Source organism: Rutidosis leptorrhynchoides, chromosome 10 (genome assembly GCF_046630445.1).
Source record: "Rutidosis leptorrhynchoides isolate AG116_Rl617_1_P2 chromosome 10, CSIRO_AGI_Rlap_v1, whole genome shotgun sequence".
NCBI lineage: Eukaryota > Viridiplantae > Streptophyta > Magnoliopsida > Asterales > Asteraceae > Rutidosis > Rutidosis leptorrhynchoides.
In genome coordinates this window covers 253,866,316-254,010,494 of record NC_092342.1, presented here as the reverse complement: position 1 = coordinate 254,010,494, position 144,179 = coordinate 253,866,316, and positions in this window count along the sequence as shown.

Here is a 144,179-nt window from a genome sequence, read left to right as displayed (position 1 = left end):
TTATCGATTTATTTCTGTACATCTAACTGTGGACAACTAGTTGTAGGTTACTAACGAGGACAGCTGACTTAATAAACTTAAAACATCAAAATATATTAAAAGTGTTGTAAATATATTTTGAACATACTTTGATATATATGTATATATTGTTATAGGTTCGTGAATCAACCAGTGGCCAAGTCTTACTTCCCGATGAAGTAAAAATCTGTGAAAGTGAGTTATAGTCCCACTTTTAAAATCTAATATTTTTGGGATGAGAATACATGCAGGTTTTATAAATGATTTACAAAATAGACACTAGTACGTGAAACTACATTCTATGGTTGAATTATCGAAATCGAATATGCCCCTTTTTATTAAGTCTGGTAATCTAAGAATTAGGGAACAGACACCCTAATTGACGCGAATCCTAAAGATAGATCTATTGGGCCTAACAAACCCCATCCAAAGTACCGGATGCTTTAGTACTTCGAAATTTATATCATATCCGAAGGGTGTCCCGGAATGATGGGGATATTCTTATATAGGCATCTTGTTAATGTCGGTTACCAGGTGTTCACCATATGAATGATTTTTATCTCTATGTATGGGATGTGTATTGAAATATGAAATCTTGTGGTCTATTGTTACGATTTGATATATATATAGGTTAAACCTATAACTCACCAACATTTTTGTTGACGTTTTAAGCATGTTTATTCTCAGGTGATTATTAAGAACGAGATTTGGAGTCCATGCTTGTATGATATTGTGTAAAAACTGCATTCAAGAAACTTATTTTGTTGTAACATATTTGTATTGTAAACCATTATGTAATGGTCGTGTGTAAACAGGATATTTTAGATTATCATTATTTGATAATCTACGTAAAGCTTTTTAAACCTTTATTGATGAAATAAAGGTTATGGTTTGTTTTAAAATAAATGCAGTCTTTGAAAAACGTCTCATATAGAGGTCAAAACCTCGCAACGAAATCAATTAATATGCAACGTTTTTAATCAATAAGAACGGGACATTTCAGTTGGTATCCGAGCGTTGGTCTTAGAGAACCAGAATTTTGCATTAGTATGTCTTATCTAGTTTGTTAGGATGCATTAGTGAGTCTGGACTTCGATCGTGTTTACTTGAAAAATGATTGCTTAACAAATTTTGTTGGAAACTATATATTTTTAACATGTGAATATTATGTGATATATTAATCTCTTAACGCGTTTGACATTATGTGATAGATGTCTACCTCTAGAACAAGTCCCATTGACTCACCTAATAATAATGAAGAGTCAAATGTAAATTGGAATGATTCGTGGACTGATTCACAAGTTCCCGAAGAGGAACCGGAAGAAGAGTCGGAACCGGAAGAAGAATCGGAACCGGAAGAAGAATCGGAACCGGTGGGGGAAATAATAAAACGGTTAAGTAAAAGAAAATCCTCAACCAACCGACCAAGGTTAATTATGGTCAATGGTGTTTCCGCCAAGGAAGCAAAATATTGGGAGGATTACCAATTCTCCAATGAATCGGATTCCGACGAGAATTCCGATGATGTTATAGAAATTACCCCAACTGAATTTAAAAAGGCAAAAGAAAATAATAAGGGAAATGGCATAAAAATAGAGAAATCTAATTCCAACCCCGATGAACTTTATATGTATCGTCAACCCCCGAAGTCCTTAAGTTGTAACAATGACCCGGGAACCTCTAAACCACCAGGTTTTTCTAAACCAATGTGGATAACGACGGCTCGTATTAGGGGAACATCATATATCCCTAGAAACTTGGCAAAACGAACCAAAACCGAAGAAGAAGAAACAAGCGAGTCGGAATAAGATAGTTGTATTCGTGTGGTGTAATATAAGTAATATAGTGTGCTTATGCTTTATGATATATGTAAAAATTGCTTGTATTAATAAGTATTTTTTTATGAATCTAACTCTTGTCTATTTTACAGTATAAAAACACAAAATGGATAGACAACCCAATATTTTAATAGACCTACCCGGAGACATGATTGATGAAATCTTGTCTAGAGTCGGTCAGAATTCTTCGGCACAACTATTTAAGGCGAGATCAGTTTGTAAGACATTCGAAGAACGTTCCAAGAATGCCTTGGTTTATAAAAGGCTTTAATTCGAAAGCTGGGGGATATAACATTGGGAAATCCATAAGTTACGATGTGTTTACTTTGACGCATATATTGCGGGGAACCCAAATGCTATTTTACGCAATGGGTTAAGAAATTATTTTGACTCAATATATCCGAATATTGGACTTCGTGATTTAGAAAAAGCGGCTAACATGCAACATAAAGAAGCATGTTATGCTTATGGATTAGTAATGTTCGCTTCTCACCAAAGTGAGAACAAGAACATCGGGCTACAACTATTAAATAAAACGTTCCCACAAGTGACGGAGTCGGTAATTGGGGTAAGAAATGAGGTTTTTAGATTGTTACGGGACTGTTGGACATTACGTAACCCTCGTCCATTTGACGACGTTACAACACGCTGTCTTATCAACGGCCATAACGGTTATGTTCCACAAGACCAAGGATAGGAAGTAATCCTAGTAAAACCAGAATGCATGACTTGTTTCTGGACGTATGAATTACGTGTCTTTATTGCCTTTGCTGAACGACTTGTGTACTAGCTAGAATTATCTTCACAACCATCTTGTATCAAATTTATTGTGTGCTATATTTCATGCTATATGTAAAATAAGCGGTATTGTAAGTTTGTAAAATATTGTGTAAAAGTTTGAACGCGAAATATTATTATAATGAGTTTTTCATATAGAATTGTAGTAGTTGAATTGTATATTAGCTAATAAGTATGAACTTAACGGGTAGGTACTACCCGAATTTAAACTTATAAAACGCTAATATGAAGAAAAAGCTTTTATAAATGAGTTCATATTATGCTACGAAATACTATTAACTACTCTTAATATTCTGTATGATTAACTTGTTCCATTTGACTATTTTGAAGGAAATGGCACCGACTACTCGACACACCGTGAATATGAATGAAGAAGAATTCCGTACTTTTCTAGCTTCAAACATAGCCGCAGTACAGGCTGCGCTACATACCAATAATAACCTTGGATCTAGCAGTACAGGAAATCGTGTAGGATGCACCTACAAAGAATTCACTGCCTGCAAACCTTTGGAATTTGATGGAACCGAAGGACCGATCGGATTGAAACGGTGGACCGAGAAGGTCGAATCGGTGTTTGCCATAAGTAAGTGTACTGAAGAGGATAAAGTGAAGTACGCTACGCATACCTTCACAGGTTCTGCGTTAACATGGTGGAATACCTATCTAGAGCAAGTGGGACAAGACGATGCGTACGCACTACCGTGGTCAGTATTCAAGCACTTAATGAACGAGAAGTACCGTCCCAGAACCGAGGTCAATAAGCTCAAGACAGAACTTAGAGGGTTACGAACCCAAGGATTTGATATTACCACGTACAAAAGACGATTCACAGAATTGTGCCTATTGTGTCCGGGAGCATTCGAAGATGAGGAAGAGAAGATCGACGCGTTTGTGAAAGGATTACCGGAAAGAATCCAAGAAGATATAAGTTCACACGAGCCCGCCTCCATACAACAGGCATGTAGAATGGCTCACAAACTAGTGAACCAGATTGAAGAAAGAATTAAAGAACAGATTGCTGAAGAGGCCAATGTGAAGCAAGTCAAAAGAAAGTGGGAGGAAAATGGTGATAAGAATCACCAATACAACAACAACAGCAATTACAACAATAATCGCAACAATTATCCCAACAATCGCAACATCAATCGCAACTACAACAAACGGCCCAATAACAACAACAACAGCAGCAGCAGCAACTACAACAATCATCCCAACAACAATAATAACCGCAACAAAAACAACAATCAGAAGCAGCTATGCCAAAGGTGTGAAAACTATCACTCGGGGTTCTGCACCAAATTTTGCAACAAGTGTAAAAGAAATGGTCATAGCGCGGTGAAGTGTGAGGTCTATGGACCAGGGGTTAATAGAACGAAAGGAACAAATGGTGTCGGAACGAGTAATGGCGGAGGAAGTAGTGTCGGAGCAAGTTATGCCAATGTAGTTTGTTATAAATGTGGAAAACCGGGCCACATTATTAGAAATTGCCCGAACTAGGAGAACACAAATGGACAAGGCCGCGGAAGAGTTTTCAATATTAATGCGGCAGAGGCATAGGAAGACCCGGAGCATGTTACGGGTACGTTTCTTATTGACAATAAATCTGCTTACGTTTTATTTGATTCGGGTGCGGATAGAAGCTATATGAGTAGAGATTTTTGTGCTAAATTAAGTTGTCCATTGACGCCTTTGGATATTAAATTTTTACTCGAATTAGCAAATGGTAAATTAATTTCAGCAGATAATATATGTCGGAATCGAGAAATTAAACTGGTTAGCGAAACATTTAAGATTGATTTGATACCAGTAGAGTTAGGGAGTTTTGATATGATAATCGGTATGGACTGGTTGAAAGAAGTGAAAGCAGAGATCGTTTGTTACAAAAATGCAATTCGCATTATACGAGAAAAAGGAAAACCATTAATGGTGTACGGAGAAAAGGGCAACACGAAGCTACATCTTATTAGTAATTTGAAGGCACAAAAACTAATAAGAAAAGGTTGCTATGCTGTTCTAGCACACGTCAAGAAAGTACAAACTGAAGAAAAGAGCATCAATGATGTTCCCATTGCAAAAGAATTTCCCGATGTATTTCCGAAAGAATTACCGGGATTACCCCCACATCGATCTGTTGAATTTCAAATAGATCTTGTACCAGGAGCTGCACCAATAGCTCGTGCTCCTTACAGACTCACACCCAGCGAGATGAAAGAACTGCAAAGCCAATTACAAGAAATTTTAGAGCGTGGTTTCATTCGACCAAGCACATCACCGTGGGGAGCTCCTGTTTTGTTTGTCAAGAAGAAAGATGGTACATTCAGGTTGTGTATCGACTATCGAGAGTTGAACAAACTTACCATCAAGAACCGCTACCCACTACCGAGAATCGACGACTTATTTGATCAACTACAAGGCTCTTCTGTTTATTCAAAGATTGACTTACGTTCCGGGTATCATCAAATGCTGGTGAAAGAAGATGATATTCCAAAGACTGCTTTCAGAACACGTTACGGTCATTACGAGTTTATGGTCATGCCATTTGGTTTAACTAATGCACCAGCTGTGTTCATGGACCTTATGAACCGAGTGTGTGGACCATACCTTGACAAGTTTGTCATTGTTTTCATTGATGACATACTTATTTACTCAAAGAATGACCAAGAACACGGTGAACATTTGAGAAAGGTGTTAGAAGTATTGAGGAAGGAAGAATTGTACGCTAAGTTTTCAAAGTGTGCATTTTGGTTGGAAGAAGTTCAATTCCTCGATCACATAGTGAACAAAGAAGGTATTAAGGTGGATCCGGTAAAGATAGAAACTGTTGAAAAGTGGGAAACCCCGAAAACTCCGAAACACATACGCCAGTTTTTAGGACTAGCTGGTTACTACAGAAGGTTCATCCAAGACTTTTCCAGAATAGCAAAACCCTTGACTGCATTAACGCATAAAGGGAAGAAATTTGAATGGAATGACGAACAAGAGAAAGCGTTTCAGTTATTGAAGAAAAAGCTAACTACGGCACCTATATTGTCATTGCCTGAAGGGAATGATGATTTTGTGATTTATTGTGACGCATCAAAGCAAGGTCTCGGTTGTGTATTAATGCAACGAACGAAGGTGATTGCTTATGCGTCTAGACAATTGAAGATTCACGAACAAAATTATACGACGCATGATTTGGAATTAGGCGCGGTTGTTTTTGCATTAAAGACTTGGAGGCACTACTTATATGGAGTCAAAAGTATTATATATACCGACCACAAAAGTCTTCAACACATATTTAATCAGAAACAACTGAATATGAGGCAGCGTAGGTGGATTGAATTATTGAATGATTACGACTTTGAGATTCGTTACCACCCGGGGAAGGCAAATGTGGTAGCCGATGCCTTGAGCAGGAAGGACAGAGAACCCATTCGAGTAAAATCTATGAATATAATGATTCATAATAACATTACTACTCAAATAAAGGAGGCGCAACAAGGAGTTTTAAAAGAGGGAAATTTAAAGGATGAAATACCCAAAGGATCGGAGAAGCATCTTAATATTTCGGAAGACGGAACCCGGTATAGGGCTGAAAGGATTTGGGTACCAAAATTTGGAGATATGAGAGAAATGGTACTTAGAGAAGCTCATAAAACCAGATACTCAATACATCCTGGAACAAGGATCTCAAGAAACATTTTTGGTGGCCGGGTATGAAAGCCGATGTTGCTAAATAGGTAGGAGAATGTTTGACGTGTTCTAAGGTCAAAGCTGAGCATCAGAAACCATCAGGTCTACTTCAACAACCCGAAATCCCGGAATGGAAATCGGAAAACATTACCATGGATTTCATCACTAAATTGCCAAGGACTGCAAGTGGTTTTGATACTATTTGGGTAATAGTTGATCGTCTCACCAAATTAGCACACTTCCTGCCAATAAGAGAAGATGACAAGATGGAGAAGTTAGCACGACTGTATTTGAAGGAAGTCGCCTCCAGACATGGAATACCAATCTCTATTATCTCTGATAGGGATGGCAGATTTATTTCAAGATTCTGGCAGACATTACAGCAAGCATTAGGAACTCGTCTAGACATGAGTACTGCCTATCATCCACAAACTGATGGGCAGAGCGAAAGGACGATACAAACGCTTGAAGACATGCTACGAGCATGTGTTATTGATTTCGGAAACAGTTGGGATTGACATCTACCGTTAGCAGAATTTTCCTACAACAACAGCTACCATTCAAGTATTGAGATGGCGCTGTTTGAAGCACTTTATGGTAGAAAGTGCAGGTCTACGATTTGTTGGAGTGAAGTGGGGGATAGACAAATTACGGGTCCGGAGATTATACAAGAAACTACCAAGAAGATCATCCAAATTCAACAATGGTTGAAAACCGCCCAAAGTCGACAAAAGAGCTACGCTGACATTAAAAGAAAAGATATAGAATTTGAAATTGGAGAGATGGTCATGCTTAAAGTTGCACCTTGGAAAGGCGTTGTTCGATTTGGTAAACGAGGGAAATTAAATCCAAGGTATATTGGACCATTCAAGATTATTGATCGTGTCGGACCAGTAGCTTACCGACTTGAGTTACCTCAACAACTCGCGGCTGTACATAACACTTTCCACGTCTAGAATTTGAAGAAATGTTTTACTAAAGAAGATCTCACTATTCCGTTAGATGAAATCCAAATCAACGTAAAACTTCAATTCATCGAAGAACCCGTCGAAATAATGGATCGTGAGTTTAAAAGACTTAAGCAAAACAAGATACCAATTGTTAAGGTTCGATGGAATGCTCGTAGAGGACCCGAGTTCACCTGGGAGCGTGAAGATCAGATGAAGAAGAAATACCCGCATCTATTTTCAGAAGATTCGTCAACACCTTCAACAGCTTAAAATTTCGGGACGAAATTAATTTAACGGGTAGGTACTGTAGTGACCCGAACTTTTCCATGTTTATATATATTAATTGAGATTGATATTTACATGATTAAATGTTTCCAACATGTTAAGAAATCAAACTTGTTAAGACTTGATTAATTGAAATATGTTTCATATAGACAATTGACCACCCAAGTTGACCGGCGATTCACGAACGTTAATGTAGTGACCCGGAAATTTCCGATCAAATTTAAACTTTAATCTTTATATGTATCCGACACGATAAGCAAAATCTGTAATGTTGAGTCTCGAAAAGTTTGAAAACTATATTCATGTAATCAATTACCCTTTGACCATGTCTGACGATTCACGAACAAAAATGTGTAAATAGAAATGTATGTGTATGTACATATGTGTATTTTTTTTTTAAGCTAAGAAATATTGATAAAACATTTAAGAGCTTGGTGATACAAAAATAGATTATGAGATTATTATGTGACTTGAAAGCATTGAACGAATTAGTTGATATGAATATAAGCTACGAGATCTATTTTATGAACATAGAAATGCTATCACAGTAGTTAGTGAATAATACTTTACTTGAACGTATTTGTTCGATGTAAGTTTATCAATGAGATTAAAAGATAATATCAAGTGATTGATTTATCAGGTACATTGAATTATAATTACGAGTCTTTGTTATGAGGTCCACTTGAATTAGAAAACTCTTACTTTTAACGGTATTCGGAATATTTAGTAAAGTGATTCCATGTAAGAACAAAAGTGTTATTATTGAGGATTAGACAGAGGTTAGCGGAGAGTCTCGTTTAATTATCAAAAGCGTACCTTGCAATGATTGACTTGTGTCACTTGGTAGGTTAATTATTTAGTTTTCTTAATATTGAAGACGTTTTACGATATAGATGAAACCTTTTAAAGAATGATTTTGAATATAACTAATTCTGGAAAACTAAATTATATTTATTCAATTTAGTACAAACACATTTTTTTTCGATATAATAGAATTTGATTATAAAATATTTTTATGGATTTTCAATGATATAAAAATAAAAATAAATATAAAATAAAGATTTCTAATGAGCACCAAAAGACTACAACATTTCATCACAAGATTGAAAGTTAAAATGTTGGAAATCACTAAACCTGCGCACTTGCACGAGAAAAATCATAACTAAATCATACTGACTCGAAAAAGGGTGATTCCGGTGTCCAAACGACCGTAACTCAAAAATCTACAACTTTCATGAAGACACCATACACGAATCGTGTACCTATCTACACGAAACGTGTAATCTTGTGCCGACATATTTTGGTGGCGGCTCACTATGCAACATGTTTTTAATTTTTATTAATATTATATTATATTATTATATTATTTATAAATCTATATATATAGGATCGATCATAATTGTTTTCTAACTATCTATCTCTCACACTCTCTCTATAATTATATTTATTATTATTATTGTTAGTGTTATTATTATTATTATTATTAGTATTATTATACATAAAATACTACGACGAGGTCATGGGCGAGTTATTTCAAAACGGGTTTTATGAGCGGGATAGAGCTAAGGAAATTGTGAGTTATAGTCCCACTTTTAAAATCTAATATTTTTGGGATGAGAATACATGCAGGTTTTATAAATGATTTACAAAATAGACACAAGTACGTGAAACTACATTCTATGGTTGAATTATCGAAATCGAATATGCCCCTTTTTATTAAGTCTGGTAATCTAAGAATTAGGGAACAGACACCCTAATTGACGCGAATCCTAAAGATAGATCTATTGGGCCTAACAAACCCCATCCAAAGTACCGGATGCTTTAGTACTTCGAAATTTATATCATATCCGAAGGGTGTCCCGGAATGATGGGGATATTCTTATATGCATATTGTTAATGTCGGTTACCAGGTGTTCACCATTTGAATGATTATTTTTGTCTCTATGCATGGGACGTATATTTATGAGAACTGGAAATGAAATTCTTGTGGTCTATTAAAATGATGGAAATAAATGATTATGATAAACTAATGAACTCACCAACCTTTTGGTTGACACTTGAAAGCATGTTTATTCTCAGGTTTGAAAGAGATCTTCCGCTGTGCATTAGCTCATTTTAAAGATATTACTTGGAGTCATTCATGACATACTTCAAAAGACGTTGCATTCGAGTCGTTGAAGTTCATTAAAGATTATTATTAAGTAAATGACAGATTAGGTCATTTATAGTTTGGATATTATGAAATGGTATGCATACATGTCAATTTTCGATGTAAAGAAAGATTGTCTTTTAAAAACGAATGCAATGTTTGTAAAATGTATCATATAGAGGTCAAATACCTCGCAATGTAATCAACTATTGTGAATCGTTTATAATGTATATGAACGGGTCCTTTCAGTTGGTATCAGAGCGGTGGTCTTAGCGAACCAGGTCTGCATTAGTGTGTCTAACTGATAAGTCGTTAGGATACATTAGTGAGTCTGGACTTCGACCGTGTCTGCATGTCAAAAGTTTTGCTTATCATTTCGTGTCGAAAATTACCTGCTTATCATTTTTAAGTCTAGACGCGCTTTCCTGCATTTATTGCATAATAGTGTATAGACGAATTCTTATCTTAGCATATCTGATACTGTGAACTTTGACTGACATTTTTCAAAGATTCTCCGTAATTTATGGGATTTTGGTATTATATATACATATGTAAATTATGTATAGAAAGATATCAAATCTAACTCCTATAATCTATTTCATATCAAAAATTCATTCCCTTGATCATACGAGATGGATCCCTCAACCAGTTCGAATTCCTTAGATTACGACAGCTATTCCGATATGGAGTCTCATTCCAGCTCCGAAAGCAGTATGACCAGAATAGATCAACCAATCAGTCATCACCTATTCTGGATGAAATGGGGATGGGTTCGTAGCCTCCTCAATTATTGGAGACAAGAAGAAGGTGATCCTTTCCATCCACCAAATTGCCCTATTGACAATGAACCTGAAGCACTTACCGGCGAACCTGTTCGAGAAACCATTTTCTCTCTCATCTCCAGAGTATCTCGTCACGATTATATACTACACCAAATTCTTGATTATATTTATCCGCTCGTCCGAACCGACGATCACCCCGGTGTAATAGAAGAAGTTAACGAGCTTCGCGCTCGGGTAGTGGCTTTGGAGAATACGGTGCGAAGGTTACAAACACCATCAGCAGCACCAGCAGCGTAACCAGTACCGCCAGTAACATCCACATCGCAAGTCTCAATACTAAAAGCACCAGCAGCATCACCGACATCAACATTAACCACCATTATTAACATCAACAGGATCATTACCACCACCAACAATCACATCCGCATCACACACCTCAATATCCCAATCTGTATATCGGATATCAACGTCACACGCACCAAAGATACCAAGGAGTACCAACAACAACAAACGATGAAGTATTGATTCATAACTTCATCGGAGAAACATTCTGTGGTGATTAGGTAATCTCTAAAGTTTTAGAGATTATCTATCTTAGCCTTAACCGTAAACCAGATGAGTGGACAGAGATGATAGAGAGAAGAACCGAAACCCTAACAAGACTGGTGCGTAAGGTACAAGCTAGACTTGTTTTACCAACATCATCAGCAGTACCAATAGCCTCACCAACACAGTCAATGCTATCAACATTGTTAGAATCGTCAGCACCTCTAACCTCACAAGTTTCGCCAATTCAAGAATCACTGTGGAAACCATTACAAATTAATAACAAGTATATTGTATCAACGAGTTATGAAGTATTAACTCAGTTCCTCCAAAGAATTTATATGTATATTCTATAAAAAAAATTTTTTACCATAATAAATCTTTCTGTACTAAGCTATTATGTATGGAACTTAACTATCTGGTTAATTCATATTACTAATTTGCTATGATGTACATTCTTCGTTAACAATTTAATCATTGTTAACTACAATCTCTGCTTCAACTCAATGAATTTTATTTCATAATAAATCAAGTGTATCATTCAATAACATGTTTGATTATACACTTTCATCTTTGATATACCCGAAATTTACGGGAAAACAATATTCGTATCTTGCGAAGTTAGCAAGAGTTCCATGAGCATCAGCATGATTCACTAAGGAAATACATATAAATATTGAAGCATTGATTACATTAGTGAAATACTCCGCAAAGTTTATGTAATCTCTAATGTTTTAGAGAAAATTCATTTCTAATTCAATCCGAAAATCAAATGAGCTTAGTATGATATTAACTCATTGAATCTGTACTACATCTGAAGAAAATATACCCACATATATTTTCATAAAGATTGTAATGAGAATTCTTGTTCAAAATATTATTTGTGAAATTTTTTTAACGGGTAGGTAATACCCGAGAGATATATAAAATCACAATTAATATGTTACATTCTTCAATTCTGATTCAATAATCATCAACTAAACCAATATACATTCTTCTATAGAAATCAAAACAATCATACTCATTCGAATCTAATTACATATTCTGATTTTGGGAATTTCAGAATTCAACTCGAGTTACAACCAAAATCATCACTCTTAGATCCTTATATTTTTCAAAGCTATACTTTGACTTCAAAACTGTGATAGCACATCACTTTTAATCGTAACACACAAGATGGATATGAGAAATCATTCGGGATTTAGGAAGATTTCATCATTTGGATATTGACTATGACAATCTGCAATCAAAACCCTCCAAAATTCTAGAAGACACTTCAAATAATAAACAATTGAGATGATGATCCAACCACACGTTACCCGAAGTTTTGTACCTGAAAAACTCTCGAAACCAAAGTCATAATCTAACATGTACCTGCGTCGAATTCTTCTAGCAAGAACAACATTTCGATTCCTTTTCAAAGTAGCCAATTTTGTCACGGATCCAGCAAGTCAACTTCGATTTTTTCAGTCGGACCAGTCTTATTATAACCCTGATAGATACGTTGCCCTTTCGTCATTATTACTGGGGAACCTTTCATATTCCACCATATTACCACCAGCGTTTAATCATCTAAAACACGATTCTTCTGAACCCACCTCAGATTGATAACCAGAGATTCAGATATTATTGCATTAAATGCAGAGGAAACATAAAAATGGTAGATGGTTTAAACGGTCAAAAGTTTGATGATAAAAGATAGTGAGTTGGTAAAGCTCAGAAAAAAGAAAGGATTTGGTACTGAAAAATGGATTGAGCAAAGTATGAAGGAAGCCATGGACAAATCACAGAGACTGAATCTGCCTTCAAAGGATCCAAATGATTCAGTGCCTGCTGAACTCGTTAGCGAACACCTTATTTCTTATTCTAAATCTCCACAGACAAATATTCTTCATCATCATCATATCTTGAATATTCTAAGATATCATAGTATCTTTCATTATAAATATCCTTGATAATTCTGAAGATATTTTCATAAGTATTCTCATTTGAAATCAATTATCTCTCTGTAATATCTGCAACATAGAAAGAAACTGTGTTAGTTTCTAAATACTGAAAAATTCGAATATGAATGTTTTTGAAGTAGTGTTGGGAACTGATACATGAGTTAATATAATATAATGACACTTGATCAACGTCATTATATTACAGTAGGTCATGTTAAGTTTCTAATGGGATGTGATGATTCACAGCACCATCATCATGTGCCATTTACACGACTCTTACATTCGATCTAATCCTTAAACATAGCAAGAAAATATTTCTTGATGATTCGATCTTTTACAGGATATTCTGGTAATTTGACAAGTCAAAATCGCATCATTAAGATTTCCTTCTTAGAACATTAACTATGTTCATTCCGAAATTCATAACTGCAAATTCTGGACCATTACTCGCTTGACTCAAGGACGGGAAGAGGAAACGAAAGAATGAAGCTCCAAACTAGAAATTGGAGCATAAACCGCAGCAAATAAAAGAGAATATTAATTATGGGTGACAATGATTATAGAAGACAGATGCAGGGGCATCGAAATATAAGGGAAGATATAAAACTCAACAACCACCCTGAAGCTACAAACCGTGCATATCAATACGTATTGCCACGTAAAGGCACGGAAAAATTAATAACACTATAACCCCAAGATAATAGCAGAAGTAAATAAAATCTTCCGGTGGTAGATGAAAGAAAAGGATGACAGATGTAAAAATTAAGAGTATATCAAGGATCAAAATGGGATGGAGCATATTGACGAATGTTTTAAAGTATGAACTGAGGAGAAAGAATAGAAGGTGTGAGTTGTAAGGAAACAAAGAGGGTGGATTTATAGAAAAATATCCGACAGAGCAATCGGAACAGATTATTACATTTGCTCAAAGAAGATCCTGATTTCCTAAGTCGCCGAAGAACCAAATCTTATTACGAAAATTTTCTTTAAATCCCTTAAATTCCGGAAATCAATCATAGCTACGTCATCAGTTAAAACAAATCTACATTTACTCATTTCGCTCTTTTACGATAGCTTCACTCATACGCTTCGAGAAATCGAATTATTTTATCCGTACTTCTTAATCATGATAAAACTCTATGTATCAGCTTATATTCGTCATAATAACATTCTTACTATTAGCTATGACGACCTCTATCAAATTTCGGGACGAAATTTCTTTTAACGGGTAGGTACTGTAGTGACCCGGAAATTTTCGATCAAATTTAAACTTTAATCTTTATATGTATCCGACACGATAAGCAAAATCTGTAATGTTGAGTCTCGAAAAGTTTGAAAACTATATTCATGTAATCAATTACCCTTTGACCATGTCTGACGATTCACGAACAAAAATGTGTAAATAGAAATGTATGTGTATGTACATATGTGTATTTTTTTTTTAAGCTAAGAAATATTGATAAAACATTTAAGAGCTTGGTGATACAAAAATAGATTATGAGATTATTATGTGACTTGAAAGCATTGAACGAATTAGTTGATATGAATATAAGCTACGAGATCTATTTTATGAACATAGAAATGCTATCACAGTAGTTAGTGAATAATACTTTACTTGAACGTATTTGTTCGATGTAAGTTTATCAATGAGATTAAAAGATAATATCAAGTGATTGATTTATCAGGTACATTGAATTATAATTACGAGTCTTTGTTATGAGGTCCACTTGAATTAGAAAACTCTTACTTTTAACGGTATTCGGAATATTTAGTAAAGTGATTCCATGTAAGAACAAAAGTGTTATTATTGAGGATTAGACAGAGGTTAGCGGAGAGTCTCGTTTAATTATCAAAAGCGTACCTTGCAATGATTGACTTGTGTCACTTGGTAGGTTAATTATTTAGTTTTCTTAATATTGAAGACGTTTTACGATATAGATGAAACCTTTTAAAGAATGATTTTGAATATAACTAATTCTGGAAAACTAAATTATATTTATTCAATTTAGTACAAACACATTTTTTTTCGATATAATAGAATTTGATTATAAAATATTTTTATGGATTTTCAATGATATAAAAATAAAAATAAATATAAAATAAAGATTTCTAATGAGCACCAAAAGACTACAACATTTCATCACAAGATTGAAAGTTAAAATGTTGGAAATCACTAAACCTGCGCACTTGCATGAGAAAAATCATAACTAAATCATACTGACTCGAAAAAGGGTGATTCCGGTGTCCAAACGACCGTAACTCAAAAATCTACAACTTTCATGAAGACACCATACACGAATCGTGTACCTATCTACACGAAACGTGTAATCTTGTGCCGACATATTTTGGTGGCGGCTCACTATGCAACATGTTTTTAATTTTTATTAATATTATATTATATTATTATATTATTTATAAATCTATATATATAGGATCGATCATAATTGTTTTCTAACTATCTATCTCTCACACTCTCTCTATAATTATATTTATTATTATTATTGTTAGTGTTATTATTATTATTATTATTAGTATTATTATACATAAAATACTACGACGAGGTCATGGGCGAGTTATTTCAAAACGGGTTTTATGAGCGGGATAGAGCTAAGGAAATTGTGAGTTATAGTCCCACTTTTAAAATCTAATATTTTTGGGATGAGAATACATGCAGGTTTTATAAATGATTTACAAAATAGACACAAGTACGTGAAACTACATTCTATGGTTGAATTATCGAAATCGAATATGCCCCTTTTTATTAAGTCTGGTAATCTAAGAATTAGGGAACAGACACCCTAATTGACGCGAATCCTAAAGATAGATCTATTGGGCCTAACAAACCCCATCCAAAGTACCGGATGCTTTAGTACTTCGAAATTTATATCATATCCGAAGGGTGTCCCGGAATGATGGGGATATTCTTATATGCATATTGTTAATGTCGGTTACCAGGTGTTCACCATTTGAATGATTATTTTTGTCTCTATGCATGGGACGTATATTTATGAGAACTGGAAATGAAATTCTTGTGGTCTATTAAAATGATGGAAATAAATGATTATGATAAACTAATGAACTCACCAACCTTTTGGTTGACACTTGAAAGCATGTTTATTCTCAGGTTTGAAAGAGATCTTCCGCTGTGCATTAGCTCATTTTAAAGATATTACTTGGAGTCATTCATGACATACTTCAAAAGACGTTGCATTCGAGTCGTTGAAGTTCATTAAAGATTATTATTAAGTAAATGACAGATTAGGTCATTTATAGTTTGGATATTATGAAATGGTATGCATACATGTCAATTTTCGATGTAAAGAAAGATTGTCTTTTAAAAACGAATGCAATGTTTGTAAAATGTATCATATAGAGGTCAAATACCTCGCAATGTAATCAACTATTGTGAATCGTTTATAATGTATATGAACGGGTCCTTTCAGTTAAAACTTGTAAAAATGACATGACGATATATATATATGGATATACATATGGTTAACATGAGATTATGATAAGTAAGTATCTCCATAAGTATATTAACAATGAGTTATATACATATAAACAAGACTACTAACTTAAGGATTTCGAAACGAGACATATATGTAACGATTATCGTTGTAACGACATTTAAATGTATATATATCATATTAAGATATATTAATATATCATAATATCATGATAATATAATAATTTAACATCTCATTAGATATAATAAACAATGGGTTAACAACATTAATTGAGATCGTTAACTTAAACGTTTCAAAACAACACTTACATGTAACGACTAACGATGACTTAACGACTCAGTTAAAATGTATATACATGTAGTGTATTTAGATGTATTAAAATACTTTTGAAAGACTTCAAGAAATATATCAAAACACTCATACTTAACGAAAATGGTTACAGTTACTTTCCCATTCTTTTCTTTCATCAAGAATTTTAGTCGTATTTTTACCCGTATTATACACAGCTTCAAAACGTACTTACTATGGGTATATACCAATAGGAACTAGCATGGGATTCCACTCTTGATTATGTCATGTATGACTAATCAATTTTAACTTCTACCATGAGCTAGTCAACTAACTAGAACTCCTTTTAACCCCACTCACCACTCACCAATTACCACCCATCATTCACTCCATTTCACTTCCAATTCTCTTTCTAATTCTCTCTCAACACACCCACACTATTATGAACGTATTTTTCCAGTAGTTAGTCATCATCTTCATCAAAAATCACTTCAAGAATCAAGCTATAATCATCATAGGAAGAACACTTCAAGAACACTTCAAAAATCCCTTCAAGTTTACTAATTTACTTCCAAGCTTTCTAATCCATTCCAAGTAATCATCTAAGATCAAGAAACCTTTGTTATATACAGTAGGTTATCTTTCTTATTCAAGTTAATATTCATATTCAAACTTTGATTCAATTTCTATAACTATAAACTATCTTAATTCGAGTAAAAATCTTACTTGAACTTGTTTTTGTGTCATGATCCTACTTCAAGAACTTTCAAGCCATCCAAGATCCTTTGAAGCTAGATCATTTCTTGTCACTTCCAGTAGGTTTACCTACTAAACTTGAGATAGTAATGATGTTCATAACATTATTCAATTCATATATATAAAACTATCTTATTCGAAGGTTTAAACTCGTAATCACTAGAACATAGTTTAGTTAATTCTAAACTTGTTCGCAAACAAAAGTTAATCCTTCTAACTTGACTTTTAAAATTAACTAAACACATGTTCTATATCTATATGATATGCTAACTTAATGATTTAAAACCTGGAAACACGAAAAATACCGTAAAACCGGATTTACGCCGTCGTAGTAACACCGCGGGCTGTTTTGGGTTAGTTAACTAAAAACTATGATAAACTTTGATTTAAAAGTTGTTATTCTGAGAAAATGATTTTTATTATGAACATGAAACTATATCCAAAAATTATGGTTACACTCAAAGTGGAAGTATGTTTTCTAAAATGGTCATCTAGACGTCGTTCTTTCGACTGAAATGACTACCTTTACAAAAACGACTTGTAACTCCGACTATAAACCTATACTTTTTTTGTTTAGATTCATAAAATAGAGTTCAATATTAAACCATAGCAATTTGATTCACTCAAAACGGATTTAAAATGAAGAAGTTATGGGTAAAACAAGATTGGATAATTTTTCTCATTTTAGCTACGTGAAAATTGGTAACAAATCTATTCCAACCATAACTTAATCAACTTGTATTTTATATTATGTAATCTTGAGATACCATAGACACGTATACAATGTTTCGACCTATCATGTCGACACATCTATATATATTTCGGAACAACCATAGACACTCTATATGTGAATGTTGGAGTTAGCTATACAGGGTTGAGGTTGATTCCAAAATATATATAGTTTGAGTTGTGATCAATACTGAGATACGTATACACTGGGTCGTGGATTGATTCAAGATAATATTTATCGATTTATTTCTGTACATCTAACTGTGGACAACTAGTTGTAGGTTACTAACGAGGACAGCTGACTTAATAAATTTAAAACATCAAAATATATTAAAAGTGTTGTAAATATATTTTTAACATACTTTAATATATATGTATATATTGTTATAGGTTCGTGAATCAACAGTGGCCAAGTCTTACTTCTCGACGAAGTAAAAATCTGTGAAAGTGAGTTATAGTCCCACTTTTAAAATCTAATATTTTTGGGATGAGAATACATGCAGGTTTTATAAATGATTTACAAAATAGACACAAGTACGTGAAACTACATTCTATGGTTGAATTATCGAAATCGAATATGCCCCTTTTTATTAAGTCTGGTAATCTAAGAATTAGGGAACAGACACCCTAATTGACACGAATCCTAAAGATAGATCTATTGGGCCTAACAAACCCCATCCAAAGTACCGGATGCTTTAGTACTTCGAAATTTATATCATATCCGAAGGGTGTCCCGGAATGATGGGGATATTCTTATATATGCATCTTGTTAATGTCGGTTACCAGGTGTTCACCATATGAATGATTTTTATCTCTATGTATGGGATGTGTATTGAAATATGAAATCTTGTGGTCTATTGTTACGATTTGATATATATAGGTTAAACCTATAACTCACCAACATTTTTGTTGACGTTTTAAGCATGTTTATTCTCAGGTGATTATTAAGAGCTTCCGCTGTCGCATACTTAAATAAGGACGAGATTTGGAGTCCATGCTTGTATGATATTGTGTAAAAACTGCATTCAAGAAACTTATTTTGTTGTAACATATTTGTATTGTAAACCATTATGTAATGGTCGTGTGTAAACAGGATATTTTAGATTATCATTATTTGATAATCTACGTAAAGCTTTTTAAACCTTTATTGATGAAATAAAGGTTATGGTTTGTTTTAAAATGAATGCAGTTTTTGAAAAACGTCTCATATAGAGGTCTAAACCTCGCAACGAAATCAATTAATATGCAACGTTTTTAATCAATAAGAATGGGACATTTCACTTGAGTCTCGCTTGAATCTGAGCAATCTTCTCCGTTGTTTCGTGGACTACCTCAGGTCCGGTGATTTGCTTTTCGCCTACTTCGGCCCAACAAATAGCAGAACAGCACTTGCGGCCATACAATGCTTCAAAAGGTGCGGCATTAATGTTCGAGTGATAACTGTTGTTGTAAGAAAATTCGACGAGTGGCAAATGCCTTTCCCATGCCTTTCCAAAATCAATGACACATGCACACAACATGTCTTCCAAGGTCTGAATCGTTCGTTCACTTTTCCAGTCGGTCTGTGGGTGATAAGCAGTACTCATGTCGAGACGGGTTCCCATGGCTTCTTGCAAAGAACTCCAAAATCTAGAAGCAAAACGGGGATCGCGATCTGAGATGATCGATAGAGGTACACCATGACGAGATACAACCTATTTGATGTATAATTGAGCAAGTCTCTCCATCGTATCCGTTTCCTTCATAGCTAGGAAGTGTGCAGATTTGGTAAGGCGGTCAACAATAACCCAGATGGTATCGTATCCGCCCACCGTCTTTGGTAACTTGGTGATGAAGTCCATTGTGATCCTTTCCCACTTCCATTGTGGGATTTCCAGTTGTTGAAGTAACCTAGAAGGCCTCTGATGTTCAGCCTTAACTTTCGAGCAAGTCAGACACTTACCAACATAAGTTGCAACGTCCTTCTTAAGATTCAGCCACCAGTACTATTCCTTAAGATCGTGGTACATTTTGCCCACTCCGGGATGAATCGAATATCTCGACTTGTGCGCTTCATCAAGTATAAGGTTCCGTAGATCTCCATAACAAGGTACCCAAATTCTTCCGGCATAACATCGGAGTCCAGACTCCCTAACCTCGAATCGAGAGACAAGAATGTTCAAATGTTCATGAGATATATTCTTCTCCTTGAGAGCCTCATCTTAGGCTACTCGGATCTGGCTTTTGAGATTTGAATGGATGGTGATGTTCAGAGCCCTAACACGAAGAGGTGCCGTCCTCTCCTTTCGGCTTAAAGCATCAGCTACAATATTGGCCTTGCCAGGATGATAACGGAGTTCACAATTGTAGTCATTCAGCGTCTCAATCCATTGATGTTGTCTCATATTCAGTTGTTTCTGATCGAAGATGTGTTGGAGACTGTTGTGATCGGTGAAGATAGTGCTCTTAGTTCCATACAAATAGTGTCTCCACAATTTGAGCGCAAAGACAACGGCTCCAAGTTCGAGATCATGAGTAGTGTAGTTCCGTTCATGAATCTTCAGTTGACGAGAAGCATAGGTAATAACCTTTGATCTTTGCATTACTACACAACCAAAACCACTTTTCGATGCATCGCAATAAACGACGAAATCGTCACTGCCTTCAGGAAGAGATAAGATAGGTGCTGTGGTCAACTTCTTCTTCAAGGTTTGAAATGCTGATTCGTGTGCGGGTTCCCAAATGAACTTCTTCCCTTTGTGAGTCAGCGCGGTCAAAGGATGCGCAATTAGAGAAAATCCCTCAATAAACCTTCGGTAGTAACCGGCGAGACCTAGGAATTGGCGAATATGCGTCGAAGTAGTGGGGGTTTTCCACTTGCTGATAGCTTCAATCTTGGTGGGGTTAACTTTGATACGCTGGTCGCTCACAACATGACCCATAAATTGGAATTCCTTCAACCAAAATTCACACTTGGAGAATTTGGCGTAAAGTTGCTCTTGTCTCAAGAGTTCAAGTACTAGCCGGAGGTGTTGCTCATGCTCTTCTTCGCTCTTAGAGTAGATGAGGATATCATCTATGAAGACGATAACAAACTTATCCAGGTACGGCTTGCAGACACGATTCATGAGATCCATGAATACGGCAGGTGCGTTGGTCAATCCGAACGGCATAACGAGAAACTCATAATGACCATAACGAGTTCTTAACGCAGTTTTCATCACATCACTTTCCTTCACCCTCAACTGGTGATAACCGGATCACAAATCGATCTTGGAGTAAACGCTCGATCCTTGTAGTTGATCAAAATGATCGTCAATACGGGGAAGAGGATACCGATTCTTGATCGTCAATTTGTTGAGTTCACGGTAGTCGATACACATACAGAAGGATCTGTACTTCTTCTTCACAAATAAAACAGGTGCACCACAAGGCGAGAAACTTAGTTGAATAAATCCTCGATCTAACAGCTCTTGGAGTTGACTCTGTAATTCTTGCATCTCGGAAGGTGCGAGTCGATAAGGTGCGCGAGCTACAGGTGCAGCTCCTTGTACTAAATCGATCTGAAACTCTACTACTCTCGGCGGCTGATAATGCTAAAAACGAACATATATTTCATAGCATTATTCCTCAAGAAAGACAAGCTTTTAGTTGCAATTGTTCTATTTACAAGTGATATTCGTTTAAATAATAAAAGGTGAAGACAAAAGACAGATTCGACGAATTGAAGACGCAAACGACCAAAAAGCTCAAAAGTACAAAATACAATCAAAGAGGTTCCAATTATTGATAAGAAACGTCTCGAAATTACAAGAGTACAAGATTCAAAACGCAAAGTACAAGATATTAAATTGTACGCAAGGACGTTCGAAAATCCGGAACCAGGACCAGATTCAACTCTCAATGCTCGACGCAACGGACTAAAAATTACAAGTTAACTATGTATATAAATAAAATATAATATATAATTAATTCTTAAAATTAATATATATATTATAATATATTTATAAAACGTCGGAAAATTAAAAGACAAACCTTTGTGAGCTGGAATTACGAACTCCGCGAGTTGCGGAGTATGGAGGCCAAAAATGCCGCGACTCGCGGAGCAGCCAAATACGAAAATCCCTATAAAACCCAACGAATTCTGATCATTTTTATCATCCAATATTTCAATCTCTCTATATCTATACGTAATATTTATATTTATATTTATATTTTAATTTTAATTTTAAATCCTAATAATAAGGGTATGTTAGCGAATGTTGTAAGGGTGTAAGTCGAAATTCTGTCCGTGTAACGCTACGCTATTTTTAATCATTGTAAGTTATGTTTATATTATTTTCATTAATGTCTCGTAGCTAAGTAATTATTATGCTTATTTAATACCGAAGTAATCATGATGTTGGGCTAATTACTAAAATTGGGTAATTAGGGCTTTGTACCATAATTGGGGTTTGGATAAAAGAACGACACTTGTGGAAATTAGACTATGGGCTATTAATGGGTTTTATATTATCTAAACAATACCTTGTTAATTTAATATACAAACTTATAATTCAACGTATTTATATATAACCACATACGCTTGACTGGGTACGGTGGGCGGGATATTTATAAATACCAATAATTATTCATTTTACCGGACACGGAACTGGATTAATAGTTATTAGACTTGTTGAAACAGGAGTGAATTACATTCAAGGGTAATTGATGTAATTGTTAACAAAGTAGTAAAACCTTGGTTTACACGCAGTCGATAACCTGGTGTATTCATTAAACAAAGTATTAAAACCTTGTTACAATTCGAATCCCCAATTAGTTGGAATATTTGACTTCGGGAATAAGAATAATTTGACGAAGGCTTTCGCTCTTTGTATTTATGACTGATGGACTATTATGGACAAATCCGTATGGACATATTAAATAATCCAGGACAAAGAACAATTAACCCATGGGCATAAAACTAAAATCAACACGTCAAACATCATGATTACGGAAGTTTAAATAAGCATAATTCTTTTATTTCATATTTAATTTCCTTTATTTTATATTTAATTGCACTTCTAATTATCGCACTTTTATTGTTATTGTATTTAATTGCACTTTTTAATTATCGCAAGTTTATTTTATCGCACTTTTATTATTCGCAATTTCATTATCGTTATTTACTTTACGCTTTAAATTAAGTCTTTTATTTATTTAATACTTTACATTTGGTTTTAACTACGACTAAAGTTTTAAAATCGACAAACCGGCCATTAAACGGTAAAAACCCCCCCTTTATAATAATAATATTACTTATATATATATTTGTATTTTTATAAAATAAAACTAATATAGCGTTAAGCTTTGTTTAAAAAATTCCCTGTGGACCGAACCGGACTTATTAAAAACTACACTACTGTACGATTAGGTACACTGCCTATAAGTGTTGTAGCAAGGTTTAAGTATATCCATTCAATAAATAAATAAATATCTTGTGTAAAATTGTATCTTTTTTAAGTTTCTTTTTTATTTAATTTATATATTTAGTTAAATTAGTTTAATTAAATTGTAAAATTAATAGTTTTATAAAATAAATAATATAAAAATAATATTTTTATAAAAATTGTACTTTTTACAACTTTTAGTATATTTTTATATTTTGTCCCTTTTTAATTGTTTTAGCGTAATATTTGTATTTTTCGCTCGTATTTAGTTTTAAGATATAGTTTTTGCCATAGTTATTTTTTTACTTCTAGATTTTTAGGCTTTGCCGTAAAATTCCTTAAGTGCTTTTTCTTTAGACTAAGATTTAGGTACTTTAGAATTTTGAGACGCCTTATTAAGTTTTAGTTTTTTTTTAAGTTATTGCCATTTGGGATATAGTTTTACTTGTAAGCTTTAATATTTTTAGAAGCAACTTTTAATTTTTAGTTTTTAGTGCCTTTTTAAGTTTCAACGCGCTACTTTCTTATTTTTATTTTTCGACGCCTTTTACCTATGTATTAATTATCATTCCAATTAGTAATCTCAATTTGCGATTATAATTTTAAGTTAGTGATAGTAATAAGGTTGTGTTAGTCGAGTGTTTTTAAATTCTATAACTCATTTTTTTTATTATTTCTTATTTTTCGGCGTCTTTTATTTTTCAACCCTTTTCTTTTTCGACGCGCTCTTTTTCTTTCTTATTTCTCGCTATTCTAGTTTTAGGACATAGATTTTTTTTTTCTACTTCTTATCTAAATTTCTTAAAATTACGAAAATTTATTTTAAGTGGTTAAATTGATAGACATCAAAATTTTCTGGTTCGTAGTAATAGTTGGATTTGTACGTGGACCGGGTTATTGGAGCCAAACGGTCCTCAATTATATTGTGACCAAATGAATCCTGCCCCTCTGCTGCATCTTTTGGCTATTCGAAATGTGGGCAAAATCAGAAAAGTCTATTAATTGGATAACTTATATAATTTTTTTTTCCTTTTAAAAACTAATAGGATATTCAGTGAATGCACCGAGCAAGACGTTCACCACCTTTTGTACGTTCACCACCTGTAACTAGATCAAGACATTTAGCAAATATTACCACCGTTGATTTTTCTTTAGAATCTTCATCCAATCGACCAAGTACTCCAATTTAAATTTCCGATAATCCATTTTTTGAACCCGACCTCACAATTGAGAATCCGGATAATATTCAGGGACAATTCATAGATCCTGAACCACTAAACTTTCCTCCGGAACCACCAATCATTCAAACAGAGATTGTTGAGGAACGAACCATTAAATCAGAAACCTCTAGTGATTCCGATTCAACAAATTCAATTATGGAGAATCTGGAACCTTTAAGTATGGAAGACCGAATGAGAGCTAAACGCACTGGCCAAGGTCACGCAATTACTCATCCAGACATTAATGCGCCAGATTATGAAATCAAAGGACAAATTCTACACATGGTGACTAATCAATGCCAATTTAGTGGTGCGCCGAAGGAAGATCCAAATGAACAACTTCGTACCTTTAATAGGATCTGCACACTATTTAAAATAAGAGAAGTGGAGGATGAACAGATATATCTCATGTTATTTCCCTGGACTTTAACGGGAGAAGCCAAAGATTGGTTGGAATCGTTACCTGAAGGGGCGATTGATACATGGGACGTTTTAGTTGAAAAATTTCTTAAACAATTCTTTCCGGCATCTAAAGCCGTAAGACTTCAAGCAGAAATTGTTACGTTTACACAGAAACCAAATGAAACTCTATATGAGGCGTGGACAAGATTTGGAATGTTATTAAGAGGATGTCCGCAACATGGTTTAGATACCTGTCAAATAGTACAAATATTCTAGCAAGGATGCGACATCACTACAAGGAAAGACATCGATATAGCAGCTGGTGGTTCTATTATGAAGAAAACAAAAACTGATGCTTACAAAATTATTGATAACACTGCTTCCCACTCACATGAGTGGCACCAAGAAAAAGATATTGTTAGATCATCTAAAGCAGCTAGAGCCGATTCTAGCCATGACTTAGATTCCATTTCCGCAAAGATAGATGCTGTCGAGAGACGAATGGAAAAGATGACTAAGGATATTCATTCAATATGAATTAGTTGTGAGCAGTGTGGAGGACCACATTTGACAAAAGATTGTCTCAGTATTGAATTAACAATGGAACAAAGAGAGAATATTTCATACATAAACCAAAGGCCTGGAAATAATTATCAGAATAATTATCAACCGCCAAGACCGATCTACAATCAAAACCAGAACTATAACCGAAATATTCCATACAACAACCAACAAGGTCCTAGCAATCAACAAGTATCCAATAATACTTACAATCAGCAAAGACCTAATTTTCAAAACAAACCACCACAACAAAACAATGATAAAAAGCCGAATTTAGAAGATATGATGACGAAGCTAGTTGAAACTCAAACGCAGTTTATTCACATCTCAAAAACAAACCAATGAACAAAATGCTCAAGAATTTAGAAATCAACAAGCTTCTATTCAAAACTTGGAACAAGAAGTAAGTAACCTAGCAAGGTTAATAGGTGAAAGAAAACCGGAAAGTTTACCTAGTGATACAAATGCTAACCCCCGGAATGAAACAGCTAAAGCCACTACCACAAGAAGTGGTACAACACTTAAACCACCTGAAATACCTGTAACTTCTGATGAAGCTATTCCTGCTCTACAAGAACCACAACCTGATCAAGATAAGGAAAAAGAACCGGTAGTTGAAAAGGTTAATGAAGATAACACAATTAAGGCTAAACCTTATGTTAAACCATACCAACCACCACTTCCTTACCCGAGTAAAATGAATAAAGAGAAACTTGAAGCCGAGCAATCCAAATTCTTAGATATGTTTAAACAGATAAATGTAAATCTTCCTTTCATTGATGTAATTTCAGGAATGCCTAGATATGCTAAATTTCTGAAAGATCTAATATCAAATAGAAAGAAAATGGAAGAGCTCTCGGCCGTTACTATGAATGCTAATTGTTCAGCAGTGCTGTTGAATAAGATACCAGAAAAACTATCTGATCCAGGAAGTTTCTCAATTCCATGTTTTCTGGGTAGTCTTAGTTCAATAGAAGCATTGGCAGACTTTGATGCTAGTATAAATTTAATGCCGTATTCACTATACGCTAAACTAGACCTTGGAGAATTGAAACCAACAAGAATAATCATACAACTAGCCGATCGATCAATAAAATATCCTAGAGGGATAATGTAGAATATACTAGTTAAAGCCACTTCCAAACCATTTTGAATACGCTTATTTACATGGTGAATCTGAATTACCTGTAATAATATCGTCTTCTCTTACTGAAAATGAGAAATCACAACTCATTTCTGTGTTGAAAGCTCATAAACCAGCTATTGCATGGAAGATTCATGATATTAAAGGAATATGTCCTTCGTATTGCACACATAAAATCCTTATGGAAGAAGGTCAAAAAACGTATGTGCAATGCCAACGAAGACTAAATCCTAATATGCAAGATGTAGTTAAGAAAGAGATTATTAAACTGCTAGATGCAGGTTTGATATATCCAATTTTTGATAGTCCATGGGTAAGCCCAGTTCAATGCGTGCCTAAGAAGGGTGGCATGGCTGTCATTACAAATGAAAAAAATGAGCTTATTCCTACAAGGACTGTAACAGGATGGCGTGTATGTATTGATTATAGAAAATTAAATGACGCCACCAGAAAAGATCACTTTCCCTTACCTTTCATTGATCAAATGTTGGAAAGATTAGCTGGAAGTAGTTACTATTGTTTTCTTGATGGATTTTCCGGATATTTTCAAATTCCAATAGCACCCGAAGATCAAGAGAAAACCACGTTCACGTGCCCTTATGGTACTTTTGCTTACAATTGCATGCCATTTGGACTTTGCAACGCCCCTGCAACCTTTCAAAGGTGTATGATGGCGATTTTTCACGACATGATAGAAGAATGCATGAAAGTTTTCATGGATGACTTTTCAGTCTTCGGTGATACATTTAAAACATGTCTAGCTAATCTTGAACGAATGCTTATTAGATGCGAACAATCAAATCTAGTTCTTAATTGGGAGAAATGCCATAAAAATGGTTAAAGAAGGCATCATTCTTGGTCATAAAATTTCAAAAGAAGGAATTGAAGTGGATAGAGCTAAAGTAGATGTAATTGCTAAACTTCCACACCCCATCAATGTTAGAGGAGTTAGGAGTTTTCTAGGGCATGCCGGTTTTTACCGACGTTTCATAAAAGATTTTTCTAAAATTGCCACTCCTATGAATAAACTCCTAGAAAAGGATGCTCCATTCATCTTTTCAGATGAATGCATCAAATCTTTTAATATTCTTAAAGAGAAACTCACTAATGCTGATAATGCTAAAAACGAACATATATTTCATAGCATTATTCCTCAAGAAAGACAAGCTTTTAGTTGCAATTGTTCTATTTACAAGTGATATTCGTTTAAATAATAAAAGGTGAAGACAAAAGACAGATTCGATGAATTGAAGACGCAAAGGTCCAAAAAGCTCAAAAGTATAAAATACAATCAAAGAGGTTCCAATTATTGATAAGAAACGTCTCGAAATTACAAGAGTACAAGATTCAAAACGCAAAGTACAAAATATAAAATTGTACGCAAGGACGTTCCAAAATCCGGAACCGGGACATGAGTCAACTCTCAAAGCTCGACGCAATGGACTAAAAATTACGAGTCAACTATGTACATAAATATAATATAATATATAATTAATTCTTAAAATTAATATATATATTATAATATATTTATAAATCGTCGGCAAGAAAGAAGCCAAAGGAGGGTGAGCTGTATTTTCAAACTCCGCGACTCGCGGAGTTTGAAGGCAAAAATTGCCGCGAGTCGCGGAGTACCCCTGAACTCAATTCCCTATAAAGCCAAACGAATTCTGATCATAAAAAAAAATTCAATCTCTCTCTCTATATATGTATACGTAAATATATTTATATTTATATTTTAATTTTAATTTTAATTATAATTCTAATAATAAGGGTATGTTAGCGAATGTTGTAAGGGTGTAAGTCGAAATTCTGTCCGTGTAACGCTACGCTATTTTTTTAATCATTGTAAGTTATGTTCAACCTTTTTACATTAATGTCTCGTAGCTAAGTTATTATTATGCTTATTTAATCCGAAGTAATCATGATGTTGGGCTAATTACTAAAATTGGGTAATTGGGCTTTGTACCATAATTGGGGTTTGGACAAAAGAACGACACTTGTGGAAATTAGACTATGGGCTATTAATGGCCTTTATATTTGTTTAACTAAATGATAGTTTGTTAATGTTAATATAAAGATTTACAATTGGGCATCCCTATAAATTACCATATACACTCGATCGGACACGATGGGCGGGGTATTTATATGTACAAATAATCGTTCATTTAACCGGACACGGGAATGGATTAATAGCCACTAGAATTATTAAAACAGGGGTGAAATTATGTACAAGGACACTTGGCATAATTGATAACAAAGTATTAAAACCTTGGATTACACTCAGTCGACATTCTGGTGTAATTATTAAACAAAGTAATAAAACCTTGTTACAGTTTAAGTCCCCAATTAGTTGGAATATTTAACTTCGGGTATAAGGATAATTTGACGAGGACACTCGCACTTTATATTTATGACTGATGGACTGTTATGGACAAAAACCAGACAGACATATTAAATAATCCAGGACAAAGGACAATTAACCCATGGGCATAAAACTAAAATCAACACGTCAAACATCATGGTTACGGAAGTTTAAATAAGCATAATTCTTTTATTTCATATTTAATTTCCTTTATTTTATATTTAATTGCACTTCTAATTATCGCATTTTTATTGTTATTGTATTTAATTGCACTTTTAATTATCGTGCTTTTTAATTATCGCAAGTTTATTTTATCGCACTTTTATTATTCGCAATTTTATTATCGTTATTTACTTTACGCTTTAAATTAAGTCTTGTATTTATTTATTATTTTACATTTAGTTTTAACTGCGATTAAAGTTTTAAAATCGACAAACCGGTCATTAAACGGTAAAAACCCCCCTTTATAATAATAATATTACTTATATATATATTTGTATTTTTATAAAAGTAAACTAATATAGCGTTAAGCTTTGTTTAAAGATTTTCCCTGTGGAACGAACCGGACTTACTAAAAACTACACTACTGTACGATTAGGTACACTGCCTATAAGTGTTGTAGCAAGGTTTAAGTATATCCATTCTCTAAATAAATAAATATCTTGTGTAAAATTGTATCGTATTTAATAGTATTTCCTGCTAAAATATAAAGCTATTTTATATACACCTCGCATAACATCAAGTTATTTTTGGCGCCGCTGCCGGGGAACAATCTAGCTTAAAAGCCGGAAGCGCAACGCTACATAAAAAAAGATTTTTATTTTTAGTTTACTTTTATTAAAATTCACTTTTGTAAAAATACGTTTTTAATTATTCGAAAATATAAAAAGAAAAACAAAAATTTATATATTTTTAAGATTTTATTAAATATTTAAGTTTTATAAAGTTTCTTTATTTTTATTTTATAAAAATATAAGTTTTTATTATATAAATATTTTAGATTTTAAAACAAAAAACAGAAAAAAAAATATAAATTTTTAAACGCGTCAAATTTTAAACTGTACCTGAGTTGAAAATTGGAACCCCGCGACTCGCGGAGTTTGCTGCTTGGAATACCGCAACTCGCGGAGCCACCCTGACACCGACAGAAAGCCTAATCAGCATTTATTATGGGTAATTATTAATTATTATTATTAATAAACCCTAATTACTTAATTATTAATATAATTAGTTTAAGTTTTTAAATTAAATTGTATTTTAAATTTTAATTAGTTTTATTATATATATAAATTAATAGTTTTATAAAATAAATAATATAAAAATAATATTTTTATAAAAATTGTACTTTTTACAACTTTTAGTTTATTTTTATATTTTGTCCCTTTTTAATCGTTTTAGCGTAATATTTGTATTTTTAGCTCATATTTAGTTTTAAACTTAGTTTTTGCCATAGTTATTTTTACTTCTAGATTTTTAGGCTTTGCCGTAGAATTTCTTAAGTGCTTTTTCTTTAGACTAAGATTTAGGTACTTTAGAATTTTGCGACGCCTTTTTAAGTTTTAGTTTCTTTTTAAGTTATTTCCATTTGGGATTTAGTTTTTCCTGTAAGCTTTAATATTTTTAGACGACTTTTACCTATGTATCAATTATCATTCCAATTAGTAATCTTAATTTGCGATTATAATTTTAAGTTAGTTGTAGTAATAAGGTTAGGTTAGTCAAGTGTTTTTAAGTGTTATAAGTTTCTTTTATTTTTCCGTCACCTTTTATTTTTCAACCATTTTTCTTTTTCGACCTTTTTCGACGAACTCTTTTTCTTTCTTATTTCTCGCTATTCTAGTTTTAGGACATAGATTTTTATTGTACTTCTTATCTAAATTTCTTAAAATTACGAAAATTTATTTTAAGTGGTTAAATTGATAGACATCAAAATTTTCTGGTTCGTAGTAATAGTTGGATTTGTATGTGGACTGGGTTATTGGAGCCAAACAGTCCTCAATTATATTGAGACCAAACGAATCCTGCCCCTCTGCTGCATCTTTTGGCTATTCAAAACGTGGGCAAAATCAGAAAAGTCTATTGATTGGATAACTTATTATAATTTTTCTTTCCTTTTAAAAACTAATAGGATATTCAGTGAATGCACCGAGCAAGACGTTCACCACCTTTTGTACGTTCACCACCTGTAACTAGATCAAGACATTTAGCAAATATTACTGCCGTTGATTTTTCTTTAGAATCGTCATCCAGTCGACCAAGTACTCCAGTTCAAATTTCCGATAATCCATTTTTTGAACCCGACCTCACAATTGAGAATCCAGAGAATATTCAGGGACTATTCATAGATCCTGAACCATTAAATTTTCCTCCGGAATCACCAATCATTCAAACAGAGATTGTTGAGGAACGAACCATTAAATCAGAATCCCCTAGTGATTCTGATTCAACAAATTCAATTATGGAGATTCTGAAACCTTTAAGTATGGAAGACCGAATGAGAGCTAAACGCACTGGCCAAGGTCACGCAATTACTCATCCAGACATTAATGCGCCAGATTATGAAATCAAAGGACAAATTCTACACATGGTGACTAATCAATGCCAATTTAGTGGTGCGCTGATGGAAGATCCAAATGAACATTTACGTACCTCTAATAGGATCTACACACTATTTAAAATCCGAGAAGTAGAGGATGAACAGATATATCTCATGTTATTTCCCTGGACTTTAAAGGGAGAAGCCAAAGATTGGTTGGAATCGTTACCTGAAGGGGCGATCGATACATGGGATGTTTTAGTTGAAAATTTTCTTAAACAATTCTTTCCTGCATCTAAAGCCGTAAGACTTCAAGGAGAAATTGTTACATTCACACAGAAGCCAAATGAAACTCTATATAAGGCTAGGACAAGATTTGGAAAGTTATTGAGAGGATGTCCGCAACATGGTTTAGATACCTGTCAAATAGTACAAATATTCTACCAAGGATGCGACATCACTACAAGAAAAGACATAGATATAGCAGCTGGTGGTTCTATTATGAAGAAAACCGAAACTGATGCTTACAAAATTATTGATAACACTGCTTCCCACTCACATGAGTGGCACCAAGAAAAAGATATCGTTAGATCATCTAAAGCAGCTAGAGCCGATTCTAGCCATGACTTAGATTCCATTTCCGCAAAGATAGATGCTGTCGAGAGACGAATAGAAAAGATGACTAAAGATATTCACTCAATACGAATTAGTTGTGAGCAGTGTGGAGGACCACATTTGACAAAAGATTGTCTCAGTATTGAATTAACAATGGAACAAAGAGAGAATATTTCATACATAAACCAAAGGCCTGGAAATAATTATCAGAATAATTATCAACCGCCAAGACCGATTTACAATCAAAACCAGAATTATAACCGAAATATTACATACAACAACCAACAAGGTCCTAGCAATCAACAAGTATCCAATAATACTTACAACCAGCAAAGACCTAATTTTCAAAACAAACCACCACAACAAACCGATGATAAAAAGCCGAATTTAGAAGATATGATGACGAAGCTAGTTGAAACTCAAACGCAGTTTTTCACATCTCAGAAACAAACTAATGAACAAAATGCTCAAGCATTTAGAAATCAACAAGCTTCTATTCAAAATTTGGAACAAGAAGTAAGTAACCTAGCAAGGTTAATAGGTGAAAGAAAACCGGGAAGTCTACCTAGTGATACAAATGCTAACCTCCGGAATGAAACAGCTAAAGCCATTACCACAAGAAGTGGTACAACACTTAAACCACCTGAAATACTTGTAACTTCTGATGAAGCTATTCCTACTCCACAAGAACCACAACCTGAACAAGATAAGGAAAAAGAACCGGTAGTTGAAAAGGTTAATGAAGATAACACAGTTAAGGCTAAACCTTATGTTAAACCATACTAACCACCACTTCCTTACCCGAGTAAAATGTAGAAAGAGAAACTTGAAGCCGAGCAATCCAAATTCTTGGATATGTTTAAACAGATAAATGTAAATCTTCCTTTCATTGATGTGATTTCAGGAATGCCTAGATATGCTAAATTCTTGAAAGATCTGATCACGAATAGAAAGAAAATGGAAGAACTCTCGGCCGTTAGTATGAATGCTAATTGTTCAGCAGTACTGTTGAATAAGATACCAGAAAAACTATCTGATCCAGGAAGTTTCACATTTCCATGTTTTCTGGGTAGTCTTAGTTCAATAGAAGCATTGGCAGACTTAGGTGCTAGTATAAATTTAATGTCGTATTCACTATACGCTAAACTAGACCTTGGAGAATTGAAACCAACTAGAATAAGTATACAACTAGCTGATCGATCAATAAAATATCCTAGAGGGATAATGGAGAACATGCTAGTTAAAGTTGGTACTTTAGTATTTCCAGTAGATTTTGTTGTTCTGGACATGGAAGAAGATTCTCAAGTTCCTCTCATATTAGGAAGACCATTTTTAAACACGGCTAAAGCAATGATAGACGTATTCGGTAAGAAACTGACCCTAAGTATAGAGGACGAGAGTGTTACCTTTTCAGTTGATAAAGCAATGCAACAACCGCAATCTGCAGATGATACATGTTATTATATTCAAACTATAGATGCACATGCAGAATTATTAGAAGAATTTCCAGAATTACAAGGAACATGAGAATGTTCTTTAGGAGAAGGTAATGAACCAATTGATGAAGTTGAAATGTTAGCTACACTTATAGCTAATGGATAGGAACCAACAACAGAAGAAATTCAAATGCTAAAAGAAGAAGACAGATATCGATATAAATCATCAATAGAAGAACCTTCGAAATTAGAGTTAAAGCCACTTCCAAACCATTTGGAATACGCTTATTTACATGGTGAATCTGAATTACCTGTAATAATATCGTCTTCTCTTACTGAAAATGAGAAATCACAACTCATTTCTGTGTTGAAAGCTCATAAACCAGCCATTGCATGGAAGATTCATGATATTAAAGGAATAAGTCCTTCGTATTGCACACATAAAATCCTTATGGAAGAAGGTCATAAAAAGTATGTGCAACGCCAACGAAGACTAAATCCTAATATGCAAGATGTAGTTAAGAAAGAGATTATTAAACTGCTAGATGCAGGTTTGATATATCCAATCTCTGATAGTCCATGGGTAAGCCCAGTTCAATGCGTGCCTAAGAAGGGTGGCATGACTGTCATTACAAATGAAAAAAATGAGCTTATTCCTACTAGGACTGTAACAGGATGGCGTGTGTGTATTGATTATAGAAAATTAAATGACGCCACCAGAAAAGATCACTTTCCCTTACCTTTCATTGATCAAATGTTGGAAAGATTAGCTGGAAATAGTTACTATTGTTTTCTAGATGGATTTTCCGGATATTTTCAAATTCCAATAGCACCCGAAGATCAAGAGAAAACCACATTCACGTGCCCTTATGGTACTTTTGCTTACAAACGCATGCCATTTGGACTTTGCAACGCCCCTGTAACCTTTCAAAGGTGTATGATGGTGATTTTTCATGACATGATAGAAGAATGCATGGAAGTTTTCATGGATGACTTTTCAGTCTTCGGTGATACATTTGAATCATGTCTAGCTAATCTGGAACGAATGCTTATTAGATGCGAACAATCAAATCTAGTACTTAATTGGGAGAAATGCCATTTCATGGTTAAAGAAGGCATCATTCTTGGACATAAAATTTCAAAAGAAGGAATTGAAGTGGATAGAGCTAAAGTAGATGTAATTGCTAAACTTCCACATCCCACCAATGTTAGAGGAGTTAGGAGTTTTCTAGGGCATGCCGGTTTTTACCGACGTTTCATAAAAGATTTTTCTAAAATTGCCACTCCTATGAATAAACTCCTAGAAAAGGATGCTCCATTCATCTTTTCAGATGAATGTATCAAATCTTTTAATATTCTTAAAGAGAAACTCACTAATGCGCCGATCATGATAACACCAAATTGGAATCTACCATTTGAACTAATGTGCGATGCAAGTGATTTTGCAATGGGAGCCGTTTTAGGACAAAGGATTGAAAAACGATTTCAACCTATATATTATGCTAGTAAGACGTTACAAGGAGCACAAACGAACTATACAACTACTGAAAAAGAACTCCTTGCTATTGTCTTTGCTTTTGACAAATTTCGATCATATCTCGTTCTAGCAAAAACGGTGGTTTATACCGACCATTCTGCTCTTAGATACCTATTTTCGAAACAAGATGCTAAACCAAGATTAATCCGTTGGATCTTACTCTTACAAGAGTTAGATATTGAAATACGAGATAAAAGAGGAGCAGAAAATCTCGCCGCTGATCATCTTTCTCGACTTGAAAATCCCGCATTAGAAGTTCTAAATGAATCGGCCATACAAGACAACTTTCCTGATGAATATCTATTGAAGATAGATTATAAAGAAATTCCATGGTTTGCAGACTATGCAAATTACTTAGTTTGTGGATTCCTTGAAAAAGGATTATCGTACCAAAAACGAAAAAAATTCTTCAGTGATATAAAACACTATTTCTGGGAAGATCCACATTTGTTTAAAAGTTGTCCAGATGGAATAATACGCCGATGTGTATTCGGAGATGAAGCCAGTAAAATATTAAACCATTGTCACACAGGACCAACAGGAGGGCATTATGGGCCTCAACTAACAGCAAGAAAAGTTTATGATGCTGGATTCTATTGGCCTACAATTTACAAAGACGCACACCTTCTTTGCAAATCCTGTGATGCTTGTCAAAGGGCCGAAAAAATAAGTCAACGTGATGAAATGCCACAAAATGTCATCCAAGTATGTGAAGTATTTGACATTTGGGGCATTGACTTTATGGGTCCATTTCCAAAATCTCATAATAATCTCTATATTCTCGTAGCCATTGATTATGTATCTAAATGGGCGGAAGCACAAGCTCTCCCAACTAACGATGCACGTGTTGTAGTCAACTTTTTAAAACATCTTTTTGCAAGGTTTGGAACACCGAAAGCTTCAATAAGTGATCGGGGAACTCATTTCTGTAATAATCAACTTGAAAAAGTTTTTAAAAGATATGGAGTAACTCATAAAATCTCTACTGCTTATCATCCACAAACAAGTGGACAAGTTGAAAATACCAACCGAGCTTCAAAACGTATTCTAGAGAAAACCGTAGGATCAAATCCGAAGGAATGGTCCATTAAATTGGAGGATGCACTCTGGGCTTTTAGAACAGCCTACAAAACTCCAATTGGAACCACACCTTTTAGACTTGTTTATGGAAAAGCATGTCATCTTCCAGTAGAAATTGAACACAAAGCATTTTGGGCTTTGAAGACATGTAATCTTGATTTACATGAAGCTGGGCGTCTACGATTAAATCAATTAAACAAATTAGAAGAATTAAGACATGAAGCATATGAAAATTCGTTGATCTATAAGGAAAGAACGAAGAAATGGCATGATAAAAGAATCAGAACTTCAAAAGAATTTAAGGAAGGAGACAGAGTTCTTCTTTTCAATTCACGATTCAAGCTATTTCCTGGAAAATTGAAATCAAGATGGTCTGGACCACTCATAGTTAAAAGAGTTTTTCCATACGGAACAGTAGAATTGATAAATTCAAATGGGATTGAATTTAAAGTTAATGGTCACAGAGTTAAACACTACATAGATAGTCCGATGAAAGTCGACAACGAAGTTAATCACAATTTTGACACCACAGCTAACTAAGTGTGGGGAGAATCAAGTCTTAAAAGGATAATATGTATTTCTGTTAGAGTTAGATTGTCTGTTTTTGTGTAGTTCTCGAAAATGGAACCCGAATGGTCTTTCCCTAGCAGACCCTAAAGAACTAGTCTTCTCCCCCCATTCTGATTTTTTATTTTTTTAGGTTTTTACAAAATGAAGACTGCCTGTGAACTAAACCATGGTCTAATGCTACACGCTTTGATCACTAAACGTAATAATGACACACTACCAAGTGAAATAGTATCAGAAATCAGAGAAAGATTAGACGGAGTAAGAAAAGAATCCAGATGCGAAGATAATAAGTTACAATTTGGTAAAGGAAAATCAAAATCCGCAGCGAAAAGAAGAGCACGACACCTAGAAAGATGTCACAAATGCGGAAAATGGTCACATGGAGGTAAATGTTCAAATAATCAAACCTATTCAAATACCGAATTTGTTACTTTATGCAGAGACGGACCGTTCATATGTTTAGAAGAAAAAACACTGAATGCTCGAGGTTACGCCTATGTAGCCATGGAAAACCAATTAAACCGACTATCTTATGAATGGGATAGATCGTATAACTAAGAATACTATCTCACAGGTAAGTCTGTACAGTTTTTTATTTTTAATTTTTTTTAACCTTTTGATAATAAACGCTAATTTGTTCGCTAAAAAGTATTAAATTGGTATTGAATAAAATTAGGTTTGGCGACCGAAATTATTGATATCATTCAAAAATTTATTACATCACTGCGAAATTTAACGTTTATTCTTAAGGTATAAATATCTTTAATCAATCAACCCAAAATATTTTAAAAATTCGTCATGAGTTAAATTAGGTCATGGAACCGAAATAACTTTACCGAAAAGAGGGGCGTATTTTTTTGATAATATTTGATTGATTAAAGTGGGATAAAAAGCCAAAAAGATTTTTAATTTTATTTTTACCATGTTTTTAAAATTAATATATAAATTTTAAATTAATATTGTACACTTTGTAAAATCAATATATTTAAAATTGTAAATATTCGAAAAATTAATATAAGTTTGGTGTGAATTTATAATATAAAAATTTAAATTAAGTTTGGTGTGAATTTTATTTTTATGAATTTTTAAATTTAAGTTTGGTATGAATTTTTAATATTAATTTTGAATTTTATGCATTTTAAATTTAAGTTGTGTGAATTTAAAAACAAAAATTTACTTTATTTCGCTAAGTTAAAAATATGATTTTTAAAATTCGTCGTAAGTTGAAGACTAGGTCTCTGAACCGAAATTGCTTTAACCGAGGGAGGGACGAGAACTTTTATTATCATTATTTTTAATCTTATTGAATTAAAGTATGCCAAAAACATTAAAAAAACCCAAAAATCTAAGCTTTAAAAACAATCGCTTGAAAAAGACAAATTTTAAAATTTTGTCGAAGGACGGACTAGGACATCGATCCGAAACGACCTCGTCCTAAACAGCAAAGGAAAACAAAATTTTAAATTTATTTTATATTCGTTTATTAAGTTAAGATTTTATATTTAAAAAAAAAAAAAAAAAAAAAAAACACCGCGACTCGCGGTGTTTGAGGCTACCAAACCCCGCGACTCGCGGGAGGACCAAAATACAGAAAAAAATAAAATCGAGCTGAACTGATCAGTCCACACCACAACTCAAACATACAGTGAAAATAAACCCGAAAAAACCTGAGAAAACACCCCCAAAATCACAATTTTTAACCGTTAATCATCAAATCTTTTACTAAATTCATGTTAAGAAGGATGCTATCAAGGAATTACTCAAGAAAAACGGTAAATTTCTACACCTAAACACCATTTAATCCGAAAATTAGTGTTCTTGAGTAATTTTATACCCAATTCAATTTTGATGCTTTTTAGTGTAATTATGCTTCAATTGCTTATGTATTATGCTTGTATAACCTAGATTGATGCTATTTAACATGATTAGAAGCCTTAAACTTCAAATTTTGAGTAATCTAGGGTTTGTGTTCTTGAGCAAATTTGGGGCTTTTTGATATAAACAGGTTATGGCCGACTTTTGTCATGAATTGTTGCTAAATTAAGTAGTGTAACATGTTTAGGTAGTTAAATGATCCAAACTTTGAGCCTAAACATGATTTTGAGAATTAAAGTGGACTTTTTCAAGTCTAAAATTCATGAACTTGATTTTTGAGAGATAATGCCATTTGAAACTTGTTTAATTGCTAGTAATGATTATTTTGACATGTTATTTGAGTTGAATGCTTATGAACTTGGCGAACATTTTCGTATATGCTTATTTGAAAAAGTGTAGATTTGATGAAAATATGAAAATGAGCTTAAGTTTGATATAAATTGATCATGTCATTGTAATTATTTTGATTGATGATTTTGCTGACACTAATGCATATTTGGATGCACAAAAATTGTGTTTGATGTGTTTTGCAGACTGAAAGGGGTGAATCTTCATCCCAAACTCGCAATGCTCCTGCTGAGAATGTGGAACAACAGGAGGTGGATAACTACTACAAACAAGATATACCTCATCCAGTCATGACATTTTCTGATATGCACTTGGAAGATTTGCACCCGAACCTGAGATTTGACAGACTTTGGATAGATTATCCAAAATACCAAAGGGGTTTGCATACTCTTCATTCTAAAGTTGTTGAGGTACCTAGGGTCATAGAATGGGGACCATTAGAAGCTGTAGAATTGGCCGGGCCAATTAGGGAATTACTTGCACAGAGGTATGGTAATTCTACTTTTAACGACTGGGTACGTTTATTCACCATGCATAGACCTGTATATAAAGTATGGTGTGAAGAATTGTTGTGTAGTATAGAATTAAATGATCGGGTAGCTAGTTTAACCGATCGATCTTTTATTAGATTTTTGTTAGGAGGTTCGATGCGCCACATGTCTTTACTAGACATGGCTCAGGCTTTACGTATATATACGCCTGAGGAGTTAGCATCTGCCGATTGTAGAGGGTTGATACTAAATGGTAGAAAGATAGCTGAAAATTTTGTTACACATGGTGTATGGAGTCAAATGACAAGGCATCACCGATTCAAAGGGGTAAGAATAAGGAAAAGGTAAATGAACAGGATTTGTTTTACCATATGTGTATTCGAGACCCACAAAGCGCTGTAAGTATACCTTATTGTGTAGGTTATTATTTATCAGCTATGGTTAGGGGGATGAGACCACATAGCATAATAGGAGGTGGTATATTTATTACTTTGATTGCTGAATATCTCGGTGTGGATATAAGTCGGGGGGATTATTAGTCGAAGAACCAGAACCCCGCGATACAATAGGTTTAAATGTATACCATGGTGCGAAAGTTTTGAAGAGGCGAAATAACGCCGCAGTACAATACCATGGTAGACATCCATAGGTTGAGAGAAACCAACAGCAAGGTAATGTAGGAGGGGGAAATAAAATGGCAGAAATGCAAAGGTTTATAGCTTCACAAGAGTATGAAAATGCTAGACATAGAGCATTTGAAGATTGGCAAGTTCATCAAAACCAAATCATAGCTTATTGCCAACATATAGGTAGAAACTATATTCCTACTCCATCGCCCATATTCCCTCCCTGTTCTATAGAGAATCAACCACCATATCCTACGTATAACCCAGCCGAAGCATTTTATAGCACCTATGGTTATGCATGGAACCCCTACTGGTATCAGTATTATCCCTAGTCTACTTAGTTTTATTTATTTTGTAATTTGTAATGTTGATACGTTTAATACTTATGTTAATATTGTAATAGTTTTTATAATTTTCTAACTTTTATTCTTAGATTTTAATAATTTTTGAATGTGGGGTAATATACCAAACTTCAAAAATATGTATATATGTTTGCAGTTTATCTTATGTACACAACAGGGTAAAACAACGCATTTTCAAAGACTGGCATTAAGTTCAGCAAAAGCAACTAATTTTGACGACAAGATGCAAAATATATGTGAAATAACAACAAGACGGAATGAACAAATGATATGCACCATTTATCATTCAGCAAGCAAACACAAATATGTTTGGAAACTTTGGTAAAATTTAATTATTTTCACACAAATCAAACTCAATAATTTAAATTGTTACTGATTTCTTGCAAATTAGGGCATTGCAAGATCTTAAGTGTGGGAAGGGGTTAAATTCTTTCGGATTTTAAAATTTTTACTTTATAGACTTGGTTACCATTAGAAATACTAGTAAAGTAGTAGTTGTATTAGAATCTAGTGCTCTCTGATAATAAAGAACAGCCCTAGTCTTATATACTGACTACCCAATTCTAGTAAAAATTTTCAAAATTTTCAACTAAATGAACTCAAAATCATGTTTATACATATTTATGAACGATAAAACTAGGTGTTAACACCGAAATTATTGTTACCTCGAAAAGGACATAAATTGAGAAATAAACCAAAATGTTAAAATTCATTTAAAATGGAATAGAGGACAATAAAAAGGAAAATAAAAGCCAAGTGTGGGAAAATTCTCCAAGTTATTCAAAACATATGTCACATATTTTTGTACAAATAACTGAAAATACTTTTGCTTTGGACTAAACTAAAAATTTTTACCTGATTTACTGTAAGAAAGATGGATCTACACGATGAATCAATTCCATCATTAAAAGGAAGAAAAGTCTTCCGAAAAAGACACGCGCTTCTTGATTTAGGTCAAGAAGTTGTCGTCCAGACCATCTGTAGGTTGACGAAAAATCTAGAAAAGTCATCACTAAAATCAGCAGGAAATCCACGGACCTCAGCATTAAACAGGGTCGCCAAGTGGTCAGATTTATCCTAACCATGAGAAGGATTTATCTCGTAAAATGGGGGGCACCATGCAAATTAGCTGGATAAGACTAATGAATCAAATCTCCAGAAAGGATAATCTCCTTAAAAGATCAAAAATCAGCTTTTAAGACTGATATTACTCAATCCTTGAGATTGACCTTAAAGATTGAGAATTCAAACTCATGGAATTCAATGATATCTAAACTCGAGCTTGAACGAGAAAATATTTTGATCAAAATTACAAACCGATTTATTTTCTGAAAAACCATTTTCAATGCGTTCATTACCATTGAACATAAAATCCTAGGAATTCACCTGAAATTCATTAGGTCACCTGAACCAAATCGGGTGTCAACCGTAAGAACGGTGGTTGCATATCATGGTCAAAGACAGGACCTTGTGCCAGATCGACAAATTAAAAGGGTGAGCTTTACTATTGCTCCTACAAAGGATAGTAATTGCGTCCGACACGTTATAGACCATAATTAAAAGCATGTCAGGGGACATTGCCTTTACAGTTGCTTGTTCAACACTTTCCTTTACAACCGGACGGTAGTTTACCCAAAGGTAATATACGGAGCAAGTATACTGGACGTGTTGCTTTCCTAATACAAGGTTAGCAAGTGGGTGACACAAAACCGCAAGTTTTGAACTAAAATTTTCAAATCTGAAACCCACCAAACCCACAAAAATAATTTGCAAACACCGGTGAAGGGTTATTTCGGAAAACTTATCTAGGGTAAAAGCTAGATTTAATTTTTAAAAGATCAAATGTTTTCATAAAGATCCAATTTCCTTAATGGATCTAAATTTTATAGTCATGTGGGACTGTAAACCATATCGTTACTACCATTGTTTATACCGCCGCAAAGAAATCACTGATGTACAAAGTGTGAAGCATAAAGAAGTGATTCTAGTATTTCAAGACTATATTGCTTGAGGACAAGCAACGCTCAAGTGTGGGAATATTTGATAATGCTAAAAACGAACATATATTTCATAGCATTATTCCTCAAGAAAGACAAGCTTTTAGTTGCAATTGTTCTATTTACAAGTGATATTCGTTTAAATAATAAAAGGTGAAGACAAAAGACAGATTCGATGAATTGAAGACGCAAAGGTCCAAAAAGCTCAAAAGTATAAAATACAATCAAAGAGGTTCCAATTATTGATAAGAAACGTCTCGAAATTACAAGAGTACAAGATTCAAAACGCAAAGTACAAAATATAAAATTGTACGCAAGGACGTTCGAAAATCCGGAACCGGGACATGAGTCAACTCTCAACGCTCGACGCAATGGACTAAAAATTACGAGTCAACTATGTACATAAATATAATATAATATATAATTAATTCTTAAAATTAATATATATATTATAATATATTTATAAATCGTCGGCAAGAAAGAAGCCAAAGGAGGGTGAGCTGTATTTTCAAACTTCGCGACTCACGGAGTTTGAAGGCAAAAATTGCCGCGAGTCGCGGAGTACCCCTGAACTCAATTCCCTATAAAGCCAAAAGAATTCTGATCATTTTGATCATAAAAAAAATTCAATCTCTCTCTATATATGTATACGTAAATATATTTATATTTATATTTTAATTTTAATTTTAATTATAATTCTAATAATAAGGGTATGTTAGCGAATGTTGTAAGGGTGTAAGTCGAAATTCTGTCCGTGTAACGCTACGCTATTTTTTTAATCATTGTAAGTTATGTTCAACCTTTTTACATTAATGTCTCGTAGCTAAGTTATTATTATGCTTATTTAATCCGAAGTAATCATGATGTTGGGCTAATTACTAAAATTTGGTAATTGGGCTTTGTACCATAATTGGGGTTTGGACAAAAGAACGACACTTGTGGAAATTAGACTATGGGCTATTAATGGGCTTTATATTTGTTTAACTAAATGATAGTTTGTTAATGTTAATATAAAGATTTACAATTGGGCGTCCCTATAAATTACCATATACACTCGATCGGACATGATGGGCGGGGTATTTATATGTACAAATAATCGTTCATTTAACCGGACACGGGAATGGATTAATAGCCACTAGAATTATTAAAACAGGGGTGAAATTATGTACAAGGACACTTGGCATAATTGATAACAAAGTATTAAAACCTTGGATTACACTCAGTCGACATTCTGGTGTAATTATTAAACAAAGTAATAAAACCTTGTTACAGTTTAAGTCCCCAATTAGTTGGAATATTTAACTTCGGGTATAAGGATAATTTGACGAGGACACTCGCACTTTATATTTATGACTAATGGACTGTTATGGACAAAAACCAGACGGACATATTAAATAATAAAGGACAAAGGACAATTCAACCATGGGCATAAAACTAAAATCAACACGTCAAACATCATGGTTACGAAAGTTTAAATAAGCATAATTCTTTTATTTCATATTTAATTTTCTTTATTTTATATTTAATTGCACTTCTAATTATCGCATTTTTATTGTTATTGTATTTAATTGCACTTTTAATTATCGTACTTTTTAATTATCGCAAGTTTATTTTATCGCACTTTTATTATTCGCAATTTCATTATCGTTATTTACTTTACGCTTTAAATTAAGTCTTGTATTTATTTATTATTTTACATTTGGTTTTAACTGCGACTAAAGTTTTAAAATCGACAAACCGGTCATTAAACGGTAAAAACCCCCCTTTATAATAATAATATTACTTATATATATATTTGTATTTTTATAAAAGTAAACTAATATAGCGTTAAGCTTTGTTTAAAGATTTTCCCTGTGGAACGAACCGGACTTACTAAAAACTACACTACTGTACGATTAGGTACACTGCCTATAAGTGTTGTAGCAAGGTTTAAGTATATCCATTCTCTAAATAAATAAATATCTTGTGTAAAATTGTATCGTATTTAATAGTATTTCCTGCTAAAATATAAAGCTATTTTATATACACCTCGCATAACATCAAATGCGCCGATCATGATAACACCGAATTGGAATCTACCATTTGAACTAATGTGCGATGCAAGTGATTTTGCAATGGGATCCGTTTTAGGATAAAGGATTGAAAAACCATTTCAACCTATATATTATGCTAGTAAGACGTTACAAGGAGCACAAACAAATTATACAACTACTGAAAAAGAACTCCTTGCTATTGTCTTTGCTTTTGACAAATTTCGATCATATCTCGTTCTAGCTAAAACGGTGGTCTATACCGACCATTCTGCTCTTAGATACCTATTTTCGAAACAAGATGCTAAACTAAGATTAATCCGTTGGATCTTACTCTTACAAGAATTCGATATTGAAATCCGAGATAAAAGAGGAGCAGAAAATCTCGCCGCTGATCATCTTTCTCGTCTTGAAAATCCCGAATTAGAAGTTCTAAATGAATCGGCCATACAAGACAACTTTCTTGATGAATATCTATTGAAGATAGATTATAATGAAATCTCATGGTTTGCAGACTATGCAAACTACTTAGTTTGCAGATTCCTTGAAAAAGGATTGTCGTACCAAAAACGAAAGAAATTCTTCAGTGATATAAAACACTATTTTTGGGAAGATCCACATCTGTTTAAAAGTTGTCCAGATGGAATAATACGCCGATGTGTATTCGGAGATGAAGCTAGTAAAATTTTAAACCATTGTCACACAGGACCAACAGGAGGGCATTATGGGCCTCAATTAACAGCAAGAAAAGTTTATGAAGCTGGATTCTATTGGCCTACAATTTACAAAGACGCACACCTTCTTTGCAAATCCTGTGATGCATGTCAAAGGGCCGGAAAAATAAGTCAACGTGATGAAATCCCACAAAATGTCATACAAGTATGTGAAGTATTTGACATTTGGGGTATTGACTTTATGGGTCCATTTCCAAAATCTCATAATAATCTCTACATTCTCGTTGCCATTGATTATGTATCTAAATGGGCGGAAGCACAAGCTCTCCCAACTAACGATGCACGAGTTTTAGTCAACTTTTTAAAACGTCTTTTTGCAAGGTTTGGAACACCGAAAGCTTTAATAAGTGATCAGGGAACTCATTTCTGTAATAATCAACTTGAAAAAGTTCTTAAAAGATATGGAGTAACTCATAAAATCTCCACCGCATATCATCCACAAACAAGTGGACAAGTTGAAAATACCAACCGAGCTTTAAAACGTATTTTAGAGAAAACCGTAGGATCAAATCCGAAGGAATGGTCCATTAAATTGGAGGATGCACTCTGGGCTTTTAGAACAGCCTACAAAACTCCAATTGGAACCACACCTTTTAAACTCGTCTACGGAAAAGCATGTCATCTTCCAGTAGAAATTGAACACAAACCATTTTGGGCTTTGAAAACATGTAATCTTGATTTACATGAAGCTGGTCGTCTACGATTAAGTCAACTAACGAATTAGAAGAATTAAGACATGAAGCATACGAAAATTCGTTAATCTATAAAGAAAGAACGAAGAAATGGCATGATAAAAGAATCAGAAGTTCAAAAGAATTTAAAGAAGGAGATAGAGTTCTTCTTTTCAATTCACGATTCAAGCTATTTCCTGGAAAATTGAAATCAAGATGGTCTGGACCATTCATAGTCAAAAGAGTTTTCCCATACGGAACGATAGAATTAATAAATTCAAATGGAATTGAATTTAAAGTTAATGGTCACAGAGTTAAACATTACATACATAGTCCGATGGAAGTTGACAATGAAGTTAATCATAATTTCACCACCCAAGAAAACCTTCAAAATGAAAACATAAATATGTTATCAACAACATTTGAAAAATCAAAATTAGAATATAAGGAGGAATCAAATTTGAGTGATGAAGAAGAATTCTTATACAAACCTCCCATTCCAAAAAACGAAGAAAAATGTGAACAAGAAATTCAAATAGAAGTGAAAGAACCAAGGAAAGAACACACGAAAAAGGTTTACAAACCAACTCGACTTACTAAAGCAGGAGACCCGGGTGAATTTATCATTTCTTGCTTGCTTAATGATGGTGCTGTATATAATGGAATCGCAGATTTAGGAGCAAGTGCAAATATTATACCTCTTTCCTTATACAAAAGATTAGGCATGGGTAAATTAAAACCAACCAAAATAGGTGTCCAATCATTTGACCAAACCATTAAACACCCGGTTGGAATAGCAAATAATTTACTTGTTAACGTGGGAAGTTTGACCTTTGTTGCAAACTTTATAGTGATTAATATGGAGGAAAACCTTGATATTCCTCTAATTCTAGGTCGCCCATTTTTAGCAACCACCGAGGCATTCATTGATGTAAGAGAAGGTAGAATGACACTTAGGGATGGTGATACATCGATCACCTTTGTGAACCGAAAGTTCAGATCTCCACAAACCAAAACTGTTAGACCAATAAAAACGCATAAGTGTGGGGAAGATGAAGAAACACTTAATGATGATCCAATCACAAAGAATGCCGTTGATGATACGAAATTAGATGAACCCATTTTTAACAGTTCAACGAAGAAACTTTATTAACGGATTCACGATGCTAAGATTAAAGGAAACTTTAAGTTATATAACCGATTAATATCCAATTTATCGTCAAAAGAAAAGGCAATGTTAGTTGAATTTGTGAAAGTTACGGAGGAAATTAACAAATGGATTGAAGTAAAAGTCAAAGATATACAAGTTGTTGATGATTCAATTGAAAATAATGTTAATCACAATTTCAACTAAGTATAGGGAGGTTTATGTATTTCTGTTAGAGTTAGATTTTCTATTTTCGTGTAGTTCTCGAAAATGGAACTCGAATGGTCTTTCCCTAGCAGACCCTAAAGAACTAGTCTTCTCCCCCCATTCTGAATTTTTAGTTTTTTTAGGTTTTTACGAAATGAAGACTTCCTGTGAACTAAACCATAGTCTAATGCTACACGCTTTGATCACTAAACGTAATAATGACACACTTCCGAGTGAAATAGTATCAGTAATCAGAGAAAGATTGGATGGAGTAAGAAAAGAATCAGATGCGAAGATAATAAGTTACAATTTGGTAAAGGAAAATCAAAATCCGCAGCGAAAAGAAGAGCACGACACCTAGAAAGATGTCAAAATGCGGAAAATGGTCACATGGAGGTAAATGTTCAAATAATCAAACCTATTCAAACACCGAATTTGTTACTTTATGCAGAGACGGACCGTTCATATGTTTAGAAGAAAAAACACTGAATGCTCGAGGTTACGCCTATGTAGCTATGGAAAACCAATTAAACCGACTATCTTATGAATGAGATAGATCATATAACTAAGAATACTATCTCACAGGTAAGTCTGTACAGTTTTTATTTTTTATTTTTAACCTTTTGATAATAAACGCTAATTTGTTCGCTATAAAGTATTAAATTGGTTTTTTATAAAATTAGGTTTGGCGACCGAAATTATTGATATCATTCAAAAATTTATTACATCACTGCGAAATTTAACGTTTATTCTTAAGGTATAAATATCTTTAATCAATCAACCCAAAATATTTCAAAAATTCGTCATGAGTTAAATTAGGTCATGGAACCGAAATTACTTTACCGAAAAGAGGGGCGCATATTTTTGATAATATTTGATTGATTAAAGTGGGATAAAAGCCAAAAAGATTTTTAATTTTATTTTTACTTTGTTTTTAAAATTAATATTAAAATAATATTGTAAACTTGTTAAAATTAAATCAATATATTTAAAATTGTAAATATTTGAAAAATTAATGTTTTTAATATAAGTTTGTATGTATAAAAACAAAAATATAATTTAAGTTTGGTGTGAATTTTTAATTTTATGCATTTTAAATTTAAGTTTGGTGTGAATTTAAAAACAAAAAAAAAAATTTACTTTATTTCGCTAAGTTAAAAATATGATTTTTAAAATTCGTCGTGAGTTGAAGACTAGGTCGTTGAACTGAAATTGCTTTACCCGAGGGAGGGACGAGAACATTTATTATCATTATTTTTAATCTTATTAAATTAAAGTATGCCAAAAAAAATTAAAAAACCCAAAAATCTTTGCTTTTAAAACCGCGCTTTAAATAGACAAATTTTAAAATTTTGTCGAGGGACGGACTAGGACATCGTTCCGAAACGACCTCGTCCTAAATAACAAGGGAAACAAAATTTTAAAATTAATTAATTAATTGTTTTATAAGTTAAGGTTTTTTTAAAAAAAAAAAAAAAAACTCCGCGACTCGCGGAGGATGAAAAATCCAGAAAAAAATATATACTGATCGAACAGATCAGTATCCTCACTGCCCACACCACAAAACTGCGAAAAAACCCGAGAAAACACTCCCAAATTCGCAATTTTTGACCGTTAATCATCAAATCTTTTACTAAAATCATGTTGAGAAGGATGCTATTAAGGAATTACTCAAGAAAAACGGTAAATTTATACACCTAAACACCATTTAATCCGAAAATTAGTGTTCTTGAGCAATTTTATACCCAATTTGATTTTGATGCTTTTTAGTGTAATTATGCTTAAATTGTTTATGTATTATGCTTGTATAACCTAGATTGATGCTATTTAACATGATTAGAAGCCTTAAACTTCAAATTTTGAGTAATCTAGGGTTTGTGTTCTTGAGCAATTTGGGGCTTTTTGATATAAACAGGTTATGGCCGATTTTTGTCATGAATTGTTGCTAAATTAAGTAGTGTAACATGTTTAGGTAGTTAAATGATCCAAACTTTAAGCCTAAACATGATTTTGAGAATTAAAGTGGACTTTTTCAAGTCTAAAATTCATGAACTTGATTTTTGAGAGATAATGCCATTTGAAACTTGTTTAATTGCTAATAATGATTATTTTGACATGTTATTTGTGTTGAATGCTTATGAACTTGGCGAACATTTTCGTATATGCTTATTTGAAAAAGTGTAGATTTGATGAAAATATGAAAATGAGCTTAAGTTTGATATAAATTGATCATGTCATTGTAATTATTTTAATTGATGATTTTGCTGACACTAATGCATATTTGGATGCACAAAAATTGTGTTTGATGTGTTATGCAGACTGAAAGGGGTGAATCTTCATCCCAAGCTCGCAATGCTTCTGCTTAGAATACGGAACAACAGGAGGTGGATAACTACTACAAACAAGATATACCTCATCCAGTCATGACATTTTCTGATATGCACTTGGAAGATTTGCACCCGAACCTGAGATTTGACAGACTTTGGATAGATTATCCAAAATACCAAAGGGGTTTGTATACTCTTCATTCTAAAGTTGTTGAAGTACCTAGGGTCATAGAATGGGGACCATTAGAAGCTGTAGAATTGGCCGGGCCAATTAGGGAATTACTTGCACAGAAGTATGGTAATTCTACTTTTAACGATTGGGTACGGTTATTCAACATGCGTAGACCTGTATATAAAGTATGGTGTGAAGAATTGTTGTGTAGTATAGAATTAAATGATCGGGTAGCTAGTTTAACCGATCGATCTTTTATTAGATTTTTGTTAGGAGGTTCGATGCGCCACATGTCTTTACTAGACATGGCTCAGGCTTTACGTATATATACGCCTGAGGAGTTAGCATCTGCCGATTGTAGAGGGTTGATACTAAATGGTAGAAAGATAGACGAAAATTTTGATACGCATGGTGTATGGAGTCAAATGACTAGCCATCACCGATTTAAAGGGGGAAATTACTCTTATTTGGATATAGATAGAGGTGAATTAAGAGTAATTCATAGGTTTTTAGCCAATTCGATTACACAACGAGGTAAGAACAAGGAAAAGGTAAATGAACAGGATTTGTTTTACCACATGTGTATTCGAGACCCACAAAGCGCTGTAAGTATACCTTATTGTGTGGGTTATTATTTATCAGCTATGGTTAGGGGGATGAGACCGCATAGCATAATAGGAGGTGGTATATTTATTACTTTGATTGCTGAATATCTCGGTGTGGATATAAGTCGGGGGGGGGTTACTAATCGAAGAACCAGAACCCCGAGATACAATAGGTTTAAATGTATACCATGGTGCGAAAGTTTTGAAGAGGCGAAATAACGCCGCAGCACGATATAATGGTAGACATCCACAGGTTGAGAGAAACCAACAGCAAGGTAATGTAGGAGGGGGAAATGAAAGGGTAGAAATGCAAAGATTTATAGCTTCACAAGAGTATGAAAATGCTAGACATAGAGCATTTGAAGATTAGCAAGTTCATCAAAACCAAATCATAGCTTATTGCCAACATATAGGTAGAAACTATATTCCTACTCCATCGCCCATATTCCCTCCCTGGTCTATAGAGATCCAACCACCGTATCCTACGTATAACCCAGCCGAAACATTTTATAACACATATGGTTATGCATGGAACCCCTACTGGTATCAGTATCATCCCTAGTCTACTTAGTTTTATTTATTTTATAATTTGTAATGTTGATACATTTAATACTTATGTTAATATTGTAATAGTTTTTATAATTTTCTAACTTTTATTATTAGATTTTAATAATGTTTGAATGTGGGGTAATATACCAAACTTCAAAAATATGTATATATGTTTGCAGTTTATCTTATGTACACAACATGGTAAAACAACGCATTTTCAAAAACTGGCATTAAGTTCAGCAAAAGCAACTAATTTTGACGACAAGATGCAAAATAAATGTGATATAACAACAAGACGGAATGAACAAATGATGTGCACCATTTATCATTCAACACAAACACAAATATGTTTGGAAACTTTGGTAAAATTTAATCATTTTCACACAAATCACCCTCAATAATTTAAATTGTTACTGATTTCTTGCAAATGAGGGCATTGCAAGATCTTAAGTGTGGGAAGGGGTTAAATTCTTTCGGATTTTAAAATTTTTACTTTATACACTTGGTTACCATTAGAAATACTAGTAAAGTAGTAGTTGTATTAGAATCTAGTGCTCTCTGATAATAAAGAACAGCCCTAGTCTTATATACTGACTACCCAATTCTAGTAAAATTTTTCAAAATTTTTAATTAAATGAACTCAAAATCATGTTTATACATATTTATGAATGATAAAACTAGGTTTTAACACCGAAATTATTGTTACCTCGGAAAGGACATAAATTGAGAAACAAACCAAAATGTTAAAATTCATTTAAAATGGAATAGAGGACAATAAAAAGGAAAATAAAAGTCAAGTGTGGGAAAATTTACCAAGATATTTTAAACATATGTCACATATTTCTGTAACAAATAACTGAAAATACTTTTGCTTTGGACTAAACTAAACTGTTTTACCCGATGAAAGAAAAGAAAAGATGGATCTACACGATGAATCAATTCCATCATTAAAAGGAAGTAAAGTCTTCCGAAAAAGAAACGCGCTTCTTGATTTAGGTCAGGAAGTTGTCGTCCAGACCAGCTGTAGGTTGACAAAAAATCTAGAAAAGTCATCACTAAAATCAGCAGGAAATCCACGGACCTCAGCATAAAACAGGGTCGCCAAGTGGTCAGATTTATTCTAACCATGAGAAGGATTTATCTCGTAAAATGGGGGGGCACCGTGCAAATTAGCTGGATAAGACTAATGAATCAGATCCCCAGAAAGGATAATATCCTTAAAGATTAAAAATCAGCTTTTAAGACTGATATTACTCCATCCTAGAGATTGACCTTAAAGATTGAGAATTACAAACTCATGGAATTCAATGATATCTAAACTCGAGCTTGAACGAGAAAATATTTTGATCAAAATTACAAACCGATTTGTTTTCTGAAAACCCATTTTCAATGCGTTCATTACCATTGAACGTAAAATCCTAGGAATTCATCTGGAATTCATTAGGTCATCTGAACCAGATCGGGTGTCAACCGTAAGAACGGTGGTTGCATAGCATGGTCAAAGACAGGACCTTGTGCCAGACCGAAAAATCATAAGGGTGAGCTTTACTATTGCTCCTACCAAGGATAGTAATTGCGTCTGACACGTTATAGACCATAATTAAAAGCATGTCAGGGGACATTGCCTTAACAGTTGCTTGTTCAACGCTTTCCTTTACAACTGGACAGTAGTTTACCGAAAGGTAATATACGGGACAAGTAAACTGGACGTGTTGCTTTCCTAATACAAGGTTAGCAAGTGGGTGACACAAAACCATAAGTTTTGAGCTAAAATTTTCAAATATAAAACCCACCAAACCCACAAAAATAATTTGCAAACACCGGTGAAGGGTTATTCAGGAAAACTTATCTAGGGTAAAAGCTAGATTTAATTTTCAAAAGATCAAATGTTTTCATAAAGATCCAATTTCCTTAAAGGATCTAAATTTTTATAGTCATGTGGGACTGTAAACCATATCGTTACTACCATTGTTTATACCGCCGTATAGAAATCACTGATGTACAAAGTGTGAAGAATAAAGAAGTGATTCTAGTATTTCAAGACTATATTGCTTGAGGACAAGCAACGCTCAAGTGTGGGAATATTTGATAATGCTAAAAACGAACATATATTTCATTGCATTATTCCTCAAGAAAGACAAGCTTTTAGTTGCAATTGTTCTATTTACAAGTGATATTCGTTTAAATAATAAAAGGTGAAGACAAAAGACAGATTCGATGAATTGAAGACGCAAACGACCAAAAAGCTCAAAAGTACAAAATACAATCAAAGAGGTTCCAATTATTGATAAGAAACGTCTCGAAATTACAAGAGTACAAGATTCAAAATGCAAAGTACAAGATATTAAATTGTACGCAAGGACGTTTGAAAATCCGGAACCGGAACCAGAGTCAACTCTCAACGCTCGACGCAACGGACTAAAAATTACAAGTTAACTATGTATATAAATATAATATAATATATAATTAATTCTTAAAATTAATATACATATTATAATATATTTATAAAACGTCGACAAATTAAAAGACAAACCTTTGTGAGCTGGAATTACGAACTCCGTGAGTTGCAGAGTATGGAGGCCAAAAATGCCGCGACTCGCGGAGCAGCCAAATACGAAAATCCCTATAAAACCCAACGAATTCTGATCATTTTTATCATCCAATATATCAATCTCTCTATATCTATACGTAATATTTATATTTATATTTATATTTTAATTTTAATTTTAAATCCTAATAATAAGGGTATGTTAGCGAATGTCGTAAGGGTGTAAGTCGAAATTCTGTCCGTGTAACGCTACGCTATTTTTAATCATTGTAAGTTATGTTTATATTATTTTCATTAATGTCTCGTAGCTAAGTTATTATTATGCTTATTTAATACCGAAGTAATCATGATGTTGGGCTAATTACTAAAATTGGGTAATTAGGGCTTTGTACCATAATTGGGGTTTGGATAAAAGAACGACACTTGTGGAAATTAGACTATGGGCTATTAATGGGTTTTATATTAACTAAACAATACCTTGTTAATTTAATATACAAACTTATAATTCGACGTATTTATATATAACCACATACGCTTGACTGGGTACGGTGGGCGGGATATTTATAAATACCAATAATTATTCATTTTACCGGACACGGAACTGGATTAATAGTTAATAAACTTGTTGAAACAGGAGTGAATTACATTCAAGGGTAATTGGTGTAATTGTTAACAAAGTAGTAAAACCTTGGTTTACACGCAGTCGATAACCTGGTGTATTCATTAAACAAAGTATTAAAACCTTGTTACAATTCGAATCCCCAATTAGTTGGAATATTTGACTTCGGGAATAAGAATAATTTGACGAAGGCTTTCGCTCTTTGTATTTATGACTGATGGACTATTATGGACAAATCCGTATGGACATATTAAATAATCCAGGACAAAGAACAATTAACCCATGGGCATAAAACTAAAATCAACACGTCAAACATCATGATTACGGAAGTTTAAATAAGCATAATTCTTTTATTTCATATTTAATTTCCTTTATTTTATATTTAATTGCACTTCTAATTATCGCACTTTTATTGTTATTGTATTTAATTGCACTTTTTAATTATCGCAAGTTTATTTTATCGCACTTTTATTATTCGCAATTTCATTATCGTTATTTACTTTACGCTTTAAATTAAGTCTTTTATTTATTTAATATTTTACATTTGGTTTTAACTGCGACTAAAGTTTTAAAATCGACAAACCGGTCATTAAACGGTAAAAAAACCCCCTTTATAATAATAATATTACTTATATATATATTTGTATTTTTATAAAATAAAACTAATATAGCGTTAAGCTTTGTTTAAAAGATTCCCTGTGGACCGAACCGGACTTACTAAAAACTACACTACTGTACGATTAGGTACACTGCCTATAAGTGTTGTAGCAAGGTTTAAGTATATCCATTCAATAAATAAATAAATATCTTGTGTAAAATTGTATCGTATTTAATAGTATTTCCTAGTAAAATTTAAAGCTATTTTATATACACCTCGCATAACATCAGCGGCGGTAATCCAGGCAAGTCTTCAGGAAAGACATCGGAGAATTCGTTCACAATTCGAATGTCGTTCACACTCTTCACCTCGGTTTCTACCATTTTCACATGTGCTAGGACATCAAAACGTCCTTTCTTCATGATCTTTTGCGCTTTCACGCAACTAATGAGGTTCAACTTTGAGGTACATCTCTCTCCGTAAATGATCAGTGGCTCACCATCTCCTTGTGGTATACGAAGAGCTTTATCTCCACAAATAATATCGGCTCTTACTTTGGTCAACCAATCCGTACCGATAATAACATCAAAGCTTCCCAACTTAATGGGTATCAAATCAATTTCGAAATCTGCACCAGCTATGTTGATAATAGCTCCTCGACTAATATGGTCAATTTCTCAAGTTTTCCATTGGCTACCTCTACAAGCATACTCTCCTTTAACGGGACTAACGACCAATTAATCTTATCGTAAAAGTGTCTACATACATAACTTCTATCAGCACCAGTATCAAATAGGACGGAAGCTAAAAGATTATTGATAGTGAATATACCTGTCACCAAGTCGGGGTTCTCTCGGGCGTCCCTTGCATTAACGTTGAAAGCTCTACCACGGGGTGGTCTGCCGTCCTTTCTTTTGTTGGGGCACACATTTCTGAAATAGCCCGTCTGTCCGCATTCGTAGCACTTTTTAGGTCCATTGGTGTTCGGCTTCCCATTCAAAGTGGTGACCTTGCAGTCCTTGCCGATATGCCCAGTCCGTTGGCACTTTTCACAAACAACATTACAATACCCAGTATGGTGCTTGTAGCACCTCTTGCATTGTGGTAAGGTGCCCTTGTAGTTCGGGTTGGGGTTTCCACCGTTGTTGTTTCCTCTGAAACCCTCATGTCATTTCGCCGGGTTTTGATCATAGGTCTTTCCCCTGTTGTTATCCCATTTGCGCTTCTCACTACTACCCGCTTCAGACTTAGCCTTCTCCGGTTCATCGATGATAATTTGATTCATTAAAGTATGTGCCATGCGCATCGCTTCCGGGACATTGGGTGGTTTGGACGAGGTGACGTTTCCCTTAATATACTTAGGAAGTCCCCAAAAATACCTTTCCATACGTTTGAATTCCGGGGTGACCATGGTAGGACACATCAGGGCCAGTTCCAAATACCTACGATTGTAGCCATCGAGGTCGTTCCCTACAACCTTCAACTGCATAAACTCAATCTCCATCTTCTGGATCTCGGTCCTAGGGCAATATTCCTTAATCAGGGCCCCTTTGAATTCCTCCCATGAGGTAGCAAATGCCTCATCAATACCTTTTGCTTGAGAAAAATGTGTTCCACCACGTTAGTGCGCCGTCAGACAGAGTGCATGAAGCAAACTTGGTTTTATTCGCCTCTGAACAGTTACTAACTCGAAACACAGATTCTAACTTCTCGAACCATCTAGTGAGACCAACCGGCCCCTCCGTTCCACTGAAGTTGTGGGGTTTGCAGCTTTGAAACTCTTTGTATGTGCACCCATTATGAATGGGCTGAATAACCGGTGGCAGTGGCGGTGGAGCTTGGGGTTGCATTTCCGCAATGGCTGCGGCTACCCTTTCGGCAATCATCTCCTCGATTTGGGCTGTGGTCGGTGTTGATCGTCCGTTGGCCATTGTGTTCTAAACAAAAATTTTGACTCAAGTCAAAATCCAGTATGCAAATAGTAATAATACAGTATATGGTAACCAACATGGAATTAACACATCACATGTTCATTAAGTAACGCATCTAGGTACAAATACCACAGAATCATACAATAACGTAAATAGAACATCGTGCAAGAATTAAATAATGCAAAGTTCCGTTCATTAATTAATAATAAGTTGCATACATCAGAATAGGTTCGTACAATACATAAGTGAAACATAAAACTACAACTAGATTACATAATGAAATCTACTACAAAAGTCCTACGGTGATGGTAGGTGTAGGATGTCCAATACTTGGGACATCGGGTCCTCGAGCTCAGTTACCCGAGCACGGAGGATCTCCACCTCCCTCATCAGTTCCTCAACAGAGGGGGATGGTGGGCAGGCGGTGCAGTCGGCACGGGTGGTGCTGGTGGAGCTGGCGGTGCAGACGGTCCGGCTCCAGAAGTAGCGGCTGGAAAGCGGTAAGGCTTACGGATAAAGGGATCAGCAGGATACGGCACAAGCCGCTTACGGGCGGTAACCCTACGACGCCGACCATATGCGTCGGTGAATGCTCAACCTCCGTTAATCCCTGGGATGATGGTACCATCGAATCGGTACCGCTTCTTCGGAGAGGTGGAGGGTAGCTGTACAGGTGCATCATCAGGGTCCTCCTCGTCGGAGTCATCATCACTAGAGTTGTATGTGGATGAGTCGTCGGATGACGGGTCATCTGAATCATGTGGAGGTGGCTGCACGGGTGGCTGTACTGGCTCTCCTCGGGCGGGCATCATCTGTCGGTATCTGAAAGGCGAGATCGGCACGAGGCGTCCATCAGGAGCGCGTCGCCACCAATGACGATACTGATTACGGAATTGACCTTCCCCAAATTCCGCGGGAATCACAACACCACCGGGATGGTGCTGTGGCTCCTGAGGTACCAGGGCAAGTGGATCTGGAATCTCCGGGAGATCCTGGGCTCCGTCTGCAGTACCCACTGGGGCAGGAGCATGACTACTAGCTCCGGAGGACGAAGCGCCTGGGTCACTAGAGTGTGTCATCGACGGGATCTGGCAATCGGCAACAGTGGCAGGTGAAGTGGCTGAAGTGTCTGAATCGCTGCCCAAAATGATAGCAGGTGGAATATCCGACATCTGAACAAGGAAAAATAAATTTTTCATATCAGTAAGTCATAAAGCAAGCACGTATTAGGCCAAGTAACTATAACAGTCTAGATCATGTGTAACAGTAAATAGCATGGCAATAAAGACAAGTATCATGCAATCGAAAGCAGATAATAGCATGCAGTAGTGAATTCATGTAATAGCATACGGCATATAGCAGTAAAAGTAAGCAGCAACATGCAGTAAGTTCAGCGAAAACAAGTAAACTAGCAAGTTGTAGATTAGTCCTATTAGTGAATCCTACTCGGGTCGGTCCAGACTCACTAATGAAACCTAATTCCCTATAACCAATGCTCTGATACCAAATGTGATGCCCCGTACAAAACCATCGTGTACGAATCATCAACAACAAGATCATTATAAGGTCAAACACTATATGCATTTTCAAAACAAGTTTGCATTCATGATAAAAGCTGACGTCATAACCAACATCAATTATTTTACAACCAAAAGTATGCTTCTATGAACGGAAGCAAAGATAATAGTACGTGACCCTTATGTCATTACAAATCATAGTTTCAAAAGTAATAATGTTAATGAATGAAAGATAAACGTTCATGCGGTGACATCTCTAAAGCAGCGGGTGTCTACAGCAAGACTAGTACAACAGCGAAAGCTAGCAACCTTAAGCACCTGAGAAAAACATGCTTAAAAACGTCAACACAAAGGTTGGTGAGCTATAGTTTAAGTATAACATTATGTAAGGTAGACCACGAGATTTCAGTGCTACAAAGAGCATTTCAAAACAGTATGATAAAGTATATGTTTAACTGTGGGCACTTGGTAACTAACTTAACGTTTATAACCCCCTGAAAGTACACTTAGCAAGTGCGTATGTTTACGAAGTATTAAACACTCGTTAAATGCTAGCGCTACTAGCCCGAGTGGGGATGTCAAACCCTATGAATCCATATCTAAGATTCGCGTTCACTGGTTCAAAAACCAATGACTAAACGTTACCGAGCTAAAGGGAATGTTTATGCCGTTGTATAACCCACACATATATAAGTTTAAGTACTCGTGCCTAGTATGTAAAACGTAAAATTCGCATGTATTCTCAGTTCCCAAAATAGTTAAAGTAAAAAGGGAATGCTATAACTCACAGTGGTAAAGTAGTGGTAAAGTCGAGTCGGGAAGTAAGCAAGTACGTAGGTCGGGAAGGTCCTCAACCTAAGTCAAATAGTACTAAGTCAGTAAATCGTTCCAATAGGTTTAAAAGTATGTAAATTAGATCTTAAAGGTCGTCATCAATCATCATCAAAGAAAAGGTGTAAAGTAAGTTTCGTTTATAAAAGAAGTTTAAAACAAAGGCTGACTTCGGTCAGTCGCCACGACCTCAATACCTACTGAAATAAGGTGAGACCAGTGGACATGGCTCCGTATATGAGTCCTTTAATTGTGGTAAAAATTCCAGAAGCAAACTCGTCTTCGTTTGACCGTGGCGACGGTCTAAGTGCGAGTACGTCAGAATTTTCAGCACAACGTTAAAAGGACATAGTGACGCTCGGAGGGCCATAAATCCTAAACTGTAACTCAGATTAAGACGAGTCTTAAACGAAAAATATCTACTCGAACAGAGCTAACTGAAAATAAACTTTACAGTAGCCCAGGTATTCGGGTTTGTTCCAGAAAACAGTAAACAGTAGGTTCCGGTGGTTCTTGGTGCTCGATGCTTATCACGGTTCTCATCCTTGATGCATATAGCTTCAAGTGTACAACTCGTTGATGTGTTTGCATCATCTTAACCAAGTTTTGACCATCATAACACAATTTCAAGTCTAAGATATGTAGCACAACTCAATTAAGTGTTGTATGTAGTTTGATGAACCAAAGTTACATCAAAGTCTTAGATTTAACACATACATGAAATATAAAAGTAATATTGAACTACAAACTTGAAAGTAAACTAACTAATCAAGATCTTAAGATGTAGAACATAGTTCTTAATTATATCTTGAAGATCCAAGACTCAAAAGTCTAGATCTAAAGTTATTAAGTTAAATCTAACACAAGTGTATGAAGTTATAACTAAAAAGTTATACTTCCATGTTCTTGAACTTATAAAGCTAACTTTGGTTCAAGAAAAAATGAGATCAAAGTTAATAGTAACACTTGACCAAGAACAACATAAATCATGAATTTAAAGTGTAAAGAAATGAAGTAATAAACTAATTTTAAGAAGTAACAAGTGATGGTTGTTCATACTTTAAAGATTCAAACCAAGGTTTGATCTTTAAGAATGTAAACTTTAAGTTTACAAACATGAATTACAAGTATGAGTTTAACAACACATGAACTTTCAATCTTTCAAACATTAAATGTAGAACATAAACTAGAGAGTTTAGTTCTTGTATGTTCTTGTTATGACAAGATAAATGAAGAACAAACTAGAAAGTTTGGTTCTTGATAACATGTAAGTAAACAACAACAATTAACAAGTAAACAAACAACAAACAAAGGTTGATGATATGAGAGTGTATAGGTTCGGTTTTTGAGCAAGAAAAGGAAGAGAGAAAGAAGTCTTGTTGCTTACAATTTGAGAGAGAAATGAGAGAAAGTTGCAAGTATTATTTGTGTGTGTGTAAATGAAATAGAGACTAGTGAAAGAGCAATAAGGAAAAAAAAACTCTCCCTTTGCTTATGGTAGCCGACGGTTTTGGGGTTCCAAGGGGGGAAGGGAAATGTTCACTAGTCTCTTGCATGGTTAAGGCACAAAAATTGGTTAATAGGTGTGCTTTCATGGGGATAAAGTGCAACTAAGTAAATAACTAGATTCCATGCACTAAACTAACTAGTTTCATCCTAAAAGTAATACTTTCATAAATAAAATGGGCTAACTAGTCCATGTAGTGTGTAGGGTGGGCTCTTAAGTCCATTAACATTAATCAAAGCCCAAGTTCAAGTAATTCACAAGTTAATCCAATTAAAGCCCAAGTAATTAACTAATAACCTTAGTTAATTAAAATGATTAATAAAAATCAATCATGAATTTAATAATATTTGAAAATATTATTCGTGCAATGTACGCGTGTCACAAAGACGTTTCGGGCATTTAAAGTCAAGTATGGTAACAAGTAAATGTATATAAACAATACATTCATTAAATCACAAGTATTAATAATAATTATTAATAAATAAACGTTGGAAAATCCAGGGTCATTACAGCCAAGATGACGATCCCCAACCTAATGCAAGGGGTAAACTGGGAAAAACAAAAAACATAGGTTTATGAAAATTGAGAGATGCTCACGGACTACTTGACATTGACTTTGATTTACATGGAGAACAGTTAATCCGATAGGCCCTAATAGTTCAATGTTTGTTAATTTGATCGCTAGTGTTGTTAGGTCCCCAAAGTTCCCGAAACATTACGCGTGTTGGGCGGATGTGCCAAGTTCTTCAAAAGAATTAGTTTGGATTAATATTCGCGTAAGTTTAACTAATTATTACTTATACATATACATATACATACATATATACACGTATATATACGTGTATATATATATACGTGTATATATATACGTGTATATATATATACGTGTGTGTGTATATATATATACATATATATGTATATATATATGTATATATATGTATATATGTATATATATGCGTTTCTTATATACAATCTTCTAATATATCTATTATTTTTTTCGTAGAATTTCTTTAAAATTGAAACTTGGTTACAATCGGAGAGAGAACAACAAGTCCGAGCTGATATTAACAAGATAGCGAGGGATAGATGGAAAAACACAAAAAGTAAACAACAAGGTTATTACAAAGACCTTGTAAACGAATTTCCTAATGATATGAATTTTATTCGTTCCCACCCACCACCGGACGTTGAAGCCGAACTCTGGAATCCTTTTGTTGACTTGATGCTTAACGAAGAATACCAAAAGTGTTGTGAGCAAAATGCAAAAAACCGGTCTTGTGTCCAATACCACAGTTTGCATGGAAGCAAATCGATAGTTAAACATTTGGTAAATTACTTAAACCTTCTTGTTTTTAATGTTTTACATAAATGATAAAATGTTAGAAAATATATTATTTGATTTATATACATTTAAGTTATTTTTTGTGTGTTTGTAGAACGATAATAAGGTAAAGCACAGTCCGCAACCTTTCGGTCCTATCAAAAATTACAAGCTCTTGCACAAACCCAAGGACAGAACCACGTGGACTAACGCTTTCAAACCAAAACAGGATTACATAAGTAATAAATTTTCATAGATTTTGGTGTACTACATATAAATATAAATATAAGTCAAATGGTATATATATATATATATATATATATATATATATATATATATATATATATATATATATATATATATATATATATATATATATATATATATATATATATATATATATATATATATATATATATATATATATATATATAATATTAATATTTATTTAACCTTGTAGAAAAAAATGAAGCAATTGCTAAATGAACAACCGGGAAGAGACGAGACCGATATCATGGATGAAGTTTTGGGTGAGCGAACCGGACACCAACGCGGAGTGGGGCCAAAGTTACCAAAATTGGCAAGTAATTCCGCATCTTCATCTTCTACCGGTCAGAGCCACCAACCACCAATGGAACCATACTACACGGCAATTCAAATTGAACAAATCTTTCGTTTTAATAATCTTCAAGTCCCTCCCGATATTCAACCAAATTTTGGGTATCCTACCGGTACTTCCAATTCCAATACTCTGCGTCCGAGCCATAACAATGATGATGATTTGTATGACGATCCATTTGCCGGTTTGTAATTTATTTGGTGTGTTTGAAGACAAGTATGCTTTTGTTGGGTGTTTTTTCGGTTGTTGCAAGACAATTATGTTAAGTTTAGTTGATTTGTAAACGATATTGTAGTTTTTCCGGATTTTAAAATGTATGGATAATTATTGTCGCGTTTGGATATTTTTTTTTAATGTTATTGTGGTATTTTGTGAAAGTATAATCTTATTTATGTAGCAGGTTTGGATATTTGAAATGTGCCGTATCGAATACGGCTAGAAACAGCAGAAACGAATTGGTCCCGAAACAGCAGGGGGCTTTCCGGACGACTAGTCGTCCAGGAAGAGTCGTCCGGGTTTTTTCCCCCTTTTTCTGTTCGTAATAAATAATTAATAATAAATAATTAGTATTATTTTAATATTATTTCTTTTGGGACGATATGTCGTCCCCAAGTGTCGTCCGGAAAAAACGTCCACGAAGGCAAGTGTTGAAAGTCAATGTGGGCCCCACCTTCCGTCCGGGAAAAAAAATGTCGTACGGAAAAACATTCCGGGACGAACCTTTCGGGACGACGCATTCCGGATGATGTGTCATCCGGGAAGACTTCCTGGGATGAAAAATCGTCCCCAAGAGTCGTCCGGGAAGAGCTTTTTTCCTGTAGTGAGAGTTTAGGGTTTAGTGTTTTTGGGTTTATGGAATAAACCCAAAACACCAAACCCTAAAACCTAAACCCTAAACTCTAAATCGGGCTAAATTTTACTTCACAAAACATGAAAAAAAGACGTTGACATTCTTCACGAACAATATTATCTTGAATGTTATTTTTGTCGATCATTTTCCCGCCTAAATAATAGCATTCATCACGAAGTGTCTTTTCTAAATATTCATATTTTCGTGTGATCTTGATGCCGGAAAAAAAAAATTTGCTTCCCCCGCTTCCCCCTATTGGTTACTTCCCCATTGATCCTGCCCATATATATATATATATATATATTATATATATATATACAAAAAGAACGACCAACCTAACCGAGTGAGACACAACAACTACAACTTTCTCTAAAAGACAATGTTCAAGAATCTAATCCACCATAAGGGTAATTTACGCAAAAACAGATTTTAAACAGCCATGCAGCTTCTCGAGAATCTATAATGTATACATACCCACATGCGCCCGAATTGGGATGCAATTTAAGCCCATCAATGTTTATCCTTTTTAATCTATTAGTATTCCAAATTAAGGTCAAAAGTTGAATATCTATTAAAGCATTTCGACTACTCGGATCTTAGTTCTCAAAAACTTTTTTTGTTTTTATACTTCTAATCACGTACCCGTCAGCCCAATAGACCACTTGCATAATTAATCTCCCGACCCCTAGCTGTTTAACCCTCCCGATCCCGTATCGGGGATGCATTACCTATCATAAAATGAAATGTAGTTTTAACGCATAAACCACATCATTTACAATGTTCACAGTTATATAAAAACCGATAACTGTTATGCATAACCACATGATAACATATTGCAGTACTGTAGACTAGTATGGATGCATCTAATTTATCCATTATATGACGTTTTGATCTCGATTTTTAAGCTTAATAAGTAGAATCGAATTTTAAAGAAAAGAGGATTACGTGTTTATGAAGAATGGAGAATTTTATACGGGATTGTGTTTATGAAGAATGGAGAATATTATACCGGATTGAAGATTAGTTTAGATGAGAGTAGTAGGGGAATTTTTTTGAAAGGAAAACTCATATACACCATTAACACGAATATATACAACCACGAAAATGTCTCAAGTGAGACTTGAACCCTCAACCTCTTGGTTGGAGGGCCACCACGATACCGCTGGGCCAAATGCCCTTTGTTGAGAGTAGTAGGGGGATAGAAGGTTAGTGTGGAAGATTTAAAGAGTTGAATATCCTCTGCATCAGTTTCAATCTAATATCTTTATTGCTCAAACTTCTTTTTTTCATTTTTTGCGAAAAAAGATAAACTAAAATTGAATTTCTCAACTTCTAAAAAGGAGGATTATACGGGACATGAATATCATTCGCATCTGTTTCAACCTTACAACTTAATTGCTTTAAGGACATTTTACATATTTACCCTTTTAAAACTCTTTATTATTCCAGAAATCGAAAATCAAGTTAGATCTAAAACGTTTCAATTTGAGATGCTTCTTACGGCTAAAATTCATTCTTACCATTATATATATAAGAACATTCTTATGGGAGTGCAATGTAAGAACTATAAAACGAAAGCTGAATTTGCTGTAAATATTGATTAGTAATGTTTATTCACTTTGAATTGATTTTTTACAATGACAAGCTAGTCTATTTATGATACAAATGTTGTAACAGCTAATTCCTAATATGGAATGGAGCTTTGTTACTTTTGAAGTAATCTACTTTTTGACTAAAAGAAGAAATAACCGTTAGTCAACTCTTGGTCAACTATGGTCAACACTGGTCAACTCTGATACAGGAAATGATGAGCTATTCTAGTTCTGATCCTTTTATTTCAACACTCCCCCTCAAGTTGAATAGTGAGATCTCCGAAATTCAACTTGACCAATACTTCGTGAAATAGTCTTCCATTGACTGCTTTGGTAAGGATGTTCGCGAGCTGGTCTTCCGATCTCACATATGGAAGTGAGATGATTTCTGCTTCTAGATTTTCTTTGATAAAATGTCTATCAATTTCAACATGTTTTGTTCAATCATGTTGAACTGGATTTTCTGAGATAGCAATTGCTGCTTCGTTGTCTCAAAAAATTTAACTAGTGTCTTCCATTTGACTAGTGTCTTCCATTTGACTAGTGTCTTCTTGTACTCCTCGTGCTATCCCTCCGAACTCGGCTTCAGCACTTGAAAGAGCTACAACCTTTTGTTTTTTACTTTTCCACGTAACTAGGTTCCCGCCAACCGAGGTAAAATACCCTGATGTAGATTTCCTGTCTCCTTTTTTCACCTCCCCAACTTGCATCTGTATATACCTGAGTTTTGAGGTGTCCGTTGTTTTTGAAAATAACTCCATGTCCAGCTGTTCCTTTGAGATATCTGATGATTCTCCACACAGATTCCATGTGATGTGCTTGAGGATGATGCATAAATTATCAGACAACTCCTACTGCATATGCTATATCTAGACGAGTATGAGCAAGATAAATCAGCTTTCCAATGATCCTTTGATATTGTTCTTGATCTGCAAGTTCAGCTCATTCTTTATTAAATAGCTTCTGGTTTGGGATTGTAGAGGTCTCGGCTGGTTTGCAGTCGATCATCCCTGTTTTAGCAAGTAGGTCAAGAACATATTTCTTTTGACATATAAATATTTTAACCTTCCAAGATCTTTCATTTCAAATTCATTTGATAAATTTGCTTTAAAGTTGAAAAATTCATCTTTGTCATTTCCCGTAATTATCATGTCATCGACATAGATAATTAAGCAAGTTATTAGTTGATTTCTTTGTTTAAAATATAGTGTGTGATCTGATTTACTTTGTTTATAGCCATATTTTTTCATTGCTAAGGTAAATTTCCCAAACCAAGCCCGAGAGGATAGCTTTAGCCCATATAAGGATTTTTTTAAGGCGACAAACTTCCCTATTTTTGAAGTTTTTTGAATCCTGGTGGAGCTTGCATATAAACCTCTTCCTTGAGCTCGCCATATAGAAAAGCATTTTTAACATCAAATTGGTGAATGGGCTATCCTTTATTTGCAGCAACAAAGAAGAGAACTCTAATGGTGTCAAATTTAGCCACTGGTGAGAAAGTCTCAGAATAGTCTATCCCATAAGTCTAAGTATATCCCTTTGCAACAAGACGGGCTTTATATCTTTCAATTGTACCATCTGGTTTGTATTTTATTGTAAACACCCATCGAGATCCTACATGTTTTTCTCTGGAGGAAGAATACATTTTTTCCATGTATCACTTGTTTTCAAAGCTTCCATTTTAACTACCATTACCTTTTTCCAGTTCTTTGATTTTAAGGCTTGTTCTATGGAAGTTGGTATTTCTTTAGAGTATATTGCGGAATTAAATTTCTATGCTTCTTTTGATAAATTACCTTTGGCAACATTCGCCACCGGATATCTCGATCTGATAGCTTCTTTTTTGGGATCATATCTTTTAGGTAGAACTCCCCTATTAAGTCTCGGAGGAAGTACATAACCTTCATTTGATTCTAACTTGCGGTTGGTTCATCCATATTTTGTTGACTTGATTCCCGACTTAAACTTTTTTGTGGTTCGTCGGGAATTTGTTGAGTTGATTCATGACTTGAACTTTGTGGTTAGTCAAGAATTTATTGAGTTGACCTAGTTTGACTTGAACATTCTGGTTCGTCTTGTGCTGGATATTCTTGCTCTTTTTCGGTTTCTACATCTTGGGATAAGTTGGTAGTGTGATTTACTTCTTCTGATGAGGGAATCCTTTCCAACCAACTCACAGTGTCATTAGTCTCAATCTGCCCCTCACTTGTGTGTTGGGGACCATAATAATATTCAGTCTCAAGAAAGTCACAATTCATTGTAGTGAATATGTGATGTCTTTTCGGAGTGTAGCATCTATACCCTTTTTGGTTGACACCATATCCAACAAACACACATTTTTCAGCACATGGATCAAGTTTGGTTCTTCTTGTTTAGGTATGTGAACGTAGACAGAACAACCAAAAATTCTGGGTTTGTGGTTAAGATTAGACGGGAGGTCATGAAATTTAGATAATGCTTGAAGTGGAGTTTCCATTTCAAGAACTTTAGTCGGAAGTCGATTTATTAGATAAGTTGCTGTGGAAAGTGCTTCTGGCCAGAAACTCCTCGGAGCATTGGACTCAATAAGTTGAGCCCGGGTCATTTCTAACAACAAACAATTTTTCCTTTCCGCTACTCCATTTTGTTCTGGAGTATGAGCACAAGAGATTTGGTAGATAATTCCCTTTTCTTGACAAAAAAGTTTCATGGAAGAGTTTACAAATTCTCCTCCATTATCTGACCTCAAAATTTGTATGTTTCTTTTAAATTGAGTTTGAATCATAGTATAAAACATAGAGAATTTGTCAAACACTTCCACTTTATTTGTTAAAAAATAAATGTAAGTCATTCGTGTGCAATCATCAATAAAAAGTAAAAAATATAGAAGATTTTTGCCCCCGTTAATTAGAGTTGGACCCCACACATCCGAGTGAATTAATGAAAAAGGAATATTTTTTCTTGATTTACTAGGTTTATAAGTACTTTTGTGACTTTTTTCCAGAATACAAGTCTCCCACTTTAAAGCGATATTTGGTGGAAATAATTTTGGTAAAAGAATATTTAAATAACTTGCGGAAGGGTGACCTAACCTTCTATGCCATAACCAAGTCTCCCTATCAGGTGTTCCTTGTGCAAGCATCGATTGGGTTACTTCGTTCACATAGTATAACCCATCCCGTTCGGTGCCACGCCCAAAAATCACCCCAATCCTTATATCTTGAAGGATACAGAAAGTGAGGTGTAATAAAATAGAACAATTTAATTCTTTTGTAACATGGCTAACAAATAATAGCTTATGAGACAGAGATGGAATATATAAACAATTTGATAATTTCATAGTCGGAGTAATTTCAATTCTTCCTCCCCTTTATTTACCCGAGGTTTTGATTCGAAACAAAAATCCGATTTTTCAAAAGTCATGGTGTGGGTAGCACCACAGTCAAAAATTCATCCGTCACTTTTTGTGTTACTTGTGACAACATTAATTTTCCCACAAGAGCTTTTAATTTTTGAACATAAAGGCTTTATATTAAAAGGAAATGTACATGAAGTAGATCGTTTATACTTGGGCTACTGTTATTTTTAAAAGTGTTACTTTTAGTTGGGCCATTTCTTGGTCCATTTGCTATAGGAAAATTAGTCTTAAAAACATGATTTGAGATTATACTTTCATTAACCGATTTTTTATTATCAAAACCATTTTGTGAATCCTTAGTAATCAAACAACCGTACAACTCTTTTGACTTCTGCTTTCTTGAAAGGTCATTTGACTTTTCTTTTAACTCTTGGTTACTTGAAAGGGTTTTCACTTGGGAAGAATGGTTTACTTTACCATTTATCCCACCCACTTTTATATCATCGGCCATTTGCGAAGTAACATAAATAGGGTTTCAATTACTATCTATAATTATTTCTTGAAGGCAATGGAAGCGATTAGGGTTATCCCATTTTACTTTTTCATTGATCGATTTTAAGTCTGCTCTTCTTGCTATGGCCGATTGATTGCAATCATATGCGACCTTAGGGTTTGAGGATTTTACCCTCACCCATTTAGTCGTTTTATGATATGAATTGGAATTTGAAATACCTGTTGTTGTTTTCAAGCTAAATCTACAGGTGCCGTCGCCGGTAACCTCACGGTTGTCACTGGTTACCTTTGTTGTCATTACTGCCGCAGCCACACTGTTGTATTTGCGGTTGCTCCACCACTTAGGGTAACCTATAATTTCGAAGCAATTATTTTTATTGTGCTTTGCTTTACCACAGTGTGTACACATCATTTGTGGTGAGTGGCATTTGTTAGCGACGGTAGCTTCCATTTTGATGGTTGAGGACTCTGTTGCCCTCTCTTGTGATGGTATTTTGATGGACCTTGTCCCAAAGGATCGTTGGCATAGAGCTTCCAGGTAACTTTGTATCTTATTAGTTTTATGAATCGAGCTACCGTCATATATTGACATGGTAGCTTGATTTAAGAAGTTAATTCTCTGCTTCTGCATTTTAAGCTACCGTCAATCTTGACATGGCAACTTAATTTCAGTAAATGATTGAAGCTAAATACGAGTGTCTTGATCCAAGAAAGACACCGTTAGCTCTGATACCATGTAAGAATTATAAAACGAAAGCTGAATTTGTTGTAAATATTGATCAGTGATGTTTATTCACTTTGAATTGATTTTTTACAATGACAAGCTAGTCTATTTATGATACAAATGTTGTAACAGCTAATTCCTAATATGGAATGGAGCTTTGTTACTTTTAAAGTAATCTACTTTTTGACTAAAAAAAGAAATAGCCGTTAGTCAACTCTTGGTCAACTATGGTCAACGCTGATCAACTCTGATACAGGAAATGATGAGCTATTCTAGTTCTGATCCTTTTATTTCAACATGAAACTCTACACACACTCACACACACACACAGACATACATACATACATACATACATACATACATACATACATACATACATACATACATATATATATATATATATATATATATATATATATATATATATATATATATATAAAATAGCGTAAGTATAATAAAAATAATAAAAACTATTACACTGCACCAAGGTTAAAAGTTGTGAAATGGATATTTTATTATCATATGAAACTCAGCAGAACTCAAATGCCAAAAATATCATATGAAGTGATCTATCATGGACCCATCAAAAAGATTATATATACGTAATGATATCGCGACCCGCACCCGCATGCTTTTAATATGCGGCCAAGTCATAGTAAGCGTATGCGGGTGGACTTTATGCGGTATGAGGTAGCACACGATGTACATTACTCCCAGAGGGGCGGTTACTTGGCGACTAGGTCTTAATATCTTTTCCATAATTACATCCGGGATTCGGGGGAGTTTGTTATGGAAGAGATTATCACAATCTAGGATGGTTCTAGAATTAGTGTTTGCGTATATATACTAACCGTAATCGTCATTCTGGACACCACCTTACGTAACCTACAATACGTAACAATCATCATCATCATATTTTTCATCTTCTAAGGTTAACAGGTTAGTTCTTTGACGACAGTTTCCTATGACCTTATTTAGGACCTTCTGATCAACGATCGTCATCGAAAGTGGACTTAACCACTTAGCCACCCCGCCGGCATCATCATGACAGACAGGGTTATTCACGGTAGCCATACCAGAGATCTAAGTTCTAAGATCCATAAACGTCTTCTAATATATTGAGCATGCGTATTTACTCTCCTGAAAATATATGCATGATCAAGTGGTGCTTTCGTTGAGAGCTGAACTAATTCAAGAGGTGTTTAATTGTTTTTTCTTTAAGTTTTGAATTACTAAGCTTGTTATTTACAGTTTTTTTTGTCGAACTTTTTGTTAACATAATCATGGTTTTCGGGGAATCATCAGAACGAACTCAGACCGATAATCAGAATACGCCGTCTGATGGTCAGAATACGCAAGCTATGACTATGGATACATACAATACATCCTATCCTCCACCTGCGTCCGGTGAACCTTTTCAAAGGTACAAGCCAATATACCCAGACGGAATAACACCGCCACGGGACAACTCACCGGTTATAACTACGCGGTTGGATTTTGGGGGGTCCTCTGCAGTGGATTCGAGAGTTATCTCTGTTGGTCCTAATGGAGGAACGGTGGGGCCAAAAGTAGTGTATTGCGGGCAGTTGCCTATTTATAGTACTTGTAATGACCCGGAATTTTCCGACCAAATTATACTTATGAGATTAATATTTACATAAATTAAACCATACCAACATGATAAGCAATCCAAATTGTTGAGACTTGTGTTTTTGAAAAGAGTTTTACACTACGTTTGACCGTCCGATATGACCGATGATATCACGAACTATATAACATACGATAATTATACGTTTGTGTATATATATGTATTTATATATATTTAACATGATTTAAGGATGGTTTAACATCTCATTGTGTACTAATGACAATGAGTTATAAGTATATTTTGAAACTACTAACTTAAGTTTTCAAAACGATAACTATACGTAACATTCTTTGATATATATACTTATAATCTATAATGCTTATACATGTATCGTATATATAATGTATTTAATCACTTTTTAAGGACTTAAATACATAAAACAATATAAGTATATTCACAAAAGATAGCTATATTTGAATTCTCGTTCCGTTTCCTCAAGATTTCTATACGTATATCTAGGGTATATGTACCCGTATCATACCCATCTTCTATACGTATTTACTATTGGTATATACACATCAAATTAACATCCTAATCAACATTATTACTGCCCTAGATATGAGGTAACTAGGATTTGTCAAGTAGTATGAATTATTAGTAAGAAAATAAAATTAGGAATCCTTTTCTTTCTTTATAAACTAAAAACGTTTTTATAAATGAACACCATTTCTTCACTCCATTTTCTCATACCTACACCCTCATTTCTCTCTCAAAATACTCCTAACTTCATACTTGATCATCTCCAAGCATTTTCTCCATCATTTAGCTTCAATTACAAGCCTTAAACACCATAAGAAAACTCTTTCAAGAACATATCAAAATAACCACCCATTTGAAGAAGTTTACTTCCAACCTTTTGATCTAACTCCACCACTCTTTGATTCCAAGATTATTTCTTATCTTTTGCAGTAACTTTGTCCAAGTAACTTGAGGTAGTAACCTTGTTCATAATCTTATTCAATTCATATTCATATAGCTATCTTATTTTGTGGTATAAAATTTTAACAACAAGAACATGGTTTGAATGATTTCAAACTTGTTCGCAAACTAAATAGATCCTTCTAACTTGACTTTTAAAACACTTCAAGACCTGTAATATATCATAATGATATGCTAACCTAACAAAATATAACTTGATTTTACAAAGAACATCTTAAAAACTGAATCTACGTCGTCAGAGTGCAACCGGGGGCTGTTTTGGGTTGGATAATTAAAAACCATCTTGAACTTTGAATTGGAAGTTCATGTTATGGAAAAATGATATTTCTTATGAATATGTTAACACATAAAAATTTCATGGTTTAACTCAAAGTGTAAGTATTTTTAGAAAAATGATCATTAAATGTTATTTTTATGATGGAAAATGATCACTTTCATAAGTTTCACCAAAGTTTAACCTATAACCTATGATTTTGAATACAAACTAAGGTATTTTCAGTTCATATTCTTAAAATTTGACTCGATCCAAGGAAGTGGCAAGTTGAACCAACAAAAACGGAGTTGTAATGAAGAAACTACGACTAAAACAAGATTGGGTATCCGAAGCTAGTTTCGCTACAAAAATATTTGGAGAAAAAGTAAATTAATCATATCTTTTCTTTAATTAATATGATATTTTATATATAATTACTTATGATTTGATTTTATATATTTCAGGACCACCCGTAAACAAAACGAGAAGATTAATCATAAGACCTCATGATTGTACGCAACACGTCATTTGACAACACGGTACTTTATGTACGCAACACGTCATTTAACAACATGGTACCATGGGTCGAGATTAATTCTGATCAATACGAATATGATGGGGTCTTTATTTATTTTATTTAAGCAACTAATTGTGGACCACTAACATCGGACTGCTAACTACGGACTAAGAAAATATTAAAAGTATTAAAAGTATATATATATGTAACTATTACTTAAAAAGAAAATATGTTGATATATTATATATACGGTTAGGTTCGTGATATCTATCGGAGACCAAGTCGAATTAAATACCTTCAAGGTAAAAGTGAGTTTCATTTGCTCCCTTTTTAATTGCTTTTGCAATATATATTTTTGAGCTGAGAATACATGCGCTGCTTTTATAAATGTTTACAAAATAGACACAAGTACTTAAAAATATATTCTACGTTGAGTTGTACCACTGGCATATTTTCCTGTAGCTTGGTAACTACTAATTACATGGGTATTGTAAACGCGAATCCTGTTGATAGATCTATCGGGCCTGACAACCCCAACCGGACTGGACGACCAGTATTCAACGGTTGCACAGTACTTCGTTTTGGTGACTACACTTGGTACGGTGTAGTGAGATTTCATAATAAAGGGAATATGTGACGTTGATTAAATGTTAAGTATGGTTACCAAGTGCTCAACCACTTAGAATGCTTTACATACACTTGCGAGTGTATTATGTTTATGATTATGAAATCTTGTGGTCTATTAACATATTGAAATTATTGTTATGATAAACCTATGAACTCACCAACCTTTTGGTTGACACTTTAAAGCATGTTTATTCTCAGGTACGAATTAAGTCTTCCGCTGTGCATTTGCTCAATATAAGGACATTACATGGAGCCGATCATCGCAATGGGACCAAATGTTGATGACTTCGTCCAGGTGGATTAGGACGGGTCCTTTCAGTACTACAGTTGCAATCCCTCTACAATCGCAGAGTGTTCCGCAGAATTCATCGTTTACACCACTACAGCCTTGGCACCCGCTTCGCCCAGTGTCACAGTTTCTAACCCCTGCGAATGCGCATGCATTACTTAATAGTTGGGGATACGGTGTGATTCCAGATGCTAACTCGCACTGGGAACCACCAACTGCAGAGCAACAAAACACTTCGCATGCAATAGGCCTTTCGGCGGCACACCCACAAGTTTCGGAGCAGCCTGCACCGCAGTTTTAACCTCCTTTTTATCAGCCTCTATACTATGCAGTATCAGGACTGCCATCTTTCCCCATACATCAGCCTTGGTCATATGCGCAGACACTGGGGTAACCCTCTTGGCAAAATATGCAAGGGCAGGCTAACTCGCAGGTCAATTTATGCAGGTCGCCCCGCCTGATATGGTCCACTTATTTTTGCAGCCTGATTTTGTCCAGGACATGATGAAGCATTTCTTCGCAGGTCTCAAGGGCGACCCTATCACACATACCTTTGATCTACCAACTTCCTTTGATAAATTTCCTCCACATATATCTGCGTATCTGTTTGCTGAAGATACCCCACACATTGGGTACCTACAATGGCCTGACTGATCCGGATGATTTTTTGCAACGTTTTGAAGGAGCAATGTGCACCCAGCGATGGGTGGACTCGGTAGCATGTCAAATTTTTCCCATGATGTTGCAGGGCATTGCGTGAGAATGGTTTAATAAACTCTCGGCTGGTAGCATATCCGAATTCATGGATTAACGGACAAAGTTTTTGTTGCAGTACCAAAATCAGAGACCTCGCATGCGCACTCATATTGAATGCCATGATATCATACAAAAACCCAAGGAGTCTTTAATGGAATTTCTTACAAGATACACCAATGAGTGCTTGCACATACAGGATCTTAAGCTAGAATAGCAAATCTCTGGGCTCATACATGGTATAAGTTCTGAGCGCCACCCAACGCTTATCAAATGCCTACCTCATACGGTGCTGACTACTTATTCTGAGGCTCTTAAAGAATGCCATGATTATATGCGGAGCGGAGAGGATACAGATATTCCTACCACTAGCTCGCGCAATGATAAGGAAGATGACAATGATCGTTCATGAGATCAAAGCCGCGGTAACAACTCTCGCAGCAGATATTCAATCGGTGGTCCCATGCAAAATGACAAGGGGTGATAAAGTGGCAGTAATTATCGCAACAATCAGCGCGGCATTAACAATCAGAATTACGCACTGTTGAAAAGTTTGTCTAAAACACCAAAGGAAATTTTAGCCACCGAGTCCGTGTGCGCGACCTTTGCAGTTCCAACCCCGCTAACAGAATTTGATAAGCGGAATAAAATAAAGTACTGCAAGTTCCATGACGATCACGTTTATGACAATAATTGGTGTAAAAACCTAATAGAACGAGTGCTAGAAGCACTACGGGCAGGAAAGTTGGATCATCTGAAGCCACCAAAGAAAGACAAGGGGAAAGCTGCAGATGAAGCTCCCAAAACTAAATCTTTGCATGGCAGCAGAAAGCAGACAAAGCCAAAAATGCTGACTTGACTATTAATATGTTGACGTGGAAAAAGTTGGTCAGTGGAGAAAATACAATGATCACAGGGAATGGGAACTCCTCCCAACTTCATTCCCTCCAGTTCCATTAATTGATACAACTAACGATCCTGTCATCATCAAATGCCGTATTCCTGATCGTGGAGTACAGATTAAGCGCATGCACATTGATACGGGAAGCGGTGTGGACATTATGTATGAACACTGTTATCGCTTTCTTCCTGTAGAAGTCAAAGCACGCTTGCGCCAGCCTGATATTACTCTATCATGATTCTTAGGAGAATGCTCGTGGCCTCTAGGTCGAATAGAGCTTGAGATAGAACTCACAGATGATAATAATCCGCAGTTGGCGAGAAGGGAGGTAGTCGACTTCTATGTGGTGCGCTCAACTTCACGTTATAATGCACTTCTGGGCAGAAACTTTATACGGAGGTTCAACATCATACCTTCAGTAGTGCATGGTGATAATGCTAAAAACGAACACATATTTCATAGCATTATCCTTCAAGAAAGAAAAGCTTTTAGTTGCAATTGTTCTATTTTCAAGTGATATTCGTTTAATTAATAAAAGGTGAAGACAAAAGACAGATTCGACGATTTGTAGACGCAAATGACTAAAAAGCTCAAATGTACAAGATACAATCCAAGTGGTTCAATTTATTGATAAGAAACGTCTAAAAATTACAAGAGTACAAGCCACAAAATACAAAGTACAAGATATTAAATCGTACGAAAAGACGTTCAAAAATTCGGAACCAAGACATGAACCAACTATCAACGTGCGACTCAACGGAGCTAAAATTACAAGTCAACTATGCACAAGAATATAATATTATATATAATTAAGTATATATATATTATATATTATTTTAATCAAAGCAGCCCACGTTTAATTCACTTGGATGAGCTAGAAACAAGAGCTCCACGATCGCGAAGCCAGAAGCCTCAAAACCATCGCGATCGCGGAGCAGCCCTGTCACAATTTGGCCTATAAAAGCTCGCGCATTCTGCCGAATCCTTTACCCCTTTTTCTTTCTTTCTATCTACATAAAATATATATATAATTTTAATTTTAATTTAAGTTTAATAATAATAAGGTTATGGTAGCGAATGTTTTAAGTTTGTAAGTCGAAACTCTGTCAGTGTAACACTACGCGATTAATACTCATTGTAAGTTATGTTCAACCTTTTTAAATTAATGTCTCATAGCTAAGTTATTATTATGTTTATTAAGACCTTGTTACTGTTTAAGTCCCCAATTAGTTGGAATATTTGACTTCGGATATAAGGGTAATTTGACGAATACTTTCGCACTTTATAATTATGACCGATGGACTATTATGGACAAAACCAGATGGACATATCGAATAATCCAGGACAAAGGACAATTAACCCATGGTAATAAATTAAAATTAACACGTGAAACATCATGATTACGGAAGTTTAAATAAGCATAATTCCTTTAATTTATATCTCATCGTACTTTTATTTACCGTCATTTTAATTATTGTCATTTTATTTATCGTACTTTAAATTACTGCACTTTTATTTATCGTACTTTTATTTATCATCATTTACTTTACGCTTTAAATTAAGTCATTTTTATATTTAATATTTTATATTAGGTTTTAATTGTGATTTAAGTTTTAAAATTGACAAACCGGTCATTAAACGATAAAACTCCCCTTTTATAATAATAATAATAATATTACTTATATATATATATATATATATATATATATATATATATATATATATATATATATATATATATATATATATATATATATATATATATATTTATACAAATATTGTTTAAAATAAATATAGCGTTAAACTCAGCTAGCTCCCTGTGGAAAGAACCGGACTTACTAAAAACTACACTACTCTACGATTAGGTACACTGCCTATAAGTATTGCAGCAAGGTTTAGGTATATCCCATTCTATAAATAAATAAATAACTTGTTTAAAATTATATCGTATTTAATATTATTTCGTAATAAAATTAATAGTATTTCGTACCCCTCCGCTCGCACATCACATGGTTTGATTAAGTTTCCTACCTCTGGCGGCATCGCTACGATTGCGTCGCATCAACCAAATGAGTTATGCGGTTTAGTCATGCCTGTGGACATCCCTAGTACGGGAGAACAAATGAAAAGAAGCACAGTCATAGCTAACCGCTTATATCCTAATAAGAAAATTAAAATTGGTACGAATTTGTTAATGGAAACTAAAGCTAAGCTACACGCAATTCTGTTAGCTAACGCAGATGTTTTCACATGGAGGGAGTCAGACATGACTGGTGTTCCGCGAGATGTTGCGGAGCACAAGTTGAACGTTAATCCATCACTTACACCAGTTAGACAAAAAAAGAGGTACATGGCTCTTAAGCGTAGCGATTAGTTATGTGCAGAGGTGGATAATCTCGTCAAAGCGAATATTTTACGGGAAGTGCAGTATCAAACATGGGTTGCTAACCCCGTATTAGTGAAGAAAACTGATGGTAACTGGCGAATGTGCGTGGACTTCAAAGACATCAACAAAGCATGTCCAAAAGATAACTATCCTCTACCAAAAACTGACTGGAAGGTAGAATCGCTGTCAGGTTATTGATATAAGTGTTTCTTAGACGCTTATAAGGGTTATCATCAAATCCTTATGACCGTGAAAGATGAGGATAAGACAGCTTTCCATACACCGCAGGGTATATATTGCTATACCAAAATGCCATTTGGTATAAAAAATGCCGGTGCTACATATCAGCGCATCATTGGTGCGGCGTTCAAGCACCAGATAGGCAGAAATATTGAATCTTATGTGTACGACTTGGTAATTATGAGCAACAATGAAGAACCGATGCTCGCGGACATCCTAGAAACTTTTGCATCTCTGCGCAGGATAAACATGAAACTCAACCCGCTCAAGTGTAGTTTCGGGGAAGAAGAGGCCAAGATTCTGGGGCATGTGGTAACAGCGCGAGGAATCAAAGCGAACCCTAAAAAGATAGAAGCTATTGATAAGCTACCATCTCCTAAGACAAATAAAGACGTGCAGAGTTTGAGCGGGAAGCTTACGGCAATCACACGTTTTCTGTCAAAAGCTGTGGAACGATAGTTGCCATTCTTCAATAATTTAAAGAATTGCTTAAAGAAGAAAGACTTTGTGTGGACTCAGGAGGCAGAATCAGCTTTTCAGGAAATGAAGAAGGTGCTTGCGGAGTTACCAACACTAACCACGCCAGTATCAGGTGAAACACTGACGCTATACCTTGCGGAATCAAAGGAAGCTATCAGTTCGGTTCTCATCGCGGATCGCGTGAAGGTAATTCATTTTATTTGTTTCATTATTTATTTCATATGCAATTAACACTGAGGTTTGCTCAAACACAAATTTCGGTCTACTTCGTGAGCAAGACGCTGACAGGAAGTGAAGTAAACTATTCACCAATTGAGAAGCTTGTATATGTGCTGGTTCATACAGCGCAACATTTGCATCGATATTTTCAAGCACACCCAGTGGTGATCCTAACTTATCAGTCGATTAAGCAGGTTGGTAAATACCTAAATTTGCGGCAATTCCAGGAATACCGCATTGGTTAACGCAGCTATTTTTCTTTCAAGTGTTATAGAAGCCTGAGGTTTCTGGTCGAATGGCCAAATGGGCAGTCGAGTTTGGTAAGAACGAAATAAATTTTTCATTGCGAAGTGCGGTTAAAGGTCAAATACTTGCAGATTACCTAGCAGAACTACCGGCGGATGTTGAAGCGTCAGCTGAACATCATGAAATACTCGCACCAATTTTTGCACCATGGGAATTGTACACCGATGGTGCCTGTAGCGCAAAAGGTGCGGGAGCAGGGGTAATTTTAACTGGCCCAGATGATGAAGAGCAAACATATGGGTTACGATTTAATTTCTTGGTCACAAACAATGAAGCGGAATATGAGGCTTTGTTAGCAGGTACGCGGATTGCGCAGAAACTTGAAATTAAAGTCCTACAAGCCTATTTGGATTCTAAACTAGTATGCAGCCAAATTAATGGTAACTTTGAAGCACACGATATAGCCATGCAGTAATATCTCTCGCTAGTGCACAATCTTGCAGATCAGTTTGAGACTTTTCAAGTATCTCATGTTATGAGAGGGCAAAATAAGAAAGCGGATGTGCTTAGCAAATTGGCTGTATTAGCCTTTAATCATCTGGGTATAAGAGTTCTTATAGAAGAACTACACACCAAATCTATCGTTATGATGCCTTTAGTGGCACCTGTCAAAGAATCGGGGTCAACATGGATGACACCAATCATCGCTTTCCTAAGGGATGGCACATTACCTGCGGATTCCACTGACGCAAAGAAGGTTCGAACTAAAGCACAAATGTATGCCCTTGAGGGCAATGTCCTATACAGGAAAAATTATTTAGGACCATTATTACGGTGCGTTGTGCCAAATGAGGCAGAGGAAGTGATACGTGAGGTGCATGAGGGTGCATGCGCACTTCATTCATGTGACGACCCGGAAATTTTCGACCAAATTTAAACTTAATCTTTAAATGATTTCGACACGATAAGCAAAGTTTGTAATGTTGAGTCTCAAAAATTTTGAACTGATTCACATATTCAATTGACTGTCAACTGTCCCCGACGATTCACAAATAATTAATTATAAATAGATATGTATATATAGATGTGTATTATATATAAATTTATAATATTTCAATTTATGTAAATAATTGTGTATTAATATTAATCTGTTATATTAATATTATTATTATTATCATTAATAATTATTATTAATATTATTACTAATATAATTATTAATATTATTAGTATTATCATTGTGGCTCAAAATTATTAAAATTATCATAATACAACTTATTATTATCATTAATATTATTATTATTATTAATATTAATATTAAGAGTATTATTATTATTATTATTATTATTATTATTATTATTATTAATAATAATATATCTATAATTATTTATTATTAATATTAAATAAAGAATAGATAATTACATGTAATATGTTCTGTTATGTATCACCATCAACTTTTGGTTAATTATCCGTGAATTATGGTCGACATGCTAAATGTTCAAACTGGAAAAAGTAAGTGTCGCGATCACTGTCAACATGGACTCTTATATCTGTGATCACTTAGTGGAAGGGTCCAGAATTATTGTAAAACTCGATCAGATGCTGATATGTTTGAAATATATATCCATTCATCTCTCTAAAACTTATATAAAAATATAAGCATACATGAGATATGTACATATACATATAAAACTATCTACCTACTTCTTTAATATGGAATTCAATCGCCACCACCATCTTACAGTCGGATCACCATGGCAATCTTCCACCACCATTATAAACCAATCACCACCACTTATTCTAAGCCTCTATTAACCGAGTTATAACATTCTAAAGAGAACCCATCACTTCTTGCTATTTCGATTACTAATAGCCACTAAAACCATGAAAACCATCCAAGAAATAAACCCTTTGAAAACCCTTTACTCGACTGCATTTGTTTCTATTACGAAACCATCATCACCATCATCATTAACTCAACCAACACGAACACCCAATTTTGTTTTGGTCCGGTTAAACTCAATCAAGGACCCATCTCCTTGTTGTTATTGCAACTATACGGATCCCAACACTCTAATTACTTTTTGTTCAAACCAAGATCACCTTCGTGAACCCAACCACAAATCACCATTTTAAGTCATCCCTCTAGACCCACCACCATCGACACCCTCATCCATCAATCACCGGTTAGTTATTCGATACCTGCTATTGTTTTCTATTTCTAATCGATGAACTACAGCCTTTGTTGGGACACAAATCCCTTAATACTTCACAAATATAAATTGAATAAAGAACGAATGTAAAAAGAAGCTATGGTGTTAGCAAATAGAGGAATAAGGAGAAACCTTACTGCACAAATTAAATATTAACCATATGATAAATCCATATTCCTTGTCATGCCAACGACCCAAACTTCCAGTCATCGAAGACTCATGAAACTATTAAACCGATTAATACAAACAGCCTGCAATTCGAAGGAGTAACCGGATCAACAAACCTTCATGTTTTGAAATGTTTACTCACATCAACAAATACATGAACTTATGTTCTCCAGAATATTATTCGTATTTCTTTTTTTTACCAAAAGAAGAAAATATACGAGCTTTATATTTTTTTACCAAGTTTAACTGCCCCATTTATGTTGCTGTGTATATTTTAATCATAATGACGATATTACAGTAGTAACGATAGAGGGATGAAGATGAAGTAATAGTGATGATAATGCACCATCTTCCTATTTTTGTTTTCCTGTTCGACCCTCAAGAATCATCGCAAGATACCAACAACAATCACCTCAAAACCGAATTTGTTTATTGTTCTTCTTATCGTGTACCACCATCTCATCCACCCTAGCATCTATCTTGAAAACCTCATCGCTACCATCCAATACCATCAACGATATCTGCTCCAATATTTCTGTTACTTTCGCTATGTCCTACTTTTAATAATACAATGAAAAGATTGAGGTTAAAAGAATAGGTGGAGGGGTTAATGGGGATATCTTTCTTGGATTCTATATTTCTACTCACAATCACTTTATTTTAAATAAAACCGATGCATACTTTTTGTGGACACCATGTTTCAGTTTTGCTTTTGAGCATGGGTATACGGGCCATTTAATAACATTCACGTAAATGGACTTAATTCTTGGGCCGAATCCTTATTCCATATTCTGTTGGGCTTTTGAATCCGTTTAACCAACAATACAATTATCATTGCAATCGGGTATTTAGTTTTTCTTTGGGCCGATACATATTCCTTTGGGTCGAGCTACACTTTATTGTTGGACCGAGAAATATGTTAGTAAAGGTGACTAATCGATAATGATAATAAACATTAGTAATAATCGAGAATGGTGATGGAAAGAGGGATATGAAAACTAATTTGGTAATGACAATACGATGATGATGATCATGGGTGTATGATGAAGGAAGTGATGAGAATAGGGTAATGATAAAAATGATAATTTGTATTTGATGATGATGAAAGTAACGCTGTTAAAACAGAATAGAGAGTAGAATGATGATATTTATGACAAAAGAAAATGATTATAGTGAGATACATGATGTATGGTGTCGGTTATGATCATGGAAATATCATATGATGTGGATGTTATTATGATGATAATAGATGATAGATCAAGTATGATGATGATGTGGTAATCATATGATATAGATGAGATCCTGAAATGATAATGATAATGATAATGGGTTGTTTATGAAGAATGATGAATGGGTAGGATGATGATAAAAGTGATGATAGAATTGGGTATTATGATGATCATGATGAAGTAACGGTTATGATATAAGGATGTTATCGGGTTAGCGGGAGGTCGCGGGTTCAAACCCGGACTTGGGTTTTTTTTTAAAGGGCTACTTCTTTGAGGTAGTTATTTATCTATTCATTTAATTATTATTATTGTTATCTTATTATCATTATTATTATTATTATCACTATTTTTGTATTATAAATATTATTTTAATAAATAAATGACATTTATATATTTTACATCTATATTAATATTAGATACTATTTTGTCTAATAAAATGTTATTATAACTAAGTTACAAATAATATATATAAATAAATATATTTTAAATTAAAGCATATATATATAAATATAAGTTCTAATACATTATTTAATATTTTCAAGTATTAATATATAATATTTATAATAAATAACATATATTATATCCTAATTAAAATACTTTAATAAGAATCTGTTATATAATTACTAAGCATTTAAAAAAATATAAAATAGATATAATTAATTTATTAATATAACATACAAATTCTTAATATAAGAATTATACTAAAAATATTAATATATAAACTTGTTAATTGTTATTATGTGTTTTAATATATATAAAACTGATATAGGTTCGTGAATCTGAGGCCAATCCTGCATTGTTCAGTTCCGTCGTATGCATATTTTTACAACAAAATATCGTATCGTGAGTTTCATTACTCCCTTTTTAAATGCTTTTGCAATATATATTTTTGGGAATGAGAATACATGCGCTTTTATAAATGTTTGACGAAATAGACACAAGTAATTGAAACTACATTCTATGGTTGAATTGTTATATCGGATATCACCCTTGTTGAACTTGGTAGCCTAAGAATTGGTGTTTATTATAATTGCCACCAATTGACGCGAATCCTAAAAATAGATCTATGGGCTTTGACACGCCCCAGTCAGAGAATTTGAACTGCTTTAGTACTTCGATGTTTATATGTTTGGGGATATTCTAGATGCATTTTGTTAATGTCGGTTACCAGGTGTTCAATCCATATGAATGAATTTTAAACACTTATGAGTGTATGATTATTAAATAAATGAAATCTTGTGGTCTATTAAAATTTTGGAAATGATGGATTACGATAAACTAATGAACTCACCAACCTTTTGGTTGACACTTGAAAGCATGTTTATTCTCAGGTTTGAAAGAAATCTTTCGCTGTGCATTTGCTCATTTTAGAGATATTACTTGAAGTCATTCATGGCGTATTTCAAAAGACGTTGCATTTTAGTCGTTGAGTTAATCAAGATTATTATTAAGTCAATTATAGTTGGATATATTATGAAATGGTATGCATGCCATCAACTTTGTATGTAATGAAAGTTTGTCTTTTAAAAATGAATGAAATGTTTGTAAAATATATTATATAGAGGTCAAGTACCTCGCAATGTAACTATATGTTATTGTATTCGTCCTGATGGATTAGGACGGGTCGCTTCAATTCAGGACACAGGTCTATTGTGTCTAAAATTATGCGGTTAGGTTATTATTGGCCGTCTATGTACGCAGACGCGGCAAATATAACTAAGCGCTGCGAATCTAGTCAAATACATGCTCCAATTAGCAGGGCACCTGCGCATCCAATGATTTCAGTCTACTCACCATGGCCGTTCTGTAAATGGGCAATTGACATAGTCGGACCATTTCCAAAAGGCCGAGGTAATATAATTTTTTACTTGATTGATATGCTACGTGCAACACTATCTTATGCAGACTTTGCGTATGCAGGAAATATCAAGTTCTTGATTGTTGCAATCGACTATTTCACAAAGTGGGTAGACGCACGACCGCTGTCAACAATTTCAGGGAAAAGAGTGCGGAATTTTGTATGGGAAGACATTGTCTGTCGCTTCAGTATACCGAACGTAATTGTTAGTGACAATGGCACACAGTTTGTAGGAGACCCTTTTCGTAGTTGGTGCGAAGAACTTAATATTAAACAAACTTACACATATATGGCGCATCCGCAAGCGAATGGTCAGTGCGAAGTCACCAACCGGGATATAGTGGCCGGAATCAAAGCAAGGCTTGTACATTGTCACATTGGTTGGGTAGATGAATTGCCAAAGGTGTTGTGGGCACATTGCAAAACACCTAAACCAAGCACTGGTAAAACTCCGTTTAGTTTGGTATATGGGTCAGAAGTTGTTGTACCTGCAGAAATTGGGGTACCAACGTTCCGCGTACAGAATTTCGGTGAAGAATCAAACTCAGAAGCTTTGTGGGAGAATCTTAACTTGCTGGAGGAACGCAGGCTTTCTGCGGCAGTTAATGAGGCTAATAACAAATAGAAAATCGCGAAGTATTATAATCAGCGTGTACGCTCGCGCTCCTATAAATATGGGGATTTAGTGTGGCGGTATAATGACGCAAGTCATGCGGAAGATACTAGGAAGTTGGGCCCTCGATGGGAAGGTCCATACAGGGTAGTGGGAACAAACAACACCGGGGCATACCATCTGGCTTCGTTAGATGGGAAACCTGTGAAACGCACCTGACACGCGATATTGTTAAAGAAATGTTACATGTAGCTGGTTGGAACTGATCAATCCAACATATCTTAGCGCATTATTTTTTCTCTTAGTTCATGTAATTTTCGTCCGTTTGGATGTGTCGCGGTTTTAATTATACTTTTGATGCCAATGGAAATATTTACTCGCGCATACTTTTAATATGTAGATATTACATTCTTATGCAGTTTCCTGCATACATAAGGGGTGTCCTCTAGCCCCCGCGCGGCAGAAGCCTGTTTGGTTACAAGGCTAGACATGAACGGCAGGTGAAGGGAATTGGTTTTCACCTAGCCAAGCGCCACGCAGACTAGAAGGCTGCAAAGTCGAATTAAAATACGAGCATTGGTTTGCTTGTGTGTAATTACTCTCTCGCATTGGTTTGCTTGAGGAAACTCTTAAGCATAAAAACATTGGTTTATTTTTAGTTGCGTTGCTTACCATACAACTAAAGTGCACCTCTAGTACGTGACAAAGTAAGAACGCAGTAGCTTTCGAGTCTAAAATACTTAGGGTTATTTTGTTAAAATATTTATTTATTTTACGCAATGCCCGCGTATGCGTATTGATTTTGGTTAACCTGTGCGCATAGGCATGCGGTTTATATTTGTTTTGATTCGCGATATATATTCAATATAACACAGACGCATGCAAAAGACATACAAACGTAATACAAGTACATTAATAAACTTCATAATTTTTTCAACGCCTGCCCAACATGGGACTTAGGGCTAAAAACTAAATACATAAACCTGCCTAACATAGGACTTACGGCGCAATTGATGGGGCATTGTTTCAAACCTACAAGTCTTCCTTTAAAAGCTGGTTGATAGGGGCGTTGGGGTCTGCGGAGAATGCGACAAGCTTCGAGATTTCGATGCATAGGATCGCTTGTTCTGCGTCCAGGAGTGATGCGGAAGTACCCTCCTTAATGTGTTTCTGGACGGCATCTGGGTAAGGGGGCGCGAGGTTGCAGCACTCGAGCACCTCTCGCACGACTTTGTTGCGGTCATGCTCTATAGCCGCGTCCATGTACGCATTGAATTTTTCGGTCACGGGTTTCGAATCCACAACCTTTTGCACGAGAGTTGGGAGAGAGGTGCGCAGCTTTGACAAATCCGCTTCTGCTAACTCGCGGCCTATTACCGCACCATTTCTTTCACTGCGGACCTTGTCAAGTTCAGTCCGTAAATGCTCCGCTTCTCCCTTAGCTTGATCCATGGCCCCCACCAACTCTTATTTTTCTTCCTCTCTGCAATCAAGGCAGAATTCATTTCAGCCACATCAGCTTCAGCAGCTTTACGGGCCTCTTCCGTGTCTTTCTTATCACTCTTCAGCTGTCGAACGCCTGCCTGCAACAGCCTAAGTTTAGTTTCTTTTTGCAGCACTACATTATACGGATTATCAGCACGATGAATGTAATCTATGAACATGCCAAAGAACACGAGACCATTCTGAACAATGGCGTCGTGTGCTTGGCAGTATGGAAGCGTAGATATCTATTCGCGGAACTGTGCTGGAAAAATTTGCTGCAGAAAGGCAGATTGCTCCCCAGAGTTTTCAGCAGAGGATTGGATGAGTTGGGGCAGGTTGGCCAAGTGGAAGCTGCCGGGCGGTGGCGTTGGTTTAGTATCAAAATCCAAATGTATGGCCTGATCTTTTGAAGTGGCGGTTACTTCGAGGTCTGGATTCACCCGCGACGGCGTGCGGTGCGTAAAATCAATTTGCTCTGCAAAGACATACGTAAGTTAGAATAAGGAAACGCTTCTGATAAACAAGAGTAATGGGATGCTTACCGATAACTGGAGGAGGGAGATCTGCGGATGGCTGCTCCATGGGGACAAAGTTATCATTTCACAGGTCCTCTTTTTGTTTCAGGGTGAGTTTCTTTTTCTTGGGCTGATTCGTTTGCGGGGTCGCAGATGCCTTGCGTTTGGTTGATGAGGTCGCAAAGGCGGAAACCTCATCTCGCCTGTGTAATTCCCCGTCAGAATCCACTAACGGTATATTAACTCCGGTCCCACAGTTTAACGGTCACGCCCTCTATATGAGATGTTTCCAAAAAGTATTCGCATTAAATAACAATGTAATGTCATTTATTAAAGAAACAATTCTGAAAAGCAGTTGACATAAATGACCAACTTAAGTAGCTCAAAACATTATTCAAAACAAACAGTTTTCAATGCGAATATATGTTCTTGAAATAAGACATGACGAAAAAAAATTTGGACGACATCCAGTACTAGCAGCAAACAAGCACGACAAATTATGCAAAGCGGAAGCAATACCTCTATGGACCTGAGATAAAAACATACAAAACGTCAATGAAAAAAACGTTGAGTGAATCTACACATTTAGTAAAGCATTTCGTAAGTTAGGCTACAAGATTTCTGAAAAACATCGTAAAATTATACATTAGCATGAGCACTTGATTATAAAACTTTAACCCGCGGATAGCTAAAGCGCTACACGTCTTCCCTTTACCCTTTCTAAGCATACACCGATCAAGTGTACAAGTTACAACAGAATAAGCTGAGATGACCCGTCCTAATCCATAAGGACGAATACAATAACATATGGTTCCATTGCGAGGTATTTGACCTCTATATGATAAGTTTTAAAAACATTGCATTCATTTTTAAAAGACAACTTTCATTACAATGATAGTTGACAAATATGCATACCAATTCATACTATATCCAAACTATAAATGACTTAATCTGTCATTTACTTAATAATAACCTTTTTGAACTCGGTCGACTCGAATGCAACATCTTTTGAAATATGACATGAATGACTCCAAGTAATATCTTTAAAATGAGCAAATGCACAGCGAAAGATTTCTTTAATACCTGAGAATAAACATGCTTACAAGTGTCAACCAAAAGGTTGGTGAGTTCATTAGTTTATCACAAACAATCATTTCAGATATTTTAATAGACCACAAGATTTTCATTTCCATTTTTCTTAAACATTATAATGCAATCTGCATAAAAATCATTCATATGGTGAATGCTTGATAACCGAACTAACAGGATGCATATAGAATATCCCCCACATACTCGCAAGTATATGCCATATACTGGTAATCGCAATCACCATTTAAATCAAAGTACTAAAGCATTCCATTTTCTAGAATGGGGTTTGTTAGGCCCATAGATCTATCTTTAGGATTCGCGTCAATTAAGGTGGCTGTTCCCTAATTCTTAGGCTACCAAGCTAAAAGGGGTGATATTCGATTTTGATAATCCAACCATAGAATGTAGTTTTTGAGTACTTGTGTCTATTTCATTAAACATTTATAAAACAGCGCATGTATTCTCAGTCTCAAAAATATATATTGCAAAAACATTTAAAAAGGGAGTAATGAAACTCACAATACTTTATTTTGTAGCAATAATGCAAATGATGGCACTGAACAAGTGCAGGGTTGACCTCAGATTCACGAACCTATATTAAGTATATATATTTATATGTTGGTCAATATCTGTCAAACAATTTAGGTCAAGTCGTAGTGTATCACAATCCTAATGCTCGAGACCGATATGCAATAGTCAACAAAAGTCGACTTGACTCAAAATGACTTCCAAGATCTCAAATATAGTCGTTTTATATATTTAAATATATTTATCAGATTTTATTAGAGTAAATAATACAAGTCATTTATTAATAAAAATTAAAATTTATGTATGATAAAAATATACTTTTATATATCTCAAGTAATAAAATTTATAAAGTTCACTTAATATCGTAAAAATATAGTGGTATGTATTATTATTGTAATTATATTACGTGTGGTAAAAATATCTTTGTATCACGTATTTATTTGATAATATAATATTGATAATAATAATAATGAGTAAAAGTTATATTATTTTGTAATACTAATAATAATTATTATTATTCTACTAATAATAATAATAACAATATTTATTTACTACTGATGATATTAATTATAAAATAATAATTCTAATCATGATAATTTTAATAATAATAACAATACTTTTTAATATTAACTGTAATAATAATATTTTATATAAAAATAATAATTCTATTCAAAATGATAATTTTTAATAATAATAATACTAAAATGATAATAATAATGATATTTTATAATAACAATAATATTTCTATTAAAATGATAATTTTAACAAAAATGATACTTTTAATAAAAATGATACTTTTAATAATAATGATAAAAATAATGAAAACGATATTTTTATGTAAATCATTTTCTTACAATATTTTAATTTCATCATGATACTTATACTAATTATTTCCTAATCGATTTGTTTAATAGCTTTTTAGTCCTCTTTTATATCGCATTCATAATAATGATAATAATGGTAATCATAATAATTAGATGATACTAATATTAGTTTTAATGATAACGATACTAATAATAATTATTATTATAATACTAATGATAATGTTAATAATAATAATAATAATAATAATAATAATAATAATAATAATAATAATAATAATAATAATAATAATAATAATAATAATAATAATAATAATAATAATAATAATAATAATAATAATAATAATAATAATAAACTTAGTGATAATAACGATATTATTAATAATAACAATAACAATTTTAATTATAATACTCATATTAATGATGATAATAATAATAATAATAATTAAATAATAATAATAATAATAATGACGATAATCATAACGACGATAGTAATAATAATAATAATATTAGAATTAATAATAATTCAGTTGACCATATCTTTTAATCCGTTCATCGAAATCATACGATATCTAAATGAAAAGTTATTAATTTTTCGCCAGCTTTTCAACGACATGCATATTATATACCTTATCTCAGAAGCATATGTATCAAATTGGTGATTTATTATAAACTATTTAACGATGAGATTAAGCATACAAGCATGCATAATCATATATACTCGAGCACTAGTCAGGGATACACTATTAATATATAAAAGATAAGATATGAATGATCACGTATCAATATTGAGATTCAATATTGCATGAAAGTACGTAGACGCAACGGAGATGATAAACACTAGGTTGACCTCACGAGCTATACCCCCGAATCATACCAATAACCTCCATAGCTATAACCCATAATTTTCTTAGCTCTATTCCGCTCGAAAAACCCGTTTGGAAATACTCGCTCACGATCTCGTCGTAATATTTTATGTATACCACTTAATAATAATAATACTAATAATACTAATATTAATAAGATTAATAATATTATTAATCTTAATAATAATAATAATATAAATAATAATATAAATATAAATAACAGAGGGAGAATATCAGTGTATGCGTATGTATCGAATGAACTGAATTCGTCGATTTTTATAAATATGGCCTGTCCAGCCATCCCATGCGATCGCATGGTTTCTTAGGCATATGGCCATGCGATCGCATGGCCCTCCTGTCCTGCACTCACTCGAATTAAAACGTGGGCTGCCAACAGTTTTAATAATATTATATATAAATATATATTTAATTTATATAATTATATATATATAATATTATATTCTAGTGCACAGCTAAAATGTAAAATTCGTTCCGATGACTTGTACGTTGGAAAACGATTTATGTCCCGATTCTGGTTTTTCGAACGTCCTTTCGTACGCTAAGAAAACTAGCACTTTACGTTTCGTGACTCGTACCCTTGTCAAAATATAGACTTAGATTATCAATAAACTATGTCACTCGAAACGTAACTTGAATGTTCAAGCGTTTTGGTCATTTGCTTCTATAAATCGACGTCTTGTTATATATATATATATATATATATATATATATATATATATATATATATATATATATATATATATATATATATATATATATATATATATATATATATATATATATAATAGTTTTATTTTAACTCAAAACATTTTATAACTAAATTAATATTAAATTTTATTACATTCTAAATATATATATATATATATATATATATATATATATATATATATATATATATATATATATATATATATATATATATTTCATTTTAAAATATAAATTTGAAATATTTATTTAACAATATAATATATAGTTTTTTAATACTAATTTATATTTCAAAGTTCATTATAAAAATCATTTTAAATAATAGGAATTATTATATCATATAGCGTTTATATTTTTAAAACTTATATTTGATATAATTCATTCATGCACCAAACTTTCATAAGTTCAATTAACTTGTCTAAACATCAATCAAATCAATAATCAAATACTATTATCGTTTAATAATAATTCAAAAAATATATATAAACACGTTTTTAATTACACGTTGCAAGTTATCTATTTAATAATCCAACATATTATATATATATATATATATATATATATATATATATATATATATATATATATATATATATATATATATATATTCATAGTATGTTATTTAAATAAAAATATTTTAATATTTAAATCCTATTGTATCGAAAAATGTTTTCGTACGTTTGAAACTAAATCAAATAATATTATAAAGTTTAATTTTTCAAACTAATTGTATACGAAATCAATGGTTTTATTAATAGATATTGTTATATCATAAAATGTTTTCATAAAATACAATTATATAATTTATAATGGTTACCAGTTCCTAACTTACAGTTTATTCGTAAAACGTAGGGTTAAGTCCAGAGGATGATTTGACGTGTGAAATCATTTTAATGTAACATATCCAATTGTTTCACATGCCGACATTCAATAATTTAATTATCTACATTCCAAGTTTTAACTATTATAAAAGTTAAATAATTAACATATCAAAAGTTACGAAAAATATTATTGTAAAGCATGTATCGGAGATCAAATAGGAATCTCCACTAACCCTTGTCTAGTTCCTGATAATTGACACTTTGTTCTCATTTGTAAAGCACTTTACTAATTATTCTGAATATCGTTAAAAAGACAGATTTCTTTAAATCACAGTGGACCTCACAACAGAGACCCATAATCATATCATAATGTATCTGATAATTTAATCGTTTAATATTATCTTTTAATTCCTTCGATAAATATATTAATCATATATTGAAACAAATACGTTCATGTAAAGTATTATACATTTAATACTTTGTTAACGTTTTCAAGTTATAATATATATATACATATTCATATACACATAAATGTTCGTGAATCGTCGAACACAGTCAAAGGGTAATTGATTACATGAAAGTAGTTCAAAAATTTTTGAGACTCAACATTACAGACTTTGCTTATCATGTCAGAAACATAAAAAGATTTAGTTTAAATTTGGTTGGAAATTTCTGGGTCGTCACAGTACCTATCCGTTAAAGAAATTTCATCCCGAAATTTGAGTGGGATCGTCATGGCTGACAATAAATATGTTTTCGTGACGTATACGAACTGGAAATTAGAGTTTTATCATCAGTAAGTAATATGGATAAAACAATTTGATTTTATGAAGAGTACGAGTGAAGCTATCACAAAAGAGTGAAATGAGTAAATGCAAGTTCGTCTTAACAGGTGATGTAGTTACGGTTGATTTTCGAAATTCAAGGAATTTAGAAAAAAATCTTCGAAATAAGATTTAATTCTTCGTTAATTAAGAAAATTAAGATCTTCTTTGGTTAAATGCAATAATCTGTTTCGATTACTCTGTCGAATATTTCACTATAAATACACTCCCTTCGTTTCCTTATTTTCACAGCTCACACCTTCTATTCTTTCTCCCTCAATTCATATTTTCATCAATATGCTTGACCCAATTCCGATCCTTGATATGTTCTTAACTATCGCAACAATCATCCTTATTTTCCAACTCCCACCGGAGGAATCTGTTTACTTCTATTTCGCTCTTGGGGTGGTGATTTTTATAATCCTTCCTTGCATCTGTCTTTCCATAATTATCGATATTCAGAGTTAATGATTTCTCTTATTTACTGTGATTTATACTCCTATCTCTATTTCGAAACTTCATGCTTTTGTTTTCTCTTCTCAGCTTTAAGTAGCCCGTAATGGTCCAGAATTCGTAGATATGAATTTTGGTATGAACATAGTTAATGTTCTAAGAAAGAATTTGAAATAGCACGATCTTGATTAGTCAAATTACTGGAAATCACGGGAACAGATAGAACTATCAAGAAATATATTCTTGATATGTTTAGAGATTAGGTATAATGTAAGAGTCGTGTAACATGACACATGATGACGTTATGGTCTGTGAATCATCATGTTCCATTAGAAACTCAGTATGACTTACTATAATATAATCACGTTGATCAAGTGTCATTATATTATACTAACTCATGCTTCAATTCCCAACACTACTTCAAAAACATTCATACTTTAAACTCAAAGGTTTCAGAATTTAGAAACTAAAACAGTTTCCTTTATGATGTAACACAGATAGCGCGAAGAGATAAATAATTTCGGATAATAGTAGTTATGAAGATTTCTTCAGGAATATCGAAGATATTTATAATGAAAGATATGATGATATCTTAGAATTTCTAATACCGAAGAATGATGAAGAAGATTTGTCCATAAAGGTTTATAGTCAGGAGCAAGGTATTCATTAATGACTTCAGCAAATACTTACTCATTTAGATTCTTTGAAGGCAGGTTTAGTCTTTGTGATTTGTCCATAGCCTTCTTCATAATTTTCTCAATCCGTTTTCCAGTTCCAAACCTTCTCTTTTTCTGAGCTTTATCAACACACTAATCTTTATCATTAAACTTTTGGCTGTTAAGGTTGTCTACAGTTTTTTTGCTGCTTCATTTAGCTTTTTCAAAATTCAAAGTATTGATTCGTAAGCTGGTGCTTTTCAGAATTGAAGATCATAATTTCAGGAGATAAATGTTATATGTATATATATATATAACTGTTGATGTAGAAATGATGCGAGATTTGAAATAATGATTGATGATTCCTAGTAGTTGGTGTGGCAATTATTGTTACAAGATGTAGATGAGTACATGATAGGGTTTTGATGAATAAATATATTGATTTTACACCACAGAGTAACGAAGTTGCTGGTATATCTGCTGATAATATGGTGGAATATAAAAGGTTCCCCGGTAACAATGATGAATAAGGGCAACTTATATATCAAGGTTATAATAAGGCTAGTCTGACTGAAAAATTGAAGTTGACTTGCTGGAGCTGTGACAAAACTGGCTACTTTGAAAAGGAATGGTAATGTTATTTTTGATAATAAATGCCAAAGGATTTGACACAGTTATGTGTTAAGCTGTTACTAAAGTTTCAAGAGTTTTCTAGGTGCATAACTATTATGTCTAAATCTTTCTTTTCGTAGATAATATGTGGTTGGGTCATCGTCTTGATTGTTCATTAGTTGAGGTGTCTTTAGGAATTTCGCAGATTGTCATCATCAATATCCAAATGATGAAGTCACCGTGAATCCTGAATGATTCTAATATCTTTCTGGGTTTCATGAATAAATGAAATGTTCTAGCAAGTTTTGAATTCAAAGTATGACTTTGAAAGATGTAAGAATCTAAGAGTGATGTTTTCTGTTAAATCTTGACTTGGACTCTGATCTGTCAAAATCAGAATATGTAATCAAGTTTGGATGCGAATTGTTATTTTGATTTATATGAAAGAATGTATATCGTTGTGAAAGTAGTGGGTATAGTTGATAATTTGCTGAATCATAATCGAAGAATGTAACATATTAATTGTGAACTTAAATATTTCTTGGGTATTACCTACCCGTTAAAAAAATTTCACAAGTAATATTTTGTACAAGAGAATTTTTATTACAGTCTTTATGAAAATATATGTATGTATATTTTCTTCAGATGTAATACAGATTTAATGAGTTAATATCATATTAAGCTCATTTGATTTGCGGCTGAATTTAGAAATGAATAATCTCTAAAACATTAGAGATTACATAATCTTCGCGGAGTATTTTACTAATGTAATCAATACTTTATTATATTCTTATTGACATTCCTTGGTGACGGATGTTGATGCTTTTGAATTCTTGCGAACTTTGCAAGATATAAATGATGTTTTCTAGAAAGTTTCGAGTATATCGAAGATGAAAGTGTAAAATCAAACATGTAATTGAATAATACACTTGGTTTATTATGAAACGAAATTCATTGAGTTAAAACATGGATTGTAGTTAACGATGGTTAAGTCGTTAATGAAGGATGTACATCATTGCATATTAGTAATATGAACTAGCCGAGTAGTATCTACCCTTATTTAATTCATACATAATAGCTTAGTACGAAAAATATTATGGTTTTCAAAATTTATATATATAAGATATAGATATAAATTCTTCAGAGGGAATGAGTTAATACTTCATAACTCGTTGATACAATATACTCGTTGTTGATTAGTGATGATGTTCGCGGTGATTATGGAACTGGCGGAGATTATGCAGTTGCAGGTGTTACTGGTACTGGTGATGCTGACAGTACTGTTGGTGCCGGTACTACTGGTGCTGGTGATGCTGACGGTACTGTTGATGTTGTTGGTATATCAAGTCTGGCTTGTAAATCACGCACCATTCCTGTCAGGGTTTCTATTCTCCCTTCTATCATCTCTATCCATTCCACTCATTTGATTTACGATTGGAACTAGAATAAGTAATCTCTAAAACTTTTAGAAACTACATATTCTCTGCAGAAAATTTCTTCAAGAGAGTGATGAATCAATATTTCATTGTTTGTTGTTGTTGATATTCCTTGGTATCTATGGTGCGTATGACGTTGATTCTCGAAGTACAGATTGTGATGTTACGGTGTGGAATGTGGATGTGGTTGTTGGTGGTGGTAATGATACTGTTGGTGTTGATGATGGTGGCACTGTTGATGCCGGTGATGCTGCTGGTGCTTGTAACCTTTGCACCATATTCTCCAAAGCCACTACCCGAGCGCGAAGCTCGTTGACTTCTTCTATTACATCGGGATGATTGTCGGTTCTGACGAGCGGATGAATAAGGTTTAGAATTTGGGATAGTATATAATCATGGCGAGAAATTCGGGAAATGAAGGTGAAAATGGTGTCTCGGACCGGTTCACCAGTAAGTGCTTCAGGTTCTTCGCCAAGAGGGAAATTTGGTGGGTGGAAAGGATCATCTTCTTCCTGTCTCCATTGATTAAGTCGACTACGAACTCATCCCCAATTCATCCAGAATTGATGATGGCTTATTGGTTGATCCATTCCGGTTACACTGCTTTCGGAGCTCGAGTGGAAATCCATATCGGAATCCGAGGAACTTGAACTAGTCGAGGGATCCATGTCATACGATCAGGGAAATGAATTTTGATATGTAATAGATTATAGGATTTAGTTTGGTATTCTTCAATACATATTTTACATAATTATATTATATAATACCAAGATCCCATAAGTTACGGAGAAATTTTCAAAAGATGTCAGACAGAGTTTACTGTAATAGATATGTAAAGATATGAATTTGTCTATATACTATCTATGCAATGAATGCACACACGGTCGAAGTCCAGACTCACTAATTGATAATGCTAAAAACGAACATATATTTCATAGCATTATTCCTCAAGAAAGACAAACTTTTAGTTGCAATTGTTCTATTTAAAAGTAATATTCGTTTAAATAATAAAAGGTGAAGACAAAAGACAGATTCGACGAATTGAAGACGTAAATGAACAAAAAGCTCAAAAGTACAAAATACAATCAAAGAGGTTCCAATTATTGATAAGAAATGTGTCGAAATTACAAGAGTACAAGATTCAAAATGCAAAGTACAAAATATAAAATTGTACGCAAGGACGTTCGAAAATCCGGAACCGGGACTAGAGTCAACTCTCAACGCTCGACGCAACGGACTAAAAATTACAAGTCAACTATGCACATGAATATAATATAATATATAAATAATTCTTAAAAATTATATATATATTATATTAATATTTAAAACCGTCGGCAGACTAAGATCCAATTTGGAGTGAGCTGGAATTTCAAACTCCACGACTCGCGGAGTTAGAAGGCAAAAAATGCCGCGAGTCGCGGAGCCCCAAAAACTGAAACTCCCTATAAAAGCAAACGAATTCTGATCGCAAAAAAACATATATCCATCCATCTATCTAAACGTATATATTTATATTTATATTTTAATTTTAATTTTAATTTTAATTTTAATTTTAATTTTAATAATAAGGGTATGTTAGCGAATGTTGTAAGGGTGTAAGTCGAAATTCTGTCCGTGTAACGCTACGCTATTTTTAATCATTATAAGTTATGTTCAACCTTTTTAATTTAATGTCTCGTAGCTAAGTTATTATTATGCTTATTTAATCCGAAGTAATCATGATGTTGGGCTAATTACTAAAATTGGGTAATTGGGGTTTGGACAAAAGAACGACACTTGTGGAAATTAGACTATGGGCTATTAATGGGCTTTATATTTGTTTAACTAAATGATAGTTTGTTAATGTTAATATAAAGATTTACAATTGGGCGTCCCTATAAATTACCATATACACTCGATCGGACACGATGGGCGGGGTATTTATATGTACGAATAATCGTTCATTTAACCGGACACGAAAATGGATTAATTGCCACTAGAATAATTAAAACAGGGGTGAAATTATGTACAAGGACACTTGGTATAATTGATAACAAAATATTAAAACCTTGGGTTACACTCAGTCGACATCCTAGTGTAATTATTAAACAAAGTATTAAAATCTTGTTACAGTTTAAGTCCCCAATTAGTTGGAATATTTAACTTCGGGTATAAGGATAATTTGACGAGGACACTCGCACTTTATATTTATGACTGATGGACTATTATGGACAAAAACCAGACGGACATATTAAATAATCCAGGACAAAGGACAATTAACCCATGGGCATAAAACTAAAATCAACACGTCAAACATCATGATTACGGAAGTTTAAATAAGCATAATTCTTTTATTTCATATTTAATTTCCTTTATTTTATATTTAATTGCACTTCTAATTATCGCATTTTTATTGTTATTGTATTTAATTGCACTTTTAATTATCGTACTTTTTAATTATTGCAAGTTTATTTTATCGCACTTTTATTATTCGCAATTTCATTATCGTTATTTACTTTACCCTTTAAATTAAGTCTTGTAGTCATTTATTATTTTACATTTGGTTTTAACTGCGACTAAAGTTTTAAAATCGACAAACCGGTCATTAAACGGTAAAAACCCCCCTTTATAATAATAATATTACTTATATATATATTTTTATTTTTATAAAAGTAAACTAATATAGCGTTAAGCTTTGTTTAAAGATTTTCCCTGTGGAACGAACCGGACTTACTAAAAACTACACTACTGTACGATTAGGTACACTGCCTATAAGTGTTGTAGCAAGGTTTAAGTATATCCATTCTCTAAATAAATAAATATCTTGTGTAAAATTGTATCGTATTTAATAGTATTTTTCTTCTAAAATTTAATAGTATTTTATATCCCTCCGCTGCCGGGGAATTGCTTAAAAGCCGGAAGCGCAATGCTAATATATAAAAAAAAAATTTATTTTTAGTTTACTTTTATAAAAATACGTTTTTGTAAAAAAAAATTTACGTTTTTTTTAATTATTCAAAAATATAAAAAGAAAAACAAAAATATAAGTATTTTTAAGATTTTGTTAAATATTTAAGTTTTATAAAGTTTCTTTATTTTTATATAAGTTTTATTTAAGTATTTTGTTTTTATTTAAAACATATATAAAAAAACCGAAAAAAATAAAATATATATATAAATCTAGTTTTACGATTTTTATTTATAAAATTATAAAGTAGTTCTATTTTTATTTTAGTTTTTAAATATAAGTTTTTATTATATAAACATTTAGATTTTAAAACAGAAAAATATAAAACAGAAAATATAAAAAAAAACGTCGAATTTCAAAACTGTACCAGAATTGAATTTTGGAACCCCGCGACTCGCGGAGTTTGCTGCCTCGACTACTGCAACTCGCGGAGCTACCCTGACACCGACAGAAACCCTAATCTGCATTTAATTACGGGTAATTATTAATTATTATTATTATTAACCCTAATTAATTATTATTATTATAATTAGTTTTACTTTTTATTTAATTTACATTTTAGTTAAATTAGTTTAATTAAATTGTAAAATTAATAGTTTTAATAAATAAATAATATAAAAATAATATTTTTATAAAAATTGTACTTTTTACTACTTTTTGTATATTTTTATATTTTGTCCCTTTTTAATTGTTTTAGCGTAATATTTGTATTTTTAGCTCATATTTAGTTTTAAACTTAGTTTTTGCCATAGTTATTTTTACTTCTAGATTTTTAGGCTTTGCCGTAAAATCCCTTAAGTGCTTTTTCTTTAGACTAAGATTTAGGTACTTTAGAATTTTGCGACGCCTTTTTAAGTTTTAGTTTTTTTTAAGTTATTGCCATTTGGGATTTAGTTTTTCCTGTAAGCTTTAATATTTTTAGACACCTTTTACTATGTATCAATTATCATTCCAATTAGTAATCTCAATTTGCGATTATAATTTTAAGTTAATTGTGGTAATAAGGTTAGGTTAGTCAAGTGTTTTTAAGTTTTATAAGTTTCTTTTATTTTTCAACCATTTTTCTTTTTCGACCTTTTTCGACGAGCTCTTTTTCTTTCTTATTTCTCGTTATCCTAGTTTTTAGGACATAGTTTTTTAATCTACTTCTTATCTAAATTTCTTAAAATTACGAAAATTTATTTTAAGTGGTTAAATTGATAGACATCAAAATTTTCTGGTTCGTAGTAATAGTTGGATTTGTATGTGGACCGGGTTATTGGAGCCAAACAGTCCTCAATTATATTGAGACCAAATGAATCCTGCCCCTCTGCTGCATCTTTTGGCTATTCGAAACGTGGGCAAAATCAGAAAAGTCTATTGATTGGATAACTTATTATAATTTTTCTTTCCTTTTAAAAACTAATAGGATATTCAGTGAATGCACCGAGCAAGACGTTCACCACCTTTTGTACGTTCACCACCTGTAACTAGATCAAGACATTTAGCAAATATAACCGCCGTTGATTTTTCTTTATAATCGTCATCCAGTCGACCAAGTACTCCAGTTCAAATTTCCGATAATCCATTTTTTGAACCCGACCTCACAATTGAGAATCCGGAGAATATTCAGGAACGATTCATATATCCTGAACCACTAAACTTTCCTCCGGAACCACCAATCATTCAAACAGAGATTGTTGAGGAACGAACCATTAAATCAGAATCCTCTAGTGATTCCGATTCAACAAATTCAATTATGGAGAATCTGGAACCATTAAGTATGGAAGACCGAATGAGAGCTAAACGCACTGGCCAAGGTCACGCAATTACTCATCCAGACATTAATGCGCCAGATTATGAAATCAAAGGACAAATTCTACACATGGTGACTAATCAATGCCAATTTAGTGGTGCGCCGAAGGAAGATCCAAATGAACATTTACGTACCTTTAATAGGATCTGCACACTATTTAAAATCCGAGAAGTGGAGGATGAACAGATATATCTCATGTTATTTCCCTGGACTTTAAAGGGAGAAGCCAAAGATTGGTTGGAATCGTTACCTGAAGGGGCGATCGATACATGGGATGTTTTAGTTGAAAAATTTCTTAAACAATTCTTTCCTGCATCTAAAGCCGTAAGACTTCAAGGAGAAATTGTTACGTTCACACGGAAACCGAATGAAACTCTATATGAGGCGTGGACAAGATTTGGAAAGTTGTTAAGAGGATGTCCGCAACATGGTTTAGACACCTGTCAAATAGTACAAATATTCTACCAAGGATGCGACATCACTACAAGGAAAGACATAGATATAGCAGCTGGTGGTTCTATTATGAAGAAAACCGAAACTGATGCTTACAAAATTATTGATAACACTGCTTCCCACTCACATGAGTGGCACCAAGAAAAAGATATCGTTAGATCATCTAAAGCAGCTAGAGCCGATTCTAGCCATGACTTAGATTCCATTTCCGCAAAGATAGATGCTGTTGAGAGACGAATGGAAAAGATGACTAAAGATATTCACTCAATACGAATTAGTTGTGAGCAGTGTGGAGGACCATATTTGACAAAAGATTGTCTCAGTATTGAATTAACAATGGAACAAAGAGAGAATATTTCATACATAAACCAAAGGCCTGGAAATAATTATCAGAATAATTATCAACCGCCAAGACCGATTTACAATCAAAACCAGAATTATAACCGAAATATTCCATGCAACAACCAACAAGGTCCTAGCAATCAACAAGTATCCAATAATAATTACAATCAGCAAAGACCTAATTTTCAAAACAAACCACCACAACAAACCGATGATAAAAAGCCGAATTTTGAAGATATGATGACGAAGCTAGTTGAAACTCAAACGCAGTTTTTCACATCTCAGAAACAAACTAATGAATAAAATGCTCAAGCATTTAGAAATCAACAAGCTTCTATTCAAAACTTGGAACAAGAAGTAAGTAACCTAGCAAGGTTAATAGGTGAAAGAAAACCGAGAAGTCTACCTAGTGATACAAATGCTAACCCCCGGAATGAAACAGCTAAAGCCATTACCACAAGAAGTGGTACAACACTTAAACCACCTGAAATACCTGTAACTTCTGATGAAGCTATTCCTACTCCACAAGAACCATAACCTGATCAAGATAAGGAAAAAGAACCGGTAGTTGAAAAGGTTAATGAAGATAACACAGTTAAGGCTAAACCTTATGTTAAAGCAAACCAGCCACCACTTCCTTACCCGAGTAAAATGAAGAAAGAAAAACTTGAAGCCGAGCAATCCAAATTCTTGGATATGTTTAAACAGATAAATGTAAATCTTCCTTTCATTGATGTGATTTCAGGAATGCCTAGATATGCTAAATTCTTGAAAGATCTAATCTCAAATAGAAAGAAAATGGAAGAACTCTCGGCTGTTACCATGAATGCTAATTGTTCAGCAGTACTGTTGAATAAGATACTAGAAAAATTATCTGATCCAGGAAGTTTCACAATTCCATGTTTTCTGGGTAGTCTTAGTTCAATAGAAGCATTGGCAGACTTAGGTGCTAGTATAAATCTAATGCCGTATTCACTATACGCTAAACTAGACCTTGGAGAATTGAAACCAACCAGAATAAGCATACAACTAGCCGATAGATCAATAAAATATCCTAGAGGGATAATGGAGAACATGCTAGTTAAAGTTAGTACTTTAGTATTTCCAGTAGATTTTGTTGTTTTGGACATGGAAGAAGATTCTCAAGTTCCTCTCATATTAGGAAGACCATTCTTAAACACGGCTAAAGCAATGATAGACGTGTTCGGTAAGAAATTGACCCTAAGTATAGAGGATGAGAGTGTTACCTTTTCAGTTGATAGAGCAATGCAACAACCACAATCTGCAGATGATACATGTTATTATATTCAAACTATAGATGCACATGCAGAATTATTAGAAGAATTTCCAGAATTACAAGGAACAGGAGAATGTTCTTTAGGAGAAGGTAATGAACCAATTGATGAAGCTGAAATGTTAGCTACACTTATAGCTAATGGATATGAACCAACAACAGAAGAAATTCAAATGCTAAAAGAGGAAGACAGATATCGATATAAATCATCGATAGAAGAACCACCGAAATTAGAGTTAAAGCCACTTCCAAACCATTTGGAATACGCTTATTTACATGGTGAATCTGAATTACCTGTAATAATATCGTCTTCTCTTAATGAAAATGAGAAATCACAACTCATTTCTGTGTTGAAAGCTCATAAACCAGCCATTGCATGGAAGATTCATGATATTAAAGGAATAAGTCCTTCGTATTGCACACATAAAATCCTTATGGAAGAAGGTCATAAAACGTATGTGCAACGCCAACGAAGACTAAATCCTAATATGCAAGATGTAGTTAAGAAAGAGATTATTAAACTGCTAGATGCAGGTTTAATTTATCTAATTTCTGATAGTCCATGGGTAAACCCAGTTCAATGCGTGCCTAAGAAGGGTGGCATGACTGTCATTACAAATGAGAAAAATGAGCTTATTCCTACTAGGACTATAACAGGATGGCGTGTATGTATTGATTATAGAAAATTAAATGACGCCACCAGAAAAGATCACTTTCCCTTACCTTTCATAGATCAAATGTTGGAAAGATTAGCCGAAAATAGTTACTATTGTTTTCTAGATGGATTTTCCGAATATTTTCAAATTCCAATAGCACCCGAAGATCAAGAGAAAACCACATTCACGTGCCCTTATGGTACTTTTGCTTACAAACGCATGCCATTTGGACTTTGCAACGCCCCTGCAACCTTTCAAAGGTGTATGATAGCAATTTTTCATGACATGATAGAAGAATGCATGGAAGTTTTCATGGATGACTTTTCAGTCTTCGGTGATACATTTGAATCATGTCTAGTTAATCTGGAACGAATGCTTATTAGATGCGAACAATCAAATCTAGTACTTAATTGGGAGAAATGCCATTTCATGGTTAAAGAAGGTATCGTTCTTGGACATAAAATTTTAAAAGAAGGAATTGAAGTGGATAGAGCTAAAGTAGATGTAATTGCTAAACTTCCACATCCCACCAATGTTAGAGGAGTTAGGAGTTTTCTAGGGCATGCCGGTTTTTACCGACGTTTCATAAAAGATTTTTCTAAAATTGCCACTCCTATGAATAAACTCCTAGAAAAGGATGCTCCATTCATCTTTTCAGATGAGTGTATCAAATCTTTTAATATTCTTAAAGAGAAACTCACTAATGCGCCGATCATGATAACACCAAATTGAAATCTACCATTTGAACTAATGTGCTATGCAAGTGATTTTGCAATGGGAGCCGTTTTAGGACAAAGGATTGAAAAACGATTTCAACCTATATATTATGCTAGTAAGACGTTACAAGGAGCACAAACGAACTATACAACTACTGAAAAAGAACTCCTTACTATTGTCTTTGCTTTTGACAAATTTCGATCATATCTCGTTCTAGCAAAAACGGTGGTCTATACCGACCATTCTGCTCTTAGATACCTATTTTCAAAACAAGATGCTAAACCAAGATTAATCCGTTGGATCTTACTCTTACAAGAGTTTGATATTGAAATCCGAGATAAAAGAGGAGCAGAAAATCTCGCCGCTGATCATCTTTCTCGTCTTAAAAATCCCGAATTAGAAGTTCTAAATGAATCGGCCATACAAGACAACTTTCCTGATGAATATCTATTGAAGATAGATTATAAAGAAATTCCATAGTTTGCAGACTATGCAAACTACTTAGTTTGTAGATTCCTTGAAAAAGGATTATCGTACCAAAGACGAAAGAAATTCGTCAGTGATATAAAACACTATTTTTGGGAAGATCCACATCTGTTTAAAAGTTGTCCCGATGGAATAATATGCCGATGTGTATTTGGAGATGAAGCTAGTAAAATATTAAACCATTGTCACACAGGACCAACAGGAGGGCATTATGGGCCTCAACTAACAGCAAGAAAAGTTTATGATGCTGGATTCTATTGGCCTACAATTTACAAAGACACACACCTTCTTTGCAAATCCTGTGATGCTTGTCAAAGGGCCGGAAAAATAAGTCAACGTGATGAAATGCCACAAAATGTCATCCAAGTATGTGAAGTATTTGACATTTGGGGTATTGACTTTATGGGTCCATTTCCAAAATCTCATAATAATCTATATATACTCGTAGCCATTGATTATGTATCTAAATGGGCGGAAGCACAAGCTCTCCCAACTAACGATGCACGAGTTGTAGTCAACTTTTTAAAACGTCTTTTTGCAAGGTTTGGAACACGAAAGCTTTAATAAGTGATCGGGGTACTCATTTCTGTAATAATCAACTTGAGAAAATTCTTAAAAGATATGGAGTAACTCATAAAATCTCCACCGCATATCATCCACAAACAAGTGGACAAGTTGAAAATACAAACCGAGCTTTAAAACGTATTCTAGAGAAAACCGTAGGATCAAATCCCAAGGAATGGTCCATTAAATTGGAGGATGCACTCTGGGATTTTAGAACAGCCTACAAAATTCCAATTGGAACCACACCTTTTAGACTTGTTTATGGAAAAGCATGTCATCTTCCAATAGAAATTGAACACAAAGCATTTTGGGCTTTGAAGACATGTAATCTTGATTTACATAAAGCCGGACGTCTACGATTAAGTCAACTAAACGAATTAGAAGAATTAAGACATGAAGCATACAAAAATTCGTTAATCTATAAAGAAAGAACGAAGAAATGGCATGATAAAAAAATCAAAAGTTCAAAAGAATTTAAGGAAGGAGACAGAGTTCTTCTTTTCAATTCACGATTCAAGCTATTTCCTGGAAAATTGAAATCAAGATGGTCTGGACCATTCATAGTTAAAAGAGTTTTTCCATACGGAACGATAGAATTAATAAATTCAAATGGTATTGAATTTAAAGTTAATGGTCACAGAGTTAAACACTACATAGATAGTCCGATGGAAGTCGACAACAAAGTTAATCACAATTTCGACACCACAGCTAACTAAGTGTGGGGAGAATCAAGTCTTTAAAGGATAATATGTATTTCTGTTAGAGTTAGATTGTCTGTTTTCGTGTAGTTCTCGAAAATGGAACCCGAATGGTCTTTCCCTAGCAGACCCTAAAGAACTAGTCTTCTCCCCCCATTCTGAATTTTTATTTTTTTAGGTTTTTACAAAATGAAGACTGCCTGTGAACTAAACCATGGTCTAATGCTACACGCTTTGATCACTAAACGTAATAATGACACACTACCGAGTGAAATAGTATTAGTAATCAGAGAAAGATTGGACGGAGTTAGAAAAGAATCCAGATGCGAAGATAATAAGTTACAATTTGGTAAAGGAAAATCAAAATCCGCAGTGAAAAGAAGAGCACGACACCTACAACGATGTCACAAATGCAGAAAATGGTCACATGGAGGTAAATGTTCAAATAATCAAACCTATTCAAACACCGAATTTGTTACGTTATGCAGAGACGGACCGTTCGTATGTTTAGAAGAAAAAACACTGAATGCTCGAGGTTACGCCTATGTAGCCATGGAAAACCAATTAAACCGGCTATCTTATGAATGGGATAGATCATATAACTAAGAAATCTATTTCACAGGTATGTTTGTACAGTTTTTTATTTTTTTTATTTTTATTTTTAACCTTTTGATAATAAACGCTAATTTGTTCGCTATAAAGTATTAAATTGGTATTGAATAAAATTAGGTTTGGCGACCGAAATTATTGATATCATTCAAAAATTTATTACATCACTGCGAAATTTAACGTTTATCCTTAAGGTATAAATATCTTTAATCAATCAACCCAAAATATTTCAAAAATTTGTCATGAGTTAAATTAGGTCATGGAACCGAAATTACTTTACCGAAAAGAGGGGCGCATATTTTTGATAATATTTGATTGATTAAAGTGGGATAAAAAGCCAAAAAGATTTTTAATTTTATTTTTACCATGTTTTTTAAAATTAATATATAAATCTTAAATTAATATTGTAAACTTTATAAAAACAATATATTTAAAATTGTAAATATTTGAAAAATTAATATAAGTTTGGTGTAATTTTATAATATGAATTTTTAAATTAAGTTTGGTGTGAATTTTTAAAATATGAATTTTATTTTTATGCATTTCAAATTTTAAGTTTGGTGTGAATTTTTAATATTAATTTTGAATTTTATATTTAAGTTGTGTGAATTTAAAAACAAAAATTTACTTTATCTCATTAAGTTAAAAATATGATTTTTAAACTTCGTCGTAAGTTGAAGACTAGGTCTTTGAACCGAAATTACTTTACCCGAGAGAGGGACGAGAACTTTTATTATCATTATTTTTAATCTTATTGAATTAAAGTATGCCAAAAACATTAAAAAACCCAAAAATCTTAGCTTTTAAAACAATCGCTACAAAAAGACAAATTTTAAAATTTTGTCGACGGACTAGGAAATCGATCCGAAACGACCTCGTCCTAAATAACAAGGGAAACAAAATTTTAAAATTAATTACTTAATTGTTTTAATTAGTATAAGATGTAAAAAAAAAACAAAAAAAAAAACAAACTCCGCGACTCGCGGAGTTTGAAGGTTTAAACCCCGCGACTCGCGGGAGGACCAAAATACAGAAAAAAAAAAATCGAGCTGAACTGATCAGTCCACACACAACTCAAAAATACTGCGAAAATAATACCCGAAAAAACCCGAAAAACACCCCCAAAATCACAATTTTTAACCGTTAATCATCAAATCTTTTACTAAAATCATGTTGAGAAGGATGCTATCAAGGAATTACTCAAGAAAAACGGTAAATTTATACACCTAAACACCATTTAATTCGAAAATTAGTGTTCTTGAGCAATTTTTTCCCCAATTTGATTTTGATGCGTTTTAGTGTAATTATGCTTAAATTGTTTATGTATTATGCTTGTATAACCTAGATTGATGCTATTTAACATGATTAGAAGCCTTAAACTTCAAATTTTGAGTAATCTAGGGTTTGTGTTCTTGAAAAATTTGGGGCTTTTTGATATAAACAGGTTATGGCCGATTTTTGTCATGAATTGTTGCTAAATTAAGTAGTGTAACATGTTTAGGTAGTTAAATGATCCAAACTTTGAGCCTAAACATAATTTTGAGAATTAAAGTGGACCTTTTCAAGTCTAAAAATTCATGAACTTGATTTTTGAGAGATAATGCCATTTGAAACTTGTTTAATTTTAGTAATGATTATTTTGACATGTTATTTGAGTTGAATGCTTATGAACTTGGCGAACATTTTCGTATATGTTTATTTGAAAAAGTGTAGATTTGATGAAAATATGAAAATGAGCTTAAGTTTGATATAAATTGATCATGTCATTGTAATTATTTTGATTGATGATTTTGCTGACACTAATGCATATTTGGATGCACAAAAATTGTGTTTGATGTGTTTTGCAGACTGAAATGGGTGAATCTTCATCCCAAGCTCGCAATGCTCCTGCTGCGAATGCGGAACAACAGGAGGTGGATAACTACTACAAGCAAGATATACCTCATCCAGTCATGACATTTTCTGATATGCACTTGGAAGATTTGCACCCGAACCTGAGATTTGACAGACTTTGGATAGATTATCCAAAATACCAAAGGGGTTTGCATACTCTTCATTCTAAAGTTGTTGAGGTACCTAGGGTCATAGAATGGGGACCATTAGAAGCTGTAGAATTGGCCGGGCCAATTAGGAAATTACTTGCACAGAGGTATGGTAATTCTACTTTTAACGACTGGGTACGTTTATTCACCATGCGTAGACCTGTATATAAAGTATGGTGTGAAGAATTGTTGTGTAGTATAGAATTAAATGATCGGGTAGCTAGTTTAACCGATCGATCTTTTATTAGATTTTTTTTAGAAGGTTCGATGCGCCACATGTCTTTACTAGACATGGCTCAGGCTTTACGTATATATACGCCTGAGGAGTTAGCATCTGCCGATTGTAGAGTGTTGATACTAAATAGTAGAAAGATAGATGAAAATTTTGATACACATGGTGTATGGAGTCAAATGACAAGCCATCACCGATTCAAAGGGGGAAATTACTCTTATTTGGATATAGATAGAGCTGAATTAAGAGTAATTCATAGGTTTTTAGCTAATTCGATTACACAAAGAGGTAAGAACAAGGAAAAGGTAAATGAACAGGATTTGTTTTACCATATGTGTATTCGAGACCCACAAAGCGCTATAAGTATACCTTATTGTGTGGGTTATTATTTATCAGCTATGGTTAGGGGGATGAGACCGCATAACATAATATGAGGTGGTATATTTATTACTTTGATTGCTGAATATCTCGGTGTGGATATAAGTCGGGGGGGATTATTAGTCAAAGAACCAGAACCCCGCGATACAATAGGTTTAAATGTATACCATGGTGCAAAAGTTTTGAAGAGGCGAAATAACGCCGCAGTACAATACCATGGTAGAAATCCACAGGTTGAGAGAAACCAACAGCAAGGTAATGTAGGAGGGGGAAAAGAAATGCAAGAAATGCAAAGGTTTATAGCTTCACAGGAGTACGAAAATGCTAGACAAAGAGCATTTGAAGATTGGCAAGTTCATCAAAACCAAATCATAGCTCATTGCCAACATATAGGTAGAAACTATATTCCTACTCCAAAACCCATATTCCCTCCCTGGTCTATAGAGATTCAACCACCGTATCCTACGTATAACCCAGCCGAAGCATTTTATAGCACCTATGGTTATGCGTGGAACCCCTATTGGTATCAGTATCATCCCTAGTCTACTTAGTTTTATTTATTTTGTAATTTGTAATGTTGATACATTTAATACTTATTTAATATTGTAATAGTTTTTATAATTTTCTAACTTTTATTCTTAGATTTTAATAATTTTTGAATGTGGGGTAATATACCAAACTTCAAAAATATGTATATATGTTTGCAGTTTATCTTATGTACACAACAGGGTAAAACAACGCATTTTCAAAAACTGGCATTAAGTTCAGCAAAAGCAACTAATTTTGACGACAAGATGCAAAATATATGTGAAATAACAACAAGACGGAATGAACAAATGATGTACACCATTTATCATTCAGCAAGCAAACACAAATACGTTTGGAAACTTTGGTAAAATTTAATCATTTTCACACAAATCACCCTTAATAATTTAAATTGTTACTGATTTCTTGCAAATGAGGGCATTGCAAGATCTTAAGTGTGGGAAGGGGTTAAATTCTTTCGGATTTTTAAAATTTTTTTATCATAAACACTTGGTTACCATTAAAAATACTAGTAAAGTAGTAGTTGTATTAGAATCGAGTGCTCTCTGATAATAAAGAAAAGCCCTAGTCTTATATACTAACTACCCAATTCTAGTAAAATTTTTCAAAATTTTCAATTAAATGAACTCAAAATCATGTTTATACATATTTATGAACGATAAAACTAGGTTTTAACACCGAAATTATTGTTACCTCGGAAAAGACATAAATTGAGAAACAAACCAAAATGTTAAAATTCATTTAAAATGGAATAGAGGACGATAAAAAGGAAAATAAAAGCCAAGTGTGGGAAAATTTACCAAGTTATCTTAAACATATGTCACATATATCTGTAACAAATAACTGAAAATACTTTTGCTTTGGACTAAACTAAACTGTTTTACCCGATGAAAGAAAAGAAGAGATGGATCTACACGATGAATCAATTCCATCATTAAAAGGAAGTAAAGTCTTCCGAAAAAGAAACGCGCTTCTTGATTTAGGTCAGGAAGTTGTCGTCCAGACCAGCTGTAGGTTGACGAAAAACCTAGAAAAGTCATCACTAAAATCAGCAGGAAATCCACGGACCTCAGCATTAAACAGGGTCGCCAAGTGGTCAGATTTATCCTAACCATGAGAAGGATTTATCTCGTACAATGGGGGGGCACCATGCAAATTAGCTGGATAAGACTAATGAATCAGATCCCCAGAAAGGATAATCTCCTTAAAGATTAAAAATCAGCTTTTAAGACTGATATTACTCAATCCTTGAGATTGACCTTAAAGATTGAGAATTCAAACTCATGGAATTCAATGATATCTAAACTCGAGCTTGAACGAGAAAATATTTTGATCAAAATTATAAACCGATTTGTTTTCTGAAAACCCATTTTCAATGCGTTCATTACCATTGAACGTAAAATCGTAGAAATTCACCTGGAATTCATTAGGTCACCTGAACCAAATCGGGTGTCAACCGTAAGAACGGTAGTTGCATAGCATGGTCAAAGACAGGACCTTGTGCCAGACCGAAAAATTATAAGGATGAGCTTTACTATTGCTCCTACCAAGGATAGTAATTGCGTCTGACACGTTATAGACCATAATTAAAAGCATGTCAGGGGACATTGCCTTAACAGTTGCTTGTTCAACGCTTTCCTTTACAACCGGACGGTAGTTTACCGAAAGGTAATATACGGGACAAGTAAACTGGACGTGTTGCTTTCCTAATACAAGGTTAGCAAATGGGTGACACAAAACCGCAAGTTTTGAGCTAAAATTTTCAAATCTGAAACCCACCAAACCCACAAAAATATTTTGCAAACACCGGTGAAGGGTTATTCCGGAAAACTTATCTAGGGTAAAAACTAGATTTAATTTTCAAAACATCAAATGTTTTCATAAAGATCCAATTTCCTTAATGGATCTAAATTTTTATAGTCATGTGAGACTGTAAACCATATTGTTACTACCATTGTTTATACCACCGTATAGAAATCACTGATGTACAAAGTGTGAAGAATAAAGAAGTGATGCTAGTATTTCAAGACGATATTGCTTGAGGACAAGAAACGCTTAAGTGTGGGAATATTTGATAATGCTAAAAACGAATATATATTTTATAGCATTATTCCTCAAGAAAGACAAGCTTTTAGTTGCAATTGTTCTATTTAAAAGTGATATTCGTTTAAATAATAAAAGGTGAAGACAAAAGACATATTCGACGAATTGAAGATGCAAACGACCAAAAAGTTCAAAAGTACAAAATACAATCAAAGAGGTTCCAATTATTGATAAGAAACGTCTCGAAATTACAAGAGTACAAGATTCAAAACGCAAAGTACAAAATATAAAATTGTACGCAAGGACGTTCGAAAATCCGGAACCGGGACCAGAGTCAACTCTCAACGCTCGACGCAACGGACTAAAAATTACAAGTCAACTATGCACATGAATATAATATAATATATAAATAATTCTTAAAAATTATATATATATTATATTAATATTTAAAACCGTCGGCAGACTAAGATCCAATTTGGAGTGAGCTGGAATTTCAAACTCCGCGACTCGCAGAGTTTGAAGGCAAAAAATGCCACGAGTCGCGGAGCCCCAAAAACTGAAACTCCCTATAAAAGCAAACGAATTCTGATCGCAAAAAAAAACATATATCCATCCATCTATCTAAACGTATATATTTATATTTATATTTTAATTTTAATTTTAATAATAAGGGTATGTTAGCGAATGTTGTAAGGGTGTAAGTCGAAATTCTGTCCGTGTAACGCTATGCTATTTTTAATCATTGTAAGTTATGTTCAACCTTTTATAATTTAATGTCTCGTAGCTAAGTTATTATTATGCTTATTTAATCCGAAGTAATCATGATGTTGGGCTAATTACTAAAATTGGGTAATTGGGCTTTGTACCATAATTGGGGTTTGGACAAAAGAACGACACTTGTGGAAATTAGACTATGGGCTATTAATGGGCTTTATATTTGTTTAACTAAATGATAGTTTGTTAATGTTAATATAAAGATTTACAATTGGGCGTCCCTATAAATTACCATATACACTCGATCGAACACGATGGGCGGGGTATTTATATGTATGAATAATCGTTCATTTAACCGGACACGGGAATGGATTAATAGCCACTAGAATAATTAAAACAGGGGTGAAATTATGTACAAGGACACTTGGTATAATTGATAACAAAATATTAAAACCTTGGGTTACACTCAGTCGACATCCGGGTGTAATTATTAAACAAAGTATTAAAATCTTGTTACAGTTTAAGTCCCCAATTAGTTGGAATATTTAACTTCGGGTATAAGGATAATTTGACGAGGACACTCGCACTTTATATTTATGACTGATGGACTATTATGGACAAAAACCAGACGGACATATTAAATAATCCAGGACAAAGGACAATTAGCCCATGGGCATAAAACTAAAATCAACACGTCAAACATCATGATTACGGAAGTTTAAATAAGCATAATTCTTTTATTTCATATTTAATTTCCTTTATTTTATATTTAATTGCACTTCTAATTATCGCATTTTTATTGTTATTGTATTTAATTGCACTTTTAATTATCGTACTTTTTAATTATCGCAAGTTTATTTTATCGCACTTTTATTATTCGCAATTTTATTATCGTTATTTACTTTACGCTTTAAATTAAGTCTTGTAGTCATTTATTATTTTACATTTGGTTTTAACTGCGACTAAAGTTTTAAAATCGACAAACCGGTCATTAAACGGTAAAAACCCCCCTTTATAATAATAATATTACTTATATATATATATTTGTATTTTTATAAAAATAAACTAATATAGCGTTAAGCTTTGTTTAAAGATTTTCCCTGTGGAACGAACCGGACTTACTAAAAACTACACTACTGTACGATTAGGTACACTGTCTATAAGTGTTGTAGCAAGGTTTAATTATATCCATTCTCTAAATAAATAAATATCTTGTGTAAAATTGTATCGTATTTAATAGTATTTTTCTTCTAAAATTTAATAGTATTTATACCCCTCCGCTACCACATCACTAATGCATCTTAATAACTATCTGTTAGACACACTAATGCAAGACCTGGTTCGCTAAGACCACCGCTCTGATACCACATGAGACGACCCATCCTAATCCATAAGGACGAATACAATAACATATGGTTCCATTGCGAGGTATTTGACCTCTATACGATAAGTTTTACAAACATTGCATTCGTTTTTAAAAGACAACATTCATTACAACGATAGTTGACAAATATGCATACCAATTCATACTATATCCAAACTATAAATGACTTAATCTGTCATTAACTTAATAATAATCTTTTTGAACTCGATCGACTCGAATGCAACTTCTTTTGAAATATGTCATGAATGACTCCAAGTAATATCTTCAAAATGAGCAAATGCACAGCAGAAGATTTCTTTAATACCTGAGAATAAACATGCTTACAAGTGTCAACCAAAAGGTTGGTGAGTTCATTAGTTTATCACAAACAATCATTTCCAATATTTTAATAGACCACAAGATTTTCATTTCCATTTTTCTTAAACATCATAATGCAATCTGAATAAAAATCATTCATATGGTGAACGCTTGATAACTGAACTAACAGAATGCATATAGAATATCCCCCGCATACTCGCAAGTATGCCATATACTGGTAATCGCAATCACCATTTAAATCGAAGTACTAAAGCATTCCATTTTCTAGAATGGGGTTTGTTAGGCCCATAGATCTATCTTTAGGATTTGCATCAATTAGGGTGTCTGTTCCCTAATTCTTAGGCTACCAAGCTAAAAGGGGTGATATTCGATTTCGATAATCTAACCATAGAATATAATTTTTGAGTACTTGTGTCTATTTCGTCAAACATTTATAAAACAGCGCATGTATTCTCAGTCCCAAAAATATATATTGCAAAAGCATTTAAAGGGGAGTAATGAAACTCACAATACTGTATTTCCTAGCAATAATGCAAATGACAGCACTGAACAAGTGCAGGGTTGGCCTCAGATTCACGAACCTATATTAAGTATATATATTTATATGTTGGTCAATATCTGTCTAACAATTTAGGTCAAGTCGTAGTGTATCACAATCTTAATGCTCGAGACCGATATGCAAAAGTCAACAAAAGTCGACTTGACTCAAAATGACTTCCAAGATCTCAAATATAGTCATTTTATATATTTAAATATATTTATCAGATTTTATTAGAGTAAATAATACAAGTCATTTATTAATAAAAATTAAAATTTATGTATGATAAAAATATTCTTTTATATATCTCAAATAATAAAATTTATAAAGTTCACTTAATATCGTAAAAATATAGTGGTATGTATTATTATTGTAATTATATTACGTGTGGTAAAAATATCTTTGTATCACGTATTTATTTGATAATATAATATTGATAATTATAATAATGAGTAAAATTTATATTATTTTGTAATACTAATAATAATAATTATTATTCTACTAATAAAAATAACAATATATATTTACTACTGATGATATTAATTATAAAATAATAATTCTAATCATGATAATTTTAATAATAATAACAATACTTTTTAATATTAACTGTAATAATAATATTTTATATAAAAATAATAATTCTATTCAAAATTATAATTTTTAATAATAATAATACAAAAATGATAATGAAATGTCTCGTTCATATGGATTATAAACGTTTCATATTAATTGGTTTCGTTGCGTGGTTTTGACCTCTATATGAGACGTTTTTCAAAGACCGCATTCGATTTTTAAAACAAACCATAACCTTTACTTTATCGATAAAGGTTTAAAAGACATAGCGTAGATTACCAAATAATGGTAATCTAAAGTACAACTTTTACACACGACCATTACATAATGGGTTACAATAATATTTTACAACAATTTATTTTCCGAATGCAGTGTTTCTTTAAACATTAACATACAAGCATGCTGACTCCAAATCTTGTCCTTAATTTAGCATGCAACAGCGGAAGCTCTTAATAATCAACTGAGAATAAACATGCTTTAAACGTCAACAAAAATGTTGGTGAGTTATAGGTTTAACCTATATATTTATCAAATCGTAATAATAGACCACAAGATTTCATATTTCCATTTCTCATAAACATCATGCATGCATATAGCAATCTGCATAAAAATCATTCATATAATGAACACCTGGTAACCGACCTTAACAGGATGCATATAGAATATCCCCATCATTCCGGGACTCTCATCGGATATGATAAATCGAAGTACTAAAGCATCCCTAACACGGATGAGGCTTGTTGGGCCAAATAGATCTATCGTTAGGATTCGCGTTAATTAGGGGCCATTTCCCTAATTCTTGGGCTTCCAAGCTAAAAAGAGGCATATTCGGTTCGATAATCCAACATAGAATGTAGTTTCGATTACTTGTGTATATTTTATAAAACATTTATAAAACTGTATGTATTCTCATTACAAAAATATTAGATATTAAAACTGGGACTATAACTCACTTTCACGTATTTTCACTTCGTCGGAAAAATAAGACTTGGTCACGGGTCGATTCACGAACCTATAACAAATATATACATAAATCAAAGTATGATAGAAATATATTCATATCATATTTTATTACGTTTTAATGTTTTAAGTTGTTAAGTTAGCAGTCCAACGTTAGTAGTCCACAATTAGTAGTCCACAGTTAGTATTACATCAATAAATCAATATATACATATTATCTTGAATCAATCCACGACCCAGTGTATACATGTCTCAGACTCGATCACAACTCAAAGTTTATATATTATTTTAGAATCAACCTCGACCCTCTATATGCTAACTCAAGCATTACCTCATATAGAGTGACTTATGATTATTCCAAATAATATATATAGATGACATCGATATGATATGTCAAAACATTGTGTACGTGTATATGGTCTATCAAGATTACATAATATATGTTAGACTACATGTATAATACAATATAAGTTAGTTAAGTTATAGTTAGTATGGATTTGTTACAAAATTTCACGTAGCTGAAACAAGTAAAATTATCCAATTTTGTTTTACCCATTATTTATTCGTTACAAATCCGTTTTGAGTGAATCAAATTGCTATGGTTTCGTATCGAACTTAACTTTATGAAAATAAACATAAAAAGTGATGGTTTATAGTTAGATTTACAGGTTACAAGTCGTTTTTGTAAGAGGCAGTCATTTCAGTCGAAAGAACGACATCTTGATGACCATTTTGAAAAACATACTTCCACTTTGAGTTTAACCCTGATTTTTTGATATAGTATCATGTTCATATGAAATATCATTTTTCCAGAAAACAAACTTCAAATTCAAAGATTAAAATAGTTTTTTATTTTTCCAACCCAAAACAGCCCCCGGTTTTACTACGACGCCGTATGTCCGATTTTACGGTGTTCTTCATGTTTCCATGTTTTAAATCATTAAGTTAGCATATAATATAGATATAAAACATGTGTTTAGTTGATTTTAAAAGTTTTGTTAGAAGGATTAACTTTGTTTGCGAACAAATTTAGAATTACTAAACTATGTTCTAGTGATTACAAGTTTAAATCTTCGAATAAGATAGTTATATATATATATATATATATATATATATATATATATATATATATATATATATATATATATATATATATATATATATATGAATCGAATGATATTATGAACATCATTACTACCTCAAGTATATAAGGTAAACCTATTGGAAATGATGAGAAATTAACTTGAGCTTAAAAGGATCTTTGATGGCTTGGAAGTTCTTGAAGCAGAATCATGACACGAAAACAATTTCAAGTAAGATTACTACTCAAATTAAGATAGTTTATAGTTATAGAAATCAAATCAAAGTTTGAATATGAATATTACCTTGAATAAGAAAGATAAACTACTGTAAATTTCAAAGGTTTCTTGATCTTAGATGATTACTTGGAATGGATTTGAAAGCTTGGAAGTAATCTTGTAAACTTGGAAGTGTTCTTGAAGTTTACTTGAGTGATTGTTTTGTATGTTGTTCTAGGTTAACTAGCTTGAACTAGATTGAGCTAGATTATGAAGAAAATGATGAAGAACACTTAGAACAATGAGATAAAACTTGAGAGAGAGTAGTTTGATTCAAGAAAATTGAAATTAGAATGTGTTTGTGTGAGTTCCAAAAAACGTGAATTAAGGCCTTGTCATATATGTTCCATTAATTTGATTTTTAGTGTAATCATTCATGCTAGTTGTCAAATAATGGTTCCCACATGTTTAATAACTCATTAAGGCTGCTAAGAGCTAATCATTGAAGTGTATATACCAATAGTATGTACATCTAAGAGCTGGGTATAATACGAGTACGAATACTGACTGAGTACGAGTAGAATTGTTGATGAAAATGAATGGGAATGAAATTGTAACCAACTTTGATAAGTATGAGTGTTTTGATATGTGTCTTGAAGTCTTCCAAAAGTGTATTAATACATCTTAATATACTACATGTATATACATTTTAACGTAGTCGTTAAGTCATCGTTAGTCGTTACATGTAAGTGTTGTTTCGAAACCTTTAAGTTAACGATCTTCTTAAATGTAACCAACTTTGAAAGGATCATCTTCTTCCTGTCTCCATTGATTAAGTCGACTACGAACTCATCCCCAATTCATCTAGAATTGATGATGGCTTATTGGTTGATCCATTCCGGTTACACTGCTTTCGGAGCTCGAGTGGAAATCCATATCGGAATCCGAGGAACTTGAACTAGTCGAGGGATCCATGTCGTACGATTAGGGAAATGAATTTTTGATATGTAATAGATTATAGGATTTAGTTTGGTATTCTTCAATACATATTTTACATAATTATATTATATAATACCAAGATCCCATAAGTTACGGAGAAATTTTCAAAAGATGTCAGACAGAGTTTACTGTAATAGATATGTGAAGATATGAATTTGTCTATATACTATCTATGCAATGAATGCACACACGGTCGAAGTCCAGACTCACTAATGCATCTTAATAACTATCTGTTACACACACTAATGCAAGACCTGGTTCGCTAAGACCACCGCTCTGATACCACATGAGACGACCCGTTCTAATCCATAAGGACGAATACAATAACATATGGTTCCATTGCGAGGTATTTGACCTCTATACGATAAGTTTTACAAACATTGCATTCGTTTTTAAAAGACAACATTCATTACAACGATAGTTGACAAATATGCATACCAATTCATACTATATCCAAACTATAAATGACTTAATCTGTCATTTACTTAATAATAATCTTTTTGAACTCGATCGACTCGAATGCAACTTCTTTTGAAATATGCCATGAATGACTCCAAGTAATATCTTCAAAATGAGCAAATGCACAGCGGAAGATTTCTTTAATACCTGAGAATAAACATGCTTACAAGTGTCAACCAAAAGGTTGGTGAGTTCATTAGTTTATCACAAACAATCATTTCCAATATTTTAATAGGCCACAAGATTTTCATTTCCATTTTTCTTAAACATCATAATGCAATCTGAATAAAAATCATTCATATGGTGAACACTTGATAACCAAACTAACAGAATGCATATAGAATATCCCCCGCATACTCGCAAGTATGCCATATACTGGTAATCGCAATCACCATTTAAATCGAAGTACTAAAGCATTCCATTTTCTAGAATGGGGTTTGTTAGGCCCATAGATCTATCTTTAGGATTTGCATCAATTAGGGTGTCTGTTCCCTAATTCTTAGGCTACCAAGCTAAAAGGGGTGATATTCGATTTCGATAATCTAACCATAGAATATAATTTTTGAGTACTTGTGTCTATTTCGTCAAACATTTATAAAACAGCGCATGTATTCTCAGTCCCAAAAATATATATTGCAAAAGCATTTAAAAGGGAGTAATGAAACTCACAATACTGTATTTGGTAGCAATAATGCAAATGACAGCACTGAACAAGTGCAGGGTTGGCCTCAGATTCACGAACCTATATTAAGTATATATATTTATATGTTGGTCAATATCTGTCTAACAATTTAGGTCAAGTCGTAGTGTATCACAATCCTAATGCTCGAGACCGATATGCAAAAGTCAACAAAAGTCGACTTGACTCAAAATGACTTCCAAGATCTCAAATATAGTCGTTTTATATATTTAAATATATTTATCAGATTTTATTAGAGTAAATAATACAAGTCATTTATTAATAAAAATTAAAATTTATGTATGATAAAAATATACTTTTATATATCTCAAGTAATAAAATTTATAAAGTTCACTTAATATCGTAAAAATATAGTGGTATGTATTATTATTGTAATTATATTACGTGTGGTAAAAATATCTTTGTATCACGTATTTATTTGATAATATAATATTGATAATTATAATAATGAGTAAAATTTATATTATTTTGTAATACTAATAATAATAATTATTATTCTACTAATAATAATAACAATATATATTTACTACTGATGATATTAATTATAAAATAATAATTCTAATCATGATAATTTTAATAATAATAACAATACTTTTTAATATTAACTATAATAATAATATTTTATATAAAAATAATAATTCTATTCAAAATTATAATTTTTAATAATAATAATACAAAAATGATAATGAAATGTCCCGTTCATATGGATTATAAACGTTTCATATTAATTGGTTTCGTTGCGAGGTTTTGACCTCTATTTGAGACGTTTTTCAAAGACTGCATTCGATTTTTAAAACAAACCATAACCTTTACTTTATCGATAAAGGTTTAAAAGACATAGCGTAGATTACCAAATAATGGTAATCTAAAGTACAACGTTTACACACGACCATTACATAATGGGTTACAATAATATTTTACAACAATTTATTTTCCGAATGCAGTTTTTCTTTAAACATTAACATACAAGCATGCTGACTCCAAATCTTGTCCTTAATTTAGCATGCAACAGCGGAAGCTCTTAATAATCAACTGAGAATAAACATGCTTTAAACGTCAACAAAAATGTTGGTGAGTTATAGGTTTAACCTATATATTTATCAAATCGTAATAATAGACCACAAGATTTCATATTTCCATTTCTCATAAACATCATGCATGCATATAGCAATCTGCATAAAAATCATTCATATAATGAACACCTGGTAACCGACCTTAACAGGATGCATATAGAATATCCCCATCATTCCGGGACTCTCATCGGATATGATAAATCGAAGTACTAAAGCATCCCTAACACGGATGAGGCTTTTTGGATCAAATAGATCTATCTTTAGGAATCGCGTTAATTAGGGGCCATTTCCCTACTTCTTAGGCTACCAAGCTAAAAAGGGGCATATTCGGTTCGATAATCCAACATAGAATGTAGTTTCGATTACTTGTGTATATTTTGTAAAACATTTATAAAACTGCATGTATTCTCATCCCAAAAATATTACATATTAAAACTGGGACTATAACTCACTTTCACGTATTTTCACTTCGTCGGAAAAATAAGACTTGGTCACAGGTCGATTCACGAACCTATAACAAATATATACATATATCAAAGTATGATAGAAATATATTCATATCATATTTTATTACGTTTTAATGTTTTAAGTTGTTAAGTTAGCAGTCCAATGTTAGTAGTCCACAATTAGTAGTCCACAGTTAGTATTACATCAATAAATCAATATATACATATTATCTTAAATCAATCCACGACCCAGTGTATACATGTCTCAGACTCGATCACAACTCAAAGTATATATATTATTTTAGAATCAACCTCGACCATCTATATGCTAACTCAAGCATTACCTCGTATAGAGTGACTTATGATTATTCCAAATAATATATATAGATGACATCGATATGATATGTCAAAACATTGTATACGTGTATATGGTCTATCAAGATTACATAATATATGTTAGACTACATGTATAATACAATATAAGTTAGTTAAGTTATAGTTAGTATGGATTTGTTACAAAATTTCACGTAGCTGGAACAAGTAAAATTATCCAATTTTGTTTTACCCATTATTTATTCGTTACAAATCCGTTTTGAGTGAATCAAATTGCTATGGTTTCGTATCGAACTTAACTTTATGAAAATAGACATAAAAAGTGATGGTTTATAGTCAGAGTTACAGGTTACAAGTCTTTTTTGTAAGAGGTAGTCATTTCAGTCGAAAGAACGACATCTTGATGACCATTTTGAAAAACATACTTCCACTTTGAGTTTAACCCTGATTTTTTGATATAGTATCATGTTCATATGAAATATCATTTTTTCAGAAAACAAACTTCAAATTCAAAGATTAAAATAGTTTTTTATTTTTCCAACCCAAAACAGCCCCCGGTTTTACTACGACGGCGTATGTCCGGTTTTACGGTGTTCTTCATGTTTCCATGTTTTAAATCATTAAGTTAGCATATAATATAGATATAGAACATGTGTTTAGTTGATTTTAAAAGTTTAGTTAGAAGGATTAACTTTGTTTGCGAACAAATTTAGAATTACTAAACTATGTTCTAGTGATTACAAGTTTAAATCTTCGAATAAGATAGTTATATATATATATATATATATATATATATATATATATATATATATATATATATATATATATATATGAATCGAATGATATTATGAACATCATTACTACCTCAAGTATATAAGGTAAACCTATTGGAAATGATGAGAAATTAACTTGAGCTTAAAAGGATCTTTGATGGCTTGGAAGTTCTTGAAGCAGAATCATGACACGAAAACAATTTCAAGTAAGATTACTACTCAAATTAAGATAGTTTAAAGTTATAGAAATCAAATCAAAGTTTAAATATGAATATTACCTTGAATAAGAAAGATAAACTACTGTAAATAACAAAGGTTTATTGATCTTAGATGATTACTTGGAATGGATTTGAAAGCTTGGAAGTAATCTTGTAACCTTGGAAGTGTTCTTGAAGTTTACTTGAGTGATTGTTTTGTATGTTGTTCTAGGTTAACTAGCTTGAACTAGATTGAGCTAGATTATGAAGAAAATGATGAAGAACACTTAGAACAATGAGATAAAACTTGAGAGAGAGTAGTTTGAATCAAGAAAATTGAAATTAGAATGTGTTTATGTGAGTTCCAAAAAACGTGAATCAAGGCCTTGTCATATAGGCTCCATTAATTTGATTTTTAGTGTAATCATTCATGCTAGTTGTCAAATAATGGTTCCCACATGTTTAATGACTCATTAAGTCTGCTAAGAGCTAATCATTGAAGTGTATATACCAATAATATGTACATCTAAGAGCTGGGTATAATACGAGTACGAATACTGACTGAGTACGAGTAGAATTGTTGATGAAAATGAATGGGAATGAAATTGTAACCAACTTTGATAAGTATGAGTGTTTTGATATGTGTCTTGAAGTCTTCCAAAAGTGTATTAATACATCTTAATATACTACATGTATATACATTTTAACGTAGTCGTTAAGTCATCGTTAGTCGTTACATGTAAGTGTTGTTTCGAAACCTTTAAGTTAACGATCTTCTTAAATGTAATTAATCCATTGTTATTATACTTAAATGAGATGTTAAATTGTTATGTTAACATGATAACATGGTGTATGAATATATCGTAATATCATTTATATATGTTAAAATACTATTACAACGATAATCGTTACATATATATATTGTTTCGAAATTCTTAAGTTAGTAGTCTCATTTTGTGTATATAACTCATTGTTAAAATGCTTAGTAAATAATACTTACATCTCATAATATCATGTAAAATATATATATATATATATATATATATATATATATATATATATATATATATATATATATATATATATATATCCACATATATATCATCGTGTCGTTTTTACAAGTTTTAACGTTCGTGAATCGCCGGTCAAATTGGGTGGTCAATTGTCTACATAAAACTCATTTCAATTAATCAAGTCTTAAAAAGTTTGATTGCTTAACATGTTGGAAACATTTAATCATGTAAATATGAATCTCATATAATATATAACCATGGAAAAGTTCGGGTCACTACAGTACCTACCCGTTAAATAAATTTCGTCCCGAAATTTTAAGCAGTTGGAGGTGTTGACGCATCATCTGGAAATAAGTGCGGGTATTTCTTCTTCATTTGATCTTCACGTTCCCCGGTAAACTCGGGTCTTCTACGAGCATTCCATCGAACCTTAACGATTGGTATTTTATTTTGCTTAAGTCCTTTAACCTCACGATCCATTATTTCGACGGGTTCTTCAACGAATTGTAGTTTTTCGTTGATCTTAATTTCGTCCAAAGGAATAGTGAGATCTTCTTTAGCTAAACATATCTTCAGATTCGAGACTTGAAAGTTATTATGTACGCCGGCTAATTGTTGAGGTAATTCAAGTCGATAAGCCACCGGTCCAACACGATCAATAATTTTGAATGGACCAATGTATCTCGGGTTTAGTTTCCCCCGTTTTCCAAAAGGAACAACACCTTTCCAAGGTGATACCTTAAGCATGACCATGTCACCGATTTCAAATTCTATAACTTTTCTTTTAAGGTTCGCGTAGCTCATTTGTCGACTTTGGGCGGTTTTCAACCGTTGTTGAATTTGAATGTTTTTCTCAGTAGTTTCTTGGATAATTTCCGGACCCGTAATTTGTCTATCCCCCACCTAAAGTGCCTCGAACGGTGCCGCCTCAATACTCGAGTGGTAACTGTTGTTGTAGGAAAATTCTGCTAACGGTAGATGTCGATCCCAACTGTTTCCAAAATCAATAACACATGCTCGTAGCATGTCTTCAAGCGTTTGTATCGTCCTTTCACTTTGCCCATCAGTTTATGGATGATTGGCAGTACTCATGTCTAGACGAGTCCCCAATGCTTGTTGTAACGTCTGCCAAAATCTTGAAATAAATCTGCCATCCCTATCAGAGATAATAGAGACTGATATTCTATGTCTGGAGACAACTTCTTTCAAGTATAGTTTTGCCAATTTCTCCATTTTATCATCTTCTCTCATTGGCAGAAAGTGTGCTGACTTGGTGAGACGATCGACTATTACCCAAATAGTATCATAACCACTTGCAGTCCTTGGCAATTTAGTAATGAAATCCATAGTAATGTTTTCCCATTTCCATTCTGGGATTTTATGTTGTTGAAGTAGACTGATGGTTTCTGATGTTCGGCTTTGACTTTAGAACAAGTCAAATGAAATGTCCCGTTCTTATTGATTAAAAACGTTCCATATTAATTGATTTCGTTGCGAGGTTTTGACCTCTATATGAGACGTTTTTCAAAGACTGCATTCATTTTTAAAACAAACCATAACCTTTATTTCATAAATAAAGGTTTAAAAAGCTTTACGTAGATTATCAAATAATGATAATCTAAAATATCCTGTTTACACACGACCATTACATAATGGTTTACAATACAAATATGTTACATCGAAATCAGTTTCTTGAATGCAGTTTTTACACAATATCATACAAACATGGACTCCAAATCTTGTCTTTATTTTAGTATGCAACAGCGGAAGCTCTTAATATTCACCTGAGAATAAACATGCTTTAAACGTCAACAAAAATGTTGGTGAGTTATAGGTTTAACCTATATATATCAAATCGTAACAATAGACCACAAGATTTCATATTTCAATACACATCCCATACATAGAGATAAAAATTCATTCATATGGTGAACACCTGGTAACCGACATTAACAAGATGCATATATAAGAATATCCCCATCATTCCGGGACACCCTTCGGATATGATATAAATTTCGAAGTACTAAAGCATCCGGTACTTTGGATGGGGTTTGTCAGGTCCAATAGATCTATCTTTAGGATTCGCGTCAATTAGGGTGTCTGTTCCCTAATTCTTAGATTACCAGACTTAATAAAAAGGGGCATATTCGATTTCGATAATTCAACCATAGAATGTAGTTTCACGTACTTGTGTCTATTTTGTAAATCATTTATAAAACCTGCATGTATTCTCATCCCAAAAATATTAGATTTTAAAAGTGGGACTATAACTCACTTTCACATATTTTTACTTCGTCGAGAAGTAAGACTTGGCCACCGTTGATTCACGAACCTATAACAATATATACACGTATATTAAAGTATGTTCAAAATATATTTACAACACTTTTAATATATTTTGATGTTTTATGTTTATTAAGTCAGCTGTCCTCGTTAGTAACCTACAACTAGTTTTCCACAGTTAGATGTACAGAAATAAATCGATAAATATTATCTTGAATCAATCCACGACCCAGTGTATACGTATCTCAGTATTGATCACAACTCAAACTATATATATTTTGGAATCAACCTCAACCCTGTATAGCTAACTCCAACATTCACATATAGAGTGTCTATGGTTATTCCGAAATATATATAGATGTGTCGACATGATAGGTCAAAACATTGTATACGTGTCTATGGTATCTCAAGATTACATAATATACAATACAAGTTGATTAAGTTATGGTTGGAATAGATTTGTTACCAATTTTCACGTAGCTAAAATGAGAAAAATTATCCAATCTTGTTTTACCCATAACTTCTTCATTTTAAATTCGTTTTGAGTGAATCAAATTGCTATGGTTTCATATTGAACTCTATTTTATGAATATAAACAGAAAAAGTATAGGTTTATAGTCAAAAAATAAGTTACAAGTCGTTTTTGTAAAGGTAGTCATTTCAGTCGAAAGAACGACGTCTAGATGACCATTTTAGAAAACATACTTCCACTTTGAGTTTAACCATAATTTTTGGATATAGTTTCATGTTCATAATAAAAATCATTTTCTCAGAATAAAAACTTTTAAGTCAAAGTTTATCATAGTTTTTAATTAACTAACCCAAAACAGCCCGCGGTGTTACTACGACGGCGTAAATCCAGTTTTACGGTGTTTTTCGTGTTTCCAGGTTTTAAATCATTAAGTTAGTATATAATATAGATATAGAACATGTGTTTAGTTAATTTTAAAAGTCAAGTTAGAAGGATTAACTTTTGTTTGCGAACAAGTTTAGAATTAACTAAACTATGTTCTAGTGCTTACGAGTTTAAACCTTCGAATAAGATAGTTTTATATATATGAATCGAATGATGTTATGAACATCATTACTACCTCAAGTTTAGTAGGTAAACCTACTGGAAGTGACAAGAAATGATCTAGCTTCAAAGGATCTTGGATGGCTTGAAAGTTCTTGAAGTAGGATCATGACACAAAAACAAGTTCAAGTAAGATTTTTACTAGAATTAAGATAGTTTATAGTTATAGAAATTGAATCAAAGTTTGAATATGAATATTACCTTGAATAAGAAAGATAACCTACTGTATATAACAAAGGTTTCTTGATCTTAGATGATTACTTGGAATGGATTAGAAAGCTTGGAAGTAAATTAGTAAACTTGAAGGGATTTTTGAAGTGTTCTTGAAGTGTTCTTCCTATGATGATTATTGCTTGATTCTTGAAGTGATTTTTGATGAAGATGATGATTAACTACTGGAAAAATACGTTCATAATAGTGTGTGTGTGTGTTGAGAGAGAATTAGAAAGAGAATTGAAAGTGAAATGGAGTGAATGATGAGTGGTAATTGGTGAGTGGTGAGTGGGGTTAAAAGGAGTTCTAGTTAGTTGACTAGCTCATGGTAGAAGTTAAAATTGATTAGTCATACATGACATAATCAAGAGTGAAATCCCATGCTAGTTCCTATTGGTATATACCCATAGTAAGTACGTTTTGAAGTTGTGTATAATACGGGTAAGAATACGACTAGAATTCTTGATGAAAGAAAAGAATAGGAAAGTAACTGTAACCATTTTTGTTAAGTATGAGTGTTTTGATATATGTCTTGAAGTCTTCCAAAAGTATTTTAATACATCTAAATACACTACATGTATATACATTTTAACTGAGTCGTTAAGTCATCGTTAGTCGTTACATGTAAGTGTTGTTTTGAAACCTTTAAGTTAACGATCTCAATTAATGTTGTTAACCCATTGTTTATTATATCTAATGAGATGTTAAATTATTATATTATCATGATATTATGATATATTAATATATCTTAATATGATATATATACATTTAAATATCGTTACAACGATAATCGTTACATATATGTCTCGTTTCGAAATCCTTAAGTTAGTAGTCTTGTTTATATGTATATAACTCATTGTTAATATACTTATGGAGATACTTACTTATCATAATCTCATGTTAACCATATGTATATCCATATATATATTGTCATGTCGTTTTTACAAGTTTTAACGTTCGTGAATCGCCGGTCAACTTGGGTGGTCAATTGTCTATATGAAACATATTTCAATTAATCAAGTCTTAACAAGTTTGATTGCTTAACATGTTGGAAAAATTTAATCATGTAAATATCTATCTCAATTAATATATATAAACATGGAAAAGTTCGGGTCACTACATCAAACATTCTCCTACGGGATCTCGGTACATCTTTCCCGCTCCGGGATGTATTGAATATTGATAATGCTAAAAACGAACACATATTTCATAGCATTATCCCTCAAGAAAGACAAGATTTTAGTTGTAATTGTTTTATTTACAGGTGATATTCGTTTAAATAATAAAAGGTGAAGACAAAAGACAGATTCGACGATTTGAAGACGCAAATGACCAAAAAGCTAAAAAGTACAAAGTACAAAGTACAATCCAAGTGGTTCAATATATTGATGAGAAACGTCTAAAAATTACAAACGTACAAGCCGCAAAACGCAAAGTACAAGATATTAAATTATACGAAAAGGCGTTCGAAAATCCGGAACCGAGACATGAACCAACTTTCAACGCTCGACGCAACAGAGCTAAAAGTACAAGTCAACTATGCACAAGAATATAATATAATATTTAAATAATTCATAATAAGAATAATAATAAATAATAAAAAGTTGTTAATTGAGCATAGTTAAGGGGTCATAAGTGAAAATTTCAAATCAACATTTGCCTATAAAACGAGACTACGGAGAATGAAGAAAGACACACCTTTTTCAATTCTCTTTCTCTCAATATGTAATATATATATTTATATTATAATTTTAATTTTTATTTAAGTTAATAATAAGTTATGGTTTAGTTGGGTTATTGTAAGAAATGTTTTACGGGTTTTAAAGTTGAAACTCTGTCCGTGTAACGCTACGCGATAAATAATCACTGTAAGCTATGTTTTTCCTTTTTAAATTAATGTCTCGTAACTAAGTTATTATTATGCTTATTTGAGCCGAAGTAATCATGATGTTGAACTAAATATTAAAGATTGGATTATTGGATTTTGTACCATAATTAGGGTATGGACAAAAGACCGACACTTGTGGACATTGGACCATGGACTATTAATAGATGGGGGTATTGTCTAATCGAATGACAACTCTTTGGAGTCTGTCGAACCTATATTCAAATTAGTTAATATAATAATTATTAAATGATTATGCATGTCCTATTTAGTGACGTTTATACGACATCTTTTACAATCATTTAATTAACCAATTGGGTTGGGTAATTTATTATTCATTCTGGCCAAGTGGGTAAATTAATAATCATGGACTAATTAAAATAGGGGTGGATTACATACAAGGGTAATTGGTGTAATTGTTAACAAAGTTTTAAGACCTTGGATTACACACAGTCGATAACCTGGTGTAATTATTAACAAAGTATTAAGACCTTGTTACAGTTCGAATCTCCAATTAGTTGGAATATTTGACTTCGGGTATAAGGTTAATTTGACGATCATTTTATAATTATGACCGATGAACTATTATGGGCAAAAACCAGATATATATCAAATAAATCCAGGACAAAGGACAATTAACCCAACATAATAAATTAAAATCAAAACGTCAAACATCATGATTACGGAAGTTTAAATAAGCATAATTCTTTTATTGTATTTCTCATCGTACTTTCATTTACTCGCAATTTTATTTATTGTCATTTTAATATTGTTATTTGTTTTACGCACTTTAATTATCGTCATTTATCTGTACGCTTAAAATATAAAATTGACAAACCGGTCATTAAACGGTAAATCCCCCCAAAGTTACCTATAATTACTATATCTAGTTTAACTACTTAATTAACTAATTTGACCTAGTAAGACACCCAATAATAGTGTCCACGGATCGACCTCCCGGACTTTACCTTAGCTATATTATTACACGATAGGTATACTTGCCTTTTGTGTTTTAGTTTAATTTAGGTGATTTCCTGTAGTAAATAAATATAAAACTGATAGCCGTTTCATACACACCCTCTAGAACACATCAAGTTTTTGGCGCCGCTGCCGGGGACACTTTTTGTGTCTTCACGGGGTATTTAAGTTTTTTTTTAGTTTTTGATTGATTAAAGATATATTAATTTAAATATAATAATTTATTAAATATAATAATATAATAATATTGAAATAAAATATAATAATATAATAATATTCAAATAAAATATAATAATATAATAATAATTTTGAATCAAATTTGAATCGTAAAGTTTTAAAAAGTCGTATTTATTAAATACTTCAGGGGTATATTATGTAATTTATAATTAATAATTTATATCATGTCGCTTTCATGTGAATAGTAAATTAATTAATTTCGTTTTATTTACTATTCATGAATAGTAAATGAGTTAAAAAAAGTTTTTTAAAAAAAATAATAAAAAAATTATTAATTTCGTGAAAAAAAATTAAATTTTTTTTTTAAATCCTTAAAAAAAATATTAAAATCGTTAAAAAAAATTAAAAAAAAAATATAAAAATAATTTTTTTAAAAAAAAAAGTTTAAAAAAATATATATATATATTTTTAAGATTTTGTCTATAAAATTAAAAAAATATATATATTTATTTTAAGTTTTATTACCTTTAAATTTTTAGACTCTAGTTACAACTTTTAGTATTAAGTTTAGTTTTGCCATAGTTATTTTTATACTTTTAGATTTTTAGGCTTTGCAGTAAAATCCCTTAAGTGCTTTTTCTTTAGACTAAGATTTAGGTGGCTGAAAATTTTGCGACGCCGTGTTAAAATTTTAGTATCATTTTAAGTAATTGTCGCTATTCGTTTAGAATCCCTTTTAAGTTTCGACGCGCTACTTTCTTATTTTTATTTTTCGACATTTTATTTTTTTGACATTTTTTGACGCAATCTTTTTCTTTCTTATTTCTCGACGCTCTAGTTTTTAGGACATAGAATTTTCTATTTCTTCTCTAAAATTTCAAACGAAAAATTATTTTAAACGATTAAATTGAGAGACATCCAAATTTTCTGGTTCATAGTAATAGTTGGATTTGTTAGTGGCGAGTTGTGGGCTTCTGATTTAAAGGGTCCTGGCTACCTGCTGCATCTATTGGCTATTCGAAACGTGGCCAAAATCAGAAAAGTCTATTAATTTGATAACTTATATAATTTTTATTTTTATAACTAATAGGATATTCAGTGAATGCACCGAGCAAAACGTTCACCACCTTTCATACGTTCACCACCTGTAACTCGATCAATGCATCTAGTCAATATTGTTGCCGTTGATTTTTCTTTAGAATCATCATCTAGTCGAACAAGTTCTCCAACTCAAATTTTCGATAATCCATTTTTTGAATCCGACTTCACAACTGAGAATCCGGAGGATATTCAAGGACAATTCCAAGATCCTGAACCACTAATCATTCCTCCTGAACCACAAATAGTTAAATCAGAATCTTCTAGTGATTCGGATTCAACAAATTCAATTATGGAAGTAATGGAACCTCAAAGTATGGAAGACCGAATGAGAGCCACACGCACGGGCCAAGGTCAAGTCATTAATCAGCCAGATGTTAGAGCATCAGAATTTGAAATAAAAGGACAAATCCTACACATGATCACCAATCAGTGCCAATTTGGTGATACAACAAAAGAAGATCCAAAATAACATCTTTGAACTTTAAATAGGATTTGTAATCTATTTAAAATCCGAGAAGTTAAGGATGAAACTATTTATCTTATGTTGTTCTCATGGACTTTAAAAGGAGAAGCCAAAGATTGGTTAGGATCGTTACCTGAAGGAACGATTGACTCATGGGATATTTTAGTTGAGAAATTTCTTCAAAGATTCTTTCCGGTATCTAAAGCAGTGAGACTTCAAGGAGAAATTGCCACGTTCGTGCAAAAGCCTGATGTCATGCGAGGTGTACGTGAAATACTATATATTTTTGATACGAAAAGCGATACAAATTACAAAAGTTTTAATTATTTACAGATGGGATATACCTAAACCTTGCTACAACACTATAGGAAGTGTACCTAATCGTAGAGTAGTATAGTTTTTAGTAAGTCCGGTTCGTTCCACAGGAAGACGACTTATTTTACACTATATTTTAAACAACTATATTTGTACAAAATATATATTTTATATATAATAATAATATAAAAGGGGGTTTACCGTTTAATGACCGGTTTGTCGATTTTATATTTTAAGTCACAATTAAAACCTAATGAAAAATATAAATAACGATAATTTAAGTGCGATAATTAAAAGTGCAATAAATAAAATGATAGTAAATAAAAATGCGATAATTAAAAGTGCAATTAAATATGAAATAAAGGAATTATGCTTATTTAAACTTCCGTAATCATGATGTTTGACGTGTTGATTTTAGTTTATTCCCATGGGTTAATTGTCCTTTGTCCTGGATTATTTAATATGTCCTTCTGGTTTTTGTCCATAACAGTCCATCAGTCATAAATATAAAGTGCGAGTGTCCTCATCAAATTATCCTTATACCCGAAGTCAAATATTCCAACTAATTGGGGACTTAAACTGTAACAAGGTCTTAATACTTTGTTTAATAATTACACCAGGATATCGACTGCGTGTAACCCAATGTTTTAATACTTTGTTATCAATTATGCCAAGTGTCCTTGTACATAATTTCACCCCTGTTTTAATAATTCTAGTGACTATTAATTCATTCCCGTATCCGGTTAAATGAACGATTATTCGTACATATAAATATCCCGCCCATCGTGTCCGATTGAGTGTATATGGTTATTTATAGGTACGTCCAATTGTAAATCTTTATATTAAAATTAACAAACTATCATTTAGTTAAACAAATATAAAGCCCATTAATAGCCCATAGTCTAATTTCCACAAGTGTCGTTCTTTTGTCCAAACCCAAATTATGGTACAAAGCCCAATTATCCAATTTTAGTATTTTAGCCCAACATCATGATTACTTCGTCTTAAATAAGCATAATAATAACTTAAGTACGAGACATTAATTTAAAAAGGAGAACATAGCTTACATTGATTATTTATCGCGTAGTGTTACACGGACAGAGCTCCGACTTTAAAACCCGTAAAATAACCTTTGCATAACCCAAAACTAATCTAATATAAAACTATACTATACTATATATATAATATATATATATATTTATTATTATTACAGAGGAGTATTATTTATTTTTTTATGTATAAAACTCGGCAGAAGCTCGTTGAATTTATAGTAAATTTTGATCCTGGTGTGCTCCGCGATCGTGGAGGTTTAAGCCTTCAGAGCTCCGCGAGTGCGGAGGTCCGAAATCCAGCTCACAAATTTTTGGCCATTTGCTTGTCGACGTTTTATTTAAATATATATAATATATAAATAATTTATATAATTATTTAAATATTATATTATATTCTTGTGCATAGTTGACTCATAATTTTTGGTCCGTTGCTTCGGGCGTTGATAGTTGGCTCAGGTCCCGGTTCCGGATTTCCGAACGTCCTTTCGTATAATTTAATATCTTGTACTTTGCGTTTCGCAACTTGTACTCTTGGCATTTTTAGACGTTTCTTATCAATAAATTGAACCACTAGGATTGTATCTTGTACATTTGAGCTTTTTGGACGTTTTTGTCTTCAAATCTTCGTTTTCGCCTTTTGTCTTCGCACTTATTTAATATAAACGATTACAACTTAAAATAGAACAATTACAACTAAATAATTTACATATTGGGAGGATATTGCTACAAAATATATATTCATTTGGAACACTATCAAATATCCCCACATTTGAACGTTGCTTGTCCTCAAGCAATATAAAACTTGAAATTAAATCACACGAATTACTTCTTTATTCTTCACACTTTATACATCAGTGATTTTGATACGGTGGTATAAACAATGATAGTAACATTGTGGTTTACAGTCCCACATGACTATTAAAAATTTAGATCCTTTAAGAAATTGGATCTTTATGAAAACATTTGATCTTTTGAAAATTCAATCTAGCTTTTACCCTAGATAAGTTTTCCGGAATAACCCTTCACCGGTGTTGCAAAATATTTTTGTGGGTTTTTTTTGGATTTTAGATTTGAAAATTTTAGCTCAACACTTGCGGTTTTGTGTTACCCACTTGCTACCCTTGTATTAGGAAAGCAACACAACCAGTTTACTTGTCCCGTATATTACCTTTCGGCAAACTACCGTCCGATTGTAAAGGAAAGCGATGAACAAGCAACTGTTAAGGCAATGTCCCCTGACATGCAGATGTTCATGGTCTACAACGTGTCGGATGCTATTACTATCCTTTGTAGGAGCAATAGTAAAGATCATCCTATGATTTTTCGGTCTGGCACAAGGTCCTGTCTTCGACCATGCTATGCAACCACCGTTCTTACGGTTGACACCCGATTTGGTTCAGATGACCTAATGAATTCCAGGTGAATTTATAGGATTTTATGTTCAATGATAATGAACGCATTGAAAATAGGTTTTCAGAAAACAAATCGGTTTTAATTTTGATCAAAATATTTTCTCGTTCAGGCTCGAGTTTAGATATCATCAAATTCCATGAGTTTGTAATTCTCAATCTTTAAGGTCAATCTCAAGGATTGAGTAATATCAGGTTTAAAAGCTGATTTTTAATCTTTAAGGAGATTATCCTTTTTGGGGGTCTGATTCATTAGTCTTATCAAGCTAATTTGTACGGCGCCCTCCCCATTTTACGAGACAGATCCTCTCATGGTTAGGATAAGTCTGACCACTTGGCGACCCTGTTTGATGCTGAGGTCCGTGGATTTCCTGCTGATTTTAGAGATGACTTTTCTAGATTTTTCGTCAACCTACAGCTGGTCTGGACGACAACTTCCTGACCTAAATCAAGAAGCGCGTGTCTTTTTCGGAAGACTTTACTTCCTTTTAATGATGGAATTGATTCATCGTGTAGATCCATCTATTCTTTCTAAAGTATTACAATAAATCGGGTAAAACAGTTAATTTAGTCCAAAACAAAAGCACCTGCAATAACTTTACAGAAACATATGATAGATAGTTTTTAATTGAATAACTTGGTACATTCTCCCCACACTTGGCTTTTTTCATGCGTCATTTATATTTTAATAAATAAATTCAAGCGTTTTAGCTGTTTCTCAATTTATGTCCTCTTTTTAGGGTAACAATAATTTCGGTATTAACACCTAGTTTTGTTCATAAATATGTATAAACATGATTTTGAATTCATTTAGTTGAAAATTTTTCAAATTTTCATAAAATTTAGAAAATAAACCAAGTATAAACCCGAGAGAATTTATAACCCTTCCCCACACTTGAGTTCATGCAATGCCCTCATTTGCATGAAATCAGACTATTATTATAAATTAATGAGGGTGATTAGTGTAGAAAAGTGATTAAGAATACCCAGTTTGTAATTTCAAAGCTCGTCGAATGATAGATGGTGCACCTCATCGTTCATTCCTTCTTGTTTTATCACACATGTTTTTCTTCAAAAACGGCTGCTTTTCTGAATTGTTTACTAATATTTGAAAATGCGTCTTTTACCCTAACTCATCATGCATTTTTATTAACGAGTTATGCACTAACCCGAACCCCTAATTTAACGTTAAGTGGGGTTAGACTTCCCCATACTTAGCTAATGACATGTGAAGTCGATAGAATAAGTTCCACGAATTAAAATAGTGAGCCAGTTATTTACATCTCAGGTGGTATAAAATATTTCAATGGGTTTAAAGTTTAGACCCACCCTATCATCACTACTTAATTCTTTTTTAAGTGTAGCTTTTAGTAAATGGATATGTCTCTTTTCCGGTTCTTGGTCAAATGGATCGTTATATACCGACATACATACTATAGGGTGGACAATTCCTAACATTTCCTCCCGTTCATTCTCGGGATCAAAGCTTTCACCTCTATCACCCAATTGGGTGAAATCCGAGGTGTCATTATCTATTACAGCTCGTAGTTCATCTTCGGTAGATGACTCGTCTATTGAGAATATTGGGTTGGAAGGTTGTGGAATGGTGAATTTCGGGATCGAAACAAATTCTTCTTCATTAATGGTACTTATCGGTCCCACCATTTTGGTCTCGGGGGTAAAATTTTTAACGTTATCTTTTTTCCAAGAGTACCAATTTGTCACCCTTACTTCTTCTTCTTCATCCATTGATGGATCGTTGATTTCGTCGGTAGAGGCTAATGTGTCGATATGTTGTGAAATTGGTAAAGCTGAATAAAAAGTATCATCGGGATAATTGGTGATTTCGGAGCTCTCGAAGTCATCAAAATTCGATGATATGAGATTTTCTTGCACACGACTCCTCAGATCAACAGGTGTGTAATCTGATAGAGTTTCAGCTTGCCGATTTACAAACTCTCACATTTGTTCATTTTGAGCATCAAGTTCTTCGAGTTTGATTTTCATATAATCTAAAGAATTTTCAGGCACATAATTTTCCTCGTCTTCTGGTTGTTGAGTTTGGATATATTCTTGGGAATAATCCCAATTTGAATTGTATTCCTCATAATCATTCCATTCAGGTTCTATGGGTGCATAATTTTCCATAGGAACGTAATAATAACATTCCCATGTTGAGTGATAATCTCCACAGATTTCACAACCAGTTATTGTTTCGTCATTCGTGATCAAAGATTGACCGAACGAATTGTCATCAACAATCGTTTAAGAGTATTGATTAAATTGATTTCGGATGTCATAAAGAGTTTCCAAAATATCCTCGAGATTTTCCATAATGCGCTTATTACCAAATTTTAGCTACAATGTGGTGCATTTACTTAATTATCCTATTAGTTATAAAAATAAAAATTATATAAGTTATCAAATTAATAGACTTTTCTGCTTTTGCCCACGTTTTGAATAGCCAATAGATGCAGCAGGGAGCCAGAACCCTTTAAATCAGAAGCTCACAACTCAGCCACTAACAAATCCAACTATTACTACAAAGCAGAAAATTTGGATGTCTATTAATTTAACCGCTTAAAATAATTTTTTGTTTGGAATTATTAGAGAAGAAGTAGAGAAAATTTCTAAGTCCTAAAAACTAGCGTGTCGAGAAATAAGAAAGAAAAAGAGTGCGCGTCGAAAAACATCAAAAAATAAAAATGAGAAAGAAAAACGTCGAAACTTGAAAGTCTAAAAACTATATCTAAAAAGTTGCGCCTAAAGGTATTAAAGCTTAAAGGAATTCTATATCCAAAACGGCAATAACTTAATTAGGCACTAAAATCTAAAAACTGCGTTGTAAAATTCTAAAGCGCCTAAATTTTAATCTAAAGAAAAAGCACTTAAGGGCTTTTACGGCAAAGCCTAAAAATCTAGAAATAAAAATAAACTACGGCAAAAACTAAAACTTAAAACTAGCTACGAACAATAAAAATTAAATATTACGAATAAATGATTAAAAAGTTACGAAATATAAAAATATATAAAAAGTGATAAAATTATTTATTTATAAAAAAAATATTATATTATATTTATTTATTTTATGAAAGTATTAGTTTTTATATATTAATAAAACTAATTAAAACTAATTAATAAAAAAAATAAACTAAATTATAATAATAATAAAGTAATTAGGGTTTAAATAAATAATAATAATTAATACTTCGTAATTAATGCTGAATTAGGTTGATCAGGCGTGTCAGGCCAAACTCCGCGAGTGCGGATCCAAGCTGGCAGCAAACTCCGCGAGTCGCGGCGAATGCAAAACGTTTTTTTTATATTGTTTTTCTAAAAATAATATACAAATATGTTTATACAAATATATATTAAAATTATAGCGTTTCGCCGAGTCCCCGGCAGCGGCGCCAAAAATTTGATGTCGTAGCGTGGGGGTACGAAATAGTATTATTTTTACTACGAAATACGTTACAAATTACACAAGTTTTAATTATTTACAGATGGGATATACCTTAACCTTGCTACAACACTATAGGCAGTGTACCTAATCGTAGAGTAGTATAGTTTTTACTAATTCTGGTTCGTTCCACAGGGAGACGACTTATTTTACACTATATTTTAAACAACTATATTTGTACAAAATATATATTTTTATATATAATAATAATATAAAAGGGGGTTTACTGTTTAATAACCGGTTTGTCGATTTTATATTTTAAGTCACAATTAAAACCTAATGAAAAATATAAATGACGATAATTTAAGTGCGATAATTAAAAGTGCAATAAATAAAATGATAGTAAATAAAAATGCGATAATTAAAAGTGCAATTAAATATGAAATAAAGGAATTATGCTTATTTAAACTTCCGTAATCATGATGTTTGACGTGTTGATTTTAGTTTATTCCAATGGGTTAATTGTCCTTTGTCCTGGATTATTTAATATGTCCTTCTGATTTTTGTCCATAACAGTCCATCAGTCATAAATATAAAGTGCGAGTGTCCTCATCAAATTATCCTTATACCCGAAGTCAAATATTCCAACTAATTGGGGACTTAAACTGTAACAAGGTCTTAATACTTTGTTTAATAATTACACCAGGATATCGACTGCGTGTAACCCAATGTTTTAATACTTTGTTATCAATTATGCCAAGTGTCCTTGTACATAATTTCACCCCTGTTTTAATAATTCTAGTGACTATTAATTCATTCCCGTATCCGGTTAAATGAACGATTATTCGTACATATAAATATCCCGCCCATCGTGTCCGATTGAGTGTATATGGTTATTTATAGGTACGTCCAATTGTAAATCTTTATATTAAAATTAACAAACTATCATTTAGTTAAACAAATATAAAGCCCATTAATAGCCCATAGTCTAATTTCCACAAGTGTCGTTCTTTTGTCCAAACCCCAATAATGGTACAAAGCCCAATTACCCAATTTTAGTATTTTAGCCCAACATCATGATTACTTCGTCTTAAATAAGCATAATAATAACTTAAGTACGAGACATTAATTTAAAAAGGAGAACATAGCTTACATTGATTATTTATCGCGTAGTGTTACACGGACAGAGCTCCGACTTTAAAACCCGTAAAATAACCTTTGCATAACCCAAAACTAATCTAATATAAAACTATACTATACTATACTATATATATAATATATATATATATATATTTATTATTATTACAGAGGAGTATTATTTATTTTTTTATGTATAAAACTCGGAAGAAGCTCGTTGAATTTATAGGAAATTTTGATCCTGGTGTGCTCCGCGATCGTGGAGGTATAAGCCTTCAGAGCTCCGCGAGTGCGGAGGTCCGAAATTCAGCTCACAAATTTTTGGCCATTTGCTTGTCGACGTTTTATTTAAATATATATAATATATAAATAATTTATATAATTATTTAAATATTATATTATATTCTTGTGCATAGTTGACTCATAATTTTTAGTCCGTTGCGTCGGTCGTTGATAGTTGGCTCAGGTCACGGTTCCGGATTTCTGAACGTCCTTTCGTATAATTTAATATCTTGTACTTTGCGTTCCGCAACTTGTACTCTTGTCATTTTTAGACGTTTCTTATCAATAAATTGAACCACTAGGATTGTATCTTGTACATTTGAGCTTTTTGGACGTTTTTGTCTTCAAATCTTTGTTTTTGCCTTTTGTCTTCGCACTTATTTAATATAAACGATTACAACTTAAAATAGAACAATTACAACTAAATAATTTACATATTGGGAGGATATTGCTACAAAATATATATTCATTTGGAGCACTATCAAAGCCAAATGAAACGTTATATGAGGCATGGACAAGATTCGGAAGGATGTTGAGAGGATGTCCTCAACACGGTTTAGATACTTTTCAAATAGTGCAAATTTTCTATAAAGGCGTCGACATCGCCACACGAAAAGACATCGACACATCAGCTGGTGGTTCCATTATGAAGAAAACCGCAACCGAAGCTCACAAGATTATTGATAACACAGCATCCCACTCTCATGAGTGGCATCAGGAAAAACATATTTTTCATTCATCTAAAGCGGCTAGAGCCGATTCTAGCCATAACTTTGATTTTGTTTCCGCAAAAATAGATGCTTTCGAGAGACGAATGGAAAAGATGACTAAAGATATTCACGCAATACGAATCAGTTGTGAGCAATGCGGTGGACCACACTTAACGAAAGATTGTAATGTTGAGCAAACGATGGAACAACGAGAGAATGTTTCCTACATAAACCAAAGGCCGGGAAATAATTATCAAAATAATTATCAACCGCTAAGGCCAAACTTTAATCGAAATCAAAACATTCTTTACAATCCAAATGGACCCAATAATAACTCATACAACCAACAAGGTCCGAATAACCAACCAACTCAAAACAAAACACTTTCAATCAACAAAGACCTGGCTTGTATAAACCACCACAACAAACCGAAGAGAAAAAGTCAAATCTGGAAGAAGTGGTATTTAAGCTAGTTGAATCTCAAACACAATTTATTGAAACTCAAACCCAAACGAATGAGAGGTTTGATCAGTCATTTAGAACTCAACAAGCTTCCATTTTGAATCTAGAAAAACAAGTAGGTACTCTTGTTAGATTGATGAGTGAAAGGGAACAAGGAAAGCTACCGAGTAATAATTAAACAAATCCTCGGAATGAAAATGTTAACATGGTATCAACAAATTCTGAAAAACCAACACCAGAAGATGGGAAAGTCTTAGATGTGAGTAAAAATTAAGAAGTTACAGCACCACCACCACCCGAGTATGTAAAGCCAGTGGTGGCACCATACAAAACACCCATCCCGTTTCCAAGAAAAGGAGTTGAGTATGAGCAAGTGATAAGTAATAAAGTTTGTGATACCTTTGGAAAAAAGAAGAAGAAGAAGAATAAGAAAGTGCAAGAAACAAAAACCGTAGAAGTAAACCCGGAGAAGACAGTTCCACCAAAACCTCCACCTAGGGTAGGTGATCTGGGTGAATTTATTGTTCCTTGTCTACTAAGTGACTGTGTCATGTATGATGCACTAGCATATTTAGGTGCAAGTGTGAGTGTTATGCCTCTTTCATTATATAAGAGATTAGGAGTAGGTGAGTTAAGTCCAACGGATATGAGTGCTCGACTCCTTGATCAAACCATTAATCACCCAGTTGGAATTGCTGACAACCTACCCGTTCAAGTAGGTAATTTAATCTTTCTAGTTGAATTCATTGTCATTGACATAGAAGAGGACCCAAACATTCCTCTAATTTTAGGTCGACCCTTCTTAGCATCCACCGGGGCGTTATTTAATGTAAGAAAGGGTAGAATGACACTTAGTAATGATGAAAAATCGATCACCTTTATGATGCGAAAGTATAAATCTCTACCAACCAAAACCGTTGAACCAGCAAAAACGATTGGTAAGAACCATGTTGTTTTACCAACTCCAACGGTAGTGCTCAACAGTAATAAAACGCATAATTGTGGGGAAAATGAAGTAACACCTAATGATGACCTGATAACAAAGAACACCGTTGTTGATACGAAACTAAATGATCCCGTTATTAATAGTTCAATGAAGAAACTTATTAAACGAATTCGCGATGCTAGAACCAAGGGGAACTTTAAGTTATGTAACCGGTTAGTATCCAATCTGTCGCCTAAAGAAAAGGGGAAATTAGTTGAATTTGTGGATATTACACAAGAATCCGATCAATGGCTTAAAGCAAAAGTCACAGATATGCAAGTTGATTATGGTTCAAGAAAAATTAACGATGAAGTTAATCACAATTTTGACACCACAGCTACCTAAGTGTGGGGAGATTCAAAATGTTCTGAAAAGAAAATGCTGTCTAGAGTTAGTTGTTCTGTTCTCGTGTAGTTCTGAGAATGGAATCCGATTGGTCTTTTCCACTAGCAGACACTAAAGAACTAGTTTTCTCCCCCCATTCTGAATTTTTTTTTGTTTTGTAGGTTTTATATGAAATTAATATGCTTTTTAAATTTAAGTTTTGTGTGATTTTAAAAACAAAAATTTACTTTATTTAATTAATTTAAAAAAAATGAGTTAAACACTAGGTCATTGAACCGAAATTACTTTACCCGAGGGTAGGACGACAAATTTTGTTATCATTATTTTTAATTTTATTGATTTAAAGTATGCCAAAAAAATATTAGATTTTATAAAATTTTGAAAGTGGGGTAATATACCAAACTTCAAAAATATGTATATATGTTTGTAGTTTATCTTATGTACAAAACAGGTTAAAATAACGCACTTTCAAAGACTGTCATTAAGTTCAGCAAAAGCTACTAATTTTGATGACAAGACGCAAAATATCAAATGTGAAATAACAACAATATGTTTGCAAACTCGGTAATTTTAATCATTTTTCTACACTAATCACCCTCATGAATTTAAATTTTTACTGATTTCTTGCAAATGAGGGTATTGCAAGATCTCAAGTGTGGGGAAGGGTTATAAATTCTCTAGGGTTTACACTTGGTTTAATTGCCAAATTTTGGGAAAATTTAAAAAATTTTCTACTAAATGAATTCAAAATCATGTTTATACATATTTATGAACGATAAAACTAGGTGATACTACCGAAATTATTGTTACCTTGGAAAGGACATAAATTGAGAAACAACCCAAAATGCTTGAATTCATTTAAAATGGAATAGAGGGGAATAAAAAGGCAAAGAAAGAAATAAATAAAAGCTAAGTGTGGGAAGAATTTACCAAGTTCTTTAAAACATATATCACATATCTGTACAAGCTTATTGCAGGCACTTTTGTTTTGGACTAAACTAATCAGTTTTACCCGATTTACTGTAATATATTCGAAAGAAAGATGGATCTACACGATGAATCAATTCCATCATTAAAAGGAAGTAAAGTCTTCCGAAAAAGACACGCGCTTCTTGATTTAGGTCAAGAAGTTGTCACCCAGACCAGCTGTAGGTTGACGAAAAATCTATAAAAGTCATCTCTAAAATCAGCAGGAAATCCACGGACCTCAGCATCAAACAGGGTCGCCATGTGGTCAGACTTATCCTAACCATGAGAGGATCTGTCTCGTAAAATGGGGAGGGCGCCGTGCAAATTAGCTTGATAAGACTAATGAATCAGACCCCCAGTAAGGATAATCTCCTTAAAGATTAAAAATCAGCTTTTAAGCCTGATATTACTCAATCCTTGAGATTGACTTTAAAGATTGAGAATTACAAACTCATGGAATTCGATGATATCTAAACTCGAACTTGAACGAGAAAATATTTGATCAAATTACAAACCGATTTGTTTTCTGAAAACCTATTTTCAATGCGTTCATTACCATTGAACGTAAAATCCTGAGAATTCATCAGAATTCATTAGGTCACCTGAACCAAATCGGGTGTCAACCATAAGAACGGTGGTTGCATAGCATGGTCGAAGACAGGACCTTGTGCCAGACCGAAAAACTATAGGGTGATCTTTACTATTGCTCCTACAAAGGATAGTAATTGCATCCGACACGTTATAGACCATAATTAAAAGCATGTCATGGGACAATGCCTTAACAGTTGCTTGTTCAACGCTTTCCTTTACAACCGGACGACGCTTTCCTTTGCAGGATCTACTTTGATACCTTGATCACTCACAACATGACCCAGAAATTGGACTTCCTTCAACCAAAATTCACACTTGGAGAATTTGGCGTAAAGTTGTTCTTGTCTCAAGAGTTCCAACACTAGACGAAGATGTTGTTCATGTTCTTCTTCGCTTTTGGAGTAGATGAGGATATTATCTATGAAGACGATAACGAACTTGTCCAGGTATGGCTTGCATACATGATTCATGAGATCTATGAACACGGCAGGTGCGTTGGTTAAACCGAATGACATCACGAGAAACTCATAATGACCATAACGAGTTCTGAATGCAGTCTTCATCACATCGCTCTCTTTCACCTTCAACTGGTGATAATCGGATCTCAAATCGA